Source organism: Nannobrachium achirus (assembly GCF_963921795.1).
Source record: "Nannobrachium achirus genome assembly, chromosome: 20".
Classification (NCBI taxonomy): domain Eukaryota; kingdom Metazoa; phylum Chordata; class Actinopteri; order Myctophiformes; family Myctophidae; genus Nannobrachium; species Nannobrachium achirus.
In genome coordinates, this window is record NC_137827.1 from 8,750,670 (window position 1) to 8,894,848 (window position 144,179).

Sequence of the window (144,179 nt, forward strand, 5' to 3'; positions counted from 1 at the left end):
TCACTTTTCCTATTTTAAAACCTTTTTTTAAATGCATGGTGTATCACCTTTAAGTGTCATTTTAAACAAAGCTGGCAGGAAAACTACAGTTACAAGGAGAAGTGAATTCCAAAGTGACATACCTTACTATTTGTTAGGGATACGTTGCTGTGTTGTCATAGAGCACACACATTTAAACTCATTCAAGAAACACGCATATTGTATATTAAGTCAGGAGGTCAAAGATGGAACCTACGGTTTAGGAGTTATTTAGTAAAGCCAATAGTACAGAGGCCTGGAACAGCGACACCACAAGGCGCCGGCTGGTTGAAAAAAGAAAAGAAAAATGGGATGGAATGTCTTCCTTGACCTTTACTGACAGTGTTTGACACTGATCAGTCCAGTGGATTTTGAGATAAGCTGGGCACATACTCATGTACGCGCGCACGCACGCACCCACCCACCCACCGGAAGCAGCTAAAAATAATTTGCATTCACCAGAGTGTGTAGGCTTGTAGCACAAAGTGGCAGATAGGAAGTCATTGTGGTTTCCTCACTTCTGCAGCCCCCTGCACAGTGGACACACATCTATTGCAGTAATTGCACTGTTTCTTAACGTTAAGATGTTGGTGAGTTTGACGTTGTTTAATACTAGCAGATAGCAAAAAAACTGTTTGGATGCATTGGCTGTCAATGTTGAAGCACAAAATAATGCGTAAATGGGTTAAACCCCCTCACCCTATGAAGAACATTCATGGAGGGCCGGCAGTGAATCCTTTTACCCAGGGCCCAGAATTTGGTGCCACACCCCTGCTGACTATGACACGTATGTATGGCACATTATGAGTCTTCACTGATACAGTGGTTCTCAAGCGTTTTATTTTCAAGGATCCCCATAACTCTGAGAGTGTATAAATGGAACCAAATGACTCTAAGCATTTGTAGGCTACATTCTTAAGAGTTACAGTCAGACCTGTAATGGTCATTTAGGGCTAGTGTTTGTCTACTCAGTCATTTTGTATGTCCATGGTAAAAAATAGAATTTTGACAAAAATGTCCACCACAAGCCAGCATGGCTGTTCATTCCCACATAAAACCTTTTTAGTTTTTAACATAAATAACAAATAAATAACGATACAGTCAGTTTAAACTTAACATGCACACACATTGCTAGTACCCCCATGGCCTCAAGTGAGAACAGAAGTCACAGAATACTTTACCCGTTTTCTGGGAAGCGTTTGCATTTGTCAATAAATTGTTGCTGGAAGTTCTCCTGTCCCTCTGTGAGTCCCGAGCATGAGCCGAGAACGATAATAGCTGCCACACTTAGGTATAGCATCATTATATGCTTAGTTAATTAACATGGCAGTGTGTTCCTCTGTAAGTATTCTGTCAAATGTGACAAAGCTGCAGAGGATGTGGTTTTTGTTTTGCTACCAAGTGGGGGCAGGGAAATCATCATCTTCTGAAATCAACGTGGCTTGTTCTCACAGGTGATAAGACTATGAGCAATCAGGCTCGGATTAGATTATTGATTGTTAGTTGAGTTAAAATTGGTGCTACTGCTAACCTGCATGCGGCCCCTGCAGCATGTCTATGCGTCCTGTCATGGTCATACCAATAAAATATATTTTGTCTACTTTTAGCGTGGACAAATCATTTCTGATGTAATTTTTCAGTTTCTCTCCAAAACCACTAGGAAACTATTTTTGGAGACTTGATTTTTTTGTGCTATTTTTCTAATCATTCCATGACAATCTTTTTGTTCAGTGAGGTTTGGTCTTATAGATGGAAATGTGTATGTTTTCTGTGTGTTTCCTTACTTGTGTAGTGTGTTATGAAACCATTGTCTAAACGTCCAAAATAGGATGGTCATTTTTAGCTTGTGGACTTTTTGTATTTTGCTGAGTGGCCCCTGAGCCATCTAGAGTTGTTTTCATCATATGGGGTGCCAACTTCACGCAGGTCTCCATAGGCAGCCAATGCATCAAAATGTTTTTTTGCTATCTGATTGTATTAAACAACGTCAAACTCACCAATATTTCGGCTGTATGGAAAGCTTGCATAATCCTCTTTCTATCTGCAAAGTGTTTGTTTCAGAAAAATCCACCGTAAACATGTTATGATTTATTATCTGTCAAGAAATCCGAGCAGACATGGTTTATTTTCTAAGTGTTGAACTTCGGAAGCGCTCGTCTTCTATAACGCAACGTCCCGCTGCCTCCCGCATTATGTGACATTTAGAACCAGGTGGTCACAGGACTGTTGAGCGATTTTCCACGAGCGCTTCCAAACTCCAGGACTTAGGAATAAGAATCACCTGAACCAAATTTCTTGATAGAAACTGGCTCATAACATGTCTATGGTGGATTTTTCTGCAACAAACACTTTGCAGATAGCAAGACTAAATTCCAAGCTTTCCATAGAGCCGCAGTATTGGTGAGTTTGACGTCGTTTAATACAATCAGATAGCAAAAATAAAAACGTTTTGATGCATTGGCTGCCTATGGGAGGTATTGCAACCCTAGATTCATCCGATTATAAAAAAATCTAGTGTTGCAATTTGCGGCTAGCCCTGCTCTAGCGTTTTCACAATAGAGTTAGGCTTTTACCCCTTAAACACTTTGACAGCCGTATGGAGATGCCCATATTAGGAGACCGTAATTTACCGTACTGGGTCATTAAAAACTAAATAAATGTTTTTTATTAGAAAATCGTCGATCGTCTAACCTTCGCTAGTCACCGCTCGTCCATCGATAGCGCATGGCTCCTCTGACATGAACCGGAAGTGACGTTGAGTCCTTTCCCTGCTAAAGCTTCCCAGCTCCCATCCATTTTCTGTTTAGACGTTAGCATTAGCATAGCTGGAGTGCTAGGGGCTAAGCTAGCGAAAATGTTCACATCAACTGTACAGTCATACTTGGATTATATGCGCCCACATTTACGTGAACGGATTGCGCACGCAAAACGCACGGGGAGAAGATGCCTCAGCCAAAACTGCCACTCTATGCCAATGCAGATTGAGCCATTTCGCTGGTGACTGTGGTGAGATTTCAACAGGGGACTGATGATGGGGATGGGGGGATGGAGATTACATGATATTGCACTGATGGTCTTGTAAAATGAATGCTGTTCAGATCATAATATAATAATAGAAATTTCACGGCTAATCTACCAACAAGCCATTCTATTTCGGCTGCCGAAGTGTTAAAGACAGGACTATAGCTTTATATACGTCATAGGCCTATAGGTTTAAAAGTAAACTTCCAGTAGGCTGAGCCCTTTTCGGGTAGTTTACAGAGAGACCACATGACCTATACACCCATTTCTTGTTTAGAAACATTGAGACTAAATGCACAGGTGACTGTATCATGTAATAAATTCCCAACAATCCCCAAACCTGTTGTTTTGGGGAGCGCTGGTTTCATTGGCTCATTTGGTACCGACCTGCGCGCGCATCTAGGTTATTATCAGTGTAACATGGACCAGAAATGCATATCGTATCATAATGTACATTTTCGAGGTGTGAGATGAGGATTAGGATTGTTGTTACAATTTGCTAGCTAGTAAGACCTGGCTGGAACCACTTTAACCATTATTTTATATGTTAACTATTACAAAATAGCAGATACAAGCTCACGAGTGGCCCTGCTGAAAAGTCTGGATCCTGTGGGGTTCCTGGAACAATCTTGAAAAATGACATTTTCTATTGATTAGTCATGCCATGGAGACTTGAGTTCAATAATATTTTTTGGTTTCTGTTTTTTGGGGACATTTTTACTATAATCTATTTTTCTTTTTTTTTTTGGGGGGGGGGGGGGGGGGTTGTCGAATGCGACAAATACAAAACAATATTATTGAAATCAAGTCTCCATGGTGTGAGTAATCAATAGGGGGAAAAGGTCATTGGGAGGGTGAACTACTCCTTTAAAGTGGATGAGTTGTGAAGGGAAAACAAGGCCTAAGGCATCTTCATCTCCCCACAGCTCCGCTCCCCCGTGACCAGGTGGCAGCAGCTCCACAAACACACAAGCTAAGTTAATGAACGCAGGCATACGATGGGCATTTAAGCCACCAAAAACAACACTATTCAATAACATAAATGCATTACAGCCAGGCCTGGAATTTCGTCATTTTACGGGCAAGGCCACTTGGCCTTTGGTGTTGTCAATCTTTGGAGCGCACAAATGCCAGGGCAGCAAGGCCATCAAATAAAATACGATTTTAGTCCATTGAAATCATTTGCTGAATTTAAGGGTTAGGGATGATAACCTAATAATAGATACATGATGTATTTACAATCTGATCCATGCTCAGCCCTGCACCAATCAAAGTCAATGGATTGGTTTAAAGATGGGGACTCAGGGGAGTTAAGATTTCAGAATCTCAACAAAAGACACTGGTGTCTACATGACACTGGTGTCTACTGTCTACATATTGACAAGAAAGAGACAGAGGAGAAAGTGGTACAGTCAGCTGGGGCATTAAGGCCACTGTGGCCTCAGGTCATGCCATTGGTTTGAGGGGCACAAGGCCAAACTGAGGGGCAACAGCGGCCATGGCCTTCATGGCCTCCATGAAATTCATGCCCTGATTACAACATAAATTAGCCATTTTGATATTATTATGATTGTGATTATTTATGAACTCAGTTTGGATTGTCCAGGCTGGAGGGAAGATATCCGAAGCGGCATAAATGCTTTGTCTACAAGTGGCTCTGGAAAGAGTGTCCAATAAATATTTTAATTGTAATTTAATCGTTTATTGCACCGCTTTATAGGGCTGACGTAATGTATGCCTCCTACCTGGGTCACAGCCAGTGGTGTAAAGTAACATTTAATTAAGTACTGTACTTGAGTACAATTGTGAGGTAATGTATTTGTACTTTACTTGAGAATTTCCAATTTCCAAAACCTTTACTTCTACTCCACTACTGTACATCTCAGATCCAAACATTGTACTTTTACTCCACTACATTTGAAGTAGTTACTTTTTAGATTTTGATTATTATTATTACAAAACAATTCAGCCTTTCAGGCTATATACAAAATAGCCGATCTACAAGCTCACATTTTCAGATTTTTATGTGATGTGAAAAATTGAAATGTGACATTCTGCACAATGAGTTATCTTACTTTTGATAAAATGTACGCCAGAAACAGACTATCAAATACGAGTGAGTGACTGAGTGTATGTTAAACGATACAGAGCGACCTCCCTGACAAAGCATAAATTAGGTTTGAGGGGATAGAGCTGCCACGTTCCACGTTGGTAGTAAGGGGAACATGAGAAAATCTGCGAAGTAAATCGTTACCAAGAAATTTCTTCACCAATGTGTTTCTAAAGGTGTGTAATAATATGTATTAAAAGGTTGAAATTCAACTCCCGGGGGAAACCTCATAAAAACATTTATTTGTGTTTGTGTCCCATTAACTTTACTATAAAGGAAAAAATACCAAAAATAAATCTGCTTTAAGTAACGTGTGAGGGGTCAAACTAGGGGTTTATTCATGATGCTGAATCCATTGCAAGCATTTGTTTTGCACGAAAAACATTCCATGGGCGACAAATGGCCCCCACAAAACGGTGAAAAGTGATGATTCATCACTAAACCATAGTTTTGTGGGTCCGATTTTAGCCCAAGGAATGTTTTTCGTGCAAAACAAATGCTTGCAATGGATTCAGCATCATGAAAAACCCCTAGTTTGACCCCTCACATGCTACTTAAAGCAGATTTATTTTTTGTATTTTTTTCCTGTATAGTAAATTAATGGGACACAAACACAAATCAGTTTTTTTATAAGGTTTCCCCCGGGAGTTGAATTTCAACCTTTTAGTACATATTATTACACACCTTTAGAAACACATTTGTGAAGAAATTTCTTGGTAACGATTTACTTCGCAGATTGGTCAAATATCTTATAAAATCCCCTTACTATGGGAGGAAAACAGCATCTGAAAGTTAGATGGAATGCATTTTTACATGAGAGCTGTGACCACTTTTACATTGCGTCTAATGATGAGCAATCGTTTTCTTTTGGCACCGGCCTGCAAATGCATACTGGTTCTTATCAGTGTGACGTTGTCTGGAAATGCATCTATGACTGCGAGTCTATACGGCCACAGGTTGAGCTCCAGCCAGGCCACATATTATGGCCCCATTTACACTGACAGCCAAATCCAGCCTGCCACATCCAGATTGGAATCCGATTGGTTTAAATGGTCACATGGTCACATGATGGAACCAATCAGATTCCAATCTGGATGTGACACTGATCTGATTCAGGCTGTATTTGGCTGCCAGTGTAAATGGGGCCTTAGATTAGGCCTATTGGCAGATGCGCTTAAAAGTTAGGGAAAATCACATTCAGTGGTTATGTGGAATGGTCATAATATCTCTGGCAAAATAGCTTCAACTTATCCTAGTTTTTCCCTTTTTTAAAGCACTTAACAAACACCCTATCATGCAGAATCCAGAGGCTTGGGCCTGTGGTGCCTCTCCAAGGCTACTTTCTGTCAGTGGTTTGGCTACCACCCTCTGACATGGGGCGGCATTAGCTCAGGGGTAGAGAAACCGTCATTAGAATATGGAGGGTTCCTGAAGGGTACCCTGTTTGAATCCCCAGAGGTAGTGTCGAAGAGTCATTGAGCAAAACTCTGAACCCCTAGTTGCTCCTGGTAAGCAGGTTGGTGCCTTGCATGGTTTCCTCTGCCATCGATGCAGTGTGGGTGAATGTAATGCACACATGTATATAAAGTGCCTTGGATAAAAGGTGCTACAGTATCAGTGATGTTACTAGGTTTTCAATGTAATGGGTCCCGGGACCCACAGGTGGTCATTCAAATGGGTCCCAGAAAAGTTTTATGAGTCCTCAATACAATGTTTTCGAGCGCTGTGAGCTTGTAGATCGGCTATTCTCAAAATGTTTGCCTATTTCTTATATTTATTTTACAATTTGGCTAATGTTTGAACTTAGAAATACTAAAACTACTAAAACATGTGCCCCTAATGAATCCGGGCATGCCAAATGGCGTCGGACGTCGGTGGAATCAAAACATTGACGTTTCTATCACCTGTTTAAGACTTTCTACGTGGATTTTATTTGTGTTAACGTAGGGTAAAGTAGGATGCTTTCACCCATGAACAATGGTGGTGTCTGTGGAATTTTAAAATGTTTTTCTTTTACAGCGACCCGGTAAATTATTTTAACATGGACTCCAATGGAGGCGCATCTCCGGGACCCAAGGACCATGACATGAATGAGTCCCTGGGTGAATGAGTTTTTGATGCGGGATGCGCATGTAATGACATCACTGCTCAGTATTAATGTACCATTTACGTTGTGGAGATCACCCAGTGTGAGTTTCGTGTTGAGAGTCACTACTACTCTCTACTCTGTATGTGTCTCATAGGAGGGCTGTGGATTCCACCAACGTTCTAGGGAAGTGGTTCTCAACCCGTGTGTCAGAACCCCTAGGGGGATCCCCAAATGATTTTGGGGATGCCCAGATGATTAGCTTAATATGCAACATTGTTTTCTCACTCAACAGTAAACAAACCAACATACAGTGTATGTGTTAAGTGTCTGCACATTTCTTAAGAGACAATCAGGCTGGATTTAGACTGCACTCAAATCCAGCCTGAACCAGCCAGATCTGTCACATCCAGATCGGAATCTGATTGGTTTAAATAGTCACATGGTCACATGGAACCAATCAGATTCCAATCTGGATGTGACACAGATCTGACTCAGGCTGGATTTGACTGCCAGTTTTGGCCCGACTGTTCACACTGCATTTCCAGGTGACCAGATCTGATCTGTGTGTTCAGACTGATTTTAACAACGTCAACCCAAAGCCGCCCTGCGTCGACATATCTGCTTTGGTTACCATGGTAACAAAGTAGTTATCATGACTTTTCTCTCTTTTTTCAAATTTAAAATGTTCATCTGACATTGCAGATAGGACCTTGTGCCTTCATATATTGCCTTAATTGTTCCTGTACATTTCTCATGTACTGAGGCATCCCTCCAAGCGTCAAACTTCCTTCGTCAAACAGGAAGTGCCCCCTCTTTTGATTGGTCGATACTTGATTGTTCCTTTCTTTGGCTATAACTCATCAACCGTTTGTCATACAAACTTGTGGGTGGTGTCATTTAACTTGATTAAGAGTCCTTCACCTTAATTGGTTGAACTTAGCCCCGCCCCTCTTCTGATTGGCCAAAACTTTATTTGGCTTTATTTCGTCAACCGTTTGTCGTACAGACTTGTGGGTGGTGTCATTTGACTTGTTTCAGAGTCCTTCAGCTTAAATGGTCTAACTTAACCCCGCCTCCTCTTCTGATTGGCCGAAACTTTATTTGGCTTTATCTCGTCAACCGTTTGTCGTACAGACTTGTGGGTGGTGTCATTTGACTTGTTTCAGAATCCTTCAGCATAATTGGTCTAACTTAGCCCCGCCCCCTCTTCTGATTGGCCGAAACTTTATTTGGCTTTATCTCATCAACCGTTTGTCGTACAGACTTGTGGGTGGTGTCATTTGACTTGTTTCAGAGTCCTTCAGCTTAATTGGTTTAACTTAGCCCCGCCCCCTCTTCTGATTGGCCAAAACTTTATTTGGCTATAATTCATCAACCATTTGTTGTACAGACTTGTGGGTGGTGTCATTTGACATGTTTCTGATTGGCCGAAACATTATTTGGCAATAACTCATCAACCGTTTGTCGTACAGAATTGTGGGTGGTGTCATTTGACATGTTTCAGAGTTCTTCACCTAAATTGAAATCATATATTTATACACACCTTTGGTTGATTATTCATCCCCTACAATAATACCAATTGGTATTGGGTTTTACATCATTGTTATCATTGACCAACGATGAATAACTTGCAAGGATCGTGCAATCGTTAAATGAGCAACACAGCCACATTCAAATATATATTTTTTAATAATTGTTACTATGTCTTGGTGGAGCCTCGACCCATGATGGACTTCTTAGTGTTTTTCTCAGGCCTCAGCAGGATTATATAACACTTTGGGCCAAACAATGCCAGCAATAGACCAAAGCTAGATGCTAAAATAGCAAACACCTCCACTGCATCTGCATATTTGCCTGGAGAGCTGATATATGCCGGGATGAAGCCTATCCACACGGCACAGAAGATCAACATGCTGAAAGTGATTAACTTGGCTTCGTTGAAGTTGTCTGGGAGATTCCTGGCCATGAAAGCTAGGACGAAGCTGAGGAGTGCCAGTAAACCAATATAACCCAGCAGCACTGCAAAACCAACCGTTGACCCAACATCACACTCATAGACTATCTTATCACTTTGATATTGTGTGTTTTTATGAGGAGTTGGTGAGGCGGACACGAGCCAGACAGTACAGATAATTGCCTGAATGAAAGTAAGAACCAGAACGGTTCCTCTCTGCTGCACGGCACCAAACAACTTCAGGATGTCTCCACTCCCAGGCTTGGAGGCCCTGAACACGGCCAACACCACCATAGTCTTTACCAGAATACAAGCCACAGACAAGACGAAAATAATCCCAAACACTGCATGTCTCAGCTGACACGTCCAGAGTTTGGGACGACCAATGAACAAGAGTGAACACATGAAACACAGCTTGAGTGACAATAAAAGTTGGAAGCTGAGTTCTGAGTTGTTGGCGCGCACCACAGGCGTGTCTCGATGGTAGACGAAGATTCCCAGGACGATGGCACACATGAGCGTGCCTAGCAATGAGATGGTTGTCAGGGCGATTCCTAGGGACTCGTGGTAGGAGAGGAACTCCACCACCTTAGGGATACAGTGGTCACGCTGGGGATTGGGCCAGGATTCATCTGGACAACTGGTGCACTCTGCAGAGCCTAGCAGTAACAATTACAATGACAGTTTAGGCATTTAGGAGATGCTCTTAATAGATATGTATATACCGTGTATATACAGTACAGTATATACATCTGTACATTGAAAGGGCAAAAGGGCAAGGTTAAATGGACATACATGTTGTCGTAACGATGACTTACTGCACATAGTCTTCAAATGGTTCAGAATGCCGCAGCCCGTCTAATAACTGGTACAAGAAAATACGACCACATCACACCCATTTTAGCATCTCTCCATTGGCTGCCAGTTGATTTTAGAACACTCCAACAGGTCAACTTAATACCAAAGGACATATGGCCTTTGCTTTTAGAGCCCCTACCCTTTTATTTGGAATGCCCTGCCTTAGTGTTGTCACGATACTGGATTTTCAACTTCGATACGATATTTTGAAGAATTTCGATACTCGATACCATTTTCGATACCACGCAACTACGGAGAATTTAGTGCAACAAATGTATTTTTATTTTTTATTTTTTATATAATTTTTATCCCACAATTTTGTAACCCATCTTTTCACCCAGTGCCAATTGCCTATGTAATCCTGGGCTCTGCTCTCCCTCTGCCAACCTGGGGAGGCAATGGACTGACCTCATGCTTCCTTCTATGCATGAGGAGTCCAAGTTGCTTCTTTTCACCTGACAGTGGAGATTTCCCTGGTTTGGACGTAGCGCGTGGAAGGAACACGTTATTCCAACCAGTTCCTTTCCCCTCCATCAGGCGCCCCGGCTGGCCAGGGGGAGGCATTATTGAGACCAGGATTACGTGCATGTTTTTGTGAGGGTATCAACCCTAGGAGACACGGGGAGAACAGGCAAACTCCACACAGAAAGGCCCTATCGCCAACCCCACCTAGGGTGTGGGCGCTGATGACGCGGAGGAGGAACACGCCGCCAGTGCCCACAGCGTCCCCCGGCGGGAATCGAACCCAGGACCAACAAATGTATTTTATTTAAAGAAAAATATACAAATAAAAAAATCTGGAAGAAATAACTACACTTTCTTTCACAGTAATATTTTTCTTTCATAGTAACAGTGAGTGCATGGCATGCATTGCAATTGTAAAGTAAATATTGAGGTAGTGTGCATATTCAAAAGCCTCAGATTGTCACACTGTAAAGGCCAGGGCTCCAGACTTTTTTCACCAACGTCCCAGGACCGTCCCAAACTTCAAATTTAACCGTCCCCAAATGAATGTAATCCGTCCCCAAACATTATATTAATAATATATATAAATTCATGAATTAATATATTATTGTTATAATATGTATTATTATTATTATTTAACTATTATTATTACCCTTATTATTGTTACCCATATGCTGGTGAAATTGGTTTGGCAATCCTTTCTGTTTTTATACTGTCATCAGTATCAACAAGCAAACCCCTGGTTGCTTGTTTCTCTCGCAAAAACAAAACCTGGCAACATTGGGTGATCAGATTCAGAGAAGTGTTTATCTTAGCACAGGACGCTAAACAAGCAGGCTGCAGTGGACACACATGATGCTCATGATTACATGCATTTATGTAGTGCAATATTGTGGATATGTGTGGCTGGCTACCAACAGGGAGGAAACATCGGAAAAGCACTGTTGATGACAGGGAAAATAGACGCTTTGCACGGAAAATAAAATAGACGCTTCACAGACATTTTTTAGCGCTTCTTCAGCAGCCTTTGCTATAGATTTCAGCACTTTTGCGGGAATAGCATGGTGCCCTGTCCTTCAGCACGTAAAGCGGGTGCATTAATCTGGCCATTCTTTGGCATGATGTGAGTTTGTATGCCTTGTAGATTAGCTGTGGTGGCTGCGCACTAGCTGCAGTTCGTTGTGTGTGTGTGAGAGAGTCAGAGTGTGTGTGGAGGGATGAGGGAGGGAGGTACGGGGAGAGAGAGAGCGAGCCCCGTTCAGCTCGCATCGTTGTTTTTGTTCAGATGAACTGTAATGAGATGGAGTTATTTATTTGAGCGAGCGGACCTGTTGTTGTCGAGAGTTAAATATAAGAAAGAGAAAATAAGCCGCCACAGCTCGGGAACGCTCCAGCTTGCATGGCCGTACCGAACTGTAAAACGTAGTATCGATACTACCGATACTACGGAAAAGTCGTATTGTACCGAATGGATTTTTTCAGTACCGATATTTATCGATATACCGATATTTTTGACAACACTAGCCCTGCCCCTTGACATCCACCTTGCTGAGTCTGTCCCCCATTTTAAATCTCTTCTTAAAACCTATTTTTACACACTAGCTTTTACTCCTAATTCCTGTAACCTTTATGTATTTGTGTTCTGCATTATGTATTTATTTATTTGCATTGTTTTTCTGCATTGTTTTTAACCTTACAACCTTTTGTGTGTATGTTCTGTTCTTTGTACTCTGCTGTTTGTGTCCCCCTGTAAAGCACTTTGTAACCTGGTTTTGAAAGGTGCTATAGAAATAAAGGTTTACTATAGAAATAAAGGTTTATTATAATACAGCTACATAATGTAAACCTACCAGTCTCATTGCTGATCTCTCCCTCAGAACAAGCAATGCAGTCAAAGCAGCAGACGGGTTCCCCTTTCCTTCTGGCCAGACGGGTTCCAGGGGAACAACTCTCGCTGCATACTGACCGAGGAGGCTGCAGATGAAAGGAACAGATTAGCATTTCTATAAATATGGTGCAACTTTATGCAAATGTGGCACCGGAAGAAAGTGAAAAAGCTCTATAGAGGCCCTTTAAAATGTTTTCCCCCAGTGCACAAGAGGTTCGCCTCCCTCCGCCTTAGGGTTGGAGGGGAGAAAACTCTGACTGTTGTTTATGTGTACGGATATAAAAACAGAGTATTCAGAGTATTCTTGAAAACCGATGGGGGGATTTTTTAGTCTTACTGGGAGACTTCAACGCACACATGGGCAATGACAGAGATAATTGGACTGGCATGAATGGAGGAATGGTTTCCCTGATCTGAACCCAAGTAGTAGCTGGTTGTTGGTTTTCTGTGCTAGTCATGGAATGACGATAACAAACACCATGTTCAAACATAAAGGTGCTCATAAGTGTACTTGGTTCCAGAGCACCCTAGGCCAAAGATCAGTGATCAATTTTGTAATCGTATCAGCTGATCTGGGCCTGTATGTTCTGGACATTCCTGTGAAGAGAGGGGCTTGACTGTCAACTGATCACTATTTGGTTGTGAGCAGGGAAGCCCCGGACAGAACGTTAGGAGAATTCTGTCTGGCAGGAATTTAATTCCCACCTCTGGTGGGATTTCTCTGCCATCCCTATGGATATTGGGGACATTGAACAGGAAAAGGCAATGTTCAAAGCTTCTATTGCTGAAGCTGTGGCTTTGAGATGTGGTCAGAAGGTTTTAGGTGGCTCACACTACACACCACCCCCTGTTGGTGGGTGGTGTGTAGTGTGGACTGACACCGGATATATTTTATTTTATTTCAAGCTCGCCCGAGGAGCGGGCGAATTGAATGGGCCAATCAGGGCTGTAGACTTGAGGCACGTGGTAGGCTGGTCTGGCCAAAAAACAGCCGTGGACGCGGCCGTGGACGCAGGCGGCCGGGGACGCGGCCGTGGACGAGGCCGCGGCCGTGGACGCAAACGGCCGGCCGTGGACGCGTCCATGGACGAGGCCGCGAAAAAAAGGCTGCGAAAAAAAAAGAAAAAGTGTCTATTGTATGTATTTTTTGATGGAGAATTCAAATATGACCTTCTTTTTTGCATAGGACAACTCTAACCTGCATCAATTGGTATTTTATAATTGCCAATTGTACCCTATCCATCTCATAAACAAATTGGATGTCTATTGTATGTATTTTTTGATGGGGAATTCAAATGTTACCTTCTTTTTTAGATAGGACAACTCTAACCTGCATCAATTTGTGCATCCAACCTACTTACTATCTATCTATCTATCTATCTATCTATCATTATCCAGTTTCTGTCTATTGTTGATCCCTCCCCCCACCACCACTCTGATTGGTCCATCAGACTCATTGTGAGTATTTAACATAGCCCTGTTTAGCTCCATGACACAGTCATGACACAGTTCCATTTCATTCCATTTTTCAGTACTTTGTACTTTACTGAGTAGTTATTTGTCTGAGTACTTTTTACTTTTATCCGTTACATTTTAACACAAGTATCTGTACTTTTACTCCGCTACATTTTCAAAACAGGCTCGTTACTTTGGTTTTAATGGTAATGTTGCGCCGGTGCATATCTGAATTATCTGATGCGCATCTGATACTAGGCACACACAGTCGCACGCACGCACGCACACACACACACACACAGGCACACAGCCACACACGGAGAGCCCCTCCGCTCAGCAGCAGCAGCAGCAGCAAGCAAGTTCACAAAAGTTCTTTTTTTCGCCAACAGACAACTCTCTCTGCTTTCCTCTTACCTGCAGGCTGCCTGCAGGACATCCTCGACATGTTCCCAAATAAATAAGTCCTTATTTAAACAGTACACAGCTTCCAATTCCAAACACAGCCTTTGTGATCATTAGGCCTAATCCACCCGTACCGCTGGATTAAGAATTGACGTCTTTTCTCTTTTTGTCTTTCCAGGTGTAGCCTATTACAACTCGTTAAGCCTCGTCAGAACGTTTTAAAGTGCACTGATCAGTAAAGAGAAGTGTAACATTGTCTCTGTAGAGAGGTTAAAACGAACCAAAACAACTTGAAGCAGTAACATGGGGTATTTTTTTTGCTTTGCATACTTGAAGGCATCAGACTAATGACATAAGGTACATTTCTCACCTTAAACAATGAAAAGCATGTACTGCTATGTGTTTGAATAGGGAAACCTTATTTATTTATTTTAGCTTTTAGAAGAAAAAAAATATTAAAATAAGATTTTGTTTGATAATATACGTTTTGCCATAATCATGCAGCTTTATTACAATGACACAGCTATAACAGCAATGTTTAAAAATGTTATACCGTAGATTAATCTAATTCTTTTTTAATTCATATTATCTTTGTATCCATATCGTGATATTAGACTGGATAATTATCGTCTGCTATTTGGGATATTGTACTACAAATACCAAGTCTTATTTGTCCTTTTCTTTAATAAAACAAAACGGACTCGAACCCCCTAGGACTTGGACTTGACTTGGACGCTTTTAGGTGGACTTGACTACAACACTATAGCACATTCTCACAATGATATCATAAACATATTAACTAGTATTGTAAGATTACTTTTTAAAATGACAGTACCCCTTTAGATGACAGTCCTACTTCAATTTAATATCCTTCAAATTCTATTGGCTTTGCACAGAAACATACAGTAAAAATACTTTTACTTTTACTTCAAAAGTACTTTTCAAATCCAGTACTTTTTACTTGAGTAAAGTTTTTAGTTGAGTACTTTTACTTTAATCAAAGTACTTGTACTTTTACTTGAGTACAGAATGTGAGTACTTTTCCCATCTCTGGTTCCATGTTTGCAAGTTCCTGAGGCTGAACTCTCTTCTGGACTAAAGGTGAAGGACGGACGGACGGACGGACGGACGGACGGACGGACGGACGGACGGACGGACGGACGGACGGACGGACGGACGGACGGACGGACAGACAGACAGACAGATAGAAGGTTGATGCACCAATTGATGCAGGTTAGAGTTGTCCTATCTAAAAAAGAAGGTAACATTTGAATTCCCCATCAAAAATACATACAATAGACATCCAATTTGTTTTTGAGATGGATAGGGTACAATTGGCAATTATAAAATACCAATTGATGCAGGTTAGAGTTGTCCTATCCCAAAAAGAAGGTAATATTTGAATTCTCCATCAAAAAATACATACAATAGACATCCAATTTGTTTTTTAGATGGATAGGGTACAATTGGCAATTATAAAATACCAATTGATGCAGGTTAGAGTTGTCCTATGCAAAAAAGAAGGTCATATTTGAATTCTCCATCAAAAAATACATACAATAGACACCTTTTTTTTTTTTTTTTTACGGCCTTTTTTTCGCGGCCTCGTCCATGGACGCGTCCACGGCCGGCCGTTTGCGTCCGCGGCCTCGTCCACGGCCGCGTCCCCGGCCGTCTGCGTCCACGGCCGCGTCCACGGCTGGGACGGCCGGCCGTTTGCGTCCGTGGACGCGGCCTCGCGTCCGGCCGTTTGCGTCCGTGGACGCGGCCTCGCGTCCACGGCTGTTTTTTTCGCGGCCACGTCCATGGACGCGTCCACGGCCGCGTCCATGGACGTGGACGCGGCGGCCAGCGGCTGTCTCTCGCCACAGTCGTGACTGAGGCTAAGCAGCGGTTGTGGAAGGAGTTCGGAGAATCCATGGAATAGGACTTTCGGGCGGCACCAACGTTTTTCAGGAAGATCATACTACGACCCCTCAGGAGGGGAAAGTGAGGAACCATCCAAGCTGTGTACACTCGAGAGACTCGGAGTAGAGCTGCTGCTCCTTTGCTTGGAAAGGAGCCAGCTTAGGTGGTTTGGGCATCTAGTAAGGATGCCTCCCGTCCTTGTAGGCCAGTCAATCTAAGCTAAAAAGGGGCCTGACCCAAAAGAAATTGCAATAGTAATCATTCAGGGTTTTTTATGATCCTTAGGGTCATCCAAAACACATGTTAAAAATCTTCCAAAATATTCTTAGTGGATCAAGGTAAATTCAGGGGATTCAAGTTTGGGTCCCTTCACTTACTATACAGGAAAAAAGACCCCCCAAAAAGTCTTCTTTAAGTAGCATGTGAGGGGTTTTCATAATTCTGAATCCATTGCAAGCATTTGTTTTGCATGAAAAACATTCCTCGGGCCAAAAACTGACGCACAACACGATGGTATAGTGATGGTTTAGTGATGAGTCATCACTTTTCACACTTTGTGGGGTCCATTTTTTGCCAGAGGAATGTTTTTCGTGCAAAACAAATGCTTGCAATGGATTCAGAATCATGAAAACCCCCTAGGTAGACCCCTCACATGCTACTTAAAGAAGATTTTTTTGGGGAGTCTTTTTTTCCTATATAGTAAGTGAATGGACCCAAACTTGAACCAACTGAATTGACCTTGATCCACTAAGAATATTTTGGAAGATTTTTAACATGTGTTTTGGATGACCCTAAGGATCATAAAAAACCTTGAACCATTACTATTGCAATTTATTTGGGGTAAAACCTCAGATTGACTGGGCTATTGATGCATATCCCACTGGGAGGAGACCCTGGGGGAGAACGAGGGCCAGATGGGGGAATTACATCTCCACACTGGCCTTGGAACACCTCGGGATCCCCAGGAGGAAGTTGGTAATGTTGCTCAGGAGAGGGAAGTCTGGAGCTCTCTGCTGGATTAAGTGATTGAAGATGGATGGATAATGGGAGTATGAGTGCTATTTGACAAAGATCGGTCTAGCATTGTCCAAGATTAGCTGCATACAGACGGACACACACACACACACACACACACACACACACACACACACACACACACACACACACACACACACACACACACACACACACACACACACACACACACACACACACACACACACACACACACACACACACACACACACACACAGGGGTGAAAACATGATCTCCGCCCACCGGTCTGGTGGACTAGCTAACAGATATAATGAATTACATTCAAATCATTAGCTCAACAGTTGACCTTGTATTAATTCTTATTTTTATTGTCTTATTGTTTAAAAAAAAAAAAAAAATTATCTCTTATTGCACTTTCTATTGTATTAAGTTAAAGTGACCTTTGTGGATTCACGGTCCCAGAAGATTCTGTCTTCATAAAGGATGAGTTGTTCACCTGCGGAGGGTGACTTCTTGAACACACCTACGTGTTGAAGCTCTGTGCTTCCGTCAGGGAGCCACACCCAGTTCATGACATCATAGATTGGTAAAGCATCACCGTTCTCATCAAATGATACATCATCACCAAATGATGTGCGGAAGTTGACCTTTTCCATGTAATACATCAGCTAGAAGTGGTGATGAGCAAAGTTAAGCAAGATACTACTGCATACAATATACTCACTAGTTATAGTCGGGGAGCCACAGGCCCAAAAGCTCAAAGAACAGGGTTTTACTTGTGATGTCATGACATAATTTTTATTTTTGTTTTTTCTATTCATTTGGTCATTAAGGTATACAGAATGAGAGGCCTGCTCTTCCGGAAACATTGTGAAAAAAAAGGTTATGGTCATTTGTATCACTGTCCCATTGATTTCACTATACAGGATAAGAATACAAAATAAATCTGCTTCAAGTAGCATGTGAGGGGTCAAACTAGGGGTTCTTCATGATTCTGAATCCATTGCAAGCATTTGTTTTGCAAGAAAAACATTCCTTGGGCTAGATTTCGGCCTCTCAAAACTGTAGATTTTTGATGACTCATCACTTTTCACCGTTTTTTGGGGCTGAAATCTAGCCTTAAGCCGTGTGCACACTACAGCTATATAGTTATAAAAATAAACAAGCTAAACAACCAGGCAGCTTGGTGAAAACATGCAGCTTTATTTTTATGCAAATGAGCCAACCAGTCAGCCTGCTTTCGATCAGAGAAAACAGGTTGTGTGTGTGTGTGTGTGTGTGTGTGTGTGTGTGTGTGTGTGTGTGTGTGAGTGTGTGTGTGTGTGTGTGTGTGTGTGTGAGCGTGCGCATGCTTGTGTGTGTGCGTGTGAGCGAGAGAGAAAAACAAAAGGATTGTTAATTGATTGGAATGTTAAGTACCACCGATAGGTCAGCGTACCTCTCTCTCTTGCGCTCTCTCTCTCACACGCGCACACACACACACAGCGCTACCCCAGCTGTCTCCTCTCCCCGGGGGAGAATCAGTGTTGGATGCAGGGGGCTCTCACGGGAGAACACTGTGTTTTCACGACTTGTTGGTTGTATATCCTTTCATTTCAGTCCATATATATGCCAAATCATCATTAATATTACATATATAGCCGTTATTTAAAAAAAGTGAAAATATTTATGTCGCAATTTCTGCAGCTCCGTGTCTGTGGTCAGACGAGTTGACTTGGGGGGCTGAATCCCCGCCTTCTCAGATCATGCTGTGCTCTGATTGGCTGGGCATAAAAAAGCAAGCTCTTTACCAATGTGAACGATAAACCCAAGCTCTATAAAATTGAGGACTAGTGAAATAAAAGCAAGCTTTTCATTTACAAGCTTTGTTTTCGAGCATGGAAGCTGGTTTCCAGAGATAACATTGAATTACCAAGCTAGACGTTTAACTTTATAGCTGTAGTGTGCACGAGGCATCAGGAATGTTTTTTCATGCAAAACAAAAGCTTGCAATGGATTCAGAATCATGAAGAACCCCTAGTTTGACCCCTCACATGCTACTTAAAGCAGATTTATTTTTGTATTCTTTTCCTGATAGTGACGTCGATGGGACTTTTTTCCCGCAATGTTTCCAGCAGAGCAGGCCTCTCATTCTGTGTACCTTATTGACCAAATTAATAGAAAAAACAAAAATAAAAAGTATGTTATGACATCACAGGTCCTCTCAAATTTTGGGCCTGTGGCTCCCCGGCTATTAAAGCAGAAATAAGCAGTTTTCTGCTGACATAAGCAGGAATCATGCAATTGCTTATTTAAAAAAAATATTTTTATTTTATTTTATTCAGGCGGCTAACAATGCTACCTTTCTAATATTTAAATTGTGAATTCATATCAGTAGCAATGAGCTTCTCAATAAGAAGGAGAGTAAATTGTGAACTAAACATTAAGGCTACATTCACACAGGCACGTTTTATGACGATTAAAACGAATCCTATAACGTATTGTTGAAAAATACACAACGGTTGGGCATGTGTGAAGACGCATCCGTATTCTTTTTCGAATAAAAGAAACGAATGCAAATCCCCCAAAAAACGGTGGTTTCGATGCGCTACCGCAAACGCTTCCCTGTTGGTGTGAATCCATCCGTCTCAAATACAGGCAATGAAACATTGTGGTAGGCTATATAGAGCCATGTGCGGGTTAAATCCATAGTTATTTATAAAAGGTTAAATCCCCCCGTCTGTTCTCATTAGATTTCTGACGATTCTGGCCGCCTCCTCCCCTCATTGATTTCTGATCACCGCTCCCTCGATCGCACATGGTGTATTATTTGTGAGGAGTTGTTGCTCACAGTTAGATAAAAGGAAAGTGCCACAGGAGTCACTTGTATAGCTGTATATCATATATAGGCTATAGGCATAATAGGCTTATAATATATAGGCCGATGTGTGGGTCTCTCGCCCTTGCCTCGCGCGCGCGGCTCTCTGTGCCAAATCGTGTCCAAATGGAGACGCGTCATGCGCGGAGCGCAAAGAGGGAGCCAGTGGAGGGCAAGACGAGGGTCAGAGAGAGAGAGAGAGAGAGATAGAGAGAGAGAGAGAGAGAGAGAGAGAGAGAGACACGTTGACGCTCTACTCTTCGTAGATATTCATATCTTGCTAATGTATTTGCTGTCTGGTTTATTGCTGGTAGATTTTGCGAGTCCCTCCGGCCGCCGCTGGTTTTATTTTTTGATCGCCCGTTTACGACCGACGACCGCAGATAAATAGGCTAACGCCTGCTCAATTTTGCGGCGGTCCTGCGGGTACATTGTGAGTTGAACTTGAAGAATTAATAAACACAGGGAGATGAAGGAGGCATTATTATGCAGCTTGGATACATACATGTCCCATGGACAGACGTGGACGATTCCTTGTTTGTTTCGGATGACAAAGTGCAGTGCGAGCGCAAACGTATCAATTAAATATGCAAGAATGTAGCAACTTCACCCCTCCCATTCGCAAGACTAAACCGAATTATATTATGAGAATGTGGCCTAAAATAGATCAAGAGGTAATTGAGGAAGTCAGTGATTTCAAATTTCTTGGTGTCATTCTTGACTCTCAACTTAAATTTGATAAACACATAAAGAAGTTAAGCAAGACTCTGAAAACCAATCTGAACTGTTTTAGAATGACCAGACAATACATACCACTGTACGCTGCACAACTGTTTATGCATGCCATGGTATTTTCCCATATGTCATACTGTGTTACTGTCTGGAGCCAGGCTTCACAGACAACAATAAAACCAATTACATCGCTTTATAAACAAGCATTGAAAATAATGGATAAAAAACAAATGAGATGGCACCATTGCATAATTCTTCGAAAATACAATATGCTCAGTTTTGACAGTTTCATTAAATTCTCCTTTATCAAATTAATCTTTAAATGTGTAAACGATCTTGCCCCAGCAGTACTTTGTCCCCAGGTGAAAGGGACAGGTACTAGTAGAGTCACAAGGGGATCAGCAAATGGCGACCACAAGGCAGCAATGCGCAGCACCACGTTTGGTCAGACCTCATATTCAGTAAAAGGGATATACACATGTGGAATATCCCTACCGACTGAAATAAAAAATCAAACTGACCTCAAAATATTTAACGAAAAGGTTAAATGTTGGTTAAAATCAAACCAAAACTGTGAACATACGTAGGACACTTAAGAATGTTAATGTTCATTGCTTTTTTGAATAAATTGGAATGATTTTGTACTTTAGAGTTTCATGCATGTACTTTTGTAATCGATTTTTGGTAGATATTGTATAATTTTGTAATAGATTTTAGATAGATATTTGTATATTTTTGTAATAGATTTTTAGGTAGACACAGTATATGCATAGAAAGGCCTAACCAGGGACTGGGGTTGCAAATTAGCCTAGGCTACAAACCCTACATACAATGCAACGGTTTCATGTTTTTTAACTTGATACATTGTTTTTGTATTGTCCCTGTCAAATAAACATTAAATAAAAATAAAATAAATCACACCTGCCATGGCTGTATTGTCTGCAAACTGGCACAGCTGTGCCCAGTGAAAGGCCCTCTTCCTGGCACACACTGCAACATGTCATGGATGGCATGGGCCAGGGCATAGACAGCCTTGTACACATTATAGATGATTTGGGGATCCAAAGGTAAAGGTACTGTTCCAATGTCCTCTTGTCCAGTACATACCCGTCCACCAGCATCCACCCACTCTGATGGAAGGGGTGGAATTTTACATTGAAACGTGTGCTCCCAAAACTGCCTTACCTGAAGACAGACCATCAAGACTGAAGATCAATTCATACTTTGCACAGAGCTAAAATACAAGACGCATCACACTACGTGTCTCACAATGTGCTCATGCTTAAAACACTTCAGAAGCCCAAGAAAAAGCAACCCGCAACTATGAATATTTACGACCGGTAAATATATTTACAACCGGTTTCACAAGAAAACAGGAGCAAATAATAATAAGGGTAAGGGTAATAATAATAATATCTCAAATTTATCTAGCGCTTTTCTGAGTACCCAAAGCCGCTTTACATGGGGCAAAAAAGGGGGGAATAAGGGAGTCAACATAATGTATTGTGGGTAACACCGCCATATAAGATACCGTTTAGGGGAAACACCAGCTGCCTTGTGGGTATTTAATTGATATAGTAGTGCCAAGTAGTAATCAGATGCTCACGATAGTGTAGCGAAAACAGGAGAGGTCCTACGATCAGCCCATCTATTATAAAGGGTTCAAGTGGTTAAAAAAACAAACAGGTGTCAGCTTGAAATAGCAGCTTAAATACTACAGTACCATGCTATGTTCATGTATGGAGTCAGGGTCATTGTCAGGATGTACTTTTAACATGTAATCCTTGAGACCTGGTATCTCTCCATGGCGGATGTCAAGACCCAGGGTGCCTCTCAGGTATGGCATGTAGCGAGGAGACTGGAGTGGGGTAAAGTATACCCAGTACCACGAGGCTATCCATTGCAGACCTGTCACATTCTGCTTTACCACCTGTGAAATGTGTTGAGATACCACTCAGTTTGTCAAGTTATTGAAAGTGTGTACGGTATACAGACATACACATACTTTGTATTTGTACTTTGTGTGTGTGTGTGTGTGTGTGTGTGTGTGTGTGTGTGTGTGTGTGTGTGTGTGTGTGTGTGTGTGTGTGTGTGTGTGTGTGTGCGCGTGCGTGTGTGTACACATAAAAATAACAGTTAGTTATGGCAGAGATCTGTGAATGTCAGTGGTGTAAAGTAACTAAGTACATTTACTGTACTTACAACTGTACAATTTTTAGGTATTTGTACTTTACTTAAAAGGATATTCCACTTTCAACAGGGAGCAGTGGTAGGGCCTCTCTTCACATACACACCCATTGTAACTTCAAACTCCATTTTAACCATGATAGATTCATTAAAAACACCCATTATTTTTTCTGGTGACTCATTTTACCTTCCTAATACGTGAGCAGGCTGTGTTTTTTTGTTAACTTTTTTCATTTATTTTTCTTTTTCTAATGTTTTTTATCCCACGGTTTTTGTAACCCATTTTTCTCACCCGGTGACTACCTAACCTGTAGTCCTGGTTTCCGCTCTCCCCCTGCCGTGCCAGGGGACATTGGGGAGCACCCGACTGGCTAGGGGGAGGTAGTATAGAAACTAGGACTACTGCATGTTTTTGTGAGGGCCTATGCCCAAGGAGACACGGGGAGAACATGCAAACTCACCACAGAGAGGCCCTATCGTCAACCCTGTGGTATTATTGTAATAATAATGTTTAAGGAGTGCCTTTATTTTGAAGTAGCGGGATGTGACGTAAGAGACAGGACGCAGCAGATAAGCTAGGGGGGAGCGTTGTGATCTACCCGGGGTATTGACTAGCCTAGCCTGCTGAGTACACTGCTGTGTTTGTTGCTGCTGATTGTTCAATAAATTACAAGACTTCGGGATTACGTCGTGGTACGAGCCTTTTGTAAGAATAACTTCACATGGTGTCAGAACTGGGCGACCTGTAACCGGAGCGAAAAAAGCAAGAAAACGGAGACGGGAAGGAGAGGAGAGTGTTTCGTTTTGGCGGGGGTATGGGAGACGAGCCACAGGCGGCAGCTATGGCGCAACCAACACCGACTGCGACTTTCACCATTCAACCTCCAGAGCCATTCGATTTCACCAAGCCTCAAGAATGGGAACGTTGGATAAGACGTTTCGACCGATTTCGACTTGCAAGTAACCTGAACGCAACATCAGAGGAAAACCAGGTGAACACTTTAGTATATTGTATGGGCGATGAAGCCGAAGATGTGCTAAGGGGGCTAACACTGACTGCTGATGATAGGAAAAAGTACACGCCTGTCAGAGAGGGCTTTGATACATTTTTTTGTCCCTAAAAAGAATGTAATCTATGAAAGAGCCAAGTTCAATCGGCGTGTGCAACTACCAGGAGAGACGGTAGATTCCTTCATCACTGCTCTATACGGACTAGCTGAACACTGCAATTATGGACAGCTACACAACGAGCTGATCCGCGACAGGATAGTGGTCGGATTGAGGAACGTCGCACTGTCGGAAAAGTTACAGCTAGACAGTGGCCTAACCCTGGAAACTGCCATAACAAAGGCAAGGCAGTCTGAAGAAGTCAGAAGACAGCAGTCTGATTTAAGAGGAGAAAACGGCAGTGCTAGTAATAATAATAATAATACATTTTATTTGAAGGCGCCTTTCAAAACACCCAAGGTCGCCGTACAGTTTAAAAACAGTCATTAAAAACAGGCAAGGAAAACATAGATCAACATGTTAAATTACAGAATACACAATATATCAAAACACAGATAAAATACAGCATAGCAAGAATCAATAGTAGGAGATGAGTGAGGTTATGTAAGCAGATAAAAGGGGTGACGTGGGTATGTTAAAGTGAGTAGGCCAGTTTGAACAGGTGAGTTTTGAGTTGAGATTTGAAAATGGATATGGAGTCAGACTGTCGGATATGAGGGGGTAATGAGTTCCAGAGTCTAGGTGCAGTACAGCTAAAAGCCCTGGCGCCCATGCTGCCGATGCGGGCACTGTCAGGGGGCACTGTCAAGAGTCCAGCTGAGGAGGAACGGAGGGAACGGGAGGGGACATAACCCTGGAGAAGGTCAGAGAGGTAGGTGGGGGCGAGGTTATGGAGGGCTTTGTAAGTGAGGAGGAGGTTTTTGTAGTCAATACGGTAGGGAATGGGGAGCCAGTGGAGTTGGATGAGGATGGGAGTAATGTGGGCGGATAGTTTGGTACGGGTGATGATCCGTGCAGCTGAATTCTGGATGAGTTGTAGTTTATGGAGTAATGTGGTGGGTAGGCCAGAGAGAAGTGAGTTACAGTAATCGATGCGGGATGTGACAAGTGCATTAATGAGGATTTCAGTGCTGGATTGGGACAGTGATGGGCGTAGTCTGGAGATGTTGCGGATGTGGAAGAAGGCAGACCGGGTGATGTTATTTATGTGAGGTGCAAAAGAAAGGGTGCTGTCAAGGATTACGCCGAGGCTCTTAACTTGAGGGGAGAACGGGACGGGGAAATTGTCAATGGTGATGTTGGGGATGGTGGTGAAGTTAGACAGTGTGTTTTTGGAGCCGATGAGCAGGGCCTCGGTTTTACTGGCATTTAACTTTAAAAAGTTCCTGCTCATCCAGCTCCGGATGTCCTGGAGACATGCAGTGAGGGAGGGGGGAGGGAGGGTGGTGGAGGGTTTGGTGGAGATGTAAATTTGAGTGTCATCAGCGTAACAGTGGAACTGGACACCATGGTGACGGAGGATTTTACCCAGGGGGAGGAGGTAAATGATAAATAAGAGTGGACCCAATACTGACCCCTGGGGAACACCCAGTGACACCGAAGAAGACCCAGATCTGTGCTCCCCCAGCTGGACAAACTGTTGTCTGTCCGTGAGATAAGAATCAAACCAGGAGAGTGCAACACCCGTGATCCCTATGTTAGCCAGGCGCTCCAGGAGTAGTGGGTGGGAGATGGTGTCAAAGGCAGCGGAGAGGTCAAGGAGAATGAGGATGGTGAGTAATCCAGAATCAGCTGCACGGAGGAGGTCGTTTGTGATTTTTGCCAGGGCAGTTTCGGTGCTATGGTGGGGGCGGAAACCGGATTGAAAGGGTTCATAAAGGTTGTTGGAGTTGAGGTGGGACTGGAGTTGGGTGGCGACCACTCGCTCGAGGGATTTAGAGATGAAGGGGAGGTTGGAGATGGGGCGGTAGTGGTTCAGTAAGTGCTCTAATGTTGATGCTGTGCATGCTAAAAGCTACAGAAAGCCCAAATATCCCTCAAAGCCCCAGCCACAAGCACAAATGCAAGGCAAAAATAAATCAAATGCACGGCCACAGTCAGGTTCAAAGGCCTGTTATAGATGTGGAAAAATGCCCTTGCATGGAAAATTGGAATGCCCTGCTAAAGATGCTGTGTGTCACAACTGTGGAAAAAAGGGACATTATGGCAAAGTGTGCAAAACCAGTGCAAAGTCTCTGAATGCTGTCACTACAGAGGAAGAAGAGAGAGAGAGCTTTTTCCTGGGAGCTGTGGATGCTGGTAAAGACCCATGGACAGTGCAGCTACAAGTGAGACAAAAGAATGTGTGCTTTAAAATAGACACTGGTGCTGATGTCACTGCTGTCCTAGGTGTCGTCAGAGAGACACTGCGCAGAGGCAAAAAGACAGCCACTGAGGACATTTATGTCGTAAAAGACCTGCACACTGCACTGTTGGGAAGACCTGCCATAGAACAGCTACAGCTTGTGTGCAGAGTGGACAGCATCACCATGGAGGCAGTGAAACAACAGTATCCAAAGCTGTTTAGCGGCCTAGGTCTTGTTCAGAGACCATACGCAATTAAATTGCAGTCAGATGCTGTGCCCTTCTCTCTCCACACACCACGCAGAGTCCCTCTGCCACTCATGGGAAAGGTGAAGGGGGAGATAGACCGTATGGAGAAGATGGACGTAATCACCAAGATCGAGGAGCCTACTGATTGGTGTGCCGGGATGGTGGTGGTGCCAAAAAAGTCAGGTGATGTTCGTATTTGTGTGGATTTCACAATGATGAATGAAGCTGTATGCAGAGAAAAGTTTATCCTGCCTTCTGTCGAGCACACTCTGGGCATGCTAGCTGGTGCTACAGTATTCAGCAAATTAGATGCCAACATGGACTTTTGGCAAATACCATTAACGAAAGAGTCCACTAAATACACCACCTTCATCACGCCTTTTGGGCGCTACTATTTTAACCGTCTACCCTTTGGCATAGCATCAGCTCCTGAGCACTTCCAGAGGATGATGGTGACCGAAGTGACCAGTGGCCTGGAGGGGGTGCTGTGTCACATGGATGACATCCTGGTCTGGGGACAGACGCAGGAGGAACATGATGTGCGGCTGCATGCGGTGCTGGAGAAGGCACAAAAGGCCGGCATTACGCTCAACATGGACAAATGTGAGCTCACATGCCACACAGTCAAATTCCTGGGTCATGTGATTTCGGCAGATGGTGTGAAACCAGATCCGGAGAAGACGAGAGCAGTACAAGAGATGGATGCACCCAAAAATGTCAGCGAGCTCAGAAGCTTTCTGGGCATGGTTAATCAGCTGGGCCGCTTCTTGCCTAACTTAGCTGAAAAAGACAAAGTGCTACGGGACCTGCTGTCCAAGAAGAACCACTGGTACTGGGGGACAGAGCAGCAGGCCGCCTTTGATCAGCTAAAAACAGAGCTGTCATCCACACCAGTGCTCACACTATACAACCCAAACAGTGCACTTAAAATCTCTGCTGATGCCTCTTCTTTTGGCCTAGAGGCAGTCCTGCTGCAGAAGAGCGACGCCGTGTGGTCACCTGTGGCATATGCGTCCAGGTCAATGACATCAACAGAGCAGCGCTATGCTCAAGTAGAGAAGGAAGCTCTGGCTGCTACGTGGGCATGTGAAAGATTCAGCTGTTTCATCCTGGGCAGACCATTCGAGCTGGAAACTGACCACAAGCCGTTGGTGAGTCTGCTGGGGGGGAAAGCTTTGGATGACCTCCCACCAAGAATCCAAAGATTTAGGATGAGACTCATGAGGTACAACTATACAGTCAACCATGTCCCTGGCAAAAGCCTGTGGACAGCAGACACCTTATCTCGTGCTCCTCTGAGAGCCGCAAGAGCACACACAGATGCAAGCCTACTAGAGGACACCAACATCTATGTGGACTCTGTCATCAGCAACATTCCTGTCAGTGGAGATTATCTGAGCAGCCTACGTGAGCTCCCTGAAGGCAGACAGCACATGCTCTGCACTGATGGAGTACTGCACAAAGGGCTGGCCTGACAGAAGCCGACTGCGGGGAGTGCTGAAACATTACTGGGCTGATAGAGCAGTGCTGACTGTGCACGACGGACTGTTGCTGCGGGGCACAAGACTCGTCATCCCATCAGCCTTACAAGGTGACGTGCTGCAGAGGCTACATGAGGGACACCTGGGGGTGACAAAATGCAGGAGCCGGGCCAAACAGACCGTGTGGTGGCCAGGTCTCAGCAGCCAGCTGAATGACATGGTGCTGAAGTGTAAAACCTGCATTCAAGAGAGAACGAACGTCAAAGAGCCGCTGATGCCAACGGAGATGCCTGACAGGCCTTGGCAGACCTTGGGAGCTGACCTGTTCACACTGAAAGGCAAGACCTATCTACTAGTAGTAGATTATTTCTCAAGGTATGTGGAAATTGCACTGCTGTCACCCACAAGGTCCACAGACGTGGTGACGCACCTGAAATCCATGTTTTCTCGCCATGGGATTTGTGTTTTTCTGAAAAGTGACAATGGGCCACAGTTCTCAGGCAGCCACTTCAGAGCCTTTGCAGCGGAGTACGGCTTTGTGCACATTACCAGCAGCCCCAAGTTTCCTCAGAGCAATGGGGAGGCTGAACGTGCTGTACAAACTGTGAAAAACCTGCTGAAAAAGGCAACAGACCCATATCTTGCGTTGCTGGCCTACAGAGCAACCCCTCTACAGAACGGCTATAGCCCTGCTGAGCTGTTGATGGGGCGCCGCCTTCGCACTACAGTTCCTGCCCTTCCAACCCTGCTGGATCCAGTTCTGCCTGACTACAACGCGCTGGAGGCCAAAGAAAGGGAGAAGAGGAGGAACGACGCAAGAACCTTCGACAAGAGACACGGTGCGAGAAACCTGGAGCCACTCGTACCTGGGGAGGATGTGTGGATCACCGACGCACGAGTCCAGGGCACGGTGCTATCTACACACAACACTCCTCGCTCTTACATCGTCCAGGTGCCTCAGGGCACACTGAGAAGAAACCGACATCACTTGGTGTCACTGCAGACCAACAGTGGGGTAGTCGACGCTGAGGAGCCACCGGTGGAAGATGATTCTCCTACACCGGAGCCAGCTCCACCAGTGACGACATCACCTGGCAGAGAGGGCCCCACGACAGAGACTGTGAGAACCAGATGTGGGAGAGAGGTTAGAAAGCCACAGAGACTTGATTTGTGATTGATTTGCTTTCTCAGTTTAAAAAAAAAAAAAAAAAAAAGGAGAAAGAGAAAGTGATTGATATTGGAATGTGATATATTTTGAGTTTGATATTGAAAAAAAAAAAGAAATGTTATTGCAAAATGGTTCTGTATTACTGTGTACATTTCCTTGAAACCTGAGAGTTTAAGTTTTAAAGAAACAGCCTGCTAAAGTAATACTTTATAGCATGTTAATGTTAAGCTATTTTATTTTATTTTGCATGCCTGACTCAGGGACAGTTCAGGGACAGGTCTTCCAGCAAAAAGGGCAGAATAATCCCTTAAGACCTGCAGAGACAAAGGTGGTCTACCCTTTGTTCTCCAAGAAAGGGAGATGTGGTATTATTGTAATAATAATGTTTAAGGAGTGCCTTTATTTTGAAGTAGCGGGATGTGACGTAAGAGACAGGACGCAGGAGATAAGCTAGGGGGGAGCGTTGTGATCTACCCGGGGTATTGACTAGCCTAGCCTGCTGAGTACACTGCTGTGTTTGTTGCTGCTGATTGTTCAATAAATTACAAGACTTCGGGATTACGTCGTGGTACAAGCCTTTTGTAAGAATAACTTCACAAACCCCACCTAGGGTGTGGGTGCTGATGACGCAGGTGGAGGAACACGCCCCCAGCGCCCACAGCTTCCCCTGGCGGGAATCGAACCCAGGACCTTCGAGCTGTGAGGCGAAGTGCTAACCACTGCACCACCGTGCCCCTTCTTTTTCATTTATTTTTAATAATTATTTGGAAAATGGAAAAAATGAAATACAAAAAAAATAATGATTAAAAATAAATGAAAAATGTTATCGAAAAAACACAGCCTGCTCACATATTAGGAGGGTAGTATGAGTCACCAGAAAAAATAATGTGTGTTTTTAATGAATCTATCATGGTTAAAAGGAAGTTTGAAGTTACAATGGGTGTGTGGGGGGAGAGGCCCTGGGCCTGGAGGGCCTGGTAACATTTACATCAAATATCTAAATATTCAATCAAGCTAATTAAAAACTGTTCAGGGTGTTCATAAAAGCCTCATTAGATGATAAAATTACCAAAAGTTTTTTTGAAAGTGAAATACCCCTTTAAGTATTTCCATTTCCAATACTTTTACTTCTATTCCATTACATCTTGAATCCTATTGTACTTTTACTCTATATATCACATCTACAAGCTGACAACGTGTCACATCACGATGTGTTGTGAGCTTGTTTATCTGCTATTTTTCAAACATTCTGGTACTGGGCTTTTCTTTCTTGAATGAAATGCCTGGATCCCGAGGCTAGTCCAAAAAAATGAACAAAAATAATTCCAAATGAAAAATGAATCATGACACCAACCTCTGCAATGAGATTAATCATGTGGTATCCCAACACAAATGAAATGACCACTCGCGCTGTGGATTTCTTCATCACAGTGACAATCCTCTGTAGTTCAGCAGGGTCAGCCTTTCTTATGTCATATGGCAGAGCCTCCACATAGGCCAGACAACCCACACCAGACTGGGCCAGCTCGGCCTGGAAGGACTGGGCAACTTGGGTGTTAGCTTCACTCTCAACAAACAGCAATCCTACCCAGGTCCAACCGAACCGTCTCATAATCTGGATCATACCTCTCACCTGATTGGATGAAGAATGGAGTGATAAGCAGTGGTGGAATAAGTATAGAGACCTTTTTTTAGCGGTGCTCCTGGAACAGGAGCTATAGCTCCAACATCTGGCTTTGTGCGGTCAAAAAACTGGAAAACGCGTAAAAAAAGTCCGGGCTTAAGTAAATTAGAGTGCGGCTACGTCAGGCCTAGATATGGCCTACATCCTGGCACAAATCAGCTCAAAGTGTGTTGTCCGGTCTAAAACCGGGGGCGGGGGGACATTTTAAAAGTTTGTTCAAAGTTTGTTGTACACCAGGGTCCCATAGGCCAAGCTTTGCAGGACGCACTGTGATTGGCTAGTGGGACGATGATGAAATTAACTCGTAAATGTCCGGCCTGCAAAAATATCAGGGCTTGATCTTTATGCTTTGTACGTACATTATGTCCCACATATGGCTTTGTTTCTTTGAACGTATGTCCCGTCTCATCCCAAATTACCCAAGCTAGATATATAGTTCCTGCAGAAACTGCGTCGGCTCGCTGAAAATACTGTATAGGCTACTGTACCTTAGGTATATGAGTACAAAGTAACAACTTGTATTATGAGCACTGCTCACTTTACTCTATTTTCTCTCCATAGGAATTCACTGGTAAATGATGTTTTCCAATATCTTAAAAGTAAAAACAAAAAACTACAAGCAGAGATAACTGTGTAAAGCTGAACAAGTTGAAGTTTGAATGGAATTTGTCGCTCAAAAAAGTATTAAATGGTACTTATGGTAGCCTAAGACAAAACTAATTCCCCATAGGAATTCACTGGAATTATTTTTTCTTCGTCCAAGTTTGAACAAAATTTGAAGCTCAAAAACAAAAGACTAATTTTAGGTGCCAAAAAATGGGGACAACTAAAGGCTAATGCATACTCCAGAGAAGGTGAAGAGCAATTCACCAAGGTTTAGTTTAGTTTTCAAAAAAAAAAAAAAAAAGCGGTGAAGAGTGCTTCACCGCAAACCTACTTTTACTTTCCGACATCACCTCTCCACTGTGGGCTATCACTCCACCCAACTTTTCGAAATTGGGTGGGCGCACTGGGCGGTCCCCTTGTTTCCACAGGCAGTTTATTAAACAGCGGGGACTGGGAGATGAGACACGGAAGACAGAACGGAAGTAAAGGCAGGCAAAGTAAAATGGTGCATGTGCGCCGTTTCAACTCTTAAGTATTTATTGCCCTTTTCCTGAAAATGTCCTGTATTTTTTTAAGTAGGATATGAGGGGTGGTTTGTCATAATTCTGAATCCATTTCAAGCATTTGTTTTGCACAAAAAACATTCCTTGTGCTAAAAATGGCCCCCACAAAACTGTGAAATCTGATGACTCATCACTAAACCCTCGTAGAGAGTGCAGACAACAAAAAGTGGCATCAACACACACAGAGGCAGCTGTAACCCAACAACAGACTCATCCCTGGTCCAAAGTCCATTGTCTTGTGAAACGGAAGGAAGCCAACAATAAAAAAACGAAGAAACAAACAAACAAATACAAAGGTTTCTAGTGAAAAGACTACTCAAGTACTGATTTACTTCAAATGATCTGATGTATTGTTTAACTCTTCCCACGCTTTGAACGTTCACGTTCGCCCGATTGCGCAAGACCTTACCGCCAATACGGCGCTCGTTCGGTTCGTTCGTCTGATGACTGTAAGCTGATGAGGGGTCGCGCGGCCGTCTACTGTAAACACATTTTCCGCGGTGATGGTGTAAAAAAATCCATTATGCGTTAGATCAACGGAGAACAATTCACTTCCTTGTTGATTTCCTCTGGCTGTAAGGCTCTGGGGCCAGTGACTGGTCTTCTTCTTCTTCAACACATAACAGGCAAATTCACATTCATTCTCGCATGACGCCGCCCTCTGCTGCCTGGCAGACCAAAGTGCACTATTGCACAACCAAAAAAAATAAAAATAAATAAATAAATGTCTGTCTGTCTATCTACTATAACGTCGCAAAGGTAAGCCGCTTTTTGATGGCGCCAGACCCAATAAATAAATAAATGATCTGGCAGTAGGAGAGTTAACACTTGGGTGACTGAAAATAAAAAAACTACCACTCCGCCGCATTTATCGTTCATTTTGACCGTTAGATTCTCTCTCTTTTGGCCCAGGAGCGCAACACCACCTCCCCCTGCTGCCAGCGGGGGTTCTATTGTCTTCTGAATGTGAATTAGCATTTCAATTGACCTCTCAAATACTCTCGCTTTCAATGTTAACTTCATGGTTTAGCAGAAAAAACAGACTTGGGAAAATGACACTATATAAACGCCAAGGATTTTATTCCTGTTATTTGAATAGTTATAAAAAAGAATTGAAAACCCCCTGGATTAGACACGGGTCAACAAGCTCACCAAAGCCACGCAGTTTGTGAGCTTATATAATTAAACATTTGTTTGGTAATGTTAACCTAATCCATTATGTAAAATAATTACCTGTGATGTCCCGACATTAATATGCCTTGCGCTGTATATATAGGAACGAACGCATGCATGGTTCGTGGACGTGGTATAAAAAAGTATTAAAAAAAGACGTGGAGAGAGAGGCAGGTTCCTTTCATGTGGGAGAAAGAGAGAGATGAGAGAGGATTTTATTCCTGTTATTTGAAGAGTGGTATAAAAACAGTTTGAGAACCCCTAGATTAGACACAGGACAGAACAAGCTCACCAAAGCCATGCAGTTTGTGAGCTTATTTGTTTAGTAATGTTAACTGAATCCATATCCATTATATAAAAGAAGTTTTATTTGTCCCCACAGTGTGAGAGAGATATAACTCCTGTGAGCGTAAAATGAGACCAAATGGACCCGTATTTGGATTTGTTTTGTTCATTGACAATATAGGGTATTTTGTTACACAAATAGCCAATCTTCTATAAGCTCACAACGCCATACGAAGCGAAGTAAAAGAATTACACCTTCATATGTCCCGATTTTCATTCGTAGTATTATTAGACAACTCACAAAACCAGCCAATGAATCATGTTTAGGTAATGTGATGTCCCGACATCACGCACGCATGCAGGGAGGGAGGGAAAGAGAAAGAAAGAGAGCGCTCTGGATAGTTAAATATATATAATAAAATTATGGTTCCATTTGCGCAAACTGGGCTCGGGAGAAAGAGAGAGGGGGAAATGTGTAGCAGAGTTAGACAGAGCGAGGCAGAGAAATGATGAGAGAGAGAGCGAGAGAGAGAGAGAGATAATTCACATTCTCTTCACTCTGTAAAATGTTCACGTAGTGTTTTTTGCTTAGGCATGTAACAATGAGAAGCAAATTATTATCCACCAGTAAGACTCCCTAATCGGGAGATAAGCGACCGTAGGTCACTTATCTCCACAAATAGGGCAAAAATGTGTTTTTCCAAAATCTTCCTGATCCATGTTGATGACATGAGTGTAGACATACTCTGTAGTGATTTTCGTGATTTTAGGGCAAAATCTGTAGGAGCAGTGTCCAAAAATGTGTTTTTAAAAATCGGCCTGGAGGTGGCGCTATATGGGACAGATTCATGTTGATGGGATGAGTGTAGACATACTGTGTAGCGATTTGCGTGATTTTAGGGCAAAAATGTTAGGAGCAGTGTCCAAAAATGTGTTTTGCAAGAATCGGCCTCATGGTGGCGCTAGAAGAGGGCCATGTGAGAAATGAGGGGTGGGGTCTCCGCGCCGCCAAGGCGGACGAATAGGTACCGGCCCCGGCTGTCCCGGTCGCTCCTAGCCGGAGTTACGGCATTTTATGTGAGCTGCAGTGTAGGGGGTCCTCCACTGGGGGCGCCACCACTTTTGCATCCGTTCTGGAGCACCAGGAGTTGGTGGTCCCCGGGAATTCCCCGTGAGCAGCCCCGTTGGGGTGGTCATTTGGTCAGTTTAGCACATTTAGTCATTTTTTACATCTGGGGGTCCCCCAGGGACCTGGGGGTCCCTGGAGCTCCGGGGGTCCTTGGAGGTTGTAGTTTGGCAGGTAAGGAGTGTGTGTGCAAAATTTGGCATGGATCGGGGCAACGGTTGCGGAGATATGAGCAGGGCAAGAGTGTGACGTGTGACTGACTGACGCACGGACAGCCTGTGGAGGTTTTGATAGTAAATGCGACCTACGGTCGCAATTAGAAATTAAACGTGCAGGACACAATCTATACAAGCTATTAATTTCGGCCGATAAATTATAGATCACCCAGTTGTTCTTTCTATTTATTATTAGCTGAAAATGATGCTTAGCTTTTAGAAACACGCTGTGCAGTGGCAGCAGCGTCACACTTCTTCCAGTCAGCAAGAGCATCATCTCCCCGCAAATGATTACTCCTGCACGGATAAAATAATAATAGGCTATACACCATAGCGATTATCATAATCAATATTATATTGATAATATTTATGAAATAAAACATTTCCAGGTAGTGGTTTTAATGTCTTTGCTAAGCCGACAGTGAAATGCAAATGATCCATTACCTTGAACAAAGGCGCACTCCGGGAGCGCTAAAGGTGTGAATTCTCTTAGGAGGGGGAGAATGGGGGAGAGCAGTCTTTTCTGCCGATAACTAACGTCAGAGTGGTATAATTGTATTTTATTTCATAATTAGGAAACGTTTCAGAAGGGGAAAAAAAACGAGAACATATATCTTGAGTATTTAGGAAAAGTCATGGAAGGGGAAATTTCTGAGACCTTCACGGGGAGAGTTATTGCACTTTGCAATCTCAAAATCGGCCTAAGAGACCGGTTAGTCACCTGTGTGTTAAATAATCAGAACATAATATATGTGCTTGTGCAGCAGAAACAAACTATAAAATAGCGATGTGCAAATTCTAATATATAACTATATCCTATAACCACTAGAGCAGGGGTTCCCTAACTTTTTTGTCTCAGGGCACCCCATAGATATTTATTTTAATCCGAGGCACCCCTACATTATAATTTTCACTCCCAGCACCTTATATTTATAGCATATTGTCGTTGTCGGGTGGAAACTTTGTATGCCCAAAACCGTTCATTTTGTAGTTATCATCTATCCACAAGTTTCCGCGGGAGTTTACTGGAGACATCGGGACCAAACTTCCAGGTTTAACAGCAGACATACAAGCTCACGTCGCGTCGCAGATGCAACCCTTTTATATATACTCTATGGATGCAACCCGGAAGCTCGGTACAGACGTCTGCGCATTGCACTATGGGGCGTTGGAAACTCGTGGATAAAATGTACTAAACTAGTGAAAACAGCAGATCTACAAGCACACAACGCCTCGCATCACAAGACGTTGTGTGCTTGGAGATCAGCTGTTTTCACTAGTTTTGTGCGACAGTCTTGTATGATGAAGCAGGGCTTTGCTTTACCAAAAGACGTACACGTTTGAAACTTGGAGATACAAGGTTTCTGCCCGACAGTGATGATATTTTAGTGATAATGTTGCGAGGAAAGCGTTGAGATAATAGTCATTTTGGTTAGAACTGACTGAAAATAACTTAAGTTTAAAATGATACTAAATATTTTTTCAAGTGTCCAAATACATTCCAAATATTATCAAAATATCTCGCGGCTCCCCTGGACTGCCGTCGCGGCACCCCAGGGTGCCCCGTCACCCGCTTTGAAAACCCCCTGCACTAGAGAATATAACACATAAAATACAACTATCTGCAGTCTATCTGCAGTCTCTCTGGGAAAGTTAAATAAGAGACTATATAACAATTTATCCAAAAACATTCTCAACTAAATGTAACCCACATCGTGTAATATTGATGACACTAGAGGTATTTCTCCAGTGTGTGGACCTGGGACATAAAACACTTGATAACAACATGTTTCGTGTGTAGCAGTTTACCTGGAAGGCATCACTTGGGATTGTTCTAAAGAAAGACGGGAACTCGTTCCTCTCGCTCAGACAGTCGCAGGTGTCAACATAGCTGACCTGCCAAAGACACAACACATCTGTTCTATAATAAACTTGATGCTCTTCTCAAGCGTCGCTTACTGTACAATAATCAAAGTAAATAATCACAACATAGAATGCAGAGAGAGACAGTGTAGCGCCTCAATAAACTATCCCAGGTAAAGAGACAGTGTAGCGCCTCAATAAACTATCCCAGGTAAAGAGACAGTGTAGCGCCTCAATAAACTATCCCAGGTAAAGAGACAGTGTAGCGCCTCAATAAACTATCCCAGGTAAAGAGACAGTGTAGCGCCTCAATAAACTATCCCAGGTAAAGAGACAGTGTAGCGCCTCAATAAACTATCCCAGGTAAAGAGACAGTGTAGCGCCTCAATAAACTATCCCAGGTAAAGAGACAGTGTAGCGCCTCAATAAACTATCCCAGGTAAAGAGACAGTGTAGCGCCTCAATAAACTATCCCAGGTAAAGAGACAGTGTAGCGCCTCAATAAACTATCCCAGGTAAAGAGACAGTGTAGCGCCTCAATAAACTATCCCAGGTAAAGAGACAGTGTAGCGCCTCAATAAACTATCCCAGGTAAAGAGACAGTGTAGCGCCTCAATAAACTATCCCAGGTAAAGAGACAGTGTAGCGCCTCAATAAACTATCCCAGGTAAAGAGACAGTGTAGCGCCTCAATAAACTATCCCAGGTAAAGAGACAGTGTAGCGCCTCAATAAACTATCCCAGGTAAAGCATGAACCTAGCATCAGTCTAAAGGCCCTTTCCCACTGCGCCCGATAACGATATGTCGACATTCACATCAATTATGACGGCTTTATCATTATGGTGTGGACGCTGCCATCCACTTAAATTGAAAACAATATTTTGTATCATTATCTGGGGCAGTGGGAGAGGGCCTTAAGGCTCATATATGTTTGTAAATTACTTTCTTATCATTTGTGATCAGATGTGGGCAGAGCGGAGTTGAGAGTTGTTGTGTTGTGTTGCAAACCCACAGTGGCAATAACAATTCACCTAGTCCCCCCCCTCTCTCTCTCTCTCTCTCTCTCTCTCTCTCTCTCTCTCTCTCTCTCTCTCTCTCTCTCTCTCTCTCTCATGTTACAATATAATAATAATAATAATGTTACAATATAATAATAATAACAATATAGTAGATAACTTACCATGGGCACTCTGTACGAACCTAATGTTCGAGAGATTTCAACAGACTTTATAAGCACAATTCCCAGCATCGGAGGGGACCCAGCACAGCTCTCATTCAGTTGAAACACCTTCTCTGTCCCACTGACCAGTGTCAACGCTGCAGGGACGGCTCCAAATGGGTGACAGCTGTCATAGATACTATAACCCAGAGTCACGTTGGGCAGAAGGCTGGGGTTTCTGTTGATTTCAGTAATGGCAAAAGCCATTGTCTGGGACCATGTGTACCCTTGGATGAGAAAACTAACGTACACATGTGACTACTTTGTAGTAATACAAATCATCAACTAAAACAAAACAAAAAGAGTCCCCTGTTCTAATGCTTGCTATTATATACTGTATGTGATGTGATACTACTCACCCTTTGCAGGTGGGGTACTGTGGCTTGGAGGTGAAAGACGACTCATGATAGACAGGCTGGTAGTAGAATGGAAACACGCCACCCAGAACGATGTCTGCAGCCTTTTGCATTCTGGTGAGATGAAAGTGTGCCTGTAACTCACAAGAAGAGGAAGGTGAGGAAGACAACGCAGAGAATGAAGAGAACAACATCAAGGTCAAGTTCAGGTATGAAAGCAGGTGTGTGTCTGGAGAAGCCCTCATGACTGCCCTCCTCTGTCTGACCACTCCTCTGTCCTGTTGCTACGTTTTATAGACACAGTGCTGTGCCATCCCTCTGTGTAAACATAGACACTACGTAATGATTCACAACACCCATCTGTGGCAGAGGCAGGGCGTAACATATTAGCAATCCATTGATATCAAAATAGGTCTCTGCCAGGCCGTGTGGCTTACCCAGGGCCTGCATAATTGCGACCGTAGGTCGCACTTACTATCAAAACCTGCACAAACTGTGAGTGAGTCAGTCAGTCAGTCAGTCTGTCCGTCTGTCTGTCACACCTCACACGTCACACTATTGCCCTGCTCATATCTCCGCAACCGTTGCCCCGATCCATGCCAAATTTTGCACACACGCTCCTTGGCTGCCAAACTACAACCTCCAAGGACCCCCGGAGCTCCCTGGGGGACCCCCAGATGTAAAAAATGACCAAATGTGCAAAAATGACCACCCCAACGGGGCTGCTCACGGGGAATTCCCGGGGACCACCGACTCCTGGTGCTCCAGAACGGATGCAAAAGTGGTGGCGCCCCCAGTGGAGGACCCCCTCCACTGCAGCTCACATAAAATGCCGTAACTCGGGCTAGGAGGGTCCGGGAGAGCCGGGGCCGGTACCTATTCGTCCGCCAAGGCAACGCGGACACCCCACCCCATTTCTCACATGGCCCTCTTCTAGCGCCACCATGAGGCCGATTTTTAAAACACATTTTTGGACATTGCTCCTACAGTTTTTGCCCTAAAATCACGCAAATCGCTACACAGTATGTCTACACTCATCCCATCACCATGAATCTGTCCCATATAGCGCCACCTTCAGGCCAATTTTTAAAAACACATTTTTGGACACTGCTCCTACAGATTTTGCCCTAAAATCACGAAAATCACTACACAGCATGTCTACACTCATGTCAACAACATGGATCAGGAGGATTTTGGAAAAACAAATGTTTGCCCTATTTGTGGAGATAAGCGACCTACGGTCGCTTATCTCCCGATTAGGGAGTCTTACTGGTGATATTTTGGAAGGCATAGCCACTTTGAATATGATTTGGGAAATCTGATTACAATCACTCCAGAAATAATGTGTACCGATGTGTGGGAGTGTTGGACCAAATCTGTAAGCCTAGTAGTGAACAGTGTTTTTTGAAGGAAATGCAAAATGGCGGAAAACGCAATCTGGCACAAATGGCTGGGGCTGGTGCCATACAATCCTTAAAGGGGAAGACCACCTATTAAAAAAGTTCCCCCCCATGTTGCCTAAAACTGGAGGATTGATTTTGGGGTTTGTATTGTAAAGTACAACTCGATGACATCACACCATTGTACTTTACAATACAAACCCCAAAATTAATCTTCCAGTTTTAGGCAACACAGAAGGGGGGGAACTTCTTTTCTATTTAAACACACCTCCTCTAAGGTATACTAGTAAGACACCTGAGGGTGGAATGCGACCTCAGGGTGACATGCAACCTCGCCCTAAAGGGCGAGGTCGCGCCAATTCTTGACCATCTGGCCAACCACAGCATTTCTCTGACGATTCTAGTTGTTATCAACCCTAGGAGACACGGGGAGAACATGCAAACTCCACATAGAAAGGCCCTATCGCCAACCCCACCTAGGGTGTGAGCGATAGGGCCTAAATGGAGATGTGGACAACACTATGTATGGAGATAGTCCAGTCCATCATGTCATATGGGACTACCGTCATAGACAGTAGCCATTGTTAGGCCGGAGTCAATGGCTGTCTGTCTGACTGTCTGTACAGGAAGTGATGTCACATGACATACTTTTTATGCCCATATATGAGTCATTCTGTACCACATCTCCATGTTTAGGCCACACAGGTTCGCTCCATTTCTCCATGTATAGGTCCAAATGCCAACCCCACCTAGGGTGTGAGCGATAGGGCCTAAACATGGAGATGTGGAGAACACTATATATGGAGATAGTCCAGTCCATCATGTCATATGGGACTACCGTTATAGACAGTAGCCATTGTTAGGCCGGAGTCAATGGCTGGCACAGGTTCACTCCATTTCTCCATGTATAGGTCCAAATGCCCAACGTCGAGCTTGACAAAGAGGATACCGCACATTGTACCTCATCCACCCTTTCTTCTCTCTCCTTTTGGTATCTTTATCCTCCTCCTCCTTTTTTTCTTTTTTATTCTTCTATTTTTTTCACAGCCGCCCCCATATTTACTTAAAATATATATTAAATTCTAAGAACGTTTCGAGTACCAGTTTGATACAAGAGCGAATAAGCGCTACACCTCTGGAATCCTGTGCGTCAACTTAAAGTCGGTTCCAGGCCTAATAACTTTATCTAGCCGGCCCGTCGCCACCTCCTTGTTACATTTTCTTTTCTGAGACACATTGTACCTCATCCACCCTTTCTTCTCTCTCCTTTTGGTATCTTTATCCTCCTCCTCCTTTTTTTCTTTTTTATTCTTCTCTTTTTTTGTCTTTCTTAGTCTTGTGTATCCTTCTCTTTTGGCTACTGTCTATGACGGTAGTCCCATATGACATGATGGACTGGACTATCTCCATATATAGTGTTATCCACATTTCGTGTAGCCGCCCCGTACAGGAAGTGATGTCACAACTTGCTGACATCACACTGACATCACTCCCGTACAGAAGGAAGGTTACAGAAGGAAGGTTACGGAAGGAAGGAAGGTCACTCAAGCGACACGGTTTTTCAGAGTATGGTCCGTGGTCTTCCCCTTTAAGATGTCCCCAGACGTCTTACCTGGCTGCCATGGTTAACAGGTGCCAAATAGGGGCTGTTATGGCGGTAGGTGAGCAAAAACACGACATTTCCCATCAAGCGTAGCGGTCAATCTAACCGGGTGCATTTCCTCATTCAGATCGGTGGCTCTGTGCTCCATTCTTTGCACTGTTTCCAACCCCCATAGTAAACAGGAACCATGTTATTCAGTCCTGGCTCTATCAGTTTTGGTTGCGGTTGCAATGTAACTTCCCCACGCTAAAGATGTCATGTCCGTCCGTCATGCACGCCGATGATCGGGAGCACAACACACACGCGCCCGTAAGTTTAATGCAATTAATATTGGCGTCCAATGTTCAATGTTACTCTCACTCACTCACTCACTCACTCACTGACACAGTAAAGATTCGATGGTCATAGACTGGTCTGATGCATTGCAAAAGTAAGAATCAAACATTTTGGGCGCAGAGGGGGGCACCGACGGCCAGTTGTGCGTTGGTGTTTGAGATTTTCATGACATCACGCGCAAAAAGACAACTTTGTTTTTTTTTACAACAAGGGTTCATATTTTAGATTGTAATTAGAGAAAAGAAAAGATGAGTGTTAAAATGTTTTGATTTACTGTTTTCTATTGTTTTAGCGATTTTAGTATTTGATCTCAGTTAAATATGTATTTTTAGACACAATAAGCTGGCAATTACTTTGTTACTATTTACACCAGCCCCCATAAGTCACATCTGCCCATGAAAGATTGCGGTGCATCTTGGGAATGGGCTTATTGTGTCTAAAAATACAGAATTAGCCTCTTGCATGCATGCCCCCAACCTGCTGGTAAGCATGCAAAACAAAATAATTTAAATTACAAAAACGATAGCAAGGAGTAAATGAAAACATTTTAACACTCATCTTTTATTTTCTCTAATGACTATCTAAAATATGAAACCTTGTTGTAAAAAAACAAAGTTGTCCTTTAACACCTAATGTACAGGAGTTAACCGGTCAGACAACAGTGTGTTGATATGCATACAGGCTCATCCTTTTGTTAAATCGCCCTGTCGTGACGCTAAATCGTTTGTGGACGTTGTTGAGGTGTGAACTTGGATGTTGTTTTGCACCAATGTCTGTGCGTGTGAGAGGTGTGACACTTCTCAGAAAAGATACGGGACGGCGACTAATGGACATTCGGACTAATGCACCTTCGGACTAATGGGCAGTCCCCCTCAATTCTACCAACACATCCTGAAGCATCCTGTTGCACACACCAAACGATCTAAGTCTTCTCAGGAGGAACAGCCTGCTCCTCCCCTTACTGTGAATCGCCTCAGTGTTGTCGGACCAGTCTAATGAGCTGTTTAGGTATTCCTAGTATTTTGCAGTTGTCCGCAAACTCCACCACCTCTCCGTTTATGGTGCTAGGCACTGGGGGTACACGATTAGACGTACAAAAGTCCACCACCATCTCCTTGGTCTTACTAGCATTGAGCCAGAGATGGTTGGCCTTGCTCCACTGCACAAAGTCCTTCACCACACCATCATGCTCAGCCGCGTTTTCACCAGAGATCTGGCTAACCACCACGGTATCATCTGAGAACTTCTGTAGATGACAGGATTTGGAGTTGAAGCGGAAATCAGAAGTGTAGAGAGTGAACAGATCTACAGTTCTGCAGCCTCACGTACTGCGGTCTGCCTGAGAGGTAGTCCGTAATCCATGCAACCAGGTCCTTTTCCACCCCATCAGGGAGAGCTTCTCCACAAGCAGAATTAGCTGGATAGTGTGGATAAGGTGCTGGAGAAGTCAAAAACATGATTCTGACTGTGCAGCCCAGATCCTTGAGGTGGGTGAGGGCCTTGTTGAGCATGTAGGTGATGGCGTCGTCGACCCAGGTGTCAGCCTACTGAAGCAAACTGAAGGGGGGTCCAGATGTTCACTAACTTTCGGTCTCAGGTGGTTCAGTACCAGCCGCTCAAAGACCTTCATGACCTGTGAGGTCAATATAAATGGTCTGTAGTCATTGAGGGCAGAGGGACGGGTCTTCTTAGGCACTAGGACGATACAGGTAGACTTCCACAGCTGTGGCACCCTCCCCGTCCTCAGGAAGAATTTGAAGAGATGTGTGAAGGGGACAGCAAGCTGCTCTGCGCCGGCCTTAAGCACCCAAGAGTTGATCTTGTCCGGTCCTCAACAGGCCTGAAAATGAACCCTAAACGATCTAGGAGATGAGTGAGTCAGCGGCATAGCCACGGGTGGGACTGACTAGGCCTAGGCCCACCCATTTCGTTTTTGTGCCCACCCAAAAATAACTAAAACATTTGCGGCACGGCGCGGCACGGTGCGGCACGGCGCGGCGATGCACGGCTCTACGAAGCAAATAAGACACCAAAGTTTGATATATCATAGCTTAGTCAATTATGAAGCGATTTCTAAAATTAAAACGTCTCCATATTGCATCATCAGGTGGTGTAGTGTCCCAGGCCATGGCAGCCATGCTATGTCTGGTTCATGTAATCAATGTGTCACATCAGAGTGGTAGAGAGGGGTGGTTGTGGTGGACCCCCCCCCCCCCTTCCCTCTCCATTTCCTCATGTATGTGAGTGGGTTTAGTGTTTGATTGATTTACGGCATCACAAATAAGAGAGAAGTTCTTATAAATATAGCAGATCTACAAGATCACACCGCGTCGTGATCCGACGTGATGTGAGCTTGCAGATCAGCTATTACCACTATCAATGTTATTTTTTAAGTAGAAAGTTGTCAAATGTGTCAGTAACTTCTTTGTGTATTTAGAATATGTGTCATATCTGCCATGTGCAACTTCAAAGCCTAAAAGCCAAACAAAGATCGAATTATCAACGACAAAAACACAATTAAATCGTTAATTGCAATTATTTGAGTGACAATAATTATTAATCGTCATGTAAAATGTCATATCGTGACAGCCCTATGTACAACAGACCTAAAGTAGCTACAGTAGCACCCCTCATTGTTAATTGATGTTAGCATGTTTTGAAACAAGCTCCAGGGACTCATGTTATTGGCCTTGAAAATTAATTATTTAATTATTTTCCAACATGGGGCATGTTGATCCACTATTTCATCACCTCTGGGCAAGGAGTGATCACTGGGGCTCACACTCAATTTGTACCCACCTGGGTATAGTCTGGTGTTGCCAGACCATCAGAGAGGTTTAATTTGTACCCACCTGGGTATAGTCTGGTGTTGCCAGACCATCAGAGAGGTTTAATTTGTACCCACCTGGGTATGTCCGCCTACAGATACGTCTGGACACTTCTGAATGCAAGGAGGCTGAAAGAACACCGGCGAGAACACAAAGCCACACCCACTGCTTTAGACACCAATCATGTCACCATCCCAGTAGGAAGGACCGCCCTGAAGACTTTGGATTGGTTCTGCATTGCGGTTTCCACCCAGTTTTAGCAATGAAAGCTGAGAGATGACATCATTCTCTAGTTGAATGAAGTGTTTAGAGACTCACTGGTAATTTTCCAGGTGCTGGAGCTGACAAACAACATGTTCCTCTAAGGGACACAAGGGATGACACTGACTGTTATTCTTACTATGTACCACTAACACAGTGGACATGAGATAAACATGATGAAATACTTAAAAACAAATACATGCATCACATTATATATATATATATATATATATATATATATAATATATATATATATATATATATATATATATATATATATATATATATTAAAGGAGTAGTTCACCCCCAAAATGACTTTTTTTCTATTGATTACTCATGCCATGGAGACTTGAGTTCAATAATATTTTTTGTTTTTTTGTCACAAAAAGACAAAAATGTGATAACAATAAATTTACCCCCATTCTAGTGGTGCGCGGGCCGACCCGGTTTTGTCTTAGGAATGCGACAAAAAACTAAAAATATTATTGAACTGTACTCTCCATGGCATGAGTAATCAATAGGGAAAAAAAGTCATTTTGGGGGTGAACTACTCCTTTAAGGCTGGGACTTTAACTGATTGATTGCGATTAATTAATTACAGAAAATTAACGTGATTAACAAAATTAACGCATTTTAATCACACTTAGTTTTTGCACCACAGAACCTTCAGTTTCGGGCATACCGAACATAGTGATGCACCAACCAAGAAGAGACAACAAACGCAAAGGGAGAAGTAGCCGATCAGAGCGGTTTGCTTGGCCCAGTGGATGCGAAATTTAGATTTAAAAAACTCACTCGTTGATTCACTCGTACAACAAAATGAGTTTTACTTGAAAAAAAAAAATCACAGCGATCACACTGCATGTGCAGGTTCACCAATATATATTCGTCTCTCTTGTAAGGAAAGTTAGCAGTTGTTTCAAAGATAAAAAGTCTGCATGCATGATATGTGTGAACACATTTTAGAGTCCGACGCTCCATGTGGACAGTACTTGGTGAGACATCGCGTTGTGCCGCTCGCCTCGTGGTCTTTTTCAGCTGCAATGAAAGAAATTAAAGATTAAAAGCTTTGCCTGCAGGTGTCACTGTTTGCCTGTTAATCCTCGCTTCTGCTCCGCTCCGAAGTGTTGTTGTTGGTAGGAATAAATAAAAATACAGAAGCACCCGGGAGGAAGTGGACTAAGAAAGGGGAGGGGCCAAACCAAGTTCCTGTCTCTACACAATAAAAAAGGTGCTGCCCCAGACGCAAAAACATATGGGTTGCCAGATAGCTTATATACATTTAATTAGTAATCCTGCAATGTAACAACTTTTAAAAGTACCATTACTCTCCACTGGTTACTAACTTACTACACAACTGACTTTAACCGTATTACATAATTGTGACATAGACACACACTAATAAGTAGTATCTCTCTACTATGTAGTGACTTTGATTACTTGGTTACTTAGCTAAACATTCAAACCATTTTTTTTGGCTGACCAACATATCCTTGCCATTTAGACCAACAATTCTACCAGCTCTGTATCTAACCCCCGGAAAGAGTACTGAGAGTACTGAGAGTACTGAGAGTACTCAGGAACAACCAACTTCCTCAGGACCTGCTGGTGTCCTTCTACCGATGCTCGATTGAGAGCATCCTCACGTACTGCATCAACGTGTGGTTTTGGAGCTGCACAGCAGCAGAGAGGACATCGCTCCAGAGGGTCGTAAACACCGCCCAAAAGATCATCGGACGCCCCCTCCCCTCCCTGGCTGACCTGTACAGCTCCCGCTGTCTCAGGAAAGCCCAGAGCATCGTGGAGGACCCCTTCCATCCAGGACACGGCAACCTTGAACTGATGCCTTCGGGCAGACGCTATAGGGCGCTAAACACGAGGACAAGTAGGCACAAAAACAGCTTCTACCCGAGAGCCATTATGGCACTAAATGAGGACATGCTCTCTGAGAGGGGTAGGTAAGATCTGTGGGCTCACAGCGCCTCGCATCGAGGGGCGCTGTGAGCCTACAGATCGGCTGCCACCTCGGATGTGCACCTGGGTCTGAGTGCAATACATTGTACGTCCCTGACGTACAAAACACCTGGAACCCCACACTGGACGGTGGACACTGACTGCGACAAACTGTGAAATCAGTGGACACTGACTGTGACAAACTGTGGAATCGTGTCAGCCGGGCTGATAAAGAGACTGAGTATTGTTACCAATTTTCTGCTGCTAGTTTATTATTACGATCACTATGTGATTTTTATCTTTTTATTTATCTTTTTATTCTACTTTGTTTTTTGCACTGTATGCACCTTGTGGGATTGGGCTCAAATTTCGTTGTTCACTGAACTTGTTCTGTGTAATAATGACAAATAAAAATCTATTCTATTCTATTCTAAAATGTATTTTTTTCCACCAAACACAGTACGGTGTTCCTGAAAATCAATTCCCAGGTCCTTCCCGGGCAAGGAGTAAATTCTTCAGACAAAGCTGTTGCAGTGGTCTAAATGAGGGTTATCTGGTGTACAAAGTTCTGTAATAGTTTAATTGAAATTCTCCTCAAAATCCATTTTTCTAAAGAGCGAGTTAAGAGCTATGGTTTGTTTCACCGGGGAATGTAAACAGACCTACACTGCATTACGTAACTTCCCTTAATCTCAGCACTTCCGCCACTTCTGTTTATGCAAGTTATGCAACGCACAGCGCAGGTTGCGCCCAGGGTGCTCTGAATCGAGAGATAAAAGCTTAAAGGAGTAGTTCACCACTTTTCAACCTGTCTTCATATAATAGGTCCTCACTAATGTTCATAATAAAATAGCAATTTTTTTTTTCTATTCAGTCTGGGTCTCATAGGAGAGCTGTCAAATCCTTCCTACCGGTGACATCATCGTTTGACAAAAAAAAATTAAATAATATTTTTGAAAAAAAAAAAGAGATTTTTATTATCACGAGAACAATGGCTTCCACTTTAACATTGCAACTTTTTCAGGAATAGAAAGCCTGCAGTTTCTATTAGCTTGCATTTCCCATTGATGATGTCACCGGTAGGAAGGATTTGACCCACCCACAGCTCTCCTATGAGACCCAAAATGAGTAGGGAAAAAAAAAGTGATAATTTATCATGAACATTAGTGAGGACCTATTATATGAAGATAGGTTGAAAAGTGGTGGAGTGCCCCTTTAAGTGACATAAAGCAACAAACAAGCAGAGAGCATGCCACTAAGCAAACCATAGCATCCCTATCCTGGGTGAAATATCCTTCAAGATAGGCGATCATTTGCCAAAAAGAGCATATCTACACAATGCATTGCAGCACAGGGTTAGCCACCGGCCAACTCGTTGAGCTCTTGAAAGGGATTGAATTGTCCACAAGGCCCAATATCTGTCTTGTGTTAAGCTCTGCCCCACATGGTACCATATAGCCAAGTAGTTGGGGATCCACAGGCCCAAAAGCTCATGCATTAAATGACTCATCACTTTTCACAATTTTGTGGGGACGTTTTTTAGTCCAAGGAATGTTTTTGTGCAAAACAAATGCTTGCAATGGATTCAGAATCATGAAAAAAAAAATAGTTTGACCCCTCGAATGCTACTTAAAGCAGATTTTGTCTTTTCTTTTTTTTCTGTATAGTGAAGTCAATGGGACAGTGAATATACAAATGGCCCTAACTTTTTTTCGCCATGTTTCCAGCAGAGCAGGCCTCTCATTCTGTGGACCAAGCTAAAAGATAAATCAGAAATAAAAAGTAAGGCATGACATCACAGGTCATCTCACATTTTGGGTGACTGGATTCCCGGCTAGTGAATTGTTGGCTCTCACAGGTCTGAGCGCTGCTGCGGAGATTAACCCTTTAACTTTGCATGCTTATCAGCAGAGAAACAAAGGCTTGACCTCCATCATCGACCTCTGACAAAAGGCAATTTTAGGCAATGTGAAATGTTTTATGACTGTTGATATAGTGCATCAGGAATCATTGTGTTTATGAGTGTTATGAATCATTATGAATGCATTATAATTCATTATGAATGCCCTCATAATGCATTATAAGTGTGGGCTTCATAGAAAGTGTTACCCAAATGTCTTAAAGTGGTATAAGAGCACCCCAAACATCCACTGTAGGAATATCAAGCCAACTGACCACATTCTGTTGCTATGGCTTGTTGTGCATACCGTATTACTTTGCCCCCTGTATTGCTGCTTGCAGCTATATTTATTGTTGTTGTTAAATGCTTTCAATGAACTAAAGTGGACAAATCATTGCCAATGAAGCCTTATTAGAGCAGCGGTTCTCAACCCAGATAATTAGCTTTATTTGCAACATTGTGTTCTCACTCAACAGTAAACAAACCAACATACAGTAAGTGTAAGTGTATAGGGTATCCGCATATTTCTAGAATTACAACTTTTAAGACCGTTTTAATACCACATTAGCCAAAATGTCAAATATTATGTAAGAAAGTGGCAAATGGTGTGAAAATAGCCGATCTACAAGCTCACGATACGTCGTAGCGCGAGGCTTTGTGAGCACTAAGTTCGGCTATTTTCCCAATATTTAGTTCACATGTGATTATTTTGGTGGGTCACGGCCTGAAAAGGTTGAGAATCAATGCATTATGGAACACAACATTATTTTTGATTTGTTTGGATTGCTCATGTACTGTACATGTGTTTAGCCCTGCCTCTTTGCGCCCTTGCCTCTGGCCCAATGGGTGTTGTGAAACATTACGTAGTGGCATTTGCGGGGATGGCACAGCACTGCCTTTAAAACGTAGCAACGGGATAACGGAGTGGTCAGACAGAGGAGGGCAGTCATGAGGGCTTCTCTAGAAACACACCTGCTTTCATACCTGCACTTTACCTTGACATTGTTCTCTTCATTCTCTGCTTTGTCTTCCCCACCTTCCTCTTCTTGTGAGTTACAGGCACAGTTTAATCTCAGCAGAATGTATAAGGCTGGAGACATCGTTCTGGGCGGCGTGTTTCCCCTCTACTACCAGCCTGGTTTCCCCGAGTCGCCTTTCACCTCCAAGCCACCTTACCCCGCTTGCAAAGTGTGAGTATATCGCACATACTGTACACCAGGGGTTCCCAAACTTTTTTGTCTCAGGGCACGCCATGAATATTTTTTTTTAATCCGAGGCACCCCTACATTATAATTTTCACTCCCAGCACCTTATATTTATATCACACAATGTGTGCTTGTAGATCTGCTGTTTTCACTCGTTTTGTGCGACAGTATTGTATGTAGCTAGGCTTTGCTTTACCAACAGACATAAACATTTGAAACGTGGAGATACAAGGTTTCTGCCCGACAGTGATGATATTTTAGTGATATTGTTGTGAGGAAAACATTGAGATAATAGCCATTTTGGTTGGAACTGACTGAAAATAACTTTGTACTTCAAGTTTAAAATTATACTAAATATTTTTTCAAGTGTCCAAATAAATTTCAAATATTATCAAATTATCTTGCGGCACCCCTGGACTACCGTCACGGCACCCCAGGGTGCCCTGTCACCCACTTTGAAAACCCCTGCTGTACACAACAGCCACCATCAGAACAAGGAACTTATTTGAATAGATGGTACCGTAAGATAAGTTGATGTGTAATTCTACACAGATAAATATTCAAAGTCAATGTCATATTGTGTGTCAAGTTTTCTCATCCAAGGGTTCAGATGGTCCCAGACCATGGCTTTTGCCATTACTGAGATCAACAGAAACCCCAGCCTTCTACCCAACATGACTCTGGGATATAGTCTCTATGACAGCTGCGTCCCGCAAGGAGGCGTCCCTGCAGCGTTGACACTGGTCAGCGGGACAGAGAAGGTGCTCAGACTGAATGAGAGCTGTGCTGGGTCCCCTCCGATGCTGGGAATTGTGGGTGGAACCGTCTCGAATTCTATTCACTTCTCTAGAATGCTAGGTTCGTACAGCGTGCCCACGGTAGGTAATCTACTTGAAACCCCCTTTACCATCATCAGTAATGTTTAATGTGGTTATTTGATTACTTACAGAGACTGTATCTCCTCAGGTGTTTCATAGACGGACACCATATTATATTGTGTGCCTTTTGATCTGACACTTTATGAGCTTGTCGATTGTCTATTCTCCCTATTTTAGATTTGTGTTATACATAGGGATGGAGCTCGAAACCTGAACCCGCTACAAACTCGATAACACATTCATGGAGACCCGGTTGTCAATAATCTTTGGGCTTGTCGAGCCTGTTAACGATCGGCTATGTTTTTAGTAATTATTGCTGTACTGTTCATAATATAAAGTCATTTAACACTTATTGTACATTAATGAATGGTTGTTTTTATGATAGGCAAAACAGTGTTTTACTTTTGTCATCTTCATTTAATTTTAGATGGTGGTCTGCCACGATACAGGGTACTGTAATAACTCGGGAAACTCGGGAGGGGGCAGCAAATGAGATAAGACACTACTACAATGTCTCTCTGCATTCTATGTATTGTATGTGATGTTCTTCTTGTAAGTCACTCTGTTTAAATGCCTACACTGTAAATTGTAGCGGACATTTCTCAAAACAACGTGGTATATTATTGCAACCGTCAGGTCGCAGTTCCTATGAAAAGCTCCACCGGCTCCACTGTCAAGTCTGTCTGTCTGTCAGTGTCAGTCAGTCACATCACGTCACACTTCATACTCCTTGGAAGGCAAATCACAACCTCCACCCCTCATTTCTCACATGGCCCTCTTCTAGCGCCACCATCAGGCTGGTTTTAGCAAAACACATTTTTTGACACTGTTCCTACAGATTTTGGCCTAAAATCACACAAAGCGGTACACAGTATCTCTAAAGTCATCAACATGGATCTGTCCCATTCCCCATATTCCCTCCTGATTGGCTACGATTGCCTTCTAAAGTTTGTGTATGCGACCTGACGGTCGCTTATCTCCCAACTAGGGAGTCTTACTGGAAGGCTAGAACAAATGTGTGTATCTTTGGCAGGTCAGTAGCATTGCCACCTGCCCCTGTCTGAGCAAGAGAAACCAGTTCCCGTCCTTCTTTAGAACGATGCCAAGTGATACCTTCCAGGTAAACACAAAATATGACGGTATTAAGTAGTTCACGTTCCACACTCTACCCACTGCTCAGTGGCAGAGTGGCCCTTAGAGCAGCTGGATGTAGAACCACAAGGTTCCCAGTTCCTGGTCTCCCACAGAGTTAGTGTATGTTTATAAATTATATTTAGGTATATGTGCATGCATGTATGTGTGGGTATGGACATCAAAAAGTAGCTTACATTTGCAATGTTATAGAAAATTATATATGGATTATTTCCAAACATAATCTTTTTTCAATGGACACATATATGTGTACTGTAGCCAAACTGACGGCAGGGGGAAGCCTTATGTAAGGAATGAATGTGAAATGGCCCTCCCCTCTTTCCGTCGTTCAGAGCGTAGAAATGCATTTTCTAGATCAGGTCCACAGAATACAGCCAGGAAGTGATTTGGGACTCCATTGATGTTTACGTGTGGTGGAAATTTGAGAGCAGCGTTAACGGCAGATGTTTTTACTGTACACAGCCGCGCGACCCCTCATCAGCTTACAGTGCTCAAACAAGGTAAAAGAACAAGCGTTCGTATTGGCTTTGCGCCGCCGTCAGAATTGAGACGAGCGTTAACGTTCGAAGCCGTAAAAGAGTTAAGTACCTATTTAAATGAAGTGTAAATAGGTTTTAGCAGCACACCTTTTATTATTATTAAATAGAAATTTCAGATTATGTTGATTTAAATCTCCATTCCTTATCCAATCAGGTGAGAGCTGTGCTCCAGATTATGCGGCGGTTCGGATGGACCTGGGTAGGATTGCTGTTTGTTGATAATGAAGTTGTCAACAAACTGGCCCAGTCCTTCCAGTCTGAGCTGGCCCAGTCTGGCCTGGGTTGTCTGGCCTATGTAGAGGTTCTGCCATTCCAACAACAGAAGACAGTGGCTAAACTCGAGAGGATTGTCACTGTGATGAAGAAATCCAAAGCTCGTGTGGTCATTTCATTTATATATGCGCCACACATGGATAAGCTAATGGAAGAGGTTGGTGTCATGAACGGTTGTTATATTGAACGGAATAATATATATTTATATAATATATTATATTGTTTTGCAGTCGTGTAGCGTAACTATGTACATTTACTTATTTTATCTACTTGTACGATTTTTAGGTATTTTTTAACTCGAGTAAAAAAACATCCACATGTCACTACTTTTACTTCTACTCCACTACATCTCAGAGGCAAATATTGTACTTTTACTCCACAACAATTATTTGAAAAATGTAGTTACTAGTTACTTTGTAGATGTTATTATTAAAAAAACACTTTAACCCTATATGCATTTCGTCCATTTGAAAAAAGCCGTTCTACAAGCTTGGCAACACATTGTGACCTGCTATTTTCAAATTACATTTTATACATATGAAAACTTCTACTACTTTCTACTTTTGATACTTTAAGTACATTTTGATAGCAATACTATTTTTTTTTTTTGATCACCGGACTTCCGTCCTAAATAACATCTAGGCTCAATTTACTACTACTACTACTACTTATCCCAAAAAGACTGTCCATGGGGTATTTTAGGTCAGCAGAACCCAGCAGCCCTCATAGCTTAGATTGGAGTCTATAAATCTATCGCTTTTACACTATTTGATGTGGTCAACAGTGTGTTTTTTCTTTTATCAATCTCTTATTAGTTGTCATTACACAAGCATCCATGCCATCGTTGAAGCAAACAAGCCTCCACACTCTGCTAAACAGACGTTAGGCTGTTATGTGTTTTGCCAAGTCCCGGAAAAGACTAGCTGTGATTGGCCGGAGTTGTCCTTTAAGTAAAATAATTTGAGTACTTCTTCCACCACTGTTGTTTTGACAGGTGATGAATCAGAATGTGACAGGTCTGCAATGGATAGGCACTTGGTTCTGGTCCGAACATATGACACTCCGGTCTCGTAAGTACACACACTACCTGAGAGGCACCCTGGGTTTTAACATCCGCCGTGGAGAGATGCCAGGTCTCAGGGACTACATGTTAAAAATACATCCTGGCGATGACCCTGACAACAGACATGAACATAACATGGTATGTACTGTAGCATTAAGCTGCCATTTAAAAAACTGATACCTGTTTTTTAACCACTTTAAACCTGTTACACTTAGTTGACACGGAGTGTCCCAAGAATCAATACTAGGGCCCCTTTGGTTTTCCCTCTACAAAAAGATTAATTAAAAAATTATCCGCTGATTTAGCAAAATCTTCACCCAAGAAAAGGGACGTTGCGATTCAAGTTGTTGGCTAAAGGTTGTGGAGTTTGCTTGTTCTCTCCATGTCCGGCCTAGGCTTGGTACCCTCACAAAAAACATGCATTAATTCCGGTCGCTATACTGGCTCCCTCTGGTCAGCCTGATGGAGGGGAAAGGAACTGGTTGGAATATTACTTCCACGCGCTACGTCCTACCACCGACATTACATTCACTTTATTTTTTTTGCGTGTTTTTATCACACTGTCAACGAGTGGCGGACCGTATAAATGCTCAAAGCGCAGAACGTTTTGTTCGTTACAGCACTAGCACAAAGTATGAATTCATCTTCAGTCTTGATGGTGCTTCTTCAGGTGAGGCAGTTCTGGGAACGCACGTTTCAGTGCAAATTCGCACCCCTTCCGTCAGAGTGGGTGGATGATGGTGGACGGGTGTGTACTGGACAAGAGGACCTAGGAACAGCTAAATCTGCCCTTTTGGATGAGCCTGACGGATTCATGTACAATGTGTACAAGGCTGTCTATGCCCTGGCCCATGCCATCCATGACATGTTACAATGTGTGCCAGGAAGAGGGCCTTTCACTGGGCACAGCTGTGCCAGTTTGCAGACAATACAGCCATGGCAGGTGGGATGTTAATTCACAGTTTACCTGTTCATTTTTCATCATCATCATCATCATTATTTATACTTGAAGTACAGTTGAGGGCAAGACCTCATTTTCAATGTAGCCGAGGTTACAATAAGTAACTTAAAATAAGTAAAATAAGTAATTTACAAAAGAACAAGTAAAACATGTGCAATCATGATTGAAAGTGGTAAGGATCAGTCCTTTGAACTTGCCAAGAGATGGCAGGGAGGACAGTTTTAAAGATTTTGCAAGTAAGTTCCAGGATATTGGGCCACTGATGGAAGAAAGCTGCCTCGCCCAGTACTGTGCACCCTGTAGACAATAGGGCTTCCGGTGTGTGCCACGATTTCTAGCGGAAGTCTGCGTTTAACGGACGTTACATCATGCGGTGCAGGTCTGTTTACATTCCCCAGCGAAAAAACTAAAATAGATTGTAGCTCTTAACTCGCTCTTAGTAGGTGTAACATTGCTTGAATCAATGTTATTGTTTGTATATTGTTTATTTCGAGCGCAACCGACGGAGCAGGAGGTGTAGACCAGAGCTTTTCGTGCAGGGAATACGTTTGCAAGAACACAGCACTGTGAAAAAAATACAGCTTCCGGTGAAATTCTCACGGCGGAAGTTGAACGCTTTCTGCCTTCTATTGTCACCAGGCTTTTCTCTTCGGAGATGAGTAAGCCTGGCTACGCGAGGCTAAGTACTGTGTGTTCTAGAGAAGCCTTCAGCAAAAGATCACTGGAGCGGGTGTGATAAGAGTGCTTTCACTTGGTTCTAGCATGGAACAGATATATGTGTCCCAGCACCCCTGAGAGCTAGTCATTTCGGGGACTGTCATTATTCCCTGCAGCCAATATGATTTTTTATTTTTTTTTGCTCTCTAAAAAGATAATGCCACAACAGCATCTCATAATATCTAGGCTACATTTCACTTAAACGCCAGAGCTTAACTCTGCATGTAAATAAGACTTTTTTTAATTAATGTGAGAGATCGGTACATAATTCTGTTAGTCCTCCCAGTTGCTATTAGCTAATATGCTAACTAATGCTAACAAAATACGCCTTTGTTAGCCGTTTGTAGCCAAATGCGGTAATATCGGGACTCCATTACTTAGCGATGCAACCCACAGTATTTATCCCATTAATTTAATGCCACGTGTGTTCCAAATGAACAATTATTAACCACGTAATGTATGATTTAGTGTATTATTTTATTTATTATTCTTCCACCGTTCTTCTGCTGTTTCTTCTTCTACGCTGGTGAAAATGATCCGTTCCTGCCTGGAGCGGCCTGGAGACGTCTGTGACGTATGCGTTTGTCTTCCGTGAAGCTCCGGTGCGGAAGCTTCCTTTGTCACTGAGTTAGCTTAGCATTGAATAGATCAGTGTCGTCCTAAACTATCTAATTCTAACATTCAGAGCGTTTGTTTTTTTGGACAATAAATTGACAGCCAAGAAAACATGGATGGAATGCAATCGTTCACTCGCCGTCGGAAAGTTGACTTTAGAGTAGACCATTCTGGATGAATGGCTATGAGTGGCTAACGGCTAGCGCTAGCTGCAGGCTAACGCAGCCATCGTATAAACAAATAAAACGTGACCCAACTCTGTTGCTCTTCTACAAGCTCACAACGCGAGGCGGTTAAGCCTGTAGATTGTTTTATTATCAGGTCAGATTATCCTTCTGTTCTGACTGAAGTTACACAAACACTCATGTAACATGAAGCACTGACAAACACTGATTATGCTACATTTAGCACAGTTAGCCCGACCATCCGCACGTAATAAATTCACTTCAACCTCGTGTTGAGCAGTTAAACCTATTTGCTACGTACGTCTACAAAAACCTTCATATTTCAAAGATAAAGTGCTTACTGAAGTCTCACAGATGTCACAGTATGGTACGCTCAAGCAGAATTACCCGTATCTTTCGTATTGTTTAATAAACTGCATTTTAATCCGATCAGATGCCATTTTCTGTTGTTTTTCAGCCATGCGACCCCATCGGTGGCGAGGTGTACTGCACTTAGATACATTAATACCTTTTTAAGGAAACGACGACCGATCGGATTAAAATGCTCCTCATTAAATAATACGATCATTACGGGACATTCTGCTGGAGCGTACCCTATGGTGACATCTGTGAGCCTTCACTAAGCAATTTATCTTTGTAATCTGACCGTTTGTGTAGACGTACGTAGCAAATTGGTTAAACTGCTCAACAGCAGATTGTGTTGAATTCACGGTTGGCGCAGCGTAGCGTCTTTACATTTAGCCCAATAATGCTTGAGATGCTGTTGTGGCATTATCTTTTTAGAGAGCAATAACTAAAGTTTAAAACATACATAAACCACTTTAGCCCTATGTTATACCAAGGCTATTTGAAAATAGACGATCTACAAGCTCACAACGCATTGCGGTGCGACGCGTTGTGAGCTTGTAGATCTGCTATTTTCAAACATTTTGTACTTTTACTTTTGGTACTTTAAGTACATTTGGATACCAATACTTTTGTACTTTTACTCAAGTACATTTTTTATTCTGGACTTTTACTTGTAACAGAGTGATTCTACATTGCAGAATTGATACTTTTACTTAATTATACAATGTTGGTACTTTTTCCACCACTGTGTAAACGTTTGTGTTCTCATGCCAATAAAGCTTCTTTGAATTGAAGATTGAATTGAAGATTGCTCCCCATGTGGCGGAGTCAGGTCATTGCAGGTTAGAAATTTATTTAAAACTTGAATATCTCAAAAGTACTATTTCAGCATGGCATCATTCTATAAGCCATATCTTCAAAACTGTTGGGTCAATCTCCACAACCAATATATCATTTTGTAGCTATGATCCCCAGCTTTCAAATGAAATGAAAACATGAAAATGAAAAAAATTGCAATGACTGGCTCTCAGGGAGATTGGGAAACATATGTGGGGACTCGGGAGCATACCTGAAATACCTTTAAATAGAAATAAGTTCCAGTGTTTATCCCGCCTCTCGGACAGAGAGTATACTGTATGCCTGCACTCTCATAGAGTGTACAGTGGTGGGTACCAAAGGAATCACCAGTAATCCACCTTAAGGCGAGTGGTAGACAGTGTCTAGGCGCTTTAGGAGTGATGGAGCTGCAAATCTATAAATAGTGTCACCATAATCCAGAACTGAGAGGAAAATGGCTTCGATAATATATTTTTTACTAGAAATAGGAAAATCGGCTATATGGAATTTAAAGGAAAATGTATCATCAAGCCAGTTTCCAGTTGGATTAAACTTTTGTATAACACTTAATATGATATTGGTAAAAAGCATGGGGAAAGGACATACTACAGTATGACAGTATGTCCTTTCCCCATGCTTTTTACCAATATGATCAAACAGTTTTTTTCATAGTGATGCAGAGTAATACAAATGCCCTGTGTGTTTGGAGAAGTATGGAAGTTACACAGAGGCTTTCATTCACCAATTCATTCCTCAAATCCAATCCAATCCAATTCATTTGTATAGCACGTTTTACAAACACAGGGTTTCCAAAGTGCTGCACAGTAAAGGTACATAAAACAATCAAAAAAGTAGTCAGTAATGGTAAACATTTTGATAAAAGTAAAATAATAAGATAAAACACATAAAATAATAATTAAAAAAAAAAACACAAAAAGTCCATAAAAGCAGCAGTAAAAGAACAGCTGTCAGCAAGGAGATAAAATAATGCAAGATAAAATAAAGTAAGATAATAAAAATTATATTAAAACCCATAAACCAGATAAAAACAGCAGTAAAATCAGCAGGAGAAAGTTAAAGTATAAAAATGGGTCTTAAGGCGGCTTTTAAAAGTTTCAACAGTAGGGGACGTTTTAATGTGAAAAGGTGTAGAGGGCGGGGCTGCAACCGAAAGCCCGGTCTCCTCTGGATTTTAAGTTTGTCTTTTGGGACTTTTTTCTGGGTTGCAGATCTTAAGGCCCTAGAAGGGACATAGTCTTCTAGGAGGTCAGAGAGGTACTGGGGTGCCAGCCCATTTTGTGCTTTAAAAGTAAACAATACAATCTTAAAATGTATTCTAAAATTAACTGGTAGCCAGTGGAGAGCGGCCAGCACTGGGGTGATGTGGTCGTATTTGCCGGTTCCGGTTAAGAGGCGTGCTGCAGCATTTTGGACTAGCTGCAATCTAGATATAGAGGCCTTGTTTACACCCACATATAGAGCATTACAGTAGTCCAGTCGTGTTGTAATAAAAGCATGTATGACTTGCTCTAGATCCTTAAAGGGCCACTTCACCTCTGGGACAACCAGATCTTATTTTATTGTTGTTTGGGACACGATCAAAAACAAAATCTAATTTCAAAATATTTCCAGGAATTTCATGACCGTGGGAACCCTGTATTGTGTATACCGATGTCTCTGGTTGACATTGGCACATTTCACTCGGGTTTTTTCATCTCACTCATGTCACTTTGTCTGCTGACCTCAGACCTCAGAATACAAATAAAAGAAACAAAAATTAAAATAAAACAATTCACAGGAGGCAAGCAGTGATCACCCCATGATGTGCACTGCAATGTAGTTTCAAACAGATGCTTTTCTGAGAGTAAAAAACTAAAAAAGAAGAAGAAGACATGCATGAGATGCATGATCTGGGCAGATTGCCCCAGGAAATGTGCCAATGTGAACCAGAGACATCGGTATATATGCAGTCATACGCTGCTATTCATAACTTTGCCCAACGCCATTTCCAGCTTATGTACTACCTGGAAAAGGTCAACTTCAGCACATCATTTGGCGATGATGTATCATTTGATGAGAACGGCGATGCCTTACCAATCTATGATGTCATAAACTGGGTGGGGCTCCCTGACGGAAGCACGGAGCTTCAACACGTAGGCGTGTTCAAGAAGTCAGCCTCCGCAGGCGAACAACTCATCCTTGATGAAGACAGAATCTTCTGGCCCGCGGAATCCACAAAGGTCACTTTCACTTTCTACAATTAGCCAATGCTGAGCTGATGATGTGAATGTAATTTATTATCTCTGCCAGGCCGCCAGACAGGGATGCGGAGATTGTGTTTTCTTCCCTGTCCGTGTGTGTGTGTGTGTGTGTGTGTGTGTGTGTGTGTGTGTGTGTGTGTGTGTGTGTGTGTGTGTGTGTGTGTGTGTGTGTGTGTCTGTCCGTCTGTGTGCAGCTAATCTCAGACACCGCTGGACCAATCTTTGTTAAACTCCCAGAAGGCCAAGGAAATCACTCCACCAACAAATTGTTCAAAATCGCCTCATGGTTGTGTTATAACAGGTCGCTTCATTTTGGCCAATTGACATTTCTATTTTCTACAGGATTCCTCATAATGTAACTTCACATATATTTTCTAAAATATGTTATATTTTCTATCTAAAATGTAGTGTAGTTAGATTTAAAGAGTATTAGGAGGGGCCTGTTTCGTACCAAAACTTCAATTTAAAATTGGAATGACATTTTGAAGGCATCCAAAAGCATTACAACAACTGGAGTGTTATATAAAGAATGAGGTACCACTTTAGGATATAAAAAATGTACTGTTCGTCGAACACGTGTACAGAATTGCTGCCCAGACTAGAACAGTGTAACAATAACAACAACAAACTATTTCCTCTTTTCCCCTCTCTCCTCTCTTCCTCTCCCCCTTCTCTCGCTCTTCTGCTCCCCCTAGCTGCTAGACAGAACCAGCTTTTCGCTCCTACAGCATTTTCACGTTTGCCCTGATCGCCGCGCTCCGAGGAGGGAGCACACTTTTCTAGGTTTAGACTGAAATTGATCTCTGTTGCTTTCATCTGCAGCCTCCTCGGTCAGTGTGCAGCGAGAGTTGTTCCCCTGGAACCCGTCTGGCCAGAAGGAAAGGGGAACCTGTCTGCTGCTTTGACTGCATCGCTTGTTCTGAGGGAGAGATCAGCAATGAGACTGGTAGGTTTACGTTAGCTATGTACAGTACTGTATAGTCATATTTATGGCAATGCTGTACTTGTCTGTCCATTTAACCTTGCCCTCCTTGTTAAGACTCTACAGAGTGCACCAGTTGTCCAGAGGGCTTCTGGTCCAGTCCCCAGCGTGATCACTGTATCCCTAAGAGACTGGAGTTCCTCTCCTACCATGATAGCATGGGTATCTCCTTGACAACTATCTCATTGCTAGGCACACTCATGTGTGCCGTTGTCCTGGGGATCTTCATCTACCATCGAGACACGCCCATGGTGCGCGCCAACAACTCAGAACTCAGCTTCCAACTTTTAATGGCACTCAAACTGTGTTTCATGTGTTCACTGCTGTTCATTGGTCGTCCCAGAATGTGGACCTGTCAGCTGAGACACGCAGCATTTGGGATTAGTTTTGTGCTGTGCGTCTCCTGTATTCTGGTAAAGACTATGGTGGTGTTGGCCGTGTTCAGGGCCTCCAAGCCTGGGCGTGGAGGAGACATCCTGAAGTGGTTTGGTGCCGTGCAGCAGAGAGGAACCGTTCTGGTTCTTACTGTCGTCCAGGCAGTTATCTGCACTGCCTGGTTGGTGTCTGCCTCACCGATTCCTCATAAAAACACTCAATATCACAGTGATAAGATAGTCTACGAGTGTGATGTTGGGTCAACAGTTGGTTTTGCAGTGTTGTTGGGTTATATTGGTTTACTGGCTCTCCTCAGCTTCGTGCTAGCTTTCATGGCAAGGAATCTTCCAGACAACTTCAACGAAGCCAAGTTAATCACGTTCAGCATGTTGATCTTCTGTGCCGTGTGGATAGCCTTCATCCCGGCATATATCAGCTCTCCAGGCAAATATGCAGATGTGGTGGAGGTGTTTGCTATTTTAGCATCTAGCTTTGGTCTATTGCTGGCATTGTTTGGCCCAAAGTGTTATACCATGCTGCTGAGACCTGAACTAAACACTAAGAAGTCCATCATGGGTAGAGCCCCCAACAAGACATAGCAGCAGTATGGTAATATCTTTTTATCATTTTTAGCATTAGCTAGCATTAGCTAGCAATAGGAAGGCAGAGGGGGCGGGGCTTAAACAATTACAGATCATTCCTATTGGCCGTGTAAGTACACACACCACATTCCGAGACAGTACCATGCTGCAAACTGGAGTTATAGCCGTTTAAAGCTCAGCCAATAGGAAGATAGGGGGGGGGCTTAAGAGGGGGCGGTCCTTGAGTAATAATTCCCTATTGGCCGTTTAAGTCCAGACACCAAGTTTCAAGACGGTATCATGCTGTGAACTGGAGTTATAGCTGTTTAAAGCTCAGCCAATAGGAATATAGGGGTGGGGATTAAGAGGGGGCGAGGCTTAAGTAACAAGTCCCTATTGGTCGTTTAAGTCCAGACAGCAAGTTTTAAGATGGTACCATGCTGTGAACTGGAGTTGTGGCCGTTTAAAGCCAGCCAATAGGAATACAGAGGAAAGAAAGAAAACTTTGGATTCTTTATTTTGAACAAAACAATATAGGTGTATTTTTTTTAAGCTGTCGGGGGGTTTCTTTGGGAAAACTGTGATTATAAACGATTGACCGATCAGTAGGAACTATCAAGTATCAAAAAATCACTGGGCATCAAATATCGACAAAACAGGCGTGCAAGATGTGCAACTGTTTTTCGTGGAGTGAATGAGTCCTAGGCATTGGGACAGTCCATGTAAATGTATTCATAATGTATGCCAGGCTAAAGGCCGGGGTCAAAGTTTGTTCATCATTCATCATTGTTACATCATTGTATGCGACTACACATTGAAAAGGATCCCTGGGCTAATACGCCTTGTATGCCTTTATACATTATAATTGCCCTCTATAACTAATATTACAAATTAAAAACACCTTAAATATTGTATTTACTTCAGAAATAGTTCATCTTTCACTCAATAGGGACAACTTCCGTTGCAAGTTGATGGTGTGTGGTCCAACCCTATGGTATGTATGGAATGCATTTGCTAATAAAAAGTATTTTAAATATTGCTGTCAGTGATGTCAGTTGGGCTTTGTTGATGTCAGTTGGGCATTGTTACCGGTGCCATGGCTTTGGTCCGAAATCTCATTGTTCCTACATCCCATCCCATTAGTCGGAATCTGGTGATGTTAACCTGGTGAAAAATACTATACCTAAACCTAAACCTAACCTCAGTAAAACTATACCTAAACCTAACCCAAACCCTAGCTTCAGTAAAACTATGCCTAAACCTAACCCTAAAACCTAACCCTAACTAAATTCTGTTGAAATAGGATTATTTTGTGGGCCCCAAGTTGAAATATGGGGGGGGGGGTGGACATGATTGGTGTCTAAAGCAGTGGGTGTGGCTTTGTGTTCTCGCCGGTGTTCTTTCAGCCTCCTTGCATTCAGAAGTGTCCAGAGTGACGTATCTGTAGGCGGACATCTCTGGTTACACCCCGCCATTCCGAAACACCGCCATTCCGAACATTGACTTCTAACCCTAACCCTAACCCTTACCCTAACCCTAACCCTTACCCTAACCCTAACCCTAACTAACCCTAACCCTACCCCTAACCCTACCCCTAACCCTAACCCTAACCAATGTTCGGAATGGCGGTGTTTCGGAATGGCGGTCTGACACCACATCTCTGAACGTCTGGCAACACCAGCCTATACCCAGGTGGGTACCAATTAAATGTGAGCTCCAGTGATGACACCTGGCCTAGGGGTGATGAAATATTGGATCAAGAAGTGCAGAGGTGTTGGAACATATTTAATTCCCAATAAGATTAGTTTCTGGAGATGGTTTTTAGACATGCTAACATTACCTAACAAGGACACAGGGGCGCTACTGTAGTTACTGTAGGTCTGGTGTACAGTATCCATGATACAGAGAGGGATAGGCAACAAAACAAAATACGCTAAATAGATATATCAAATTGTAACGACTAGTGGGTTTCATGTCGGAAGGATTAGTCATGTTGACTATTTATCAGAACACTATTTTATCTGTGATGCAGTAAACCAAACACAAAACGTAGTACTGTCCACGCTCGCTCGCTCGCGCGTGTAATGCGTGTGTGCATGCGGCCACATGTACAGTATGCGTTTATTTGGCCATCCTTATGACGTTACTTGTGCCACACCTTACAAGGGCCTTAGCCTGGGATCACTTCACTTTTCGGGGTTGTAACCGGTCTGGAGTGGAAACCACAACACGTCGGAACGATCAAACCGGATTCCGTTTTCACCCAAAATGATTCCCCTGCGCTCAAGAACATACTTACCTAATAAACCCCTTGATGCGGAGTAGTTTTGCTTTTGAAAAATTGGTTTGGTATATGCATCTTTTAGTCCAACTCGTAGCAACTGGCAAGACTACGCAAGGCTACAAGGCTAGCATTTTAGAAGGGATTGGGGAAACAAATCTCCTACGGATTCCATAATAGCATACAGCATACATAGCAACTAAGCCAGTCATGAACCCAAAGCCACCCTGTAGATCCACACCAGACTTTGCGGTTACGTCAAAGCCCCAAACCTCGAGCTTGAGCTTCAAAGGAAATAGCAAACTCACACAACAGCACAACATACAGACTGTAGACGCAGTGACGCACATCAGCGTTCAATTCCAGAGCCAGAAACAGTCACTGAACTAAGTTTCATTGCCACTATAGGGATGGGACGATAATCGTTATTATCTTTTATCGTGATAAAGAAAACACTTGCGATAATATTATCGAGGAGATTTAATTTATCGTGAAATTATCCTCCGTAATGCACTGGGATCAATTCACCTTTTATTTGGCGAGCTGCATATCTGCTAGTACCATTTAAACCCTCTATAATTGGTCAAACGGACCTGGAAATAATGTAAAGTTACAGTCTTTTTTCACTCTCTACCAGATCTCTTTGCCAAAAAGTAGCCGATCTACAAGCTCACAACGCGTCGCAGCGGCTATCTTTTGACAAATGTTCCGCCCCAGGATAATGATGTTGGGGATATTTTGATTATCGCGATAATATCGTAAATCAAATATTCATATCGTCCCATCCATAATTGCCACTCCAGTCATTGGGTCCCAAAATGATAGCAATAGTACACCAGCTTGAATCACACAAGTATCAGCACACAACACAAGCAGCAGCAGCAGTAAAAGCAAAGCAAAAAACAAAAGATTCCTACCTCAGATCGTCTTCTACAGTTGAGTGATGCCAGGGTCTAACTTTGGATAGAGAGATAGAGCCCTCTCCCTTCCCTCTAGTTCATGAGGAGCCCTCCTCAGCATGTCTCCAGTCATCTCCATCCTCCATACGTCCGGCTAGATGTCCAGTACTTTCCTCTCCTGCTGGGAGCTCCCGGTATCATAGCACACCGACCAGCCTCGTTCTCCCAGCTGCCATCTCCTCATCTTGGTAGCCTTCCAATACTGACGCTTGTTGGTAACATGTTCATCCTGGATGATGTTCAGTGCTGCAGAGCATAGGAGAACAGACTCTACTGAACTCAACTACTCCATACTGTACAGCAGTGGTTCCCAAACTTTTTAGCCCATGAACCAAAAGAGAAAGTAGACACTTGCCCGGGACCCAAACTATAGTGAAAACAGCAGATCTACAAGCTTTGCATGGTCGCACCGCATTGTGGGCTTGTAGATAATCTATTTTCATTACTTCTTAAACGTTTGTTTTCTAATTTATGGAATTTCAGATATTTGTTTGACTTCTTCATGAAATTACTGAGGAAAAGAAGAAAAAACAAAAACATTGAATTTGCTTTTTAGTTCATGATTATTATCTTTTTGTTTTGCTTTTTTGTGAAAGATTTTTGAAAATGTTTTGAAATAATAATTAAAAACAAAACAAAATAGGAAACAAAATAAAGAGACCCATAAAAACCCACAAATGGGTCCCGACCCAGTGTTTGGGAACCAGATCGATAGATAGATAGATAGATAGATAAAGAGGGAACTGACCAAGAGCCACATAACAATATTGTACACAACTGTTACAACAGACAGTCTAGTTAGTATACCATTACCTGTACATTTCTGATGATATTCGCTGCTCTCTAGTGACATCATTGTGTGAATGGTAACATTTACAATGGCATATCCTCCTCTCTAATTAGTCAACTTTAAAGCAGCCAACATTGTTAAAGCTAACACTCTGTACTGTACAACATACTGTACATCAACACTTCAGGCCGCAACCCCCAAAATATTCATATTTTAACTGGGGACCCCCCACCCTGACAAGCACTAAAGCCCCTATCATAGTAGGCACCGCGGTGATAAGCTACGGTGTAGTCTTTTTAACTTTTTCCCTGCCAGATGTTGTTATTTATTATTGGGTTTTGTGCCAGCAAAAGCACCTTACCTTTGCGACGATATAGACAAAGATGTATTTTTTTTTTTTTTTTAATTTTCTCCTTAAAGAGGTGTACCGTGGCTCTACAAGCAGTAGGGGGCAGCCTCATGCAAGAATGAATGTGAAAATGGTCTCAGATAGGCTCTCGTTTGTCAAGGCTGCTCAAGGCTGCTCAGTCGCTACAGAGCAATAGATCCAGAGGAAATCACATGGAAGTGTTTTGTTACTCCATTGATGCTAACGTCCAGTGGGTTTTTGAGAGTACTTTTATGGGAGCCGTTTCAACGGTACACACCCGCGGGACCCCTCATCAGTTTACAGACATCAAACCAAGGTACAAAAGAACGAGCCAAAGAACGTACAATTGGTGTTCCGCCGCCGTCAAAAATGGGGCGAACGGGAACGTTCAAAGCGTTGAGTTAAGACGTTTTAAGTCATAAAACTACAACATTACGTCATTACTTGCGGTGAAGAGCTTTCCACCGCGAACCTCGACACATATCTCTCTGTTTTTACTATCAGACAGATCGGCCCATCACCCCGTTCACTGATTGGTCGATCTAGACCAGTCAGTCACAGTGATAGGACTTCACCGTGACTGACTATGATGGCCTTATTGGCCTCCACTTGTTTTCTCACATTAGGTGGATAGCTTTACACCTAACATTTGCGGTGATAGGCTCTTCACCCTGGACTCTGATAGAGGCTTAAGAGTTGAGGCGCATTACATTTTGTATAACACGTTGCGAGGTGTTGTGAGCATGTAGATCTGCTATTTTCACAATGTCTGCCTCCAATATTTGACAATTTGGCCAATGTTTAATTTGTCATTTTAGAGGTATTAAAAAGTCCCTAAATTGTCACTTTAGAAATGTGCAGATAACCTCAGATACACTTAAACCTTAAGTTGGTTTGTTTACTGTTGAGAGAGAAAACTATGTTGCACATTAAGTTGATCAGACCCACAGGTTGAGAACCTGCGTTCTAGAGACAGTGTTGTGCCCAAAACTAACTAACTAACTAACTACGGTAACTAACTACGGTAACTAACTAACTAACTAACTAACAGCATGGGGTGGGATGACAACATTAATTACATGAATCCAAATCCATTTAAATGAAATAGTGTGCCAATGTGTTTATTTCTTGCAAAGATCTGACGCTGGTCTGTTTTTTTAATGGTCTTTGTCGCCCCCATGTGGACAAAATGAACACATACAAGTGGAAGGCATCGACAAATCCAGTGTTCACTCAGTTACTAAAACTAGCCCTTACCCGTTCAAAGATATGAGCTCCGAAATGATGTGCAGTGTGTGGATTATGGGATGTGCACTGTGCACACAGTATATGAGGGATGGAAAGTAACTTTAACTGGTGCTTGCATGCTAATATGTAGGAGCATCAATGTAAGAAATACCCGTTCCATTTAACGGCTACAGAGATACTGTGTACCGATCTGCATGATTTTGGACAACATCTGTAACAGGGCCAGAACCCCCCCCCACCCCCCGCCCGCCCGCCTGTCCGCCTGCACACACACACACTCCCCCCCCCCCCCCCCCCCGTGTGTGTGTGTGTGTGGGTTTGTGTGTGATTGTGCATGGCCTGAACAACAGCGCCCCTCCCTTAACATGTGTGGTCACAAAAGGTACTGTAGGCTAAATAGATATAGATACACCATAAAAATGCAATTATACAGCATACGATTTGTGAAAGTGACAAACGGGCTTCACAGTTATGTCAGGTGTGTTCATATGCTGATGGTGATGCGATTTCAGATCAATTGCTCCAGCCACTGAGGAGAAACGCGGTTTCAGACAGACACTCAGACAGACAGACATTCGGAAAATTATATGTTAGATATGACCTACTGTGTACACTTACTCACTTAGCCTACAGTATAATATACAGAATGAGTGCTGTGTAGCTTGACTGTTAGGCCTACACATTGAGGTACATTACACAATGTGACATAGGCTACAGTACAGTATATAGAAGTCTTGAGAATGATAGTAACACAAGCATTTAGGAATCAAATGCATTCGAGTTTCATTTCAAAACGTGTATGAACATTTCCACGAGTGGCCCTGTAAATATCTTCAAAGTGACAACAGGCCTACAGCCATAAAATAGCCTACTGCTTTAAACCTATCTGTCAAAAATGTTAATTGGACAATATATGGGCCAATATAACCAATAACATTCATCCATACAACAAAATAATATACATTATTAGATTCATTAATTGTAAGGGTGGGTGCATGCCTCAATAAAAGTGCAGGATAGGCCTATGTTTGTTGGTACTTGGTAGACTGACTTTTGTAAAATAATAAAGTGAGCCAACATTGTACACACAATTGTGTGTAAAGATATAAATGGCCAAAAGCCAAAACCTCCTATCTGAAAATAAATCACTTTTTTGGGAAAAAGAAAATGTGTGTTCAACATTAAAACCTATACTATTTCTAGTCACATGACATTTTTTGGCAAAATGAAGGGCAGAACGATCTTGCAGACAGATTGACCATGTGCAGCATAGCCTGTTGTCCTCATTTCAAGTGAAATTCAAAAATCATGAAATTTGCAGATGGAAGGTTTTGCGTTTTGGCCATAATGCTAAGCAGCTAACTGTGTGTATACCGTAGCTTATAACTCACCTGGAAACAAAATAAGTGACGCAGTTGTTTTGTCACGAGTCGCGACGATAATACCTAAAACGTCTCTTTAAACTGTGCCACGCGCAGAGTGTCAGTCACTGACAGTGAGTCACACGCACTTTTCACTTCCTAACAACCTGGACAACTAAACTCTACTTTCATGAGCTCTAACCTTTACATATAAGAAATTAATTAATTGTATTTCTCTTTTCACTATGTAACTACTCCCAAACCATTTTCTCCAGGCAGAATAAACTTGCGCTCCAAACTGATATCTCACAAGGGTCTTTTATTTGGCACCCAACCTGTTCCAACACCATGTGTAGACAACGTGAAAACTGAAAACATACAAACATAGGCTACATGTTTTTAGCCATAATGTACAATGCAACAATAAACAGAAACAAATGCAATGACCAGTTAAATAAAAGGCAATGCAAGATGAGATGAAAAACAAGTATAATAACTTTACAGAAACAGTGAACCAACAATAAGATACAAAACAAACAATAAAAGTGACATACCGTGTGGCCTTCTGCACTGAATATTTAGGAGATCAGTTAAGTTCTCCTGTATTGTTGATTCTTCTTTATTGTTTGTTTTTTGACGCTCGGCTGTACACAACAGTCCTTTTCTTTTTTTCTTACTGTCCTGTAACCTTTAACTGCTGTACCTTCTGGGTAACTGAATTTCCCCCTTGGGATAATAAAGGTATCTATCTATCTATCTATCTATCTAAGTTGCATTCTTCTTTTCTAAAGAGAGAGACGCCTGCAACAAAGCAGAAAGCCCGCAACACTCCAATTTAGATACAGTCTTTTAGGTGCACGGCTCGAAAGAACATGTAGAATGAAGAAAGTTGCCAGCACTCAAGGAATCTCCTTTTTTATCAAGTTTTATTTACCTCATACAGGCTCACAACACACGGACGCGTTTCGGCCGTCCAGGCCTTCCTCAGCGTGAGTATTGACAAAAAGGCAGGAAGTGACGGTATAAATAGGTGTGTCACAATCAAAAGTTCCTCTGAGCAGCTGTGTAAAGCTTCCGGTCTATTACATTATACACTGACCAAATACATTTGTTTCCCACAAGGTACCAAGTGTTACATCGTACAGAAAAATGTTTTTTATACACTAATTATAATATACCACATCAAGTAGTACAGAGCAACACCCTATACGACAAAAGACACTGACAGTTGTATCTGTAGGGTTGATAGACCCCCATTACTGGGCACAGTGAAACAAAATAGTCAAGGGATACAAAAATGTACAAAAATATACAAAAATATAATATTATTAAAATATATACAGTATATACAGAAATATATACAAGAGGGAAGCCGTAGGGATTTAGTACTCTCTATGTTGACTAGAAATACATTCACAAAAAGCAGCCGAGTAACAGCTCCTCATTTAGCCCCTTGGGCTGTTCAGTCTGTAGAGTATGTATCCAGAAGGCTTCCCTCTGTAATAATGCTTTGTCCCTATCCCCACCCCTCTTCAATGGGTCTACCACTTCTATTCCCATAAACCTTAAGGTGCAGACCTTGTGGCCTACAGAATTAAAATGCCTGGCAACAGATGATTTGTCATCTTTGTTTCTGATTGAGCTTTTATGTTCTGAAAACCTGGTCTTAATTTCCCTGATGGTCTTCCCAACATAACACAGTCCACATGGACACTTTAACAAATAGACCACGTACTTAGTTTTGCAAGTGATTCTGCCTTTAACTAAATATTTTTTTCCAGAGTGTGGATGTGAAAAAGACTCGCTCCTGATCATGGCGTTACAGTGAATGCAGTTTTGACAGGGGAAGTTCCCAGAGGGTACAGTAGACATAAAGTGTTTGGGGGGAATGTAAAGATCTGCCCTCACCAGTGTGTCTCTGACATTTTTGGCCCTCTTGTGGGCAAATACTGGTTGGTCTTTAAAGGCCTGTCCAACATTAGAGTCACTGGCCAAGATGTGCCAGTGTTTCTCTATGCTTAATCGGATGTCTCTGGACACTGGTGAGAAAGTGGTTGCACAGACAATTCTGTTGTTTGCCCTTCTAGATGAAGGTGGTTTGGGAGACAATAAGGCTCTCCTGTCTAGGTCTCTTGCTCTCTGCAAGGCATTATTTAAAATATCAGGACTATAGCCTTTTACTCTAAACCTAGAGCACAGCTCAGCAGCTTGTTCCTCAAAGACTGTATCTGAGCTACAAATTCGCTTGATTCTTACCAGTTGACTGTAGGGTAGGCCTTTCTTTAGGCCGGGAGGGTGATAACTAGAGTAAGCTAAAAAGCTATTACGATCTGTTTCTTTCCTATGGACTCTTGTGTCTAATTTATCAGTCTTTGTTAAGACTACATCTAAAAAGGAAACTGACTGCTGGCTGAACTCCAGGGTGAACTTGATAGTGGGCATTCTGCTGTTGATATAAGACTTGAACTCGTGTAACTGATCTAGAGAACCACTGAAAATACAGAACACATCATCTATGAATCTATACCAGCATCTTATCAGCGTAGAGAATGGATTATTTTTGTACACATAGTCTTCTTCAAACTTCCCCATGAAAAGGTTTGCGTAGTTAGGGGAGCATGGGCTTCCCATACTTACGCCCTGGCACTGTAGATAGTAAGAATTCTCGAACTTAAAATAGTTTCTATTGAGAACAAGTTTCATTAACTCCACCAGAAAGGCTGTAGGTGGATTAAGGTTTTCTCTTTGATTCAAATAATATGCCAGAGACTCTAAACTTTCCTGATTGGGTACATTAGTGTACAGCGCGGTAATATCTAGACAGCAAATAAAATCGTCAGATTGGACGTTCTCTAAGGCATCTATTCTATTTAGAAAATCAGTAGTGTCTTTTAGAAAAGAGGGAAGCTGAGAGACTAGATGCTTAATCTGTGTATCAATATATTGAGATATAGGTTCAGACAAAGACTGATTACCTGCTACAATAGGGCGACCTGGAACTGGTTCTACACACGATTTGTGAATCTTAGGTAAAGTATGAAAGATAGGTCTAACAGGGTGTTTCTGATACATATAATCATGTTCAACCTGAGCAATGAACCCCTCACTCAAAGCTGTAGTTAAGAATGACTGTATTTCCTGTGAGAATTTAACTGTAGGATCACCATTCAAAGGCGTGTAGAACTCAGTGTTACCCAATTGTCTGAATATTTCTTTCCTGTAAGATTCTATATTCTGTATAACAACGGCGCCACCCTTATCAGCGCTCTTGATTACAATGTTTGTGTCTTTACTCAAAACAGCCAAAGCATTTTTCTCATCAATCTCTATGTTAGAGTATAGTCTTTTTTTATTTTCAACAGAGAGCTTCGAGGACACATCCTGTTCAACCAGTCTGCAAAATGTGGTCACAGAGGGATTAAACACAGGTGGGACAAAAGTACTTTTTGGTTTTAGTCTCTTCACAACATCCATATGGGACGTAGATGCCGAAGCATCATTAATGTCACGCTGCTGAGGCAGGTTGCTACTATTCTGTTGGGGCGAACCAACAGACTGAGAAGAAGGCGGAGTAATCACGGCCCCCTTCGTAAAGAAGGCCTTCAGTTTCACTGACCTAAAAAACTTAAATAGTTCTATCCTTGTCGTGAAGGAGTTGGCCCTGGTGTAGGGAATGAACGATAAGCCCTTAGACAGGATCGAAACCTCTTGTGTGGACAATGTTCTGTTAGACAAGTTTATAACGTTCACTACCTCTGACCCCGTCTGCTGCTGTAGGCTGCGCGGGCGGTGTCGCTTACCCCCCCGCCTGGTCCGCCGTCTCTGGACCTGGTGGTGTACCGGCCTGTGGCCGGAGCTGGGTCTAAAAAACGTTGATTTCCTCGCCTTGCAGATGTGGACTGTGTGGCCTCGTTGCCGGAATCATCAGTGGAACGACCACTCGAAGCTGAGAAGTATCCTTGTTGTTGTCGCCAGCATGAGCGACAACAACAAGGATACTTCTCAGCTTCGAGTGGTCGTTCCACTGATGATTCCGGCATCATTCCGGAAAATCAACGTTTTTTAGACCCAGCTCCGGCCACAGGCCGGTACACCACCAGGTCCAGAGACGGCGGACCAGGCGGGGGGGTAAGCGACACCGCCCGCGCAGCCTACAGCAGCAGACGGGGTCAGAGGTAGTGAACGTTATAAACTTGTCTAACAGAACATTGTCCACACAAGAGGTTTCGATCCTGTCTAAGGGCTTATCGTTCATTCCCTACACCAGGGCCAACTCCTTCACGACAAGGATAGAACTATTTAAGTTTTTTAGGTCAGTGAAACTGAAGGCCTTCTTTACGAAGGGGGCCGTGATTACTCCGCCTTCTTCTCAGTCTGTTGGTTCGCCCCAACAGAATAGTAGCAACCTGCCTCAGCAGCGTGACATTAATGATGCTTCGGCATCTACGTCCCATATGGATGTTGTGAAGAGACTAAAACCAAAAAGTACTTTTGTCCCACCTGTGTTTAATCCCTCTGTGACCACATTTTGCAGACTGGTTGAACAGGATGTGTCCTCGAAGCTCTCTGTTGAAAATAAAAAAAGACTATACTCTAACATAGAGATTGATGAGAAAAATGCTTTGGCTGTTTTGAGTAAAGACACAAACATTGTAATCAAGAGCGCTGATAAGGGTGGCGCCGTTGTTATACAGAATATAGAATCTTACAGGAAAGAAATATTCAGACAATTGGGTAACACTGAGTTCTACACGCCTTTGAATGGTGATCCTACAGTTAAATTCTCACAGGAAATACAGTCATTCTTAACTACAGCTTTGAGTGAGGGGTTCATTGCTCAGGTTGAACATGATTATATGTATCAGAAACACCCTGTTAGACCTATCTTTCATACTTTACCTAAGATTCACAAATCGTGTGTAGAACCAGTTCCAGGTCGCCCTATTGTAGCAGGTAATCAGTCTTTGTCTGAACCTATATCTCAATATATTGATACACAGATTAAGCATCTAGTCTCTCAGCTTCCCTCTTTTCTAAAAGACACTACTGATTTTCTAAATAGAATAGATGCCTTAGAGAACGTCCAATCTGACGATTTTATTTGCTGTCTAGATATTACCGCGCTGTACACTAATGTACCCAATCAGGAAAGTTTAGAGTCTCTGGCATATTATTTGAATCAAAGAGAAAACCTTAATCCACCTACAGCCTTTCTGGTGGAGTTAATGAAACTTGTTCTCAATAGAAACTATTTTAAGTTCGAGAATTCTTACTATCTACAGTGCCAGGGCGTAAGTATGGGAAGCCCATGCTCCCCTAACTACGCAAACCTTTTCATGGGGAAGTTTGAAGAAGACTATGTGTACAAAAATAATCCATTCTCTACGCTGATAAGATGCTGGTATAGATTCATAGATGATGTGTTCTGTATTTTCAGTGGTTCTCTAGATCAGTTACACGAGTTCAAGTCTTATATCAACAGCAGAATGCCCACTATCAAGTTCACCCTGGAGTTCAGCCAGCAGTCAGTTTCCTTTTTAGATGTAGTCTTAACAAAGACTGATAAATTAGACACAAGAGTCCATAGGAAAGAAACAGATCGTAATAGCTTTTTAGCTTACTCTAGTTATCACCCTCCCGGCCTAAAGAAAGGCCTACCCTACAGTCAACTGGTAAGAATCAAGCGAATTTGTAGCTCAGATACAGTCTTTGAGGAACAAGCTGCTGAGCTGTGCTCTAGGTTTAGAGTAAAAGGCTATAGTCCTGATATTTTAAATAATGCCTTGCAGAGAGCAAGAGACCTAGACAGGAGAGCCTTATTGTCTCCCAAACCACCTTCATCTAGAAGGGCAAACAACAGAATTGTCTGTGCAACCACTTTCTCACCAGTGTCCAGAGACATCCGATTAAGCATAGAGAAACACTGGCACATCTTGGCCAGTGACTCTAATGTTGGACAGGCCTTTAAAGACCAACCAGTATTTGCCCACAAGAGGGCCAAAAATGTCAGAGACACACTGGTGAGGGCAGATCTTTACATTCCCCCCAAACACTTTATGTCTACTGTACCCTCTGGGAACTTCCCCTGTCAAAACTGCATTCACTGTAACGCCATGATCAGGAGCGAGTCTTTTTCACATCCACACTCTGGAAAAAAATATTTAGTTAAAGGCAGAATCACTTGCAAAACTAAGTACGTGGTCTATTTGTTAAAGTGTCCATGTGGACTGTGTTATGTTGGGAAGACCATCAGGGAAATTAAGACCAGGTTTTCAGAACATAAAAGCTCAATCAGAAACAAAGATGACAAATCATCTGTTGCCAGGCATTTTAATTCTGTAGGCCACAAGGTCTGCACCTTAAGGTTTATGGGAATAGAAGTGGTAGACCCATTGAAGAGGGGTGGGGATAGGGACAAAGCATTATTACAGAGGGAAGCCTTCTGGATACATACTCTACAGACTGAACAGCCCAAGGGGCTAAATGAGGAGCTGTTACTCGGCTGCTTTTTGTGAATGTATTTCTAGTCAACATAGAGAGTACTAAATCCCTACGGCTTCCCTCTTGTATATATTTCTGTATATACTGTATATATTTTAATAATATTATATTTTTGTATATTTTTGTACATTTTTGTATCCCTTGACTATTTTGTTTCACTGTGCCCAGTAATGGGGGTCTATCAACCCTACAGATACAACTGTCAGTGTCTTTTGTCGTATAGGGTGTTGCTCTGTACTACTTGATGTGGTATATTATAATTAGTGTATAAAAAACATTTTTCTGTACGATGTAACACTTGGTACCTTGTGGGAAACAAATGTATTTGGTCAGTGTATAATGTAATAGACCGGAAGCTTTACACAGCTGCTCAGAGGAACTTTTGATTGTGACACACCTATTTATACCGTCACTTCCTGCCTTTTTGTCAATACTCACGCTGAGGAAGGCCTGGACGGCCGAAACGCGTCCGTGTGTTGTGAGCCTGTATGAGGTAAATAAAACTTGATAAAAAAGGAGATTCCTTGAGTGCTGGCAACTTTCTTCATTCTACATGTTCTTTTCTAAAGACCCTTATTGGCTCTGTCTTTATATTTGTTTTGGAGACTTCTCCCACCGAGAGCTCCTCTCTCCACAGCAACTCAGGCTGGTCTGTTCCTATCTGATCATCTGCTGAACATTTGCAGGTGGACCTTAAATACCCCTAATTGGTACCATGTGACCATTGCCTGTGCCATGGCACCAACCAACCACCAGAAGGCTTCAAAACACACAAAATTTCATAAAATGTCACCCAAATAACCATACATTTACCCTTCACATATTTCAAGCAAACCCAACACTAAAATGAAATAAATCATCTAGCCCCCCCATTGCTGGGACAGCTACACACTATACGGAGCTCGTGTCTGTCTGTTTGCAGCAAAAGCAGTGTTTGGGGGGGTGAGAGGGGGCGGGGCTATAGGGGCTTTAAAAAGAGCCCGCTTCAGCCCCTTTTTTTCCACTGGCCCAACACCACACCACACCACACCACACCACACCACTCCACACCACACCACACCACACCACACCACTCCACACCACTCCACACCACACCACACCACACCGCCCACTTGTGCCAGGTTTTCCACTACAAGGACCTGGGTAGAGTGGTGTGAAAGTGGTACTAAACATGGTACTAAAAAGTATCCAATCCAGAGTAGGTCTGATCTAGGCCAAACACTTCATAATGACTGATCACTGATCACTCACTGACTTTTCATTCAGACCAACAGGATATAGTTGCAATACATGATAATAGATTCTATTGTGTTATAACCACTATTATAATCTATTATAGTCTATTATAATTGCATTTTTCATCAAAGTTGTAGTCAACAAAATCAACACGGGCTGACAGGTTCAGTTGGCAGCGATGGTCTGGTGACTGGTCCATCCAGGAAGCAGTCCGGTGAGGCGGGCGTACACATCAGGAGAGTGGACACTCCAGGTTCTACTGACACCAACCAGGTCCTTCTCACAGACCAGGGGGCCGCCTGAGTCACCCATGAGGCCAGGAGAGAGGCTCCACCAGCACCTGAATTACATTCGTTGAAGCGGTGAAAGCCGCTTCCAAGGAGTGGCTTTGTGTGTCCCGTTCATGTCCATATATGGACATTTCAGTCCAGAATGAACAGGTTTTATCTGTCCTGTACATCCAAAATATGTGTGCAACGTCCATCCCGGTCTGATGATTGGATGATTAAAAATGTCCAATGAGACCAGAATTGAGGATTGGTCAAGCTTCACATGACAATTCGGCCCTCCAGATAAAATCATTCATTCATTCAGAATTCATAGCTCTAGAACACATAGTATAAAAGTTCACCGCTTCACTTCGAACCGAGGTTTGATTTTTTAGGACCCTTATGGTGACCCTTAAAAAACCCAAAGAGGGGTCTAACTAGGGGGGTTTTCATGATTCAGAATCCATTGCAAGCATTTGTGTAGCATGAAAAATATTCCTTGGGCTAAAAACGGCCCCACTAAACTATGGAGCACCCCAGTTGTGTGGGGTGCCATGATTCAATAAAGCAGATTTTTTTTTTTTTTTTTTTAAATGGCTTCTTTTATTTTCCTGAGCAGAGTATTTTAGAAAGGTCTCAATCGTTCAGAAATAGTGTTTGTTCATGAGCAGGTCCAGAAATATTCCTATCCGTTCCATGATTGGTCACGGTCAAGAAATCTACGATCAACAACATGGTCTTTTAAAGGAATACATAAAACTCGCTTAAATCCTCGATTATTTCATTCTGCTTCATGAAACGGGCCCCTGACAGAGTATGAGTCAGTCAACATCATGCGTTTTTGTATTGTTTTATTTCTTTCATTGTTGTTCATTCATAATTGTTGATTTTGTTGTCGTTTCTATTGTTATGTGTGATGTATTATTTCCATTATTATGTCCTGCGTACAAAAATAACATTTTCAATAAAATATGAATCGTTAAAAAAAAGAAAACAAGTAGAGAGAGGTCTAACGACATGCATGCATGGCTTCGCTGCTGGATCTCTGACGTCATACCGATGTCATAGTGATCGAGTCAGTCTGGCCCAAATATGGAGTGAAGGCGGGACAGTGGATCTTACATTATGAATTCCGAAAATGTGAAAAAAGACACACACACACACACACACACACACACACACACACACACACACACACACACACACACACACACACACACACACACACACACACACACACACACACACACACACACACAACACACACACACACATCGTAATACGAGATACAAAAAATATTCAGTAAAGTGGTTCGTTCGCGAGATTAGCTGGACAGACACAGACCCTCATCTAGATCGACGGTTCTCAACGTTGGGCCTGGGGACCACCGGAGGTCTAAATGGACGTTTACGGGTCTGTAACTCAAAGGAGTGTGTTCAGATGGAACCAAATGGACCCGTACGGGTCCATTTGGTTCCATTTGAACACACACCCTAGAGTGTGTGCATACTCTCAGAGCTAAATTAACCTGAGGATTTTACATTGTAGATTGGGGTGCCAAAGATTAAAAAAAAAAAGAAATGAATCAAAAAATAGGTGTCTGTGGCCTAATAATGTATAACAAACTGGGGGGTCTTTGAAATAATATAAAAGGTTGAGAATCACTGTTCCAGATCTCCCCGCCTCCTCAGAGCCATGGTGTAAAAAAAAAAAGACCGAAAAAAGAAAAAAGAAAAACGGCAACACTGATCAAGCTAACGTTCCAACGGCGGTGCGGCGAGATCGTCACGGGTCGAAACATTTCAGGACGGCTTCCCAGTCGAACTTGAAGTTGAGGAAGGATCGGGACGAGAAGAGCTGCTCGCAGTCTCTGTTGTACAGCGCCAGGTGGCCGTTGGTGGGACTGCAGAACACCGCCTCTGCGGGAGAGAAAAGAAGATTAAAACCATTATTGTATGCTTTAACTATTAAAAACATAGCAGATATACAAGCTCACAGTGTGGCACTCGGTGCCGCGCTGTGAGCATGTAGATTTGCTATTTTTGAAAAATCTTGAAAATGAGTTCACTGTGGCCTAAATGGGTTAAACCCCTCAAAGAAATCTTTAGATTCCGGGGAAAAGAAAATGTTGACAGAAATATAATTATTACTATATTATCAGTAGACTTTGTAAATTGTAATGAAAATGTTGAGCCTAGAAACACATACTGTTTGTCATTAATATTAAAATTAACGATAGAACTATAATTTACGCAAATCATGATGATAAAAAACAAACAAAAAATTTTAAACTAGTAATTGAAAACAGTGTTTATGAAAAGATTTCTAAGGCAATAAAAATTAAGTGTAAAGAAAACCTCATTGCATTCCATTGCGATACAAATTTCTTGACACCAGTAGACGGTGAAATAGCAACATCTGTTGGGCCAGCAAAAGGAAGCTTCAACAAAGTAGGCTTCATTTCCAGAGAATGAAGTTTACCCCTTGGTTCTACCAAAGCTCAACGTTGCTTCATTTCCAGAGAATGAAGTTTACCCCTTGGTTCTACCAAAGCTCAACGTTGCTTCATTTCCAGAGAATGAAGTTTACCCCTTGGTTCTACCAAAGCTCAACGTTGCTTCATTTCCAGAGAATGAAGTTTACCCCTTGGTTCTACCAAAGCTCAACGTTGCTTCATTTCCAGAGAATGAAGTTTACCCCTTGGTTCTACCAAAGCTCAACGTTGCTTCATTTCCAGAGAATGAAGTTTACCCCTTGGTTCTACCAAAGCTCAACGTTGCTTCATTTCCAGAGAATGAAGTTTACCCCTTGGTTCTACCAAAGCTCAACGTTGCTTCATTTCCAGAGAATGAAGTTTACCCCTTGGTTCTACCAAAGCTCAACGTTGCTTCATTTCCAGAGAATGAAGTTTACCCCTTGGTTCTACCAAAGCTCAACGTTGCTTCATTTCCAGAGAATGAAGTTTACCCCTTGGTTCTACCAAAGCTCAACGTTGCTTCATTTCCAGAGAATGAAGTTTACCCCTTGGTTCTACCAAAGCTCAACGTTGCTTCCAAACAACGTTCTGTTTTTTCTTTTTAATCTCAACTGAACGTACCTTTGTCAAAGTTGTCCTGAAGTCTTCTGGGCTGAAATTTGCGCTCTTCTTTCTGTGGGAGCAAAACAGAGCGGTTACATAAAGAAACCGCACGCACGCACGCACGCACGCACACACACACAAAAATTAGCAGATCTACAAGCAGTTTGTACAGTATGTCTGCTATTTTCTAATGGGTTGAAGAGCTAAAGGTTTCGTCATGCAACGCAATCTCACATGGATTGATCCTCACACAAATGAAACCACCTGGAATTAGATGATGGTCGGATGCCGATCCCAGAAAAACCTGGTTCCCTCGCAGAGAGCAGTGTTATGCTGCACAAAAGCGCATTGATCTCCTAATCTAACTTTTAAATCACATTCATGTTTAAAACACAGCCTTCTCTACCGGCCGTTACAAAAGCACTGATGCCCATGATTGTTGCCAGTCATTTTTGGCATGAAATAAAGTGCATCCAACTCGACATGATTGTTAATTTTTCTGTTCTGAGTGAAAGAAAATACTATCGTGAAAAGATCCAGGATATACTCGGATTACATTTACCCTGATTACTTTTTCGCAGAGGCTTCAAAATGGCAGGTTTCCACAGCAACAGCTGATTCAATCTTGAATAATACTGGGCACCCGATGTGTGAAACACCTTTCTGGAGCTACTATGAAACTCAACCTGAGGCTAAGTGTGTTCTCACCCCGTTGCCGTTGGCTCCTTTCTTCGCGCTCAGAGAATCTTGCGACTTGCGACTGCTTTTCATATTTGGAGTCTGTGGGGGAGAGAGAAAAAAGTGTGAATGGTATATTAAACTTGAAACTTGCTTTGAGATAGTTTGTCCAACTCGCTTATATATCAACGGGCAGTTACTTCTTCTCCAAGTAATGGTATCAGGGTTCGCACACATTTTTACCAATGAATTTCCAAAAAATCTCCAAAACTTTTACGGAAACTTTTACGGAAATAATTCAGCTCAATAACATGTCGCTTACTCCTATGTGCAATGCCCAAAGACAGGTAGTGTATGCCAGTGGTTCTCAACCTTTTCAGGCTGTGACCCCCGAAATAATCATGTTTTAACACATTGTCCGCCATTTTAACATACCTTCGTACTCCCACCTGCCATTCGTCTCCATAGACGTCCATGTAATTCATAGTGCACGGATAATGCACCCCCATGCCTAGATAATGCACCACGTGTGTCCACATTGCTCACAGCTTTCAAACAAAAAAATCAGAATGGAAATCCGTTCAGGCATTCATGAGATAGCAGCCATTATGTTTTCCTAAAATGTAAACAAAGATGGCTGCCATGTTTGAAAGATGGGGTTGCTATGGGGGTTAAACATGCAATTTCGCGATTGCTATCATGCCTACTCCATTTTTTGGGGTCAAAAAAGCTTTTTGAAAAAAAAAGAAAATTTGAAAAAAAAAAAACTTTTTTTTTTTTTTTCTTTTTTTTTTTGGGACTATCGGGCCTGGCGGGGAAAGACATTGGAATAATCTCGGGACTATCGGCCTGGCAGGGAATGAGTTAACTTGGAAGTTGGGACCCACCCACCCTGACGAGCACTAAGAGTAGAGGAATTTTGTATAACACGGTTCTATTGTGAGAATAGCTGATCTACATGCTCACAACGCCTTGCGTTGCGTGGCGTTGTGAGCATGTAGATCGGCTATTTTCACAATTTCTGCCTCTAATATTTGACAATTTGGCCAATGTTTAACACATCGGACGCCCGCGTGATTTCTGAGGTCTTAATGTATTCGTGCCCATGGCAACGCGTCATTTTACCTACCGGCGAGAGTACTGGCGAGAAAAGTAATCCGAGTAAATGTAATCCGAGTGGTTCCTGTTTATTCCGCGAAAATCTTCTCTTTCAGTCAGGACCGTTTTTTATCATTTCTGAGCCACATTGTTTGTGTTACGGCATGTAGAAGAGGCTGCCGTTTTGAGAAAAGGAAGAGAGGAAGGAAGAGAATCCGGAGAAAACAACACTTTTGTGCAGCCACTAGACAGGAAGTCGACGAGCCACACAGCACGTCCGGGTGACGTAATTGCGCGCTGCATGTTGGGAAATGGAGTTGTTTCATCACCGCGGTAGCCAAGTGCAGTATCTACAGTACAGTATAGTTTACTGTACAACACATCAACGCGTCGTTGGGCACTCGTACAGATCAAAGAGATTGACGCGCAGACACCTCGTGGGCACCCGATGTGTTAATTTGTCATTTCAGAGGTATTAACTAAATCAATAACCAAAGACAATGCATAGCTATTTTTTCCAGGACCTTCAAGGACCCTTGATCAATTCCAAAACTTTTCCAGTACTGGAAAAATATTTTTCTAATTTCAAAATATTTCCAGGAATTTCATGACCGTGGGAACCCTGTGGTATATTGTTCTCAGAACATTCCTGATGAAGATCTTGTGATTGAAATATTGAGAGCAGTGGAGCAGCATATTTAACCAGTGTGCAGACTTAATTATAATTGTTATATGTTTGCACAGTCTGTGTAGCATGTCACACCAACATTTTCGCTACTTGCACTTGTATGGCCGGCTACAGACCTAAAGGCATAAAAACGAGTGCGTGTCGTGTGGGGGAGGCGGGGGGCAGGCACAGCACAATGCATTCCGGATGGAAGTCGAGTGGTTTGAAGTCGAGTGCGAGTCGTGTGGTGTTGTGTGGTTGCGTCCAACTTGCTCACGACTCGCACAGAGACAGTTGTAGGCGAGCACTGGGGAGCAGACAAGCTGCACTTGATGAGACAGAAGGCAGGGTTCAGCTGCCAACCAATAGGAGAGAACCACCGTTCTGCGGCGAAACTGGGCAGAGCACACTTGTAGTCCACTACACTACAGTGCGTTGAGCCTTCGGTCTGCAGTGATCATCGCGCTGTCTCTCCTCTTCCCTCGTTCTGCTGGCCATTTCAAGCCGCTTCTCCCTCCTTCTCCTTCTCCTCGCCACCAACACCGCCAATACAAGCGCCCTTTTGCGTCCTCTAAACAACATTTTGCCCAACAGGTGTCACCAAGCAGCAGCAGTACTGTCCACCGACGCCAACTCCAAAAAGACTACACGCTCGAAATCCACTTACACTTCCGCCTCTCGCTGGACGGCCCACGTCCGCAAAGCATTGTGGGAAATGTATTCTTTTTTGGAACAGACTTTCCAAACGGAACAGACTCGCACTGAACACAGAACGTTCCAGTCTGAGTGCGGCCTATGAGTGAGTGACAAATAAAGTTGAACCCCTTTGTGCATCTCACTTGCAGTATTCACTTTGTCCATAGGATGGCGACGAAGACTGCAGAACGGATTGTTACACAGGCACAGCTTCAACTGTAATAGCATAAACACACTCAACATCTACAGTAGCTGCTGGTACTTGTGAATGAGGGACAATCAATCCCTTCACTTGTGGCCGTAGATTAGAGTGCAGAGAGGCCGTCTGGTAATCAGAAGCTCACCGGCTCGCCTCCTATTCTGCCCATTAATACTTGATGAGTCCCTGAGCAAGAAGCTTAAGCCCAAACCACACCAATGATTCGCCTTGCAACATGCAATCTACTCGCAACCATTATCCCCAAATGGCAGTTGCACGGAGATGCAGTGGTTGACCTTAGCCCATTTATTTTTACCCTTAAAGACAGGAACCCCTTATGGGGTTCTGTTGCCATGTACAGCAGTGGTTCCCAAACTTTTAAAGTCAAGAGAAATTAGACGTTTGCCTGGGATCCAAACTAGTGAAAATAACAGATCTACAATCTTGTGACGAGCTTGTAGGTCGTCTATTTGCACTACTTCTTAAATATCTGTTTTCTAATTTATGGAATTTCTTAAGACTCTTTCTTTTATTTATAAATGAAAATACTTAGAAAATCGTTGCAGTTTTTTAATCTTGAAAATCTTAGCTTTTTGGGGAATATTTTTTTTATTGTTTTAAAAAATTACAAACCTTCTACACAGGATTTAGAAGGAGTTTTGAGAATTGACCTCAGGCCTAAATGGGTTAAAACTGTTTTGTTGCAAAGAGTTGCGACTAGTTGCCCTAGGATCAAAAGCATCTCAATGTGAAGAGGCCACAGCTTTCATGAGCTTATCCTTTTAGTTGACCTTGTACCAGTGAACTGTACTGTCATGAAACTGTACCTATTCCTAGGCAAACCTTCTAATACATCCTTCAATCAATCAATCAACCATTGGTGTGCTTTGGGCTTTACTGTAAGCCCTAACAGCTTCCCTCTGAGGGCTCATAAAGTACTCCAAACAAGCTGTGTGTTGAAGGATTCCGACCTTGGCTTTCATGCATTCGTTGATCTCGTACGGGCCGAGCTGTCCCAGGGTCTTCTGCGGCCTGGTCTTCTGCCACACGTCTCCGAACATGGCGTCCGTAACCTGCGGCCGTCTGTGTTTGGACCTGCATGGGGACACGGAAACTATAATGAGTTACATTCCCTAAAGCATGGGTCTTCAACAGGTACCACGCTGTAAAAACAAACGGTAGAATATAAAAAAACAAACAGTTTACCGGGATTTCTCTGAAGGTTTGCAGGAAGCGCCGGCGCTGCCAGGGAAGTCGTCGTCGCTGTCGGTGGACTCGCCCTTCAGCCTGGCGATCCACTCCCTCAGCGGCCTGCGGGTGAAGGTCCAGGAGAAACATTACCATCGGGTTGACAGTCATTGGGCTGTCATTATTAGACATTAGTCGGCTTTGTTTTTTTTGTGTGTGGGACAGAGCATATGAGCGGAGCGGGCAGTTTTTGACGTGAGCGTGAGTGAGGGACTTTTCAAATGGGTCTGAGCGGCTTTGGAGCGAGGATTTTCCTCCGCTCCTTGGAGTGCCGACCTCCTCCGCTCCTAGCCGACCCTGTTGGGGCCGCACGCCGCATGTTTCCAACAAAACAGTGCCGCGTGCAGTCCATGGCAGTGCAGCCATGTCGCAGGAACGAGAAAACACAGCGGAGAGGAGAGCAAACCTTTATCAAGATTTCACTCAAGTCAAATGTTTCTATATCATCCACACAAGTGGATATGTGTTTATAATAAATAGCCTACCTTGTGTCAGTTAAGTTGTAGGCCTATCACCAGCCAGTCAAAGGATACAATTTGAGAGACTGAGACTGATGAAAAACACACGCTACGAGTCGCCTCCTTCTCGAATGTGGTGATTAATCAATAACCAACTGGATTTAATATTGCCCGTCTTATTAAAATATATAATGCCTTAGATGGCGTCTTTTGTAACATTGAAGGCAGCTCTCCATCAAAGGCTCACGTTACAGCAGGCATTTGTGTTGAGAACACTTGTGACAAAGCAAAGGAGAAAGTGTTTCGGGCATGGTATCAACATACTTTGGCTGCTGAGCGGAGCGGGATAAGAGCCCTCTGGAGCGCGGAGCGGCTTTCGTTCCCGCTCCACTCTGCTCACATGCTCTCTGGTGGGGGACCGGATGTCAATTTACATCTTATTGTTTTAACACTCCTGATGCCAAACCGTCCAGGAACGTGATAAGAACTAGAAAAGATGCAACTGGAAAGTGCAAGTGTGGAATATTCTGCAGCAAGCTAACTGTCAGCTACTGGGACGTAAGTCGGGACTTGATCAACCCCGGCTGGGTCACCTGGGCGAGGGTGTATGATGTTGCGAGACCCGAAACACCCGTCGACCCCAGGCTACATCACTGATGATACGTCCCAGTTGCATCCTTGTGATGTTTTTTACACTATTAGTTCTATTTATAGTGGCTCATAGGAATAGACTATGTGACAACCAGGAATAGTTTGGTGACGACCGGAGACTCGGTTGACGGCCGGAATTTAGACGGCACCCGGGAGCAGGTTTGGTTAGCGCCCCAGCCTGTGTCTTCCGTGAGGAAGAAGCCCAACAAATCCACGGTGAGGCCTTTAGGAGGGCCATTCAACTGCAGCAGCTGAATGGAATGTTTGGATTGGGGTCTGGTGCAACGCACAGGTTCTGAACCTGGTGAGAGCAGGAGAGGACCTGGTGAGACGTAGGAGGAGCCCGGCCAGGAGTCAACCCATAGAGCCTAGTTTTTCCACGCGCCAGAATTGTACCCCCATTCCCGGCAGAGTAGTTCCAGTGCAGCACATTGAGTGACCCTGTCTTTCCCTAATAGGACTGATCGTGGATAGCTACTGGGACGTAAGTCGGGACTTGATCAACCCCGGCTGGGTCACCTGGGCGAGGGTGTATGATGTTGCGAGACCCGAAACACCCGTCGACCCCAGGCTACATCACTGATGATACGTCCCAGTTGCATCCTTGTGATGTTTTTTACACTACTCATGTGAAGCTCGACCAATACTCCAGCTAGCACCACTCCCAAATGTTTTTATTTGAAATGCTAGCTGAATTTACCTGCCTATTGATTCAAGGTAAAGTTTATCTAGAATAAATAAAGTTCGGGACCTAAACTAGTGAAAATAGCAGATCTGCAAGCTTAAACATTTACATTTTCTAATTTAGGGAATTTCGTTGATATATATATATTTTTTTTTGTAACAAGAACCCCAGAAGGGGTTCCCCTAAATGGGTTGAGTGTGTGTACTCGAAGTTTGCTCGTTTCGATGGGACCCATGATCTTCACTGGAGAAACAATCTTCAGTTCTTTATCTTTTTTTTTTATATAATTTTTATCCCACGATTTTGTGACCCGTTTTCACCCAGTGCCAATTGCCTATGTAATCCTGGGCCCCTCTGCTGCGGGAGACAACGGGCTGACCTCATGCTTCCTTCTATGCATGAGGAGTCCAAGTTCCTTCTTTTCACCTGACAGTGGGGATTTCCCTGGTTTGGACATAGCGCGTGGAAGGAACACGTTATTCCAACCAGTTCCTTTTCCCTCCATCAGGTGTCCCGGCTGGCCAGGGGGAGGCATTATAGAGACCACACAGAAAGGCCCTATCGCCAACCCCATCTAGGGTGTGGGCGCTGATGACGTGAGGGAGGAACACGCCCCCAGTGCCCACAGCGTCCCCCGGCGGGAATCGAACCCAGGACCTTCTAGCTGTGAGGCGAAGCGCTAACCACTGCGCCACCGTGTCCCCCTTTATCTTTCTTTACCTAATAACTCGACCTTGTCACTGCCATGCATTTCTGTGGTAAAGACGCCCTAAGAGAGCTCTTGTTCCCACTTCCCTGCACCACAGCGCTCTCAACGACGACATCCAAAGCACTTCACCACCACTCAAAACAACACACAGCGGTTTCCGTGGCCACGGCACGGGTCCCCTTAAAAGCAAAACTCTCACCTTATGAAGGGAATGGCCATGAAGAACTTGTTAGGAGGAAGTCCCAGCTTGGATTTGGGCGTCATGTCGTTGCGGTGACAAGGCAGCTGCTCGATGGGGAACCACTCGATGTTCTACAAGAGGATATATAGACACCAACTCAATGAACGATGGGGAACCACTCGAAACTGAAGTTCATCGTGTTGGTGTTTTTTGTCTTGTAGAATACAAGAGGAAGAATGTGAGGGTGCTGAGTAAGTCTGCCCTTAACAGCATATTTCACAGATTGGAAATACACTGGTATAAAATGGAACAATTTGTACACTCCCAGAGTTACGGTGGTCCTTGAAATTAAATAGTTTTAAGAATTAATTTTCCAAAATAGCGGAAATATCTACCTACACTATATGAGATCACAACAAGCTTGTAGATCGACTATTTCGCATATTTTCTGAAGTGATAATTTAAAAAAACACGCATGTGTCAATTGAGATTATTCAACTAATCGAGAAAGTAATAGATGTAGAATGATCAATAAGGAAATAATCGTTAGTGGCAAGCCCTAAAGAAAACACTTCCAAGATTAGGCAGAGGGTGGGTGACAGTATGTACCCTGATCTCCTTGCGGGTTTTGGGGTTGAACTTGGTGTCCCGGGACACTCCGGGTATGATGTAGAGGCGGGCCAGCTGGTCGGTGATCTTATGTTCGATGTACACGTCCTTGGAGATACGATCTTTGATGTCAAAGCTTGTCTCCTCCAGAACCTGTAAAGTGCACAGAGAAATGGAATTCAGTCAAGTTATACACACATGTACACCCTGTTGTTTACCCAGAAAACAAATGACCGGGACCAATAATAATAAATAATGTACAAGACTCCCTAATCGGGACATAACGACCGCCACGTCGCATACACAAACTTTAGAAGGCAATCTTAGCCAATCAGGAGGGAATATGGGAATTGGGACAGATCCATGTTGATGACATGACTGTAGAGATACTGTGTACCGCTTTGTGTGATTTTAGGGCAATATCTGTAGGAGCAATATCCAAAAATGTGTTTGCAAGAATCGGCCTCATGGTGGTGCTAGAAGAGGGCCATGTGAGAAATGAGGGGTGGGGGTTGTGGTTTGGCAGCCAAGGAGTGTGTGTGCAGAATTTGGCATGGATAGGGGCAACGGTGGCGGAGATATGAGTAGGGCAAAAGTGTGACGTGTGATGGACAGACAGACAGACAGACTAACTGACTGACAGTCGGTGGAGCTTTTCATAGTAACTTGCGGTCGCAATTATGTACTAGTGTAGATCGGCTATTTCTGCTATTTTTCAACAGTTGAATTCATTAAGAATGTTTTGTGATGTACATGCATATTATTAGACTACCCAGGTCGTAAATGGCAAGTTGGATGTTCAGCTCTACACAAAAAGTATGTCAATTCAGTTGAATATTGCAATATATCTATATCTCAAATTCTCAATTATGTATCGCATCGCACTATATCGTGATACAATCGCATCGTGACCCAAGTACCCTCATACGTATCTTCCCAATACCCATCCCTAGAATTGATACAGATTAAGAAACAAGATACAACAACAATTCTGACGTACAAGATATGCAATGTAATTATGACAGGCCGTCATGCATTACTTAAACCTTGTAATAAAATATTAACAGAAGAGTGTTTGACTCACTTCTCGCACGGCGCAGTCGTGAGGCGCCTCATCCTCGTTGACTTTGCCCTTGGGGAATCCCCAGCCCGACTTGGCCAAGTAACCCTGAACCAGCAAACACTACAACGGATGACATCATAGTTAGGAATTACTCTTCTTGATCTCGAATACAAAGGGAAACCCAGAACATTCCATAACCTGGAACTTTACAGAACCCCAGAAGATTGTTGTTTAATGTTTAGGTTTCCATTATAACTACAACAAACGTAATTGACCATTTGGGTCCATGTAAGGGTCCAAAAGGTCAGCCTAAGAGTGGAAATGGGCCATTACTAGGTTCCATGTGTTCACTTTCTAGACCAGTGGTTCTCAACCTTTCCAGGCCGCAACCCCCAAAATAATCATATTTTAACTGGGGACCCCCCCCCCCCCCCCCCCCACGAGCACTAAGAGTTGAGGCATTACATGTTGTACAACACAGTTCTATTGTGAAGGCGTTGTGAGCATGTAGATCTGCTATTTTCACAATTTCTGCCTCTAATATTTGACAATTTAGCCAATGTTTAACTTGTCATTATAGAGGTATTTAAAATTCCTTAAATTGTCACTTTAGAAATGAGCAGATACCCTCTATATACACTTAAACTTTATTTAGTTTTGTTTACTGTTGAGTGAGAAAACAACATTGCACATTAAGTTAATCACTCCGGGGACCCCCCTGGGCGTCCCGACCCACAGGTTGAGAACCGGCGCTCAAGAATATCAATCATTTAGCTGAGAACCCCTGGGGGGTCCCCAGCGGACGCCACATCGAGAGCCACGGCGCTATCATGTAATTACTCACGTTTTCTAGAGTTTCGTCTAGAATGATGGCGCCGTAGGTGGGGACGCCCATCTTGTATTCCTTCCACTGTTCAATGACCTTCTGGACGTCTTGCCCGCGGGGCAACAGGAACGGACAGTGTTGGAAAAGTATATTGCTGTCAAGGAGAACGCTGGCAATACTGGACAAGAGGGACAATGGCAGAAGGCAGGTCGCAACCAGTGGTGGACAATAAGCAAGGGGTGTTTTTTTGTCGCTACGCAGGTCACACGCACAGTGCGGCACGGTACAAATGTCTATTTGCATAACAGGGTTATCTGTGAGCGTCTTCATACGCACGCTTGCACGTGACGTCATTAAAATACCATTCCCCCGAAGGAAAGAAAGTTCACCATTACACCACTGCACGCGCAGGTACGGCACCGCAACCTTACGGTCAGGGTGCGCGTGGACGCTAGAAGTTCAAAATAGAAGGAAAAAAATTAAGAAAATGTTTTTACAACACCCACAATCAGGAAGGACATTTACATGACTATTGCACTGTAAACACTTGAACATGGCAGCCCTATGTTGGGCATGCCATGAAAATGTAAAGAGATATATATTCATGGGTTGCATTTGTAGTCCTAAACCGGCCATATTGAGGACCAACACAGATGTTCAATTTGTCTGATTGGCATAGCCATAGAACCAATGTTCTACGTTACTCAAAACACCTGTGTTGGTCCTCAAAATGGCTGGTGTAGGACTACAAATGCAACCCATGAATAGCAGGTCTACAAGCTCGTAATGCATCATAATGTTGTATATGGTCATACTATCGGGTCCATGCTCAAGTTCCCTCAGCCCTATGTTCCCTCAATGTTAACTACTATGCCTAACCCTAACCCTAACCTTTACCCTAACCTCAGTGAGGGAACATAGGGTTGAGGGAAGTTCAGGGAACATAGCCATGGTCCCCAATAGACTAGATCTAGATTTCTAGGATCTAAAAAAACGTGTCCATGCATTCATCTTCAGTAGACTTGACTACTGTAACAGTGTCTTTACAAGTCTTCCCTAAAAAGATCAATCAGATGACTACAGTTGATTCAGAACGCTGCTGCTTGACTCCTTACCACTACCAAGACAGTGGAGCATATCACTGCAGTTCTTAAATGCTTACACTGGCTCCCTGTGTGTCAAAGAGAGCTTTCAAAACACTACTGTTGGTCTATAGCTTTGAATGGTTTAGGGCCAATAAAGGGTATGTGCATGACATCATCATCATCATACCCGGAAGTTATGCGGGAACGCCTACTGAGTGGCAAAAAAAAACACTTTCTGGCCTTGACAGCCCATACATCCAAACAGAACAGTCCTATCTGATTGCATTAAACAACGTTAAATGACATTAAACTCACTTTGCCAGTCGATTTGCCATTCACTTTATGCATGTGCATACCCTCTATACATTTCTGATCTTGTGCGATATCATGAACCATCCAGACATCTGGGAAAGGTCTGCTTTCTGTCCCTAAAACCCCAAATAAACGTGGGGAAGCAGCATGGCCTGGACCATACGACGCAGGGTATTTTTTTTAAACTGAGATTCTTCGCTTTTGAAAATCTTTGCATCTATGTACACAACCCTGTATAGAAAAATATCTCTGCCCACACGACAATGGCTAGAACATCGTTGCGCACCAATCGTACCAAAGCACAGAAGTTGACTGCCAGTAAGGGCTGCAATAAAAGGTCATTCTGATTCTCAAGTCCACATACAGAATCAAACCGGCCCCGGGTTTAAGTGGTACTGAATTTGCAGCTCAACAAAACAGGTTCCGGTTCAAGTTCTCTCACTCACTCAGTCACTGGGGATGAGACGATATGAACATTTCATATCATGATTATTGTGACAAAAGAAATCACAATTTTCGATGTTATCGCGATAATCAAAATCCATTATTCTGGGGTGGAACATCCGAGCGAGTGTGAAAACAAGACTGTATCAAGTACATATATTATAAGTAGCTTTTATCAATATTATAGAGGGTTTAAGTGGTACCCCGGATATGCAGCTCGGCAAATAAAAGGTGAATTGATCCCAGTGCATGACGGAGGACAATTTCACGATAAATTAAATCTCCGCGACACGATTATCGTGAGTGTTTTCTTTTATCACAATAAACGCAAATACCGCTTATCATCCCATCCCCATCACTCAGTCACACAGAAGGATATCAGCCTTGGCGAAGTCCCTGATGCCACACTGAGGCAAGCCTGCTGTGTTCTGCATGCAGAAGTCCAGGTAGAACCAGTGAGCCAGCTCAATCTGGAAGCACACTCTGATGGCATTGTCCCTCTCCTCACTGGGGATGTGCAGGATGAACCGGCTGGAAAGAAATAAGAATTGAATATAGAAGTGACTCTCATTCTTTGTTTATATATGCATGATGACTCCCCTTTAAACATGTGATTGAACACTGCTTCTATTGATTAGATATTGCATCTACGGCAGGGTTTCCCAAAGTGGGTGCCGTAGCACCCTCGGGTGCTGTGATGCCAGTCCAAGGGTGCCTCAGGATAATTGAACAATACCGTATTTGTAATTCATCAATATCACTTCAATAAGTTTAGCATAACCCCTGAGACCCTTAGTAAAACAGACCTGATTTGCACTGTAATTGACGAGTTTTTAACAACAATAGCAGATCTACAAGCCCACAACTTGTAACATTGTGACCCGTTGTAAGCCATTATTGAACCCAAGTCTCCATATGGCATGAGTAATCACTAGGGAAAAAGTCATTTTGTGGGTGAACTACTCAAAGTTGTTGAATGTCTGAAAATACACATTAACATGAATCCATGTTCAAAATCCAAAAAAGTCTATGAGGCCATCTATGAAATATATGAAAAGGTTTAATCTGCAACAAAATATAGGCTACATTTTGAACATAATGAGTAGGCCCACTTTCTACTTTTGGTACATTTTGATGGCATTAATACTTTTGTACTTCTACTCAAGTACATTTAGATTCCCAGACTTTCATTGCAGTATCGATACGAACTTTTACTTGCTCTGCCATAAGAGCAGTGTTAATTTTTTCAGCAAATTTTGATTTAGTCTTAGTCTTAGTCTTTTGAATAACACACCATTTAGTCTTAGTCCTGTCTTAGTCTTCTGAAATTGTTTTTGTCTAGTCTAGTCTTAGTCGACTAAATATCAAAACATTTTAGTCTTAGTCTTTTGGGATTAGTCTTAGACTTTTAGTCTTCGTCTTTTAGGATAGGTTTTTTTAAGCCTAATATAACCACACAATTATGAACAAGTCATTGTCTTCTACTGCCTGTTACTTGGTCAAAATTAACCATACATAAAACATGTATTTGGCTTTAATTTCATTGCAGTTACATACCAGTGTTAATTTTTGTAGCCACTAGTCTTAGACTTAGATTTAGTCTTAGTCTTTTGAATAACACAAATAATAGTCTTAGTCTTAGTCTTTTGGAACTGTTTTAGTCTAGTTTTAGTCTATCGACAAAATATCAAAATATTGTAGTCTTTTAGTCTTAGTCTAGTCTGACAAAATTAACACTGCATAAGAGGCATAAGATGGATCGATCACAACTGGTGATTCGGAAGTTGGAACCAGGGTGGTGGTGGTGTTATCATGATTGATATTGATTGAAGAATGTATCAGAAGGTTGGATAGGAAAAAGTACAGTTTCATCATGACAGCACAGTTCACTGGTAGGTCTACAAGGCCAACTAAAAGGAGATCCTAGCAAGCTTTTCGGCTTATTTACACAGGAACCACTTCATGTATCTCATATTGAAAGACAGACGGATAGAACACAAATGATGAACAGTGTTTACCTGCACAGGTCGTCCAGAACCCCAGAAGGAATGTCCACCCGTTTAGACTCCATGGAGTGCATGTATGTACGTATTACAGTTTAGAATAAAAACATCAGCAGCAGAACCACGTTGATGGAAGAGCAGAGATACCACACACACACACACACACACACACACACACACACACACACACACCAGGTCCAGAACCCGGGCCTGACCAGGTTATGAAGTTATTGATCAGGTTGTGAAGTTATTGATCAATGATCGGCTGTAGATGGAAAACAACCGCCATCATCTTCATCAGACGCCTCGTCAAGCAGCAAGTGGGGATACGCAAAGAGGCTTTCCGGTTGGTGCCTTCAAAATAAAAGCAAGGATGGTGGCCAATGTGCGCACTGCGTTGACGTAGCATTACCGCCATCTGCTGGGGAATGGTAGTGTAAAACATTGGTTCTCATTGGTTTTTCATGTCAAGGACCACGAAATTAAAATAATTATATGTATTTGGCTATAATAAATATGTTGAACCAGCATGTGTGTGTGTGTGTGTGTGTGTGTGCGTGTGCGTGTGCGTGTGTGTGTGTGTGTGTGTGTGTGTGTGTGTGTGTGTGTGTGTGTGTGAGAGAATTGATTTATACACTTTTTTTTATATTTCATTTTAAAAGAAAACTCTCTCACACACTGCCAGTGTGCCAGTGACCACCCTCCCTTGTGCCAATGTTGGCACCTGTGCCTAAGGTTGCTACACCCCTGGTCTTTATAATATCAAAAAGTATAGGCCTAAATGACATAATCAGTTTAAACTTTATAATATAAAAGATATAATAAACATGTACATTGAAACTATACAAACTATAGGATGCCAGGTCAACAAATGAACCTGGCCTCCTGTCTAACATGCTATATAGATATATATATAATTATGACATGTTATCTTTGCATAAGCTTGCAAGGTCGTCAACCCTAAATGACCAGAGAGTGAGGATCAAATGTGCGGGAGTACATGCTGTATACAGTACGTAGGTGTAAAAGAACCAAAACATATTGTATTTCTTACTATTTCTTACCATTTATTACCCTTTGTTATGTGAATGAGCCAGGGGTAGGGCTCGATAATTAAGCAGTATGCTTCTCCCTACCCCTTTTTTTTTGGCACATTGGACACTTAATCAACTCAAACGGACTCTTAAACTTGAACTCTTTCTATATGTATCTCTTGAGACTATGCTATGTTCAGATGCACAGATATATTTGTATTGAACTGTCCGAAAGTGCTGAAAAATAAAATGAACTGAAGACATTAAAGCAAGATAGCATTTTTAGGTTTCATTTCATGCATTTTTTTTTTACTGATTGTGCTTGTTTTTTTTCCTCCTAGATTGATATTGCTATGCATTTGACGTATTGATGTTGCTTGATGTATTACCTTGCCTATTGTATTGAGGTATTATCAGTTTATTGTCAGTCGCTCTGGATTAAGAGCGTCTGCTTAAATGCCTAAATTGACAGGCTACGATGGAGTCTGAAGAGGGGAGTCTGGTTGATACACACTTAGGGATCGTTTGATTGATCATAAATAATTATCATTGATTGATTAAAATAAGCATGCTTTCACATTGCACACAGCCCATCCATCTACACATATAAGTGGACTGTTAAGCGGTCAGATCATTGTGCACACATTGGTCGCCTTCCCAACACAGACTTGACCAATGAATAACACAGGGCGACTGGAGTGGAGAGGTATGTAGGGCTGTCACGATATGACATTTTACATGACGATTAATTGTCACTCAAATAATTGGCGATTAACGTTTTTGTCGTTGATAATTACATTTCTGTTTGGCTTGTAGGCTTTGAAGTTGTACATGGTAGATATGACACATAACCTAAATATACAAAGAAATTACTGAAATATTTGACAACTTACAGTACTACTTAAAAAATTACTTTGATAGTGGAAATAGACGATCTACTGCTATTTCCACTATTTCGGACATTTTTCAACATTCAAGATTATGACGATTATCACAAAATAATTGCGATAACGATTATGTAATAATTGTGACAGCCCTAGAGGTATGTTGAGACGATCACCGGTGGTCCCTGACATCTTCTGGATCAGGTGACAGTCGTATTGTTGCCATTCAGTCCTGTAGGACTGTAATAGCCACATGTATCTACTGTATATTTAGAAGTTGTCAAAATAACTAGTAAATAAATACTATTGTGAAGTTAGTGACTTTTAGTTTTAAGACCTTGTTAATATCTTGAAAGAAAAAGTAAAAGACAATCAAAGGTAACCATCAAACTATATTATAAAAACAGGTCAAACATTGGCCAAATAATCAAATGATGATAGAAAGAGGTAACGGAACAATAGTTGATCTACAAGGCAAGCTCACAATAGCTATCACAATATGTATCTGTGGAACAGATAACAGATTCTTAGCCTTCTTAACCTCTGACTTTACCCCGTGCCGTTTACATTTCTGACTACTAAAGTATCCAATCAATCAATATATAATTTCTATACAAACTGCATGATTATAGTCATTTTAAATGTGTCAACAGAGGTGCATAATGACAGGTAAAACACAACAGTTTGCTTCAAGGTTGCCTTTTTATTACTACCCGTCATCAATGTCAAACTCGGCCTGTGCAACCATCTGCATAATATTCAGTTTGATTTGTGCCTTCTTTCTCGGCGCCATGCGTTTACAGGCAGGGACCAAGCTTAGAAAGAAAAGTTCGTCTTCATCCAACGGCTTGTTGGCAGCTTCAAGCGGTCCCTCGTGGTAGCCATTCATCTCCGGTTGTTGTTGTTGTTGTTGTTGTTGTTGTTCTGTTCTGCGTTTGGTTTGTTTGCTGGTAGAGGGTGGTGGGGCACCTGACGGCGGGACAAAGGGGACCACAGCGGGTCGGACGTAGGCATTCTTCACGTCTATTGCATTCTTCACGTCTATTAAATTAATGCATCGGAGGGAGGTGTAGGTATGTTTCCTCTGAATGTGTTTCTTCATGTTTTTTGTGCGTATCTCTACGTTGCAGTGCGGACAAGCGCTACAGCGATTGCCGTAGCGCTGCTGTGCAGTTTCTGCCCGCCGCACTGTGCGGGGAGGGTTGTCCATGCTAGGGCTGCGGTCCTCCACTCTGCGGGGAGGGTTGTCCATGCTGGGGCTGCGGTCCTCCACTGTGCGGGGATGGTTGTCCATGCTAGGGCTGAAGCAGTCCTCCGCTGTGCGGGGAGGGTTGTCCATGCTAGGGCTGATGCAGTCCTCCACTGTGCGGGGAGGGTTGTCCAGAATAGGGCTGACGCAGTCCTCCACTTTGCAGGGAGGGTTGTCCAGGCTGGGGCTGACGCAGTCCTCCTGCCCGCTGCTGCAGTTGTCAGATGCATCCTCTTGTCCGTCTGGGATGGATTCAATGATTTCAATCCGCTTTCTGTTTTCCCGAGGTTTCTCCTCTACCTGAGACCAAAAGAATCAAATATGTCAAAGGTTTAACCTCCGGCAAGGGGTTTCAATGCACAACTAAACAGGCAAAATGCCAAAGATTTATCTTTTCAAATTATAATGAACACTTTTCTACTTTCAATTATTATTATTCCTTTTAACTAATCATGATTATCAAATATCCGGGACGTGTAAATTTGCAGCAACAATGTCAAGGTGCAAAGAAAATGTGTATGTGTATTATTGTCATATATTTAGTACATGGGTTGACCCCTTAACCCTCGTCAGTGCAACCTTTGTGTCTTCACAGTGCGTTTTAGACGTACTGCGGGAGCTGAGCTTAAACATCTAACATAAGAAAAAATGCAGCATCTTGTGCAATGCAAATGCTCCAAAATGTATGGACACTATACACAATATGAACATTTCATATCACGATTATTGAAGTCGCGATCTACGCTATTATCATGATAATCAAAATCCATTATCCTGGCGCGGAAGATTTGCCAAGAAATAGCAGATCTACAAGCTCACAACACGCCTGCAAAACGACGCGTTGTGAGCTTGTTGATCAGCTATTTTTTGGCAAAGGTATTTGATTAATGACGATTGTCGATTGTCACGCTAACGTGGAGGGGACCGGTGGGTGTCAGACCGGATGAAAATAAGTAAGGTCATCAAGATCAAAACAATAAGTGAATAGTGTGGAGGGGGAAAAAACAAAACCCATGCACCTTGGAAACCGAGTGTGTCCGGCACATTTCCAAGTGCCTCTCTGCATCCTCCCTTCTGATTAATGTTTTCCTGCAGAAAGGACAGTGGAAATGACCGTTGCTTCCGGACCGGCAGGCCTGGTGGCATTTTGTTATGTAGAAATCTATAAAGAGAGACAAAAGCATCATGTCCAACACTGTGTGGTTGGATTCCCTATGAAATACAACTAATTAGAGTTACAGAGTACAGACTAGACCAGGGGTCAGCAACCAAGTGCTTTTTATTTGCAATCAGTGTGTTGTGCTGTCAGTGTGCCATGTCAACATAAATTTGAATGACTTGCCATCAAACATTGTCATATTTTGATTGGCAGGACATTGTTATAACGACCATTAGACCACAGCAATAATCCACCTATCTCTCCGACTCCCTCCCCAGGCAGAGTTCAGAGTTTTAATGAATGTAGAATTATGTGCAGGATGTCATTTGCTGTAAATTAGATGACATTTAATTGACCATGTTTAAAAAAATATTTGATTCTAAAATAAAACACCTTTCTCTCACACGTGTGCAAGTTATCACCCTCCCCTGTGCCTACCCCTGGACTAGTCCAGGGGTAGGCTGGTCAAGGGATTTAAGTGCTCATTATGTGCAGCAGTGGCTTAGGAGGTAGAGCGGCCGGAAGGTTCCGAGTTCAATCCTGGGCTCCCCCAGAGTTAGTGTCAAGGTAGTCTCGCATAGCCAGACAACTATTCCACAATCTCCAAGAGGAGTGCTATATAGAGTCTGGAAATGCAGCTCTCGAAAGCTAAGTAACGGAAGCTGGCATTTCTGTATATATTTGTATTCCTATTTCTGCTAAGCAGTAAACTATACTCCAGGGTTAAAGCAAAAAAGAAATCCCAAGACTGAAATGTATTTTCAGACCATGTCCCAATATGTGATTTTTGAAACATATTTGAAACAATATTTGGGGTTCCGAACAGCCTTCACTGAATGTGTGTGTGCCAAATGCCAATCCATGCTTCATTTGACGGTCTGTTGTATTCTATGCTAGTCTGGCCAATTAAAATACTAATATCTTGAAATTATAACTGCTTTTTAGTTTGGAGATCACTTGATTAGCGTTTTGACAACTTTGTCATTCACCCACGGCTATCACTACACCTCCCATTCATTCATTCTTTCATTCATTCATTTATTTGTGGCTCTGCACTGATCTCAGACATAGCCCCTTCCAATAGTCCCCAGAACTTTAACCCCTGTATACTGTATATGCTTTGACCCGGGCCAAGTGTGTTTTGGGGCAGGCATTCTTGCATTCCTCCTGTTATCATGGGTAAGCTTACTTAGCAGCAGTATAAACAAACATGTGATATGGCAGACATAGCAAAAAGCTAATACTTCAACTAACCTTCATATTGGAGGGAATTCTTTTTATGCACCTCCAAGTGCCCTAAGACCTTGGCCCGTGACCGAGGCTTGTAGACGCTTGTGGGGCAAAGCGGGCAGTGGAACTTGGCACAGCACACTGTGCATCTGGTCACCTGTGGTGGGTTTGTTTTGAGAAAAACGCTGCAATGGACCTGAAGGAAAAACATAGGAAAAAGAAACAGGCCTGCATTTAAAAAGGTGTCTGGAAAACATTTCAGTATCTTTAGGTAAATTGCATTCTGACTCTTCGGTGACGTATAAGGGTAAGGCGATAGAATCAAATATGTCAAGGGGGTCCATCCGTGGAACAAAATATTTTGAGATGGGGGCCCGCGGCCAAAAACACATTTTGGGGGTCCTTAACCACTGATAGGCACATTCTAAAAATGTCTTCCAAATCCTAACAGTTTTCCTTAAAAAAAAATGTATGTTGCTATCATTGTTTCTCAAAATGTGTCATGTCAAGGCCCCCTAGAATGATATGTATTTGGCCACAGACCCCCATCGCAAAATATTTTGTTCCAGGGACCCCCAGAAGCAAAGATTTGATTTTGGTCTATTCTGCATCTAGCTTAAGGCCACAGACCCGTTGGGAAACGAGTTTGGGTCGACTTTGTTTTAAGTCGACCTTTCCTGCTACCACTTTACATATAGGATATCGTCAGTAACAAAAGGGAAAATAGCATTAAAAAAAGAATAAGAAAAGGGACAATAACATAAAAATAAAAGGAATATATTTACAGAGGGGAAAAGAAGTATGGGACACATAGTATCATCAATTCATGTCACAACTCACGATTCAAACGTAGGCTAACATTGATTGATTGATTGATTGAAGACTTTAAGTTTGCATAGACATGTCGGAATGGAGAGAGCCTCCCCAGTTTCATGACGGTACAGTTCACTGGTACAAGGTCTACTAAAAGGAGATCCATGAAAAGACTATAAGCTTATTTCCACAGGAAATCATTAAAGTATTATTACAAACTATTACATTATTACAAACTATTTTTAGGGTTAGCCCTGAATACATGACGGTCATAGACATATACATGACCGTATTCAGGGCTATTTTAGGGTTAGAATGTTACATTTGAGAGTTTAAAGGCTTTATATGTTGTAAATGAGAGTAAAAACGTTACCCACCTCGCCTTGAGCCACCATGTTTGTTGCTGTATGTGTTATGTTGTAGGATTTTTGACCCTGTAGACTTGCCGTTGTACAAGTTGCCATGTCGGCTTATTGTAAGCGACTTTACTGTAAAGTGACTATTAAATAAAGATTTTGTTGTGGTGTGGGACAGTGGGATGCGTTTATCTTTATTTATTTATTTTTTCAACTTTTCAGCGGTTATCAAAAATGTTCATGTCACGGTATTGTGTCTGCAGACTCCTTTCATTTATTATTTTATTTTATTGTATGGCTTGTTTCCAAAGTGTAGTTGATTTTTCATGTCAAGGAACCCCATATTTTGTCTCCCCATCTGGAAAAAATGTTATGCCTGGCCCATGCAAGATTTGACCCTTGCAAGCTTGTAGATTTGATATTTGGGGCGTGTTTTCCCTGACCTTGTTTTTCTCTCAAAATCTGGCAACACTGGCGGGCAAGCGTCACATGTCTCTACTTGACCCGGAAGTTATTCTCGTTGTTTACGTTCGCATGGCTCTGATCTGATATTTTTCAGTTCTCCTGGCAGTAAAAGTCGTTTTTAAGAGCAAAACATACATTGGTTTGCTAATTATTTTAACTAAAGTAACAATGTGTGACATAGAGGCGTTGAGGCTGTTCGTCAATGAACGACTGACCGCCGTTGCAGAGGACATTTTAGCTGTGTTTGTCAGAACTATCGTACAATACCAACAACAAATAGATCTGCAACACAGACAGCTGGAGTTCCTCACTCCTCAAGTCACCTCTGATCTGCAAGGTTGGTCACAACATCATAACGATTTACCCTCAGAATGGCCGTTTAAATTATTTTGGGGGGTCCCCAGATGATTAATGTGCAACATTGTTTTTTTTTTATCACTAAACAGTAAACAAACCAACATAAAGTGTAAGTGTATTAGAGGGTATATTATAGGGCACATTTCCAAAGTGACAATTAAAGGACTTTTTAATACCACTAAAGTGACAAATTAAACATTTGGCAAAATGTCAAATATTAGAGGCAGAAATTGTGAAAATAGCAGATCTACATGTTGTGAGCATGTAGATCTGCTATTTTCACATTTTCTGCCTCTAATATTTTCACAATAAAACCGTGTTATACAAAAATGTAATACCTTAACTCTTAATGCTCGTCAGGGTGGGGGGGTCCCCAGATAAAATATGATTATTTTGGGTGTTGCGTCCTGAAAAGGTTGAGAGCCACTGATTTACATCATTGACATTGTAGATGTGTGCTAGTAGGAACTTAGGAACATCTTCTACTATCGATGTGAAATTGGCTATTTTGTCCAAAATGTTAAAGAAAATACAATGAAGTATAAATGTAAAATATGCATGATGGTACATCATTATTCGACTTAATTTTATCCTTCAACTTCTTGTCTATGCCCAAAAGGTCTAATGTCGAATGCTTAAGCATGTTCTTCTAATCATGTGTAACATTTCCCAAATGTATATATTTTTGAACATTTTGGAAAAATTGCCAATTTAACACTGAGGTGCCCACTCTTCCTTGGTGCCCACCTATCCTGTTACCTGTTACCCTGTGGTTACATGATAATTAGTTTATTGTATTGAAGGAGCAAGTGAATAATGAGTGACAACTGACAAACTGTTCAATGTACGGGGTGTGTAACATGCATTATGATTTGTTTGGACTGAAACATTTTGTAGTTTTAGCAAGGTCAGTATTTTTGCATAGTTCGATTTCAAATGCTTTATCAAGGGAAGGGCCTGGCTGGGGCTCCTAAACTAAAAGTGATCTTCTTCTAACTGAGACTCTGTGGTTATAGCTGAGACCAAGGGTTGAGTGGCAGTAGGAGTAGGTGTGCACGTGGTCCCTTCCTTGTGCACAATGGGTCTGGTCTTGATAGCCTAATTTTTCCCAATCTTGCCTGTGACCTAAAATGAATTTGACACAATGACACCCCTGCGTCCGTCAGCCAAGCGTGTAAATCGGAACCTCTCCCTCCGCTATGCAGCTCTGAGATGAGGTTCCTCACTGTCGTCAACCAGAATCGTCCGCTTCGCCGTTCGCGAACACTTCTTACCTTTTGTGAACATTCTATCCACAAAGTGAAGGTCCTATGCTGGTCTCTCATCGTTTTACTTCTCAAGCGTGGAAGAAAATCGAAGCAACATGTTGAAATAAAGAGCTTATATCGCTCAGTGTGTCAGCCGGTCCCATATTTTTTAGACATTCCGAAAGTTGCGGCCGAAGCTTCCACCCAGTCTGGCGATTCTGGTTGACGACTGTGAAGAACCTCATCTCGTAGCTGCATAGCAAAGGGAGAGGTTCCGAAAGGAGTGCAATATGACACTTCCTGTGCTTTGTATTAGTTTTCTATCTTAAATGTCACCTCCAAACCACCAACGCCACTACAAAACATAAGGGGAGACTGTAGCCTGAATAAATATTAAGCATCACTGTTTCTCTCATTTGCTATTCTGCCTAGACCCATTCTGCCTTCCAGTCTGTGAAGAGGAGGTATCGCCTGAGCAACGGGAGAGGATGCCCGTTCTGCTAAAAGAGGAACCACAGCCTCCACAGATTAAGGAGGAGCTGCAGGAGCTTGTTCACAGACCAGAGGAGGCTGACGGGTCAGTGTTGACGTTACTCCCAGCAGAAAGTGAATTTAATGGAAACCGAGAGACAGAGCATCTAGCCAGCACTTCAAATGAACACGTGAAAACACAAGCTGGCGCAGAGAGCCGTGGAGCATCACAACCAACGGCTGATGTCCAGCTCCTGTCCTCTGAATCTGACACTGAAGACAGTGACGAGTGGGAGGAGACCAGAGAAGATCAGTCCCTGAAATCACCCGGGAAGACACGCGCTGTGGAAAGACAACGCTTGTCTTTGAGAAACAACCTGTCCCAGGCCCTGATATCAGTGCAACAAACTCCATCCATGAGAGCCTATACAATGGAAAGAACATTTATTTGTACGGTCTGTGGGAAAGTGTTTAACCGGAATGGAAATCTTAAGAGGCACACGAGGACTCATACAGGTGAGAGGCCCTTCAGTTGTATGCTTTGTGGCAAGTGCTTTAGTCGACGCTCGCATCTGAAGAAACACATGGAGATTCATACGGGAGAGACATCCTTAGTTTTATAGTTTTATGATGAAAGTTTTGGGTGAAATTAACAATCTGGAAAGCACATGAGGGTTCATACGGGTGAGAAAGCTGCTGTTTAGTTCAACATTTTCTCAACAAAGCCACTCATTTCTAACATGGCACTCTTCTAGCGCCACCATGAGGCCGATTCTTGCAAAACACATTTTTGGACACTGCTCCTACAGATTTTGGCCTAAAATCACACAAATTGGATGGCAAATCACAACCTCCGCCCCTGATTTTGCAAAATGAGTTTTGCAAAATCGGCTTGATGGTGGCGCTAGAAGAGGGGCGCCACCATCAGGCCGATTTTGCAAAACTCATTTTTGAACACTGCTCCTCCAGATTTTGCCCTAACATCACGCAAAGCGGTACACAGTATCTCTCTAAAGTCATGTCATCAACATGGATTTCCCATATTCCCTCCTGATTGGCTACGATTGCTTTCTAAAGTTTGTGTATGCGACGTGATGGTCGCTTATCTCCCGATTAGGGAGTCTTACTGGTTACATTTTAGGACCTTATTATTATTATTTATTTATTTTTGACTTGTGGAATGTGTTGTGGAAGGGATTATGATATTAGTGATGTCAAATGATGTTACATTGTGTTTTGGTGCGACACTATGATTGACATAAATGTTTTCAGCACCCCTCTATCTCTTCTAATTCATTTTTAAGTATTCTTTTTTTTTTTTTTTTACTTACTACCAGCGAAAAGTGAAGATAGCGAAAGAGAAACAGAGCCTGTAGCCAGCACCTCAACTGAACACATGAAAACGCGAGCTGACGTAGGGAACTGTGGAGCATCACGACCAACTGGTGATCTGCGCATCCTGTCTCCCATCTCCTGTTCTGAGTCGGACACTGAAGAAGACAGTGAGGAGGAGACCTGGGAAGATCAGTCACCGAAATCGCACTGCAAAACACGCCCTGTGGAAGGACAGCGACTGTCTTTGAGAAACAAGCCGTCCTGGGACCTGATATCAGTGCAACAAACTACATCCACGAGAGCCCATACAATGGAGAGAACATTTAGTTGTAAGGTCTGTGGTAGAACGTTTAACCGAAATGGAAATCTTAAGAGGCACACGCGTACTCACAGGTCTGTTATACGTTAAGGCAAGCGCTTTGTGGCAAGCTTAACATCTGAGGCTCTCTGGATTAAGAGAGTCTTCTAAATGCCTACATTGTTAATTGTAAATTGTAAGAAACACATGGGGATTCATACTGGAGAGAAAACATGTAGTTGTATCGTTTATGATGAAGGTTTTGGGTGGAATTAGCGATCTGGAAAACACACCAGGGTTCATGTGGGTGATAAAGCTCTTAGTTGAACAGTTTCTCAAGGAAGTCACCTGAGCTTGACATATTGGTCATAGAAACTAAAGCAGAGGATTAATAGAATCTGATATATATATATATATATATATATATATATATATATATATATATATATATATATATGCTTTAACAATGGTGTTCTTGTGGGGATTGGAGGTAGCACAACTACATTAAATGTGTATATATCGTGACGTTCATTTAGTTGTTTATATTTACATTGTGTTTTGGTGTGACACTATGACTGACATGAATGTTTCTATCTTTTCTAATTCATTAGTCTTCTTATTTTTTTACACTGTGTTTACAAGTTGTTGCTAATAAACAACCTTTGTTGAGGCTTATTCTACAGATGAGCAAAGCTTGTATGGGTCTTTTTTTAAATACCATAGATTGTAAATATTTGCTATAGATAAATGGCACCAATGAGATATTTATACTGTCTGAGAATATATTTGCTCCATATTGAACTTATGATAGCTGATGTAATGAATTACTGTTAAATTAAATTAAAGGCAGAGGCTGAATAGTGCAGTGGAGGTACAGTACTTGGCCTAGTTTTAGTAGTAGACGGTTTGAAATGTACTTTGGCAGATAAGTCACAAGTCAGGTTGCCACTCCAGTCCTAGCTACTGGTGCAGTATAGAGTCTATAGACTATAGACCTAATGTGAGTCTCGGTAACGGGTTTGACTCCCAAGTGTAATTATAACCTACTATGGCCTTTTCTTCTTTACATCAGTGGTTCTCAAAGTGGGTCCTTGAGAGGGTTCCAGGGGGTCGCCAGCTAAATTATTGACAGTTGGGAATTGAATGGACCCTTGCAGGTCTGTAATTCAGGGAGTGAATTTTGGGGAACCCCAAAATTGATCCATAAGGGTCCATTTGGTTCCACGTGTACACTCTCTGAGTTATGGAGGGTCTGTGGCACCCAAAACTGGGGGGTCCTTGGCTCGGTGCGTCGGTGACTCTGCTGGTGACGATGCCTTTTGAAAAGAGATATGTATGGCCTATTTTGTTCTAAATCTCCTGTTAGCAGCAACAGAGTACAGAATACCGGTAATACAACAACCAAAAAAATAGACTTGGATTCTGCACTGTATAGTATAGTGTTCACAAACCTGCAATCATGAATGTGAATGTAAATGTAAGTATAGGCTAAATGTAAAGTATATTAACAGTGAATACCCTAACCACAGTATCTTCATTTTACACCAAATAATGCAAAGAACCCTTGAAAACGTAGCCTATCTAGAATTATTTTCTGCAGAAATCTACAATACATGATGTTGAAATGCAGCTGTGTCGGCCGATGTCCAGCAGGGGGCAGGCAAGTATCAAATAACCACCATCAGGACACAGGTTCAGTCTTTACAACTTCTACGTGACCAGTGCTCTAGATCCGGTCTAGATCCGCCTACTGTATCCGGCCCATTTCCACTCACACATACATGCTGGCAGACGTTTAGTTTCCGTATCCGCTCTAGAGCGGATCCGCAAACTACAACGTGGATTGAGCCCAATCTGATCCTCGATCAAGTGGATCAACCCGGACGCTATTCTCATTGTTTACATGTAGCTAAAAGCATATGCTGCGCTTCTGACAGTAAAATAAGCAACAGAAACGTATTATTTTAACTAAAGTAACGATGTGTGACATAGAGGAGTTGAGGCTGTTCGTCAATGAACGACTGACCGCCGTTGCAGAGGACATATTAGCCTTATTTGTCAGAACTATCGTACAATACCAACAACAAATAGATCTGCAACACAGACAGCTGGAGTTCCTCACTCCTCAAGTCACCTCTGATCTGCAAGGTTGGTCACAAAATCATAATAATTTACACTGCAATCTAATCACAATGCCAACACAATATCTGCATGATGGGAGACAATATAGATCTATCTGCATGATGGGAGAATAGCCTTGACTACTATGTGCTGTCTGAGACACGACCGAAATATAATTCCTGCCTTCCCCAACTCCCAAATTAGCCACACGAACAAAGGTTATGAAATGTAAAAAGATTTAATAATTTTCAAAATTGTAATAATAGCAAATTAAAGTGACATTAAGGATACAGTAACTGAAGGATAACTTCAGGACAGGATTGGATAGCCTAGATATGAAGTTTGCTTGTAAAATGATTCCTGAAAAGAGGTCTTACTCTTTTCACATTAATATGGTCATGGTTGTATCATAAATATATTTATTTATTGGTTGAGAGAGTTCTAAGTTGTTTAATTACTTTATTGGCACTTGCATCGTCCAGCTTATACTTCAGTTCACTCCTTCACCAGAAACAGGTCCGTGCTATTCCACATTGCCATGCATGTCCACTGTCTACTAGGGGTGCAAGAGTTTATTGAACCAGTCGAGTTAATCAAGTATAACACAGTAATCTATAACCTATTTAAAGAAAAGAATAATAGCAGGGAGGAATTGAATATATATACTGTATATATAAATATATCCAATGTATGCATAAACCCTCTTCTACCCAATGGACTGAAGGCCAGACATTTATTCTCCTCGTAATCTCTAAATCTCATGATGTGCTCATGTGTCAACAGAGGCACAGTGTTTCATTTATTGTATGCAAATATTAAGCATCACTGTTTCTCTCATCTCCTGTTCTGCCTAGACTTCCTCCCTGCCTCTGAAGAGGATGCAGCAACTAAGCAACAGGAGAGGAACTCCAGTCTGCTCCAAGAGGAACCACAGCCTCCACAGATTAAGGAGGAACAGCAGGAGCTTGTTCACAGACCAGAGGAGGCTGATGGGTCATCGTTGACATTACTAGCTGCGAAGAGTGAATATAATGAAAACAGAGAGACAGAGCATCTAGCCAACACTTCAAATGAACACGTGAAAACACAAGCGGACGCAGAGAGCTGCCGTGGAGCATCACAACCAAGTGATGTTGTCCAGCTCCTATCTTCTGAATCTGACACTGACGACAGTGATGACTGGGAGGAGACCAGAGAAGATCAGTCACTGAAAACGCACAACGAGACACAAACTGTGGAAGGACAAAGAGACTATTTGAGAAACAAACTGTCCCAGGACCTGATATCAGTGCAACAAACTCCATCCGTGAGAACTCATACGGGGGATAAAACATTTGGTTGTACAGTTTGTGGGAAAATCTTTAACCGAAAGGGGAATCTTAAGATGCACATCAGGACTCATACGGGAGAGAAGCCCTTTAGTTGTACAGTGTGTGGTAAACGCTTTAGCCGAAGTACACATCTTAAGAGCCACGCCCGTACTCACACAGGGGTCAGTTGTATACTTTGCGGCCAGCACTTTAGTGCATCCTCACATCTGAAGAAACACATGGAGATTCATACGGGAGAGCAATCCTTAGTTTTATGATGAAGGTTTTGGGTTGAATTGAGCGATCTGAAAACACCCAAGGGCTCATACAGGTGAGAAACCTGTTAGTTGAACAATAACACATGCTTTTCTCAATGAAGCCACCTGAGCTGACATACCACACAACAAATCATAGATACTAAAGCGGAGGAATCACAGAATTCTGACAATGTCAACATGATCAAATAACTCTCAATTTACCCGTTTTCCACATTATGTTATGTATGGAAATAAAGCAGCCTGTAACTTGTTCTTGTGGGGTGATTGTTGGTAAAACATCTACATTAAATGTGGACAACTTTGTCAGCTAATATTTACTTCATCGTTTGGATTTTAATTAGATTTTAGATTAGTTAAACAAAGGGGGGGGGGGGGGGGATCCAGATGTCAGCTTCACAGTTGCTCAGATGTTTATGATGAGCACTCTGGGGCAGGCGTTAGGGTGTCTTGCTCAGGGACACTCTGAGACTCAGACTGGGGCCAGGAGGTGAACCAGCGACCTTCCGACTATAATAAGATGGCTGCTCAGCTCTACCCACTGAGCTAAACCTAACTCCCAATGGAACAGTTCACTAAATGATGCATCTCCACTACACCTGTCACTAGGGTTGGGATTGGGATCCGTTAGGATTTTAATGTTTCCGCTTCCGTAACGATTCCCTCCTAACGGTTCCCTTTAACGATTCCTATAGGAGGTTCCAAATGGACCCTAACAGGTATGTTACTCTGAGAGTTACGGTGGTCCTCCTTGAGGGGTCCACCCTATGTTCCCCAGGTTCTATGTTCCCCTCTCTATGTTCCCCACCTCACAGCATTAGTTTTAGTGAGGTTAGGGGTAGGGGTAGGGGTAGGTTTAGGTGGTAAGAAAGTGGGGAACATAGAACCTGGAGAACATAGAACCTGGGGAACATAGGTACGGTCCCCTCCTTGAGATTAACACTTGGGATGCCAAAAACGTCCAGGAACATGATAAGGATTACCGCGGTGCAGTGCCGGTGGCCGCTAGTGAGCGAAAAAACTTCATATCCCATGATGCATCGTGAAAGCTGCTGCTGCCCGACTTCACATCAATTCTATCTGGGCTCGGTAAAATGTTTTCCCACATCGCTCGTTTGGTCAAGGCGGTCCCATTTTCTATGGACTATATCTGAGTCATGGATCACCACGGTTGTATTTTTTTCTTCTCTGTGTGAAAGACAAGACATTGAACGGCCGTGAACGGGGCCGCCGCACGCACAAAAGTTCGAAATATGACAGAACCGATTCCGGTTCCGCAATGTTGGATCCTGTCCCTCTGGATCCCTACCCTACCTGTCACTGCTCAGGGAAAATCAATAAATACATGGGTTGTGCAGACATCTGGGGACATTTTAAATATGATCTGAAGACTTGTTTTATCCCTAATTGGGGCTTTTGTGGTTTTGGCCATTGCTGTTTCCTGCCTTTTTTACTGTAGCACCTTGAGATATGTGAAAAAGGTAAAGTGCTTCACAAATAAAAATGTACAATGAACACAGCATTTGATCCTGGAAGGGAGAATCCACTCTGGGTATTTATTCTACCGGTATTTGTATAGATTTGCTTACCTACAGTGTGAAATGAGCTACCAGCCAGCTCTCTACATCTTGTCAGCCCTGATATGTAGCCCCAGTAATCAACCAGTAATCAATCATAGTTGTCTGCTGTTTGATTTTAAATGATAAAATAAATAAATATATTTTTTTTAATTAGCAGACAGATGATAGAGACACATCTGGGGAAATCTAAATTCAATATATTGTATGGGTTATGGGCTATGGTTGGTGATGCTGTATGCCTTGGGAGAGATGGCTGCATTTTCTGGCCTATTTCTTAAAGGGGAAGACCACCCATTTTCAATATTGAACTGTGTCATTAATATACCTTAGAGGAGTTGTGTGGAAATAGAAAAAAAAGTCCCCCCCCCCCCCCCCCCCCCCCCTTCTGTGTTGCCTAGAACTGGAGGATTGATTTTGGGGTTTGTATTGTAAAGTACAACTTGATGACATCACACATTGTACTTTACAATACAAACCCCAAAATCAATACTCAAGTTCTAGGCAACACAGAAGGGGGGAACTTTTTTTCTATTTCCAGAATTTTCCACACAACTCCTCTAAATGACATATTTCAATATTGAAAATCTGTGGTCTTCCCCTTTAAATCCACTGCAACAGTAGTAAGAGTAAAAAAGAAAAGATAAATGGTAAATGGTAAATGGTGCATTTATATAAAAGATTAATCAATAGACTTAAATTCCGACACTAGACATCTGCACCGGGTCTCTGAATGAATGAGTTTTCATAACATAATGTGCAGTCATCAATAAATTAATCAATATTAATTAACAGTGAATAAATAAATAAAATAACTGAATATGCATCATGCCTAGCTCTGGTCCATCGACGCGATGGACCAGAGCTACATCATGCCCTAATGGCAGCATCCTAACATTACACAAAACAATGCAATGAACCCTTGAAAACGAAGCCTGTTTAGAATTATTTTCTGCAAAAATGTCAAACAATACAGCTTCCATACCAACCAGTAAGACTCCCTAATCGGGAGATAAGCGACCGTAGGTCACTTATCTCCACAAATAGGGCAACATTTTTTTTTGCCAAAATCTTCCTGATCCATGTTGATGACATGAGTGTAGACATACTGTGTAGTGATTTTCGTGATTTTAGGGCAAAATCTGTAGGAGCAGTGTCCAAAAATGTGTTTTTACAAATCGGCCTGGAGGTGGCGCTATATGGGAGAGATTCATGTTGATGGGATGAGTGTAGACATACTGTGTACCGATTTGCGTGATTTTAGGGCAAAAATTGTAGGAGCACAGCAGTGTCCAAAAATGTGTTTTGCAAGAATCGGCCTCATGGTGGCGCTAGAAGAGGGCCATGTGAGAAATGAGGGGTGGGGTCTCCGCGCCGCCAAGGCGGACGAATAGGTACCGGCCCCGGCTGTCCCGGTCGCTCCTAGCCGGAGTTACGGCATTTTATGTGAGCTGCAGTGTAGGGGGTCCTCCACTGGGGGCGCCACCACTTTTGCATCCGTTCTGGAGCACCAGGAGTCGGTGGTCCCCGGGAATTCCCCGTGAGCAGCCCCGTTGGGGTGGTCATTTGGTCAGTTTAGCACATTTGGTCATTTTTTACATCTGGGGAGCTCCGGGGGTCCTTGGAGGTTGTAGTTTGGCAGGCAAGGAGTGTGTGTGCAAAATTTGGCATGGATCGGGGCAACGGTTGCGGAGATATGAGCAGGGCAAGAGTGTGACGTGTGAGGTGTGACAGACAGACGGACTTACACTTTGTGCAGGGTTTGATAGTAAATGCGACCTACGGTCGCAACAAATACTGTATGATGTTCAAATGTAGCTGTGTGAAATGTCCAGCAGGGGGCAGAGGCAGACAAGCACCGATGCACCAACGAACAGTCTTTACAGCTTCTACGTGACCAGTGCTAAGATCTGGTCTAAAGCCCGCCTACTGTATCCGGCCCTTTCCACGCACACACTCAGTCATAAACACAGCTAATATCCATATCCGCTCAAGACCGGATGTGCAAACTGCAACGTGAAATGACTCCAATCTGATCATCGTCCGACCCGGACGTTATTTTCATTGTTTATATGCAGCTAAAAAAAGAGGTATGCATGCAGCGATTCTGTCAGTAAAAGAAGCAACAGAGACTTATTATTTTAACTAAAGTAACAATGTGTGACATAGAGGAGTTGAGGCTGTTCGTCAATGAACGACTCACCGCCGTTGCAGAGGACATTTTAGCCTTATTTGTCAGAACTATCGTACAATACCAACAACAAATAGATCTACAACACAGACAGCTGGAGTTCCTCACTCCTCAAGTCACCTCTGATCTGCAAGGTTTGTCACAAGTTAACATCATAACGATTTACCCTCAGAATGGACGCGTAGCTTTCATTTAGTAGTCATGATCCAAGACCAAGGCTATGGGTAGATCTAATGTAATGTTTAATTCAATGTTATGAGATACTTCAATGGTTTCCGCGAGCTCCTACGGTAATTACACTACATGATGCGCAGCGAAATTTGGACGTCGGCTCACTTCACCTCCCGTTTGGCAAAGTCGGATGGCTTGACTCCAGTGAAATAAGCTTAGTCTTTTCTAGGATCTCCTTTTAGTAGACCTTGTACCAGTGAACTGTACCGTCATGAAACTGTACCTTTTCCTATGCAAACTTCTAATGAAGTCTTCAATCAATCAATCAATCAATCTGCTTTCTATGTAGCAGCATGCTATAGCAATTATAATTTGCATTAATAACATTATAGATGTGTGCTCTACATGATAAATATAGTTTCTTCTGACATGCACAAACAAAACGTGAGTTTTGTCAGAATATTGTAACGATCCCAGGGAGAAGACGCCCTAAGGGCGAGAACCGTAGAAGTCGCTCTGAGACTGACGCAATATGTCCATATATGGGCAATTGGGCATTCCCAGATAAGGGCTTAATATTGATGACATCAGGGATCTCCATATGTGGGCATAAAAGGGACAAGGATGGAATTCATTTTCAAGTGTGACTTGCGTCGCGGTTTATTGTTTAAGTTGGACAAAATGTAGCCATATTTTCCAAAATGTGGAGATGACTGATGTCTGATATCATAGACCGCATGTGACTGACACAATATGTCGATATGGGAATTCCCAGATATGGGCTTAATATCGATGACATCAGGGATTGCCATATATGGGCTTAAAAGGGACAAGGCCATAATCCATTTTCAAGTGTGACTCGCATTGCGGTTGGTTGTTTAAGTTGGATAAAATGTGGCCATATATCCCAAATATGGAGATTGACGGACGTCTGACATCATTCATAGATGTCTCCTTGACATCATAGACCACATGAGACTGAGATCTCCATGTATGGAGCTGAGGTGTGACGCACACACATGATCTGTAGGTTTTCATACTAAATACTTCTGCAGTTATGTTATTGACTGCAGGAGAAGGCGATCTCAGGATGAGCTTGGCCACTATGTGGTCCAAATCAAAATAACCTAAACAGGCTGTCCTAACATACTGATACGAGATTCATTCACTCATTCACACACACACACACACACACACACACACACACACACACACACACACACACACACACACACACACACACACACCGATGGCAGAGGAAACCATGCAAGGCACCAACAAGCACATCGGGAGTACTTTCAGGAATCTCCATCCCTGAAAATACTGCGTACTTTCTATGACGTTAGTCTCGTACTGCATACGAGACTGCATACATAGGGACATACATACAGACAAAGTCAAATGTAGGACCGTTTAGCACTGTTCAAATTCAAAAGAAGATACATAACCTATTTGAATTGAAATCCCCCCCAGCCCCTCCCGTTTTGAGCGGTGCTAACTGCTAACCGCTCCTATGTCTGGCTTTGTGTGTAGGTTCCTGTGTCCGTATGAGCACGGAATTCCATGTATGGAGATAACTAGCTTGTTCTTGGACAGAACGACCCATACAAGGAGATATTCATGTGTCGCGTTTGATACCATGCAAAGTGAGCACCGCTGTTTCATGGTCATGATTCACCAGGAGACTGGATAGCTTGGTTGCAGGTTGGTGCCCTGTGCTGCAGCATGTCAAGCACGTTGGTTAATCCGGCCCTGACTGCTATGCCCTAATATTCTATGCAAATATTAAGCATCACTGTTTCCTTTCTGATTCTGCCTAGACTTCCTCCCTGTCTCTGAAGAGGAGGCAGCACCACAGGAGAGGAACTCCAGTCTGCTCCAAGAGGAACCACGGCCTCCACAGATTAAGGAGGAACAGCAGGAGCTAGGTCACAAATCAGAGGAGGCTGATGGGTCATTGTTGACTTTACTAGCTGCGAAAAGTGAATATAATGAAAACAGAGAGACAGAGCCTCTAGCCTGCACTTCAAATGAACACGTGAAAACACAAGCGGACGCAGAGAGCTGCCGTGGAGCATCACAACCAAGTGATGTTGTCCAGCTCCTATCTTCTGAATCTGACGTCAGTGATGACTGGGAGGAGACCAGAGAAGATCAGTCACTGAAAACGCACAAGGAGACACAAACTGCGGAAGGACAGAGACTGTATTTGAGAAACAAGCTGTCCCAGGACCTGATATCAGTGCAACAACCTCCATCCGTGAGAACTCATACAAGGGGGAAAACATTTGGTTGTACAGTTTGTGGGAAAATCTTTAACCAAAAGGGAAATCTTAAGATGCACATAAGGACTCATACAGGAGAGAAGCCCTTTAGTTGTACAGTGTGTGGTAAACGCTTTAGCCGAAGTACACATCTTAAGAGCCACGCGCGTACTCATACAGGGGTCAGTTGTATACTTTGCGGCCAGCACTTTAGTGCATCCTCACATCTGAAGAAACACATGGAGATTCATACGGGAGAGCAATCCTTAGTTTTATGATGAAGGTTTTGGGTTGAATTGAGCGATCTGAAAACGCCCAAGGGCTCATACAGGTGAGAAAACCTGTTAGTTGAACAATAACACATGCTTTTCTCAATGAAGCCATCTGAGCTAACATACCACACAACAAATCATAGATACTAAAGCAGAGGAATCACAGAGACTGACAATATGTCAACATGATCAAATAACTCTCAATTTACCCGTTTTCCACATTATGTTCTGTATGGAAATAAAGCTGTAACTTGTTCTTGTGGGGGGATTGTAGGTAAAACATCTACATTAAATGTGGACAACTTTGTCAGCTAAATTATTTACTTCGTTTGGATTTTAATTAGATTTTAGATTAGTTAAACAAAAAAAGGGGGGGAGGGGAATCCAGATTTCAGCTTCACAGTTGCTCAGATGTTTATGATGAGCACTCTGGGGCAGGCGTTAGGGTGTCTTGCTCAGGGACACTCTGAGACTCAGACTGGGGCCAGGAGGTGAACCAGCGACCTTCCGACTATGATAAGATGGCCAATCTACTCTCTGAGCTAAACCTAACTCCCAATGGAACAGTTCACTAAATGATGCTTCTCTAATACACCTGTCACTAGGGTTGGGATCCTTTAGGATTTTAACGCTTCTGTTTCCGTAACGGTTCCCTTTGGACGTGCCAAATGGACCCTTACAGGTCTGTAACTCTGAGAGTTAAGCCCTTTGCACACAGGCGCGTTTAACCGCACGGATAAAACGGACAATATAATTTTTTGAAAAGAAAACAATGATTCTCTCTGACCTCATGCACATCGGCTCCGAATTAGCCGTGCGACGAGTGGCTGCCGCCGTGCGTTTTTTTCTCGATCGAACCCAGTTCGATTCGTGCGTCTTGTCGCATGCGGTAAAAAACTCATCGCTCCTTTTATGACTCCTTTTTGGATCCGCAGCGCCGATTCCGCACAGCCTTGCACACCAAATCCAATGCGTTTTATTCATGCCGCAAACGAAAAAAACGCAACTGTCCTGTGTGCAAAGGGCTTTATGGTGGTCCTCCTTGAGATTAACACTTGGGATGCCAAAAATGTCCAGGAACGCGATAAGGATTGCTGGTAAACAGGTGTGGCGGCAGCCGCTAGTGAGTGAAAAAAAAAAAAAGTCATATCCCATGATGCATCAGAAAGAAAGCAGCAGCTGTCCTCATTCACATCCCTTCTATCTGGGCTCGGTAAAATGGCCTTTTCTCCCTTTGTTTTCCCACATCGCTCGTTTTGGTCAAGACGGTCCCATTTTCTATGGACTATATCTGAGTCATGGATCATCATTTTCTATGGACTATATCTGAGTCATGGATCATCATTTTCTATGGACTATATCTGAGTCATGGATCATCATTTTCTATGGACTATATCTGAGTCATGGATCATCATTTTCTATGGACTATATCCGAGTCATGGATCGCCGCGGTTGTATTTTTTTCTTCTCCGTGTGAAAGACAAGACGTTGAACGGCCGTGAACGGGGGCCACCGTGCACACAACGGTTCGAAATGTGATGGACAGTGGTGTAAAGTAGCTAAGTACATTTACTTAAGTACTATACTTAAGTAGAACTTTGAGGTACCTGTACTTTACTTTATTTGTATTTCCAATTTCCAATACTTTTACTTCTACTCCACTACATCTCAGATCCAAATGTTGCACTTTTACTCCAGTACATGTTTTTTAAAACTTTAGTTACTAGTTACTTTGTAGATATAAATTATACTATTAAAGAAACATACATTAACCACTTTAGCCTTATTTTATCCCTTAGCTATTTATGTGACGTGTTGTGAGCTTGTAGATCTACTATTTTCAAACATTTTGTACTCTTACTTTTGGTACTTTAAGTACATTTTGATGCCAATACGTTCATACTTTTACTCAAGTACATTTTGAATTCTGGACTTTTACTTGTAAACAGAGTATTTCTACACTGTTGTATTTTTAAGTATAAAATGTACTTTTTACAACACTGGTGATGGAATGGATTCCGTTTCCTCCATGTCGGAACCATGTTCCTCTGGATCCCTACCATAGATCCCTACCCTACCTTTCACTGCTCAGGGCAAATCAATAAATACATGGGTTGTGCAGACATCTGGGGACATTTTAAATATGATCTGAAGACTTAATTGGGAATGTTATGGTTTTGGCCATTGCCGTTTTCTGCCTTTTTTCTGTAGCACCTTGAGGTTTGTGAAAAGGGTAAAGTGCTTCACAAATAAAAAAGTACAATTAACACAGCATTTGATCCTGGAAGGGAAAATACACTCTAGGTGTGTATTCTATTGTATAGATGTGCTTACCTATAGTGTGAAATGAGCTACCAGCCAGCTCTCTACATCTTGTCAGCCCTGATAGCCCCAGTAATCAATCATAGTTTGTCTGCTGTTTGATTTGTAGGCATTTAAATTATATATATATATAAAAAAGATTATTATTTTTTAATTAGCAGACAGATGATAGAGACAATACATCTGGGGAAATCTAAATTCAATATATTGTATGGGCTTTTTTAAATCCACTGCAACAGTAGTAAGAGTAAAAAAGAAAAGACAAAATTCAAATAAGATTAAGCAATAGACTTAAATTCCAACACTAGACATCTGCACTGGGTCTCTGAATGAATGAGTTTTCATAACATAATGTGCAGTCATCAATAAATCAATGTACGGTAAGGGTAATAGCCTACTGTCTATTAACAGTGAATAAATAAATAATTGAATGTACATCATGTCCTAATGGCAGCATCCTAACATCACACCAAACAATGCAATGAACCCTTGAAAACAATTAAACAAAGCATGTTTAGAATGATTTTCTGCAAAAATGTCAAACAATACAGCTTCCATACCAACAAATACTGTATGATGTTCAAATGCAGCCGTGTGAAATGTCCAGCAGGGGGCAGAAGCAGACAGGCACCAATGCACCAACGCGAACAGTCTTTACAGCTTCTACGTGACCAGTGCTAAGATCTGGTCTAAAGCCCGCCTACTGTATCCGGCCCTTTCCACGCACACACTCAGGCATAAACACAGCTAATATCCATATCCGCTCAAGACCGGATGTGAAAATTGCAACGTGAAATGACTCCAATCTGATCATCGTCCGACCCGGACGTTATTTTCATTGTTTATATGGCGTGAATCAAAACAGCGGCAGCTAAAAAAAAAGAGGTGCACTATGCAGTGATTCTGTCAGTAAAAGAAGCAACAGAGACTTATTATTTTAACTAAAGTAACAATGTGTGACATAGAGGAGTTGAGGCTGTTCGTCAATGAACGACTGACCGCCGTTGCAGAGGACATTTTAGCTGTGTTTGTCAGAACTATCGTACAATACCAACAACAAATAGATCTGCAACACAGACAGCTGGAGTTCCTCACTCCTCAAGTCACCTCTGATCTGCAAGGTTGGTCACAACAACATCATAACGATTTACCCTCAGAATGGACCTGTACGTGTAGTCTTGATCCTAGCCGCAAATTGCAACACTAGATTTTTTATAATCGGATGAATCTAGGGTTGCAATACCTCCCATAGGCAGCCAATGCATCAAAACAGTTTTTTTGCTATCTGATTGTATTAAACGACTTCAAACTCACCAATATTGTGGCTCTATGAAAAGCTTGGAATGTACTCTTTCTATCTGCAAAGTGTTTGTTTCAGAAACATCCACAGTAGACATGTTATGAGTTACTTTCTATCCAAGAAATTTGGTTCAGGTGATAATTCTTTCTAAGTCCTGGAGTTTGGAAGCGCTCGTGGAAAATCCCTCAACGGTCCTGTGACCACCTGGTTCTAAATGTCACATTATGCAGGAGGCAGCGGGACATGGCGTTATAGAAGACAAGCGCTTCCGAAGTTCAACACTTAGAAAATAAACCATGTCTGCTCGGATTTCTTGACAGAAAATAAATCATAACAATTATACGGTGGATTTTTCAGAAACAAACACTTTGCAGATAGAAAGAGTACATTCCAAGCTTTTCATAGAGCCACAATATTGGTGAGTTTGAAGTCGTTTAATACAATCAGATAGCAAAAAACTGTTTTGATGCATTGGCTGCCTATGGGAGGTATTGCAACCCTAGATTCATCTGATTATACAAAAATCTAGTGTTGCAATTTGCGTCTAGTCTTGATCCATCTAAGGCTATGTGTAGACCTGCTTTCTATGCAGCAGCATGCTCGCAATCATTTGCATTAATAACATTATAGATGTGCGCTCTACATGATAAATATAGTTTCTTCTGACAAACAAACAGGAGTTTTGACAGAATATTGTAACAATCCCAGGAAGAAGACGCCCTAAGGGCGAGAAGCATAGAGGTCGCTCTGAGACTGACACAATATGTCCATATATGGGCATTCCCAGATATGGGCTTAATATTGATGACATCAGGGATCTCCATATATGGGCATAAAAGGGACAAGGACGGATTTCATTTTCAAGTGTGACTCGTGTCGCGGTTTTGTTGTTTAAGTTGGACAAAATGTAGCCATATTTTCCCAAATTTGGAGATGACTGATGTCTGATATCATAGACCACATGAGACTGACACAATATGTCCATAAACAACAGAGACTGACACAATATGTCCATAAACAACACAGACTGACACAATATGTCCATATGGGAATTTCCAGATATGAGCTTAATATTGATGACCAGGGATCTCCATATATGGGCATAAAAGGGACAAGGACAGAATCCATTTTCTAGTGTGATTCGCGTTGCGGTTGCTTGTTTTAAGTTGGCCAAAATGTGGCCATTTGTTCCAAATATGGAGATTGCCACATCATTCATAGATGTCTCCTTGACATCATAGACCACGAGACTGACACAATATCTCCATATATGGAGTTGAGGCGTGACGCACGCACATGATCTGTAGGTTTTCATACTAAATACCTCTGCGGTTATGTTATTGACTGCAGGAGAAGGCGATCCCAGGATGAGCTTGGCCACTATGTGTGTCAAATCAAAATAACCTAAACAGGCTGTCCCAACATACAGTAGATGAGAGCAAACTTTTCCCAAACTTTTCAGGCCGCGACCCCACAAAATGATCATATTTGAACTAAATGGTGCATTTATATAGCATCATTCACACACACACACACACACACACACACACACACACACACACACACACACACACACACACACACACACACACATTCATACACCGATGGCAGAGGAAACCAACAAGCACATCAGGAGTACTTTCAGGGATCTCCATCCCTGAAAGTACTGCAGATTTTCTATGATGTTAGTCTCATACTGCATACGAGACTGCATACACAGGGACATACATACAGACAAAGTCAAATGTAGGACCTGTTAGCACCGTTTAAAAGAAGATACATAACCTATTTGAATTGAAATCCTCGCCCCAGCCTCTCACATTTTGAGCAGTGCTAACTGCTAACCGCTCCTATGTCTGGCTTTGTGTTTAGGTTCCTGTGTCCGTATGAGCGCGGAATTCCATGTATGGAGATAACTAGCTTGTTCTTGGACAGAACGGCCCATACAAGGAGATATTCATGTGTCGCGTTTGATACCATGCAAAGTGAGCACCGCTGTTTCATGGTCATGATTCACCAGGAGACTGGATAGCTTGGTTGCAGGCTTAATATTTTCGGGATCTCTATGGTAAAAACATGAATGGGCTTTCTATCTGTGACCACCACTGCTATCAGTGCCGGATTAACCTCTGTGCTTGGACCTAGTTATTTTTTTTTAGGATGGTGCGCCCCTGTGGTTGGTGCCCTGTGCTGCAGCATTTCAAGCATGTTGGTTAATCCGGCCCTGACTGCTATGCCCTAATATTGTATGCAAATATTAAGCATCACTGTTTCCTTTCTGATTCTGCCTAGACTTCCTCCCTGTCTCTGAAGAAGAGGCAGCACCACAGGAGAGGAACTCCAGTCTGCTCCAAGAGGAACCACAGCCTCCACAGATTAAGGAGGAACAGCAGGAGCTTGTTCACAGACCAGAGGAGGCTGATGGGTCATCGTTGACATTACTAGCTGTGAAGAGTGAATATAATGAAAACAGAGAGACAGAGCCTCTAGCCAACACTTCAAATGAACACGTGAAAACACAAGCTGACGCAGAGAGCTGCCGTGGAGCATCACAACCAAGTGATGTTGTCCAGCTCCTATCTTCTGAATCTGACACTGACGACAGTGATGACTGGGAGGAGACCAGAGAAGATCAGTCACTGAAAACACACAACGAGACACAAACTGCGGAAGGACAAAGCTTGTATTTGAGAAACAAACTGTCGCAGGACCTGATATCAGTGCAACAAACTCCATCCGTGAGAACTCATACAAGGGGGAAAACATTTGGTTGTACAGTTTGTGGAAAGACTTTCAACCGAAATGGGAATCTTAAGATGCACATAAGGACTCATACGGGAGAGAAGCCCTTTAGTTGTACAGTGTGTGGAAAACACTTTAGCAGAAGTACAATTCTTAAGAGGCACGCCCGTACTCATACAGGAGAGAAGCCCTTTAGTTGTATAATTTGTGGAAAGCACTTTAGTCGATGCTCACATCTGAAGAAACACATGGAGATTCATACAGGAGAGCAATCCTTAGTTTTATAGTTTTATGACGAAGGTTCTGGGTTGAATGAGCGATCTGAAAACACGCAAGCTCATACAGGTGAGAAACCTGTTAGTTGAACATTAACACATGCGTTTCTCAATGAAGCCACCTGAGCTGACCTATCATACGTACCGCGGCACTGACAACAGATCATAAATGCTAAAGCAGAGGAATCACAGAATCTGACAATCTCAACATGATCAAATAAAGTCAATGCATTCAATTTACTTGTTGTTTCACTTAATGTTCTGTATGGAAATAATGCTGTAACTTGTTCTTGTGAGGGATTGGAAGTACAACATCTACATTAAATGTGGACAACTTCGTCAGCTGATATTTACTTCCACCTTAATAACAAAACAAGGAAATTCAGATTTCACCTTAACCCAGCTTATGGCTGCTCAGATGGTTATGATGAGCATTCAGGGGAGAAGAGGGTTTAAGTGTCTTGCTCAAGGACAATTTGACACACAGACTGGAGCCAGGAAGTTTTGATGCATTGGCTGCCTATGGGAGGTATTGCAACCCTAGATTCATCTGATTATAAAAAAATCTAGTGTTGCAATTTGCGTCTAGTCTTGATCCATCTAAGGCTATGTGTAGACCTGCTTTCTATGCAGCAGCATGCTCGCAATCATTTGCATTAATAACATTATAGATGTGCGCTCTACATGATAAATATAGTTTCTTCTGACAAACAAACAGGAGTTTTGACAGAATATTGTAACAATCCCAGGAAGAAGACGCCCTAAGGGCGAGAAGCATAGAGGTCGCTCTGAGACTGACACAATATGTCCATATATGGGCATTCCCAGATATGGGCTTAATATTGATGACATCAGGGATCTCCATATATGGGCATAAAAGGGACAAGGACGGATTTCATTTTCAAGTGTGACTCGTGTCGCGGTTTTGTTGTTTAAGTTGGACAAAATGTAGCCATATTTTCCCAAATTTGGAGATGACTGATGTCTGATATCATAGACCACATGAGACTGACACAATATGTCCATAAACAACAGAGACTGACACAATATGTCCATAAACAACACAGACTGACACAATATGTCCATATGGGAATTTCCAGATATGAGCTTAATATTGATGACCAGGGATCTCCATATATGGGCATAAAAGGGACAAGGACAGAATCCATTTTCTAGTGTGATTCGCGTTGCGGTTGCTTGTTTTAAGTTGGCCAAAATGTGGCCATTTGTTCCAAATATGGAGATTGACACATCATTCATAGATGTCTCCTTGACATCATAGACCACGAGACTGACACAATATCTCCATATATGGAGTTGAGGCGTGACGCACGCACATGATCTGTAGGTTTTCATACTAAATACCTCTGCGGTTATGTTATTGACTGCAGGAGAAGGCGATCCCAGGATGAGCTTGGCCACTATGTGTGCCAAATCAAAATAACCTAAACAGGCTGTCCCAACATACAGTAGATGAGAGCAAACTTTTCCCAAACTTTTCAGGCCGCGACCCCACAAAATGATCATATTTGAACTAAATGGTGCATTTATATAGCATCATTCACACACACACACACACACACACACACACACACACACACACACACACACACACACACACACACACACACACACACACACACACACACACACATTCATACACCGATGGCAGAGGAAACCAACAAGCACATCAGGAGTACTTTCAGGGATCTCCATCCCTGAAAGTACTGCAGATTTTCTATGATGTTAGTCTCGTACTGCATACGAGACTGCATACATAGGGACATACATACAGACAAAGTCAAATGTAGGACCTGTTAGCACCGTTTAAAAGAAGATACATAACCTATTTGAATTGAAATCCTCGCCCCAGCCTCTCACATTTTGAGCGGTGCTAACTGCTAACCGCTCCTATGTCTGGCTTTGTGTGTAGGTTCCTGTGTCCGTATGAGCACGGAACTCCATGTATGGAGATAAAAGCTTGTTCTTGGACAGAACGGCCCATACAAGGAGATATTCATGTGTCGTGTTTGATACCATTCAAAGTGAGCACCGATGTTTCATGGTCATGATTCACCAGGAGACTGGATAGCTTGGTTGCAGGCTTGTAATAAGTTATATAGTTTTTGGGATATCTATGGTAAAAACATGAATGGGCTTTCTATCTGTGACCACCACTGCTATCAGTGCCGGATTAACCTCTGTGCTTATTATTTTAGGATGGTGCGCCCCTGTGGTTGGTGCCCTGTGCTGCAGCATGTCAAGCATGTTGGTTAATCCGGCCCTGACTGCTATGCCCTAATATTGTATGCAAATATTAAGCATCACTGTTTCCTTTCTGATTCTGCCACACTTCCTCCCTGTCTCTGAAGAGGAGGCAGCACCACAGGAGAGGAACTCCAGTCTGCTCCAAGAGGAACAACAGCCTCCACAGATTAAGGAGGAACAGCAGAGCTTGTTCACAGACCAGAGGAGGCTGATGGGTCATCGTTGACATTACTAGCTGTGAAGAGGGAATATAGTGAAAACAGAGAGACAGAGCCTCTAGCCTGCACTTCAAATGAACACGTGAAAACACAAGCTGACGCAGAGAGCTGCCGTGGAGCATCACAACTAACTGATGTTGTCCAGCTCCTATCTTCTGAATCTGACACTGACGACAGTGATGACTGGGAGGAGACCAGAGAAGATCAGTCACTGAAAACGCACAAGGAGACACAAACTGCGGAAGGACAGAGACTGTATTTGAGAAACAAGCTGTCCCAGGACCTGATATCAGTGCAACAAACTCCATCCGTGAGAACTCATACAAGGGGGAAAACATTTGGTTGTACAGTTTGTGGGAAAATCTTTAACCAAAAGGGAAATCTTAAGATGCACATCAGGACTCATACGGGAGAGAAGCCCTTTAGTTGTACAGTGTGTGGTAAACGCTTTAGCCGAAGTACACATCTTAAGAGCCACGCGCGTACTCATACAGGGGTCAGTTGTATACTTTGCGGCCAGCACTTTAGTGCATCCTCACATCTGAAGAAACACATGGAGATTCATACGGGAGAGCAATCCTTAGTTTTATGATGAAGGTTTTGGGTTGAATTGAGCGATCTGAAAACACCCAAGGGCTCATACAGGTGAGAAACCTGTTAGTTGAACAATAACACATGCTTTTCTCAATGAAGCCACCTGAGCTGACATACCACACAACAAATCATAGATACTAAAGCAGAGGAATCACAGAATTCTGACAATGTCAACATGATCAAATAACTCTCAATTTACCCGTTTTCCACATTATGTTCTGTATGGAAATAAAGCTGTAACTTGTTCTTGTGGGGGGATTGTAGGTAAAACATCTACATTAAATGTGGACAACTTTGTCAGCTAAATTATTTACTTCGTTTGGATTTTAATTAGATTTTAGATTAGTTAAACAAAGGGGGGGGGGGATCCAGATGTCAGCTTCACAGTTGCTCAGATGTTTATGATGAGCACTCTGGGGCAGGCGTTAGGGTGTCTTGCTCAGGGACACTCTGAGACTCAGACTGGGGCCAGGAGGTGAACCAGCGACCTTCCGACTATGATAAGATGGCCAATCTACTCTCTGAGCTAAACCTAACTCCCAATGGAACAGTTCACTAAATGATGCTTCTCTAATACACCTGTCACTAGGGTTGGGATCCTTTAGGATTTTAACGCTTCTGTTTCCGTAACGGTTCCCTTTGGACGTGCCAAATGGACCCTTACAGGTCTGTAACTTGAAAAGAAAACAATGATTCTCTCTGACCTCATGCACACCGGCTCCGAATTAGCCGTGCGACGAGTGGCTGCCGCCGTGCGTTTTTTTCTCGATCGAACCCAGTTCGATTCGTGCGTCTTGTCGCATGCGGTAAAAAACTCATCGCTCCTTTTATGACTCCTTTTTGGATCCGCAGCGCCGATTCCGCACAGCCTTGCACACCAAATCCAATGCGTTTTATTCATGCCGCAAACGAAAAAAACGCAACTGTCCTGTGTGCAAAGGGCTTTATGGTGGTCCTCCTTGAGATTAACACTTGGGATGCCAAAAATGTCCAGGAACGCGATAAGGATTGCTGGTAAACAGGTGTGGCGGCAGCCGCTAGTGAGTGAAAAAAAAAAGAAGTCATATCCCATGATGCATCAGAAAGAAAGCAGCAGCTGTCCTCATTCACATCCCTTCTATCTGGGCTCGGTAAAATGGCCTTTTCTCCCTTTGTTTTCCCACATCGCTCGTTTTGGTCAAGACGGTCCCATTTTCTATGGACTATATCTGAGTCATGGATCGCCGCGGTTGTATTTTTTTCTTCTCCGTGTGAAAGACAAGACGTTGAACGGCCGTGAGCGGGGGCCACCGTGCACACAACGGTTCGAAATGTGATGGACAGTGGTGTAAAGTAGCTAAGTACATTTAGTACAAGTACTGTACTTAAGTAGAACTTTGAGGTACCTGTACTTTACTTTATTTGTATTTCCAATTTCCAATACTTTTACTTCTACTCCACTACATCTCAGATCCAAATGTTGCACTTTTACTCCAGTACATGTTTTTTTAAACTTTAGTTACTAGTTACTTTGTAGATATAAATTATACTATTAAAGAAACATACATTAACCACTTTAGCCTTATTTTATCCCTTAGCTATTTATGTGACGTGTTGTGAGCTTGTAGATCTACTATTTTCAAACATTTTGTACTCTTACTTTTGGTACTTTAAGTACATTTTGATGCCAATACGTTCATACTTTTACTCAAGTACATTTTGAATTCTGGACTTTTACTTGTAAACAGAGTATTTCTACACTGTTGTATTTTTAAGTATAAAATGTACTTTTTACAACACTGGTGATGGAATGGATTCCGTTTCCTCCATGTCGGAACCATGTTCCTCTGGATCCCTACCATAGATCCCTACCCTACCTTTCACTGCTCAGGGCAAATCAATAAATACATGGGTTGTGCAGACATCTGGGGACATTTTAAATATGATCTGAAGACTTAATTGGGAATGTTATGGTTTTGGCCATTGCCGTTTTCTGCCTTTTTTCTGTAGCACCTTGAGGTTTGTGAAAAGGGTAAAGTGCTTCACAAATAAAAAAGTACAATTAACACAGCATTTGATCCTGGAAGGGAAAATACACTCTAGGTATGTATTCTATTGTATAGATGTGCTTACCTATAGTGTGAAATGAGCCAGCTCTCTACATCTTGTCAGCCCTGATAGCCCCAGTAATCAATCATAGTTTGTCTGCTGTTTGATTTGTAGGCATTTAAATTATATATATATATAAAAAAGATTATTATTTTTTAATTAGCAGACAGATGATAGAGACAATACATCTGGGGAAATCTAAATTCAATATATTGTATGGGCTTTTTTAAATCCGCTGCAACAGTAGTAAGAGTAAAAAAGAAAAGACAAAATTCAAATAAGATTAAGCAATAGACTTAAATTCCAACACTAGACATCTGCACTGGGTCTCTGAATGAATGAGTTTTCATAACATAATGTGCAGTCATCAATAAATCAATGTACGGTAAGGGTAATAGCCTACTGTCTATTAACAGTGAATAAATAAATAATTGAATGTACATCATGTCCTAATGGCAGCATCCTAACATCACACCAAACAATGCAATGAACCCTTGAAAACAATTAAACAAAGCATGTTTAGAATGATTTTCTGCAAAAATGTCAAACAATACAGCTTCCATACCAACAAATACTGTATGATGTTCAAATGCAGCCGTGTGAAATGTCCAGCAGGGGGCAGAAGCAGACAGGCACCAATGCACCACGCGAACAGTCTTTACAGCTTCTACGTGACCAGTCGGCTCTGTACGTGACCAGTGCTAAGATCTGGTCTAAAGCCCGCCTACTGTATCCGGCCCTTTCCACGCACACACTCAGGCATAAACACAGCTAATATCCATATCCGCTCAAGACCGGATGTGCAAATTGCAACGTGAAATGACTCCAATCTGATCATCGTCCGACCCGGACGTTATTTTCATTGTTTATATGGCGTGAATCAAAACAGCGGCAGCTAAAAAAAAAGAGGTGCACTATGCAGTGATTCTGTCAGTAAAAGAAGCAACAGAGACTTATTATTTTAACTAAAGTAACAATGTGTGACATAGAGGAGTTGAGGCTGTTCGTCAATGAACGACTGACCGCCGTTGCAGAGGACATTTTAGCTGTGTTTGTCAGAACTATCGTACAATACCAACAACAAATAGATCTGCAACACAGACAGCTGGAGTTCCTCACTCCTCAAGTCACCTCTGATCTGCAAGGTTGGTCACAACAACATCATAACGATTTACCCTCAGAATGGACCTGTACGTGTAGTCTTGATCCTAGCCGCAAATTGCAACACTAGATTTTTTATAATCGGATGAATCTAGGGTTGCAATACCTCCCATAGGCAGCCAATGCATCAAAACAGTTTGTTGCTATCTGATTGTATTAAACGACTTCAAACTCACCAATATTGTGGCTCTATGAAAAGCTTGGAATGTACTCTTTCTATCTGCAAAGTGTTTGTTTCAGAAAAATCCACAGTAGACATGTTATGAGTTACTTTCTATCGTTACTTTCTATCCAAGAAATTTGGTTCAGGTGATAATTCTTTCTAAGTCCTGGAGTTTGGAAGCGCTCGTGGAAAATCCCTCAACGGTCCTGTGACCACCTGGTTCTAAATGTCACATTATGCAGGAGGCAGCGGGACATGGCGTTATAGAAGACAAGCGCTTCCGAAGTTCAACACTTAGAAAATAAACCATGTCTGCTCGGATTTCTTGACAGAAAATAAATCATAACAATTATACGGTGGATTTTTCAGAAACAAACACTTTGCAGATAGAAAGAGTACATTCCAAGCTTTTCATAGAGCCACAATATTGGTGAGTTTGAAGTCGTTTAATACAATCAGATAGCAAAAAACTGTTTTGATGCATTGGCTGCCTATGGGAGGTATTGCAACCCTAGATTCATCTGATTATACAAAAATCTAGTGTTGCAATTTGCGTCTAGTCTTGATCCATCTAAGGCTATGTGTAGACCTGCTTTCTATGCAGCAGCATGCTCGCAATCATTTGCATTAATAACATTATAGATGTGCGCTCTACATGATAAATATAGTTTCTTCTGACAAACAAACAGGAGTTTTGACAGAATATTGTAACAATCCCAGGAAGAAGACGCCCTAAGGGCGAGAAGCATAGAGGTCGCTCTGAGACTGACACAATATGTCCATATATGGGCATTCCCAGATATGGGCTTAATATTGATGACATCAGGGATCTCCATATATGGGCATAAAAGGGACAAGGACGGATTTCATTTTCAAGTGTGACTCGTGTCGCGGTTTTGTTGTTTAAGTTGGACAAAATGTAGCCATATTTTCCCAAATTTGGAGATGACTGATGTCTGATATCATAGACCACATGAGACTGACACAATATGTCCATAAACAACAGAGACTGACACAATATGTCCATAAACAACACAGACTGACACAATATGTCCATATGGGAATTTCCAGATATGAGCTTAATATTGATGACCAGGGATCTCCATATATGGGCATAAAAGGGACAAGGACAGAATCCATTTTCTAGTGTGATTCGCGTTGCGGTTGCTTGTTTTAAGTTGGCCAAAATGTGGCCATTTGTTCCAAATATGGAGATTGCCACATCATTCATAGATGTCTCCTTGACATCATAGACCACGAGACTGACACAATATCTCCATATATGGAGTTGAGGCGTGACGCACGCACATGATCTGTAGGTTTTCATACTAAATACCTCTGCGGTTATGTTATTGACTGCAGGAGAAGGCGATCCCAGGATGAGCTTGGCCACTATGTGTGCCAAATCAAAATAACCTAAACAGGCTGTCCCAACATACAGTAGATGAGAGCAAACTTTTCCCAAACTTTTTCAGGCCGCGACCCCACAATGATCATATTTGAACTAAATGGTGCATTTATATAGCATCATTCACACACACACACACACACACACACACACACACACACACACACACACACACACACACACACACACACACACACACACATTCATACACCGATGGCAGAGGAAACCAACAAGCACATCAGGAGTACTTTCAGGGATCTCCATCCCTGAAAGTACTGCAGATTTTCTATGATGTTAGTCTCGTACTGCATACGAGACTGCATACATAGGGACATACATACAGACAAAGTCAAATGTAGGACCTGTTAGCACCGTTTAAAAGAAGATACATAACCTATTTGAATTGAAATCCTCGCCCCAGCCTCTCACATTTTGAGCAGTGCTAACTGCTAACCGCTCCTATGTCTGGCTTTGTGTTTAGGTTCCTGTGTCCGTATGAGCGCGGAATTCCATGTATGGAGATAACTAGCTTGTTCTTGGACAGAACGGCCCATACAAGGAGATATTCATGTGTCGCGTTTGATACCATGCAAAGTGAGCACCGCTGTTTCATGGTCATGATTCACCAGGAGACTGGATAGCTTGGTTGCAGGCTTAATATTTTCGGGATCTCTATGGTAAAAACATGAATGGGCTTTCTATCTGTGACCACCACTGCTATCAGTGCCGGATTAACCTCTGTGCTTGGACCTAGTTATTTTTTTTTAGGATGGTGCGCCCCTGTGGTTGGTGCCCTGTGCTGCAGCATTTCAAGCATGTTGGTTAATCCGGCCCTGACTGCTATGCCCTAATATTGTATGCAAATATTAAGCATCACTGTTTCCTTTCTGATTCTGCCTAGACTTCCTCCCTGTCTCTGAAGAAGAGGCAGCACCACAGGAGAGGAACTCCAGTCTGCTCCAAGAGGAACCACAGCCTCCACAGATTAAGGAGGAACAGCAGGAGCTTGTTCACAGACCAGAGGAGGCTGATGGGTCATCGTTGACATTACTAGCTGTGAAGAGTGAATATAATGAAAACAGAGAGACAGAGCCTCTAGCCAACACTTCAAATGAACACGTGAAAACACAAGCTGACGCAGAGAGCTGCCGTGGAGCATCACAACCAAGTGATGTTGTCCAGCTCCTATCTTCTGAATCTGACACTGACGACAGTGATGACTGGGAGGAGACCAGAGAAGATCAGTCACTGAAAACACACAACGAGACACAAACTGCGGAAGGACAAAGCTTGTATTTGAGAAACAAACTGTCGCAGGACCTGATATCAGTGCAACAAACTCCATCCGTGAGAACTCATACAAGGGGGAAAACATTTGGTTGTACAGTTTGTGGAAAGACTTTCAACCGAAATGGGAATCTTAAGATGCACATAAGGACTCATACGGGAGAGAAGCCCTTTAGTTGTACAGTGTGTGGAAAACACTTTAGCAGAAGTACAATTCTTAAGAGGCACGCCCGTACTCATACAGGAGAGAAGCCCTTTAGTTGTATAATTTGTGGAAAGCACTTTAGTCGATGCTCACATCTGAAGAAACACATGGAGATTCATACAGGAGAGCAATCCTTAGTTTTATAGTTTTATGACGAAGGTTCTGGGTTGAATGAGCGATCTGAAAACACGCAAGCTCATACAGGTGAGAAACCTGTTAGTTGAACATTAACACATGCGTTTCTCAATGAAGCCACCTGAGCTGACCTATCATACGTACCGCGGCACTGACAACAAATCATAAATGCTAAAGCAGAGCAATCACAGAATCTGACAATCTCAACATGATCAAATAAAGTCAATGCATTCAATTTACTTGTTGTTTCACTTAATGTTCTGTATGGAAATAATGCTGTAACTTGTTCTTGTGAGGGATTGGAAGTACAACATCTACATTAAATGTGGACAACTTCGTCAGCTGATATTTACTTCCACCTTAATAACAAAACAAGGAAATTCAGATTTCACCTTAACCCAGCTTATGGCTGCTCAGATGGTTATGATGAGCATTCAGGGGAGAAGAGGGTTTAAGTGTCTTGCTCAAGGACAATTTGACACACAGACTGGAGCCAGGAAGTTTTGATGCATTGGCTGCCTATGGGAGGTATTGCAACCCTAGATTCATCTGATTATAAAAAAATCTAGTGTTGCAATTTGCGTCTAGTCTTGATCCATCTAAGGCTATGTGTAGACCTGCTTTCTATGCAGCAGCATGCTCGCAATCATTTGCATTAATAACATTATAGATGTGCGCTCTACATGATAAATATAGTTTCTTCTGACAAACAAACAGGAGTTTTGACAGAATATTGTAACAATCCCAGGAAGAAGACGCCCTAAGGGCGAGAAGCATAGAGGTCGCTCTGAGACTGACACAATATGTCCATATATGGGCATTCCCAGATATGGGCTTAATATTGATGACATCAGGGATCTCCATATATGGGCATAAAAGGGACATGGACGGATTTCATTTTCAAGTGTGACTCGTGTCGCGGTTTTGTTGTTTAAGTTGGACAAAATGTAGCCATATTTTCCCAAATTTGGAGATGACTGATGTCTGATATCATAGACCACATGAGACTGACACAATATGTCCATAAACAACAGAGACTGACACAATATGTCCATAAACAACACAGACTGACACAATATGTCCATATGGGAATTTCCAGATATGAGCTTAATATTGATGACCAGGGATCTCCATATATGGGCATAAAAGGGACAAGGACAGAATCCATTTTCTAGTGTGATTCGCGTTGCGGTTGCTTGTTTTAAGTTGGCCAAAATGTGGCCATTTGTTCCAAATATGGAGATTGACACATCATTCATAGATGTCTCCTTGACATCATAGACCACGAGACTGACACAATATCTCCATATATGGAGTTGAGGCGTGACGCACGCACATGATCTGTAGGTTTTCATACTAAATACCTCTGCGGTTATGTTATTGACTGCAGGAGAAGGCGATCCCAGGATGAGCTTGGCCACTATGTGTGCCAAATCAAAATAACCTAAACAGGCTGTCCCAACATACAGTAGATGAGAGCAAACTTTTCCCAAACTTTTCAGGCCGCGACCCCACAAAATGATCATATTTGAACTAAATGGTGCATTTATATAGCATCATTCACACACACACACACACACACACACACACACACACACACACACACACACACACACACACATTCATACACCGATGGCAGAGGAAACCAACAAGCACATCAGGAGTACTTTCAGGGATCTCCATCCCTGAAAGTACTGCAGATTTTCTATGATGTTAGTCTCGTACTGCATACGAGACTGCATACATAGGGACATACATACAGACAAAGTCAAATGTAGGACCTGTTAGCACCGTTTAAAAGAAGATACATAACCTATTTGAATTGAAATCCTCGCCCCAGCCTCTCACATTTTGAGCGGTGCTAACTGCTAACCGCTCCTATGTCTGGCTTTGTGTGTAGGTTCCTGTGTCCGTATGAGCACGGAACTCCATGTATGGAGATAAAAGCTTGTTCTTGGACAGAACGGCCCATACAAGGAGATATTCATGTGTCGTGTTTGATACCATGCAAAGTGAGCACCGATGTTTCATGGTCATGATTCACCAGGAGACTGGATAGCTTGGTTGCAGGCTTATAATAAGTTATATAGTTTTTGGGATATCTATGGTAAAAACATGAATGGGCTTTCTATCTGTGACCACCACTGCTATCAGTGCCGGATTAACCTCTGTGCTTATTATTTTAGGATGGTGCGCCCCTGTGGTTGGTGCCCTGTGCTGCAGCATGTCAAGCATGTTGGTTAATCCGGCCCTGACTGCTATGCCCTAATATTGTATGCAAATATTAAGCATCACTGTTTCCTTTCTGATTCTGCCACACTTCCTCCCTGTCTCTGAAGAGGAGGCAGCACCACAGGAGAGGAACTCCAGTCTGCTCCAAGAGGAACAACAGCCTCCACAGATTAAGGAGGAACAGCAGGAGCTTGTTCACAGACCAGAGGAGGCTGATGGGTCATCGTTGACATTACTAGCTGTGAAGAGGGAATATAGTGAAAACAGAGAGACAGAGCCTCTAGCCTGCACTTCAAATGAACACGTGAAAACACAAGCTGACGCAGAGAGCTGCCGTGGAGCATCACAACTAACTGATGTTGTCCAGCTCCTATCTTCTGAATCTGACACTGACGACAGTGATGACTGGGAGGAGACCAGAGAAGATCAGTCACTGAAAACGCACAAGGAGACACAAACTGCGGAAGGACAGAGACTGTATTTGAGAAACAAGCTGTCCCAGGACCTGATATCAGTGCAACAAACTCCATCCGTGAGAACTCATACAAGGGGGAAAACATTTGGTTGTACAGTTTGTGGGAAAATCTTTAACCAAAAGGGAAATCTTAAGATGCACATCAGGACTCATACGGGAGAGAAGCCCTTTAGTTGTACAGTGTGTGGTAAACGCTTTAGCCGAAGTACACATCTTAAGAGCCACGCGCGTACTCATACAGGGGTCAGTTGTATACTTTGCGGCCAGCACTTTAGTGCATCCTCACATCTGAAGAAACACATGGAGATTCATACGGGAGAGCAATCCTTAGTTTTATGATGAAGGTTTTGGGTTGAATTGAGCGATCTGAAAACGCCCAAGGGCTCATACAGGTGAGAAAACCTGTTAGTTGAACAATAACACATGCTTTTCTCAATGAAGCCACCTGAGCTAACATACCACACAACAAATCATAGATACTAAAGCAGAGGAATCACAGAATCTGACAATATGTCAACATGATCAAATAACTCAATTTACCCGTTTTCCACATTATGTTCTGTATGGAAATAAAGCTGTAACTTGTTCTTGTGGGGGGATTGTAGGTAAAACATCTACATTAAATGTGGATAACTTTGTCAGCTAAATTATTTACTTCGTTTGGATTTTACTTAGATTTTAGATTAGTTAAACAAAAAAAAGGGGGGGGGGATCCAGATGTCAGCTTCACAGTTGCTCAGATGTTTATGATGAGCACTCGGGGGCAGACGTTAGGGTGTCTTGCTCAAGGACACTCTGAGACTCAGACTGGGGCCAGGAGGTGAACCAGCGACCTTCCGACTATGATAAGATGGCCACTCTACTCACTTAGCTAAACCTAACTCCCAATGGAACAGTTCACCAAATTATGTTTCTCTAATACACCTGTCACTAGGGTTGGGATCCTTTAGGATTTTAACGCTTCTGTTTCCGTAACGGTTCCCTTTGGACGTGCCAAATGGACCCTTACAGGTCTCTAACTCTGAGAGTTATGGTGGTCCTCCTTGAGATTAACACTTGGGATGCCAAAAATGTCCAGGAACGCGATAAGGATTACTGGTAAACAGGTGTGGCGGCAGCTGCTAGTGAGCAAAAAAAAAAAAAAAAAAGTAATATCCCATGATGCATCAGAAAGAAAGCAGCTGCTGTCCGACTTCACGTCCTCATTCACATCCATTCTATCTGGGCTCGGTAAAATGGCCTTTTCTCCCTTTGTTTTCCCACATCGCTCCTTTGGTCAAGACGGTCCCATTTTCTATGGACTATATCTGAGTCATGGATCATCATTTTCTATGGACTATATGTGAGTCATGGATCGCTATTCGCCGCGGTTGTATTTTTTTCTTCTCCGTGTGAAAGACAAGACGTTGAACGGCCGTGAACGGGGGCCACCGTGCACACAACGGTTCGAAATATGATGGACAGTGGTGTAAAGTAGCTAAGTACATTTACTTAAGTACTATACTTAAGTAGAACTTTGAGGTACCTGTACTTTACTTTATTTGTATTTCCAATTTCCAATACTTTTACTTCTACTCCACTACATCTCAGATCCAAATGTTGCACTTTTACTCCAGTACATGTTTTTTAAAACTTTAGTTGCTAGTTACTTTGTAGATATAAATTATACTATTAAAGAAACATACATTAACCACTTTAGCCTTATTTTATTTCTTGGCTTTTTGAAAATATAGCCCATCTATGTGACGTGTTGTGAGCTTGTAGATCTACTATTTTCAAACATTTTGTACTCTTACTTTTGGTACTTTAAGTACATTTTGATGCCAATACGTTCATTCTTTTACTCAAGTACATTTTGAATTCTGGACTTTTACTTGTAACAGAGTATTTCTACACTGCTGTATTTTTAAGTATAAAATGTACTTTTTACAACACTGGTGATGTCCGGTTCCTCGATGTCGGAACCATGTTCCTCTGGATCCCTACCCTACCTTTCACTGCTCAGGGCAAATCAATAAATACATGGGTTGTGCAGACATCTGGGAACATTTTAAATACCAGTAAGACTCCCTAATCGGGAGATAAGCGACCGTTGGTCGCTTATCTCCTGTCACACTGCTGACATCAGTATGACATCACACCGTACACAAATGACCCTTATATAAGACCGGCATTATCTACCGACAGATTAGTAACAAGATGTCAAAATCATTGAAGGTTTACCCTACTAACCAACTGTTTACCATAGCAACCATGTTTTTTACCTTAGCAACCAACTGTTTACCCTAGCAACCAACTTTTTACCACAGCAACCATGTTTTTTTTACCCTAGCAACCAACTGTTTACCCTAGCAACCAATTGTTTACCATAGCAACCATGTTTTCTTACCCTAGCAACCAACTGTTTACCCTAGCAACCAACTTTTTACCATAGCAACCATGTTTTTTACAGGGCCTGGGATTGATGACATCAGAAATCTCCATATATGGGCATGAAAGGGATTTTGTTTATGGAAATATGTCTGTGGGGTGCCACATTTGGAATAAAACACTTACATCACACATCTGGATATCCATACAGCCCATCTAGTTTGCCTGTGTCCATTTATGCCCATATATCTGATGACATTGGGACAATGATCTCCATATATGGGCATAAAACTTATGTTAATTAGTAAAGCCTGGGGATCTCCATATATGGGCATGAGGGGTACCCTAAAAGGGCATCATCTGGGAATAGCAAATATAGTTATCCTAGAAAGTGAAAATCTTACATCAAAGGCCATAACTACCTACCTACCACCATACTGCATTCCTCATTAAACTACCTACCAGTAAGATGCCTAAGGGAGAAAAGCAAAGGGCGAGGTTGCACCATTTCTTGGTCTTCTGGCCAGTGATGTATATCGGACCATTTAACCATATATGGAGACATCTGGTACCCAAAGATATTCACAGATATGGGCTTAATATTGATGACATAAGGGATCTCCATATATGGGCGTAAAAGGGATTTGGTTCCCCTGGCATCACAGGGATCTCCATATATGGGCATAAAATGGATTTGGTTACCCTGGCAACACGGGGATCTCCATATCTCCATATATGGGCATAAAAGGGATTTGGTTCCCCTGGCATCACAGGGATCTCCATATATGGGCATAAAAGGGATTTGGTTCCCCTGACATTACAGTGATGTCAGTGGCTGGTTCTACAGAGGGGATCTCCATTTATGGGCATAAAAGGGAATGTATGTATGATGATGTCAGATATCATAGACGTCATAGGACTTTCACATAACGAATAACTGAGTAAGCATGTAAACCCGTAAAATCTATATTTGGGCATGGCTGATTTATGACCTCATCATGATGACACGAGCAAACACAGCTGAATTGTATAAATGATCAGTGCAGAAACCAACAGAAGTATTTGACCAAGACTCTTCGATTTAAACATCAACAAAGGTGTGACGTTTGTTGATGGTCACGTGTGACGTGTGACGGACGGACGGACGGACGGACGGACGGCCGGTGGAGGTTTTCATAGTAAACTGCTCCCTGACGGTCGCAATGATCTGAAGACTTAATTGGGAATGTTATGGTTTTGGCCATTGCCGTTTTCTGCTTTTTTTCTGTAGCACCTTGAGGTTTGTGAAAAGGGTAAAGTGCTTCACAAATAAAAAAGTACAATTAACACAGCATTTGATCCTGGAAGGGAAAATCCACTCTGGGTATTTATTATATTGTATAGATGTGCTTACCTATGGGGAACGTGCGCATGACGTTTTGTAGGCCGATTTGGAGTTATCGGCCTACAAAACCAGCGCCATTGCCGAGGGGGACCAGTAAAAAAAAGAAAAAAAAAAAATTTGAAGCAACAGTACTGAGAGATCAGATGTTGAAACATTTTCCAGTGACTACATATAAAATAGCCTACAATTTAAAAAAAAGTGTCCCCATTATGCAAGTAAACAACATTCGATTGTGATTTAATAAATAGGCTTAGGCCTAAAGAGATTATATTTTAATCGGTAATGCAACACAGGTCCCATCTTACAATACAAAGTGAAGCTCACTCGACCATTTCTCTCTCTCTTTCTCTCTCTAAACGGAAAATGACTTACCTCTGTAGATAGAAAATAGCCTAAAAGCATTCCTTTTGTTTCAATGTTAATATTATAGATTCCTAGGCAACCAACCAGCAGCATTGACAATAATAAGTCTACATTTATGATAAAGTTTACACCACTCTGACTTCTGACAGTGCCTGTCAATCAGTTCACACAGCTGCAGACAGTATGTTAGATTGAGTAGACCTCACCACATGAAAGGCAGAGGCACGCATGGACTTTTAATAGCCTAATAATAAGCTAAATGCTCGGGTCTCTCTGAACCTCGGAAATAAACGTATTTCAGGACAATGTCACAGGTCTCAAAAAAAAAAGAATCAGAACGGGACGGAACTGGACGTGGCCAAGACCATTACGGTGACACTCGGGTTTGGTTTTGTAATTTGGCATAACAAATATATTTCTATTGAATATATTATAGGCTTGCTTGACCATTTCTCTCTCTCTCTCTTCTGTTGGATAATTAGAGAAAGCGCACCTCTCTCTCTCAATACAAAGTGATCCTAGCTCGACCACAATGTTCTCTCTCAGATGATCTGCGTAAAGTGGCAGAGTTGACTGAAGTGTCTATAGATTATAGGCTAATACATATTACACAGGAGGTTGAGGCCAGTAAATCTGTCATAAAAATATATCTATTGAATATATTATAGGATATAGCCTACAATGAGATTGAGCAAACAGTTCCTTGTTAATGGCTGAACAATGAACGCTGTCTGTCGACAGACCTGATGGAAGGATTATTATTATATTCCATATAGACAGTTTCCCCCAAAATGATTGAATTCACTCCCACACAATAAATGAGACCACACAGTGTAAGTCCGGTTTTTCTCTTACTGTATATTAAATCAATGAGCATACAAAATAGATGTCCAGTACAGTACAATAAACATGTGTCTCTTTTCTTTCTCAATCTGAATCTGCATACAATGTAACATCATTTCACAAATATACTTCAGTAGGTACAGGGAAAATAGATTTGTCAAGCATTCATTGGACAGTTAAACATAACAAGATATCAGATGTTTTCCTTGTCCTGGGCCCAGTAGCAGAAGGACAAGGCCAGATATGGCATTATCCAATTCGTTATCCTGTCCTGGGCAATATGACCTGATTGACATCCTGCAGTGGAGACATTCTCATCTCGTGCATTATTATCAGATCACAACAAAATAACCTTGTCACTTGTAACACTGAAGTTGGTGTTTTAAATATAATAGATATTAAAATGGTTTTAACCCAACAATTCCGCCCTAAAACAACAGCTGAAGGAGTTAAAGTGTCGACCCTAGAACCCCAAACAAATGCTGCCAAAGGGACAGAGAACTTATGGTTCACTATCAGCCAAATATTTAATTAAACTCTTTTCGATAGCAGAGTCAAAGAACTGTATATTTCCAAAGGTATTTAAATCAGAACATCTAATAATTGAATCACAATAGGTACAAATATTTCCATAACTTTTAAAAGTAGAGCTAAAAGAAAAATATAGCATAAGATAAAGGACTGAATTTTCTTAATTATTAATTATTATTAATTATTTTTATATATATTTTTTTTTACAAAGGTTCAATGTCCCAAGGTTTGTTGAAAAATTCCCCATGCCATCAGGCGAGTCAAAACACATCAACACGTTCCCAAGTCATAATTATAATTTAGGGCTTTACAGTCAAAACAAGACGAACTTGACTCTTCATCATTTATTTACTTTAACAAGACAAAAGAATTTGGGTTAAAGGAGACAGCATTCTGGTTTTGCCTACCCTAGTAAACTAGACTCCTCTGTCTACGAGGCTAGGTTTGACGCAGAACCAGCCGTGGGGGCCATAATTTCCTGCCCATCCCCGATTACCTTATGTAAGGTGTTCGTCCCTTGACATGTGGAGATGTCGGAAACCGGAACCTCCTTAAGCCAAGTGTTCCTTCCTTTTTACCCTTAAGGTTAGTTATTGGCTGCTTTTGTCCGAGTCAATTTCTGTAAGAAAACACTTTACAGCGGGAAAAACGTGTGTAATGTCTTTTGATACTCACGAAATACCATATAGAATTTCAACCTCCTTTTGACATTTCTCCTTTGGACAGACAATGAAGGGTGTCTGTCAAATCATTCTCAATTATCATCAAAATCTGTAAGACAAAGGAAAAGAAAAGACAGGAAACAATCAATCAATACTGTAAGTAGTAGGTTGTGGGTAATGAGTCAAAATACTTTACGAAATACTTTAGACCGTATCAAACATTAAACAAGGGAATGTTGTTATTAACTGGAAGAGAGCAGGTCTAAATAATCTCTCACACACAGACCATCTGTCCTTGAAGGCTACACATGTCTCCTAGCCACACATACGCACACGTACGCACACGCAAGCAGAGACAAGAGTGGGAGAGAAAGTGAAAAGTTGATAAAATCAATTAATGTTATAGAAAATCAAGTCAGACAAACAGATAATAGGCAATCAGATACTCCCCCCTCGAACACACAATGTCCATTGTGTGTGAAAACATTAAAGCATAAATGAACTTTTTTTTTTTTTTTTTTTTTCAATAATCAATAATCATACAATTAATTAATAATCTTTAATAATATATATATATATATATATATATATATATATATATATTTTTTTTTTTTTTTTTTGTTAATACTGAATCCAACTACTGTACTGTATAATCCTAACATGGCCTAAGATGGGCTGGCTAAAATAATCAAAAGTGGGCTGTCTACTAGGGCCAAACACTATGTGCCCGTCGTCCCCGCAGACAGCCATACACTACCAAAATAAATCAAAGAAGGTAAACTGACAAATTAAACGCCAAAACTATACTAAACCAGCCCATTTATTTTTATTTTTATTAACAATAATTAATACTATTCAAAGAGAGTAGTCAATATAATACTATTAGAATGAAGGTTACTGCCCTTAGAAGCTTTGTGGCTGCAGCGATGTGGTCTGGTTGCAGCGGGCGTGTCACCATAGAGTTCCATCAGGGTCAGAAAGGCCAGGGAAAGGCAGCCATGGTTCTGCTCCGCCCTGGACTCCAACAACTGCAGGCTCTATGAGTGGAGAACTGACAACAATACTAAATTAGGCATGAAATACAACTACTAGGGTTGGCACCGTGATCAGCCGATCAACGGGGTGCCACACATCTGAAGTGTCAGTAGTAAGTAGTCATTATCATAATCATCAACAATAGCCAAGTTATCTGGCATGGGTGGCATACGTGGGTGGCCCAATGGGCCTTTATCTAGTCATGATTGTACTTGTACCTGACCTGACTCAGTTGGGGGACCCTGTGTAGCAGGGTTCTGCTGCTGTTGGGCCTGCCACTTCTTTCCACAGCTGAAACAGGTGATTGTGTGTGTATTGTTCTGGGCCCTGTTAGTGTTTGTGTTGATGTTGTTACCTTGACTCTGTCCTTCAGGTCCATTCCCGGCTGGGGGATCCCGCTGATCACCACTGGGACCCCTCTTCGGGTTATGTGTTCGGTGGAGTGTCACTTGTCCATCATCCGACATTACGGCTCGCAACTTAACTAGTGGCTTGGGCTCTGGAACGATGTTGTTGTAATACCTGGCTAGTATTGTGATCTTATCTGTCGTTCTCACTCTCCATAGCGGGTCATGCATAATGATCGCTTGTCTCAAATGGGGGCGTAAAGCGTCAATCAAAAGCTGATTAAGCACACTAGCATATCCTGGCAGCCCTTTTGTGAAACCCGAGTGGCGGTCAAACTGAGTGGTGAACTGATGGACGAAATCAGAGACGTCCTCACCCTGCCTCATCTTAATGTTAGTGATTAAGGAAAAGTCCACGTTACCCCTAACAAGGTCCTTAGCCTGATTAATCATAACCTGTACTGCGGCTTCATGTGGGGCGTTCCTGACCTCACCTGCAGGGTTACTACCTTGGGCCGGCACGGGCCGCATACACTGGTATGGGTGACCGTCTGCCTGTAGCCAATCTAATCCCGAAGAAATCTGATAAGGAAAAGTTTTAGGTGGGCAACACATAGTAATTAGTTTTCTAACTTCCCGGGTGTCTAGTCTTAGCTCCACAATTTCTGCCTTTACAGATTTTTCCCACTCATCAGGGTTGCTGTGGATATCGGGTAAACGTTCAGCCGTGTCTCGAGCATCCACTGGGTACCAATTACGGTACACAAATGTAATTTCGCCATCCTCTGGGTACGCACTCATCGGGGCCAAAAGAGAATCGCTAATTTGACTGGGTGTGAGTGTGTGAAACTGTTCCCGACGCTCACCTGTGTAAACCTTTTCCTTAGTGAGTGTATGGCCATTCTTAGTGGGTGTTGGTTTTGGTGGTTTGCGTGGAACGCCGGGGAGGGGCGGATTCGTGTGGTCAGCGGGATCTCCCAGCTCGACCTGATTACAAGGAGGAGAAAAAACAACTGAGTTATTTAAATCATTGTCACATCTTTCTCCTTCATGTTGCCTCCCCCCTCTCTCTACCCCCTTCCTATCAGATAGAAGTGTAGGTAATGAGGTTTGCATGTCAATGTGATGTCGTGCATTGATACCCCCCTGGCGTGGAGGCCCGTGAGTCACAGCCACAGGTGGGGGAGGTTGTGGTGATGGTGTTCGTCCAGCCGGGCCGACCTCACTGTTGTCCTTCACCTCTGGTGTGGCACGGTGTCGTCCAGCCGGGCCGACCTCACTGTTGTCCTTCACCTCTGGTGTGGCATGGTGTCGTCCAGCCGGGCCGAGCTCACTGTTGTTCGCCCCTGTTCTGGCACGGTGTGAGGAAGGCAGAGGCTGGCTGTCCGATTCTGAAGGCCTCTCCTTTTCTTTTCTCTCCCTCGCTGCCTCTCTTTCTGCAGCCGCCCAGCGCAGCTGCGCCAGAGCGAGAATCCCAAGCCTGGCGACCTCATTTTCGGCTTTCTTCAGACTTTTCCGTTGTGAGATTTTATCGATATGTTGATACAGTACTCCAGAAAATCTCGTCAAGTCCTCAGTCGTGAGAGAGTCATCATATCCGAATTCCTTTCTCCATATGGGCAAAAAGGGTGCAATTGTGGGGCACCTAGAAACAACCTGTTTCATTTCCTCATTGTCTATCTTAGCCGTTAAAGCTGTTATCAGTTCATTCTCCAAGCTTTGGAGAGAGGCTTCAAACTCAAAGGTGTTGTTCAGTTTGTAAAAAGGTTGTTTAGATTTCGGCAGGTGTTTTCTGCCTCCCTGTGCATTTCCCATTTCCAGCTGGTCGGGTAGGAGGAGGATGAAATCAAAGCTAGTTTGCTTGCCACCTCAGCTGGCGGAATAGACGTAATAAAAAAATAAAAAATGAGACTAAAAAGACGAAACACACCAGATAAGACACAACATGTAAGCGTAAAGCATGAAGATTTCCGTCAGAACGTTCTGTTCTGGAACATAAAGGAAATCTACCAATTAAAATAACCACGCTATTTCTTATGTGATTAAGTGGCTTGAAACAGCCGTTGTTGGGTACCGTACTGGCCGAAGAGACATTCCTTCAGAACAAAATATGTTCTGGCCCCAAAAAAAAAGATTTCCGTCAGAACGTCTTGAAACAGCTGTTCTGGAGCATAAAATGAAATCTATACTGAAGTCTCGTACTGATACACCAACTTGACAAGCAATCTCCGTGGCCAAACGGCTGCTATGTCTTCAGAATAGGAAACCTCAGTCTCTATTCTGTTACTCCTTCGTGCAACAAAAAGCGACAAAACAATAGACAAAAAAAACATTAAACATTAAACAATCAAAACGCAGCTTGGGCTAGAGGTAGCAATTCTCTAACTTAGCCGGTACAAATCTTTAAGTACTTGACCCATCTGTGATTTTCAGTCCAAAAAGGCATGAATAAAATCAAAACTTACACTGTGTGCTTTATACACACTTCTCAAGTCCCATGGTAATTTCTCCGCGCGCAGGAGGAAAAACGAGTGGGAGAGAATCCTTTCAGTGATAATCCGTGGGAGTCAGGGGAAACGTCTGATAATATCCTCGGCTGGTTGTTTCTCTAGCAGAGATGAACGAAGACTCCAAAACAAACTGTCCAGCAGTTTATCGAATCCATAAACGTCAACTCAGTAGAAATCCGGCTCGAAGGACCAATTGATGGAAGGATTATTATTATATTCCATATAGACAGTTTCCCCCAAAATGATTGAATTCACTCCCACACAATAAATGAGACCACACAGTGTAAGTCCGGTTTTTCTCTTACTGTATATTAAATCAATGAGCATACAAAATAGATGTCCAGTACAGTACAATAAACATGTGTCTCTTTTCTTTCTCAATCTGAATCTGCATACAATGTACATCATTTCACAAATATACTTCAGTAGGTACAGGGAAAATAGATTTGTCAAGCATTCATTGGACAGTTAAACATAACAAGATATCAGATGTTTTCCTTGTCCTGGGCCCAGTAGCAGAAGGACAAGGCCAGATATGGCATTATCCAATTCGTTATCCTGTCCTGGGCAATATGACCTGATTGACATCCTGCAGTGGAGACATTCTCATCTCGTGCATTATTATCAGATCACAACAAAATAACCTTGTCACTTGTAACACTGAAGTTGGTGTTTTAAATATAATAGATATTAAAATGGTTTTAACCCAACAAGACCCATGATGTTTACCAGGATAAGAAATAACACTAGAAAAGTTGTTATTTTGAGAGAGAAATGTCCCGCACACTTTGATGTGGTTTATTTTGATGATAACTGTTGTAGCCTACTACAATCTATCTCAACATACAGTAATAGGATCGTCATGGAGGTTGTGTAAACGTTGTAGTGCACTTATTATTATTATAAGTGACGTCCCTCGAGGATGGCGACGGGAAATACGTCAT

The 144,179-nt window shown here is 42.4% G+C and overlaps 2 protein-coding genes across 2 annotated transcripts; both read right to left on the reverse strand.

The window, feature by feature from the left end:
* Window positions 1-8,937: 8,937 nt before the first annotated feature.
* Window positions 8,938-69,487, reverse strand: LOC308305907 (vomeronasal type-2 receptor 26-like; the record flags this gene model as incomplete). The annotated part of the gene is made up of 6 exons (XM_080750803.1): window positions 69,096-69,487; window positions 64,731-65,018; window positions 37,885-38,413; window positions 36,651-36,737; window positions 12,366-12,489; window positions 8,938-9,851 (listed from the first exon to the last, which is right to left on the reverse strand). Exons 3-6 carry the CDS (start codon window positions 38,128-38,130, stop codon window positions 8,938-8,940), a joined length of 1,371 nt encoding a protein of 456 aa, XP_080606929.1. The 5' UTR covers window positions 38,131-38,413; window positions 64,731-65,018; window positions 69,096-69,487.
* Window positions 69,488-77,795: 8,308 nt separating this feature from the next.
* Window positions 77,796-93,504, reverse strand: dcp2 (decapping mRNA 2). Its single transcript, XM_080750214.1, has 11 exons — window positions 93,254-93,504; window positions 91,615-91,766; window positions 89,413-89,540; window positions 88,590-88,688; window positions 87,506-87,658; window positions 86,915-87,027; window positions 84,171-84,275; window positions 83,936-84,059; window positions 80,335-80,406; window positions 79,645-79,696; window positions 77,796-78,466 (listed from the first exon to the last, which is right to left on the reverse strand). The coding sequence occupies exons 1-11, from the start codon at window positions 93,313-93,315 to the stop codon at window positions 78,333-78,335; spliced, it is 1,194 nt and encodes a 397-aa protein (XP_080606340.1). The 5' UTR covers window positions 93,316-93,504; the 3' UTR covers window positions 77,796-78,332.
* Between the last annotated feature and the right edge of the window lie 50,675 nt (window positions 93,505-144,179).

Coding starts and splice junctions, on each gene's coding strand:
- dcp2 (XM_080750214.1), bottom strand. CDS start 93,315: ATGCACTCCATGGAGTCTAAACGGGTGGACATTCCTTCTGGGGTTCTG. Junction 87,659..88,589: donor ACGACTGCGCCGTGCGAGAA/GTGAGTCAAACA, acceptor TGCACTTTACAG/GTTCTGGAGGAGACAAGCTT. Junction 84,060..84,170: donor AAACCTTCAGAGAAATCCCG/GTAAACTGTTTG, acceptor GTCCCCATGCAG/GTCCAAACACAGACGGCCGC.